The sequence below is a fragment of the Schistocerca americana genome, chromosome 7, assembly GCF_021461395.2.
Source record: "Schistocerca americana isolate TAMUIC-IGC-003095 chromosome 7, iqSchAmer2.1, whole genome shotgun sequence".
Lineage (NCBI taxonomy): Eukaryota > Metazoa > Arthropoda > Insecta > Orthoptera > Acrididae > Schistocerca > Schistocerca americana.
The window spans coordinates 3788630-3932808 of NC_060125.1; positions in this window are offsets into that span (position 1 = coordinate 3788630).

Here is a 144179-nt window from a genome sequence, read left to right on the forward strand (position 1 = left end):
ATGCTTCACTTCAGGTTTAATGTATCCCTCTGACCTTGAAATTGTCGATGAAACACAGATATTGCATCGGAATTAAATACAAAAGGCACAATGCCGACTCATGTACAAGAAGACTGGCTCTTCTTACTGTTTATGTTTTGAACCATTATTGTGATACTAGTTATAGATTCCGATGCTTCACTTCAGGTTTACTGTTTCCCTTGGACCTTCATATTGACGATGAAACACAGAAATTGCATCGGAATTAAATACAAAAGGCACAATGCCGACTTAAGTACAAGAAGACTGACTCTTCTTACTGACTGTGTTTTGAACCATTCCTGTGACACTAGTTATAGATTGCGATGCTTCACTTCATGTTTACTGTATCCCTTGACCCTTCTTATTGACGATGAAGCACAGAAATTGTATCGGAATTAAATACAAAAATCACAATGATGACTTAAGTACATGTAGATTGACTCTTCTTACTGACTATGTTTTGAACCATTCCTGTCACACTAGTTATAGATTCCGATGCTTCACCTCAGGTTTACTGTATCCCTTGGACCTTCTTATGACGATGAAACACAGAAATTGCTTCGGATTTAAATACAAAAAGGCACAATGGCGATTTAAATACTGTCTATGTTTTGAACCATTCCTGTGACACTAGTTATAGATGCCGATGCTTCACTCCAGGTTTACTGTATCCCTTGGTCCTTCTTATTGACGATGAAACACAGAAATTGCATCGGAATTGAATACAAAATGCACAATGCCGACTCAAGTACATGAAGACCGACTCTTCTTACTGACTATGTTTTGAACCATTCCTGTGACACTAGTTATAGATTCCGATGCTTCACTTCAGGTTTACTGTATCCCTCAGACCTTCTTATTGACGATGAAACACAGAAACTGCATCGGAATTAAACACAAAAGGCACAATGCCGACTCAAGTACAAGAAGACTGGCTCTTCTTCCTGTCTATGTTTTGAACCTTTGCTGTTACACCGGTTTTAGATTCCGATGCTTCACTTCAGGTTTACAGTATCCGGTGGACCTTCTTATTGACGACGAAACGCAGAAATTGCATCGGAATTAAATACAAAAGGCACAATGCCGACTTAAGTTCAAGAAAACGGACTCTTCTTACTGTCTATAATTTGAACCATTCGTGTGACACTAGTTATAGATTCCGATGCTTCACTTCACGTTTACTGTATCCCTCTGACACCCTTATTGACGATGAAACACAGAAATTGCATTGGAATTAAATACAAAAGGCACAATGCCGACTCAAGTACAAGAAGACTGGCTCTTATTACTGTCTATGTTTTGAACCTTTCCTGTGAGACAGGTCTTAGATTCCGTTGCCTCACTTCAGGTTTACTGTATCCCATGGACCTTATTATTCACGACGAAACACAGATATTGCATCGGAATTAAATACAAAAGGCACAATACCGACTTAGGTACAAGAAACCTGACACTTCTTACTGTCTATGTCGTGAACCATTATTGTGACACTAGTTATAGATTCCGATGCTTCACTTCAGGTTTACTGTATCCCTCTGACCTTCTTATTGACGATGAAACACAGAAATTGCATCGGAATTAAATACAAAAGGCACAATGCCAACTCAAGTACAAGAAGTCTGGCTCTTCTTACTGTCTATGTTTTGAACCATTCCTGTGACACTAGTTATAGATTCCGATGCTTCACTTCAGGTTTACTGTATCCCTCAGACTTTCTTATTGACGATGAGACACAGAAACTGCATCGGAATTAAACACAAAAGGCAGAATGCCGACTCAAGTACAAGAAGACTGGCTCTTCTTTTTGCCTATGTTTTGAACCTTTGCTGCTACACCGGTTTCAGATTCCGATGCTTCACTTCAGGTTTACTGTATCCGGTGGACCTTTCTATTGACGACGAGACGCAGAAATTGCATCGGAATTAAATGCAAAAGGCACAATGCCGAATTAAGTACAAGAAAAGTGACTCTTCTTACTGTCTATGTTTTGAACCATTCCTGTGACACTAGTTATAGATTCCGATGCTTCACTTCAGGTTTAATGTATCCCTCTGACCTTGAAATTGTCGATGAAACACAGATATTGCATCGGAATTAAATACAAAAGGCACAATGCCGTCTCAAGTACAAGAAGACTGGCTCTTCTTACTGTTTATGTTTTGAACCATTCCTGTGACACTAGTTATAGATTCCGATGCTTCACTTCAGGTTTACTGTATCCCTTGGACCATCGTATTGACGATGAAACACTGAAATTTCGTCGGAATTAAATAGATTATGCAAAATGCCGACTTAAGGACAAGAAGACTGACTCTTCTTACTGACTATGCTTTGAACCATTCCTGTGACACTATTTATAGATTGCGATGCTTCACTCCAGGTTTGCTGCATCCCTTGGACCTTCATATTGACGATGAAACACTGAAATTGCATCGGAATTAAATAGATTAGGCAAAATGCCGGCTTAAGTACAAGAAAACTGACTCTGCTTACTGTTTATGTTTTGAACCATTCCTGTGACACTAATTATAGATTCCGATGCTTCACTTCAGGTTTACTGTATCCCCTGGACCTTCTTATTGACGATGAAACACAGAAATTGCTTCGGAATGAAATACAAAAAGCCAAAAGGCCGACTTAAGGACAAGAAGACTGACTCTTCTTACTGACTTTGTTTTGAACCATTCCAGTGACGCAAGTTATAGATTCCGATGCTACACTCCAGGATTACTGTATCCGTTGGACCTTCTTATTGACGATGAAACACAGAAATTGCAACGGAATTAAATACAAATGGCACAATGACGACATAAGTACAAGAAAACTGACTCTTATAATTGTCTATGTTTTGAACCATTCCTGTGACGCTAGTTGTTGATTCCGATGCTTCACTCCAGGTTTACTGCATCCCTTGGACCATCTTATTGACGATGAAACACAGAAATTGCATCGGAATTAAATACAAAAGGCACAATGCCGACTTAGGTACACGAAGACTGACTCTTCTTACTGTCTATGATTTGAACCATTCCTGTGACACTAGTTATAGATTCCGATGCTGCACTCCAGGTCTACTGTATCCCTTGGACCTTCTTATTGACGATGAAACACAGAAATTGCATCGGAATTAAATACAAAAGGCACAATGCCGTTTTAAGTACAAGAAGACTGTATCTTCTTACTGTCTATGTTTTGAACCATTCCTGTGACACTAGTTATTGATTCCGATGCTTCACTTCAGGTTTACTGTATCCCTTGGACCTTCTTATAGACGATGAAACACGGAAATTGCACCGGAAATAAATAGAAAAGGCCAATGCCGACTTAAGTACATCAAGACCGACCCTTCTTACTGACTATGTTTTGAACCATTCCTGTGACACTAGTTATAGATTCCGATGCTTCACTTTAGGTTTACTGTATCCCTTGGATCTTCTTATTGACGATGAAACACAGAAATTGCATCAGAATTAAATACAAAAGGCACAATAAAGACTTAACGACAAGAAGACTGACTATTCTTTCTGACTATACTTTTAACCATTCCTGTGTCACTAGTTATAAATTCCCATGCTTCACTTCAGGTTTACTGTATCGCTCTGACATTCTTGTTGACGATGAATCACAGAAATTTCATCGGAATTAAATAGAAACGGCACAATGCCGGCTAAAGTACATGAAGACTGACTCTTCTTACTGTCTATGATTTGAACCATTCCTGTGACACAAGTTATAGATTCCGATGCTTCACTTCAGGGTTACTGTATCCCTCTGACCTTCTTATTCACGATGAAACACAGAAATTGCATCGGAAGTAAATACAAAAGGCACAATGCCGACTTAAGTACAAGAAGACTGACTCTTCTTACTGTCTATGTTTTGAACCATTCCTGTGATACTAGTTATAGATTAAGATGCTTCACCTCAGGTTTACTGTATCCCTTGGACCTTCTCATTGACGATGAAACACAGAAATTGCATCGGAATTAAATACAAAAGGCACAATGCTGACTTAAGTACAAGAAGACTGTATCTTCTTACTGTCTATGTTTTGAACCATTCCTGTGACACTAGTTTTAGATTCCGATGCTTCACTCCAGGTTTACTGCATCCCTTGGACCTTCTTATTGACAATGAAACACAGAAGTTAAACAGGAATTAAATACAAAAGGCACAATGCCGACTTAAGGACAGGAAGACTGACTCTTCTTACTGACTATGTTCTGAACCATTCCTGAGACACTAGTTACAGATTCCGATGCTTCACTTCAGGTTTACTGTATCCCTCTGTCCTTCTTATTGACGATGAAACACGGAAATTGCACCGGATTTAAATACAAATGCTAATGCCGACTTAAGTACATGAAGACTGACTCTTCTTACTTACTATGTTTTAAACCATTCCATTGACACTAGTTATAGATTCCGATGCTTCACTCCAGGTTTACTGCGTCCCTTTTACCACCTTATATACGATGAAACACTGAAATTGCATCGGAATTAAATAGATTAGGCAAAATGCCGACTTAAGTACAAGAAGACTGACTCCTCTTACAGTCTAGGTTTGAACCATTCATGTTACACCACTTATAGATTGCGATGCTTCACTTCAGGTTTACTGTATCCCTTGGACTCTCCTATTGACGATGAAACACAGAAATTGCATCGGAATTAAATACAAAAGGCACAATGCCGTCTCAAGTATATGAAGACTGACTCTTCTTACTGATTATGTTTTGAACAATTCCTGTGACACTAGTTATAGATTCCGATGCTTCACCTTAGGTTTACTGTATCCCTTGGATCTTCTTATTGACGATGAAACACAGAAATTGCTTCGGAATTAAATACAAAAGGCACAATGCCGATTTAAGTACTGTCTACGTTTTGAACCATTCCTGTGACACTAGTTATAGATGCCGATGCTTCACTCCAGGTTTACTGTATCCCTTGGACGCTCTTATTGACGATGAAACACAGAAATTGCATCGGAATTAAATACAAAAGGCACAAGGCCGACTTAAGGACAAGAAGACTGATTCTTCTTACTGACTATGTTTTGAACCATTCCTGTGACACTAGTTATAGATTCCGATGCTTCACTTCAGGTTTATTTTATCCCTCTGACCTTCTTATTGACGATGAAACACAGAAATTGCACCAGAATTAAATACAAAAGGCACAATGCCGACTTAAGTACATGTAGACTGACTCTTCTTACTGACTATGTTTTGAACCATTCCTGTGACCCTAGTTATAGATTCCGATGCTACACTGCAGGTTTACAGTATCCCTCTGACCTTCTTATTCACGATGAAACACAGACATTGCATCGGAAGTAAATACAAAAGGCACAATGCCGACTTAAGTACAAGAAGTCTGACTCTTTTCACTGTCTATGTTTTGAACCATTCCTGTGATACTAGTTATAGATTCCGATGCTTCACTTCAGGTTTACTGTATCCCTTGGACCTTCTTATTACCGATGAAACACAGAAATTGCATCGGAATTAAATACAAAACGCACAATGCTGACTTAAGTACAAGAAGACAATATCTTCTTACTGTCTATGTTTTGAACCATTCCTGTGACACTAGTTATAGATTCCGATGCTTCCCTCCAGGCTTACTGTATCCCTTGGACCTTCTTATTGACGATGAAAAACAGAAATTGAACCGAAATTAAACACAAAATGCACAATGCCGACGTAAGTACAAGAAGACTGACACTTCTTACTGACTGTTTTGAACCATTCCTGTGACACTAGTTATAGATTCCGATGCTTCACTTCAGGTTTACTGTATCCCTCTGACCTTCTTATTGACGATGAAACACAGAAATTGCATCGGAATTAAATACAAAAGGCGCAATGCCGACTTAAGTACAAGAAAACTGACTCTTCTAAATGTCTATGCTTTGAACCATTCCTGTGACACTAGTTATAGATTCCAATGCTTCACTTCAGGGTTACTGTATCCCTTGGACATTCTTATTGACGATGAAACACAGAAATTGCATCGGAATAAAATACAAAAGGCACAATGCCGACTCTAGTACATGAAGACCGACTCCTCTTACTGATGATGTTTTGAACCATTCCTGTGACACTAGTTGTAGATTCCGATGTTTCACTTCAGGTTTACTGTATCCCTTGGACCTTCTTATTGACGATGAAACACAGAAATTGCATCAGAATTAAATACAAAAGGCACAATGAAGACTTAACGACAAGAAGACTGACTCTTCTTTCTGACTATGTTTTTAACCATTCCTGTGTCACTAGTTATAGATTCCCATGCTTCACTTCAGGTTTACTGTATTCCTCTGACCTTCGTATTGACGATGAAACAAAGAAATTGCATCGGAAGTAAATACAAAAGGCACAATGAAGACTTAAGTACAAGAAGACTGACTCTTCTTACTGCCTATGTTTTGAACCATTTCTGTGACACTAGTTATAGATTCCGATGCTTCACTTCAGGGTTACTGTATCCCACTGACCTTCTTATTCACGATGAAACACAGAAATTGCATCGGAATTAAATACAAAAGGCACAATGCTGACTTAAGTACAAGAAGACTGTATCTTCTTACTGTCTATGTTTTGAACCATACCTGTGACACTAGTTATAGATTCCGATGGTCCACTCTAGGTTATAATGTATCCCTTGGACCTTCTTATTGATGATGAAACACAGAAATTGAACCGGAATAAAACACAAAAAGCACAATGCCGACTTAAGGACAAGAAGACTGACTCTTCTTACTGACAATGTTTTGAACCATTCCTGTGACACTAGTTATAGATTACGATGCTTCACTTCAGGTTTACTGTATCCCTCTGACCTTATTGACGATGAAACACGGAAATTGCACCGGAATTAAATAGAAAATGCCAATGCCGACTTAAGTACATGAAGACCGACTCTTCTTACTGACTATGTTTTGAACCATTCCTGTGACACTAGTTATAGATTCCGATGCTTCACTTTAGGTTTACTGTATCCCTTGGACCTTCTTGTTGACGATGAAACACAGAAATTGCATCGGAGTTAAATACAAAAGGCACAATGCCGACTTAAGTACAAGTAGACTGTATCTTCTTACTGTCTATATTTTCGAACCATTCCTGTGACACTAGTTATAGATTCCGATGCTTCACTCCAGGTTTACTGTATCCCTTGGACCTTCTTATTGACGATGAAACACAGAAATTGCATCGGAATTAAATACAAAAGGCACAATGCCGACCTAAGGACAAGAAGACCGACTCTTCTTACTGACTATGTTTCGAATTATTCCTGTGACAATAGTTATAGATTCCGATGCTTCACTTCAAGTTTATTGTATCCCTCTGACCGTCTTATTGACGATGAAACACAGAAATTGCACCGGAATTAAATACAAAAGGCACAATGCCGACTTAAGTACAAGAAGACTGACTCTTCTTACTGTCTATGTTTTGAACCATTCCATTGACACTAGTTATAGATTCCGATGCTTCACTCCAGGTTTACTGTATCCCTTGGACCTTCTAATGGACGATGAAACACATAAATTGCATCGGAATTAAATAGAAAAGGCACAATGCCGACTTAAGTACAAGAAGACTGACTCTTCTTACTGACTATGTTTTGAACCATTTCTGTGACACTAGTTATAGATTCCGATGCTCAACTTCAGGCTTACTGTATCCCTTGGACCTTCTTATTGACGATGAAACACAGAAATTGCATCGGAATTAAATACAAAAGGCACAATGCCGACATAAGTACATGAAGACTGACTCTTCTTACTGACTGTGCTTTGAACCATTCCTGTGACACGAGTTATAGATTCCGATGCTTCACTTCAGGTCTACTGTATCCCTTGGACCTTCTTATTGACGATGAAACACAGAAATTGCATCGGAATTAAATACAAATGGCACAATGCCGACTTAGGTACACGAAGACTGACTCTTCTTACCGTCTATGATTTGAACCATTCCTGTGACACTAGTTATAGATTCCGATGCTGCACTCCAGGTCTACTGTATCCCTTGGACCTTCTTATTGACGATGAAACACAGAAATTGCATCGGAATTAAATAAAAAAGGCACAATGCCGTTTTAAGTACAAGAAGACAGTATCTTCTTACTGTCTATGTTTGAACCATTCCTGTGACACTAGTTATAGATTCCGATGCTTCACTTCAGGTTTACTGTATCCCTCTGGCCTTCTTATTGACGATGAAACACAGAAATTGCATCGGAATTAAATACAAAATGCACAATGCCGACATAAGTACAAGAAGACTGACTCTTCTTACTGACTGCTTTGAACCATTAAAGTGACACTAGTTATAGATTCCGATGCTTCACTACAGGTTTACTGTATCCCTCTGACCTTCGTATTGACGATGAAACACAGAAATTGCATCGGAATTAAATACAAAATGCACAATGCCGACTTAAGTACAAGAAAACTGACTCATCTAAATGTCTATGATTTGAACCATTCCTGTGACACTAGTTATACATTCCGATGCTTCACTTCAGGTTTACTGTATCCCTTGGACCTTCTTATAGACGATGAAACACGGAAATTGCACCGGAAATAAATAGAAAAGGCCAATGCCGACTTAAGTACATCAAGACCGACCCTTCTTACTGACTATGTTTTGAACCATTCCTGTGACACTAGTTATAGATTCCGATGCTTCACTTTAGGTTTACTGTATCCCTTGGACCTTCTTGTTGACGATGAAACACAGAAATTGCATCGGATTTAAATACAAAAGGCACAATGCCGACTTAAGTACAAGTTGACTGTATCTCCTTACTGTCTATATTTTCGAACCATTCCTGTGACACTAGTTATAGATTCCGATGCCTCACTCCAGGTTTACTGTATCCCTTGGACCTTCTTATTGACGATGAAACACAGAAATTGCATCGGAATTAAATACAAAAGGCACAATGCCGACATAAGGACAAGAAGACCGACCCTTCTTACTGACTATGTTTTGAACCATTCCTGTGACACTAGTTATAGATTCCGATGCTTCACTTCAGGTTTACTGTATCCCTTGGACCTTCTTATTGACGATGAAACACAGAAATTGCATCGGAATTAAATACAAAATGCACAATGCCGACATAAGTACATGAAGACTGACTCTTCTTACTGACTATGCTTTGAACCATTCCTGTGACACTAGTTATAGATTCCGATGCTTTACTTCAGGTCAACTGTATCCCTTGGACCTTCTTATTGACGATGAAACACAGAAATTGCATCGGAATTAAATACAAAAGGCACAATGTCGACTTAGGTACACGAAGACTGACTCTTCTTACTGTCTATGATTTGAACCACTCCTGTGACACTAGTTATAGATTCCGATGCTTCACTCCAGGTTTACTGTATCCTTTGGATCTTCTTATTGACGATGAAACACAGAAATTGCATCGGGATTAAATACAAAAGGCACAATGCCGACTTAAGGAGAAGAAGACTGACTCTTCTCACTGACTATGTTTTAAACCATTCCTGTGACACTAGTTATAGATTCCGATGCTTCACTTCAAGTTTAAAGTATCCCTCTGACCGTCTTATTGACGATTAATCACAGAAATTGCACCGGAATGAAATACAAAAGGGACAATGCCGACTTAAGTACAAGAAGACTGACTCTTCTTACTGTCTATGTTTTGAACCATTCCATTGACACTAGTTATAGATTCCGATGCTTCACTCCAGGTTTACTGTATCCCTTGGACCTTCTAATGGACGATGAAACACATAAATTGCTTCGGAGTTAAATACAAAAGGCACAATGCCGACTTAAGGACAAGAAGACTGACTCTTCTTACTGACTATGTTTTGAACCATTCCTGTGACACTAGTTATAGATTCCGATGCTCAACTTCAGGCTTACTGTATCTTTTGGACCTTCTTATTGACGATGAAACACAGAAATTGCATCGGAATTAAAAACAAAAGGCACAATGCCGACATAAGTACATGAAGACTGACTCTTCTTACTGACTATGCTTTGAACCATTCCTGTGACACTAGTTATAGATTCTGATGCTTCACTTCAGGTCTACTGTATCCCTTGGACCTTCTTATTGACGATGAAACACAGAAATTGCATCGGAATTAAATACAAAAGGCACAATGCCGACTTAGGTACACGAAGACTGACTCTTCTTACTGTCTATGATTTGAACCATTCCTGTGACACTAGTTATAGATTCCGATGCTGCACTCCAGGTCTACTGTATCCCTTGGACCTTCTTATTGACGATGAAACACAGAAATTGCATCGGAATTAAATACAAAAGGCACAATGCCGTTTTAAGTACAAGAAGACTGTATCTTCTTACTGTCTATGTTTTGAACCATTCCTGTGACACTAGTTATTGATTCCGATGCTTCACTTCAGGTTTACTGTATCCCTTGGACCTTCTTATAGACGATGAAACACGGAAATTGCACCGGAAATAAATAGAAAAGGCCAATGCCGACTTAAGTACATCAAGACCGACCCTTCTTACTGACTATGTTTTGAACCATTCCTGTGACACTAGTTATAGATTCCGATGCTTCACTTTAGGTTTACTGTATCCCTTGGACCTTCTTGTTGACGATGAAACACAGAAATTGCATCGGAATTAAATACAAAAGGCACAATGCCGACTTAAGTACAAGTAGACTGTATCTCCTTACTGTCTATATTTTCGAACCATTCCTGTGACACTAGTTATAGATTCCGATGCTTCACTCCAGGTTTACTGTATCCCTTGGACCTTCTTATTGACGATGAAACACAGAAATTGCATCGGAATTAAATACAAAAGGCACAATGCCGACTTAAGGACAAGAAGACCGACCCTTCTTACTGACTATGTTTTGAACCATTCCTGTGACACTAGTTATAGATTCCGATGCTTCACTTCAGGTTTACTGTATCCCTTGGACCTTCTTATTGACGATGAAACACAGAAATTGCATCGGAATTAAATACAAAATGCACAATGCCGACATAAGTACATGAAGACTGACTCTTCTTACTGACTATGCTTTGAACCATTCCTGTGACACTAGTTATAGATTCCGATGCTTTACTTCAGGTCAACTGTATCCCTTGGACCTTCTTATTGACGATGAAACACAGAAATTGCATCGGAATTAAATACAAATGGCACAATGTCGACTTAGGTACACGATGACTGACTCTTCTTACTGTCTATGATTTGAACCATTCCTGTGACACTAGTTATAGATTCCGATGCTTCACTCCAGGTTTACTGTATCCTTTGGATCTTCTCATTGACGATGAAACACAGATATTGCATCGGGATTAAATACAAAAGGCACAATGCCGACTCAGGGAGAAGAAGACTGACTCTTCTCACTGACTATGTTTTAAACCATTCCTGTGACACTAGTTATAGATTCCGATGCTTCACTTCAGGTTTACTGTATCCCTTGGACCTTCTTATTGACGATGAAACACAGAAATTGCATCGGAATTAAATACAAAATGCACAATGCCGACATAAGTACATGAAGACTGACTCTTCTTACTGACTATGCTTTGAACCATTCCTGTGACACTAGTTATAGATTCCGATGCTTTACTTCAGGTCAGCTGTATCCCTTGGACCATCTTATTGACGATGAAACACAGAAATTGCATCGGAATTAAATACAAAAGGCACAATGTCGACTTAGGTACACGAAGACTGACTCTTCTTACTGTCTATGATTTGAACCATTCCTGTGACACTAGTTATAGATTCCGATGCTTCACTCCAGGTTTACTGTATCCTTTGGATCTTCTTATTGACGATGAAACACAGAAATTGCATCGGGATTAAATACAAAAGGCACAATGCCGACTTAAGGAGAAGAAGACTGACTCTTCTCACTGACTATGTTTTAAACCATTCCTGTGACACTAGTTATAGATTCCGATGCTTCACTTCAGGTTTACTGTATCCCTTGGACCTTCTTATTGACGATGAAACACAGAAATTGCATCGGAATTAAATACAAAATGCACAATGCCGACATAAGTACATGAAGACTGACTCTTCTTACTGACTATGCTTTGAACCATTCCTGTGACACTAGTTATAGATTCCGATGCTTTACTTCAGGTCAACTGTATCCCTTGGACCTTCTTATTGACGATGAAACACAGAAATTGCATCGGAATTAAATACAAATGGCACAATGTCGACTTAGGTACACGAAGACTGACTCTTCTTACTGTCTATGATTTGAACCATTCCTGTGACACTAGTTATAGATTCCGATGCTGCACTCCAGGACTACTGTATCCCTTGGACCTTCTTATTGACGATGAAACACAGAAATTGCATCGGAATTAAATACAAAAGGCACAATGCCGTTTTAAGTACAAGAAGACTGTATCTTCTTACTGTCTATGTTTTGAACCATTCCTGTGACACTAGTTATAGATTCCGATGCTTCACTTCAGGTTTACTGTATCCCTCTGGCCTTCTTATTGACGATGAAACACAGAAATTGCATCGGAATTAAATACAAAATGCACAATGCCGACATAAGTACAAGAAGACTGACTCTTCTTACTGACTGCTTTGAACCATTAAAGTGACACTAGTTATAGATTCCGATGCTTCACTACAGGTTTACTGTATCCCTCTGACCTTCTTATTGACGATGAAACACAGAAATTGCATCGGAATTAAATACAAAAGGCACAATGCCGACTTAAGTACAAGAAAACTGACTCTTCTAAATGTCTATGTTTTGAACCATTCCTGTGACACTAGTTATAGATTCCTATGCTTCACTTGAGGTTTACTGCATCCCTTGGACATTCTTATTGACGATGAAACACAGAAATTGCATCGGAATTAAATACAAAAGGCACAATGCCGACTCAAGTACATGAAGACCGACTCTTCTTACTGACTATGTTTTGAACCATTCCTGTGACACTAGTTATAGATTCCGATGCTTCACTTCAAGTTTACTGTATCCCTTGGCGCTTCTTATTGTCGGTGAAACACAGAAATTGCATCAGAATTAAATACAAAAGGCACAACGAAGTGTTAATGACAAGAAGACTGACTCTTCTTTCTGACTATGTTTTGAACCATTCCTGTGACACTAGTTATTGATTCCGATGCTTCACTTCAGGTTTACTGTATCCCTTGGACCTTCTTATAGACGATGAAACACGGAAATTGCACCGGAAATAAATAGAAAAGGCCAATGCCGACTTAAGTACATCAAGACCGACCCATCTTACTGACTATGTTTTGAACCATTCCTGTGACACTAGTTATAGATTCCGATGCTTCACTTTAGGTTTACTGTATCCCTTGGACCTTATTGTTGACGATGAAACACAGAAATTGCATCGGAATTAAATACAAAAGGCACAATGCCGACTTAAGTACAAGTAGACTGTATCTCCTTACTGTCTATATTTTCGAACCATTCCTGTGACACTAGTTATAGATTCCGATGCTTCACTCCAGGTTTACTGTATCCCTTGGACCTTCTTATTGACGATGAAACACAGAAATTGCATCGGAGTTAAATACAAAAGGCACAATGCCGACTTAAGTACAAGAAGACCGACCCTTCTTACTGACTATGTTTTGAACCATTCCTGTGACACTAGTTATAGATTCCGATGCTTCACTTCAGGTTTACTGTATCCCTTGGACCTTCTTATTGACGATGAAGCACAGAAATTGCATCGGAATTAAATACAAAATGCACAATGCCGACATAAGTACATGAAGACTGACTCTTCTTACTGACTATGCTTTGAACCATTCCTGTGACACTAGTTATAGATTCCGATGCTTTACTTCAGGTCAACTGTATCCCTTGGACCTTCTTATTGACGATGAAACACAGAAATTGCATCGGAATTAAATACAAATGGCACAATGTCGACTTAGGTACACGAAGACTGACTCTTCTTACTGTCTATGATTTGAACCATTCCTGTGACACTAGTTATCGATTCCGATGCTTCACTCCAGGTTTACTGTATCCTTTGGATCTTCTTATTGACGATGAAACACAGAAATTGCATCGGGATTAAATACAAAAGGCACAATGACGACTCAAGGAGAAGAAGACTGACTCTTCTCACTGACTATGTTTTAAACCATTCCTGTGACACTAGTCATAGATTCCGATGCTTCACTTCAGGTTTACTGTATCCCGCGGACCTTCTTATTGACGATTAATCACAGAAATTGCACCGGAATGAAATACAAAAGGGACAATGCCGACTTAAGTACAAGAAGACTGACTCTTCTTACTGTCTATGTTTTGAACCATTCCGTTGACACTAGTTATTGATTCCGATGCTTCACTCCAGGTTTACTGCATCCCTTGGACCTTCATATTGACGATGAAACACTGAAATTGCTTCGGAATTAAATAGATTAGGCAAAATGCCGACTTAAGTGCAAGAAGACTGACTCTTCTTACTGACTATGTTTTGAACCATTCCTGTGACACTAGTTATAGATTGCGATGCTTCACTTCATGTTTACTATATCCCTTGACGCTTCTTATTGACGATGAAACACAGAAATTGCATCGGAATTAAATATAAAAGGCACAATGATGACTTAAGTACATGAAGACTGACTCTTCTTACTGACTATGTTTTGAACCATTCCTGTGACACTAGTTATTGATTCCGATGCTTCACTTCAAGTTTACTGTATCCCTCTGACCGTCTTATTGACGATGAAACACAGAAATTGCACCGGAATTAAATACAAAAGGCACAATGCCGACTTAAGTACAAGAAGACTGACTCTTCTTACTGTCTATGTTTTGAACCATTCCATTGACACTAGTTATAGATTCCGATGCTTCACTCCAGGTTTACTGTATCCCTTGGACCTTCTAATGGACGATGAAACACATAAATTGCATCGGAATTAAATAGAAAAGGCACAATGCCGACTTAAGTACAAGAAGACTGACTCTTCTTACTGACTATGTTTTGAACCATTCCTGTGACACTAGTTATAGATTCCGATGCTCAACTTCAGGCTTACTGTATCTTTTGGACCGTCTTATTGACGATGAAACACAGAAATTGCATCGGAATTAAATACAAAAGGCACAATGCCGACATAGGTACATGAAGACTGACTCTTCTTACTGACTATGCTTTAAACCATTCCTGTGACACTAGTTATAGATTCTGATGCTTCACTTCAGGTCTACTGTATCCCTTGGACCTTCTTATTGACGATGAAACACAGAAATTGCATCGGAATTAAATACAAAAGGCACAATGCCGACTTAGGTACACGAAGACTGACTCTTCTTACTGTCTATGATTTGAACCGTTCCTGTGACACTAGTTATAGATTCCGATGCTGCACTCCAGGTCTACTGTATCCCTTGGACCTTCTTATTGACGATGAAACACAGAAATTGCATCGGAATTAAATACAAAAGGCACAATGCCGTTTTAAGTACAAGAAGACTGTATCTTCTTACTGTCTATGTTTTGAACCATTCCTGTGACACTAGTTATAGATTCCGATGCTTCACTTCAGGTTTATTGTATCCCTCTGGCCTTCTTATTGACGATGAAACACAGAAATTGCATCGGAATTAAATACAAAATGCACAATGCCGACATAAGTACAAGAAGACTGACTCTTCTTACTGACTGCTTTGAACCATTAAAGTGACACTAGTTATAGATTCCGATGCTTCACTACAGGTTTACTGTATCCCTCTGACCTTCTTATTGACGATGAAACACAGAAATTGCATCGGAATTAAATACAAAAGGCACAATGCCGACTTAAGTACAAGAAAACTGACTCTTCTAAATGTCTATGTTTTGAACCATTCCTGTGACACTAGTTATAGATTCCAATGCTTCACTTGAGGTTTACTGTATCCCTTGGACATTCTTATTGACGATGAAACACAGAAATTGCATCGGAATTAAATACAAAAGGCACAATGCCGACTCAAGTACATGAAGACCGACTCTTCTTACTGACTATGTTTTGAACCATTCCTGTGACACTAGTTATAGATTCCGATGCTTCACTTCAAGTTTACTGTATCCCTTGGCGCTTCTTATTGTCGGTGAAACACAGAAATTGCATCAGAATTAAATACAAAAGGCACAATGAAGTCTTAATGACAAGAAGACTGACTCTTCTTTCTGACTATGTTTTGAACCATTCCTGTGACACTAGTTATTGATTCCGATGCCTCACTTCAGGTTTACTGTATCCCTTGGACCTTCTTATAGACGATGAAACACGGAAATTGCACCGGAAATAAATAGAAAAGGCCAATGCCGACTTAAGTACATCAAGACCGACCCTTCTTACTGACTATGTTTTGAACCATTCCTGTGACACTAGTTATAGATTCCGATGCTTCACTTTAGGTTTACTGATTCCCTAGGACCTTCTTGCTGACGATGAAACACAGAAATTGCATCGGAATTAAATACAAAAGGCACAATGCCGACTTAAGTACAAGTAGACTGTATCTCCTTACTGTCTATATTTTCGAACCATTCCTGTGACACTAGTTATAGATTCCGATGCTTCACTCCAGGTTTACTGTATCCCTTGGACCTTCTTATTGACGATGAAACACAGAAATTGCATCGGAATTAAATACAAAAGGCACAATGCCGACTTAAGTACAAGAAGACCGACCCTTCTTACTGACTATGTTTTGAACCATTCCTGTGACACTAGTTATAGATTCCGATGCTTCACTTCAGGTTTACTGTATCCCTTGGACCTTCTTATTGACGATGAAACACAGAAATTGCATCGGAATTAAATACAAAATGCACAATGCCGACATAAGTACATGAAGACTGACTCTTCTTACTGACTATGCTTTGAACCATTCCTGTGACACTAGTTATAGATTCCGATGCTTTACTTCAGGTCAACTGTATCCCTTGGACCTTCTTATTGACGATGAAACACAGAAATTGCATCGGAATTAAATACAAATGGCACAATGTCGACTTAGGTACACGAAGACTGACTCTTCTTACTGTCTATGATTTGAACCATTCCTGTGACACTAGTTATCGATTCCGATGCTTCACTCCAGGTTTACTGTATCCTTTGGATCTTCTTATTGACGATGAAACACAGAAATTGCATCGGGATTAAATACAAAAGGCACAATGCCGACTCAAGGAGAAGAAGACTGACTCTTCTCACTGACTATGTTTTAAACCATTCCTGTGACACTAGTTATAGATTCCGATGCTTCACTTCAGGTTTACTGTATCCCGCGGACCTTCTTATTGACGATTAATCACAGAAATTGCACCGGAATGAAATACAAAAGGGACAATGCCGACTTAAGTACAAGAAGACTGACTCTTCTTACTGTCTATGTTTTGAACCATTCCGTTGACACTAGTTATTGATTCCGATGCTTCACTCCAGGTTTACTGCATCCCTTGGACCTTCATATTGACGATGAAACACTGAAATTGCTTCGGAATTAAATAGATTAGGCAAAATGCCGACTTAAGTGCAAGAAGACTGACTCTTCTTACTGACTATGTTTTGAACCATTCCTGTGACACTAGTTATAGATTGCGATGCTTCACTTCATGTTTACTATATCCCTTGACGCTTCTTATTGACGATGAAACACAGAAATTGCATCGGAATTAAATATAAAAGGCACAATGATGACTTAAGTACATGAAGACTGACTCTTCTTACTGACTATGTTTTGAACCATTCCTGTGACACTAGTTATAGATTCCGATGCTTCACTTCAAGTTTACTGTATCCCTCTGACCGTCTTATTGACGATGAAACACAGAAATTGCACCGGAATTAAATACAAAAGGCACAATGCCGACTTAAGTACAAGAAGACTGACTCTTCTTACTGTCTATGTTTTGAACCATTCCATTGACACTAGTTATAGATTCCGATGCTTCACTTCAGGTCTACTGTATCCCTTGGACCTTCTTATTGACGATGAAACACAGAAATTGCATCGGAATTAAATACAAATGGCACAATGTCGACTTAGGTACACGAAGACTGACTCTTCTTACTGTCTATGATTTGAACCATTCCTGTGACACTAGTTATCGATTCCGATGCTTCACTCCAGGTTTACTGTATCCTTTGGATCTTCTTATTGACGATGAAACACAGAAATTGCATCGGGATTAAATACAAAAGGCACAATGACGACTCAAGGAGAAGAAGACTGACTCTTCTCACTGACTATGTTTTAAACCATTCCTGTGACACTAGTTATAGATTCCGATGCTTCACTTCAGGTTTACTGTATCCCGCGGACCTTCTTATTGACGATTAATCACAGAAATTGCACCGGAATGAAATACAAAAGGGACAATGCCGACTTAAGTACAAGAAGACTGACTCTTCTTACTGTCTATGTTTTGAACCATTCCGTTGACACTAGTTATTGATTCCGATGCTTCACTCCAGGTTTACTGCATCCCTTGGACCTTCATATTGACGATGAAACACTGAAATTGCTTCGGAATTAAATAGATTAGGCAAAATGCCGACTTAAGTGCAAGAAGACTGACTCTTCTTACTGACTATGTTTTGAACCATTCCTGTGACACTAGTTATAGATTGCGATGCTTCACTTCATGTTTACTATATCCCTTGACGCTTCTTATTGACGATGAAACACAGAAATTGCATCGGAATTAAATATAAAAGGCACAATGATGACTTAAGTACATGAAGACTGACTCTTCTTACTGACTATGTTTTGAACCATTCCTGTGACACTAGTTATAGATTCCGATGCTTCACTTCAAGTTTACTGTATCCCTCTGACCGTCTTATTGACGATGAAACACAGAAATTGCACCGGAATTAAATACAAAAGGCACAATGCCGACTTAAGTACAAGAAGACTGACTCTTCTTACTGTCTATGTTTTGAACCATTCCATTGACACTAGTTATAGATTCCGATGCTTCACTCCAGGTTTACTGTATCCCTTGGACCTTCTAATGGACGATGAAACACATAAATTGCATCGGAATTAAATAGAAAAGGCACAATGCCGACTTAAGTACAAGAAGACTGACTCTTCTTACTGACTATGTTTTGAACCATTCCTGTGACACTAGTTATAGATTCCGATGCTCAACTTCAGGCTTACTGTATCTTTTGGACCTTCTTATTGACGATGAAACACAGAAATTGCATCGGAATTAAATACAAAAGGCACAATGCCGACATAAGTACATGAAGACTGACTCTTCTTACTGACTATGCTTTAAACCATTCCTGTGACACTAGTTATAGATTCTGATGCTTCACTTCAGGTCTACTGTATCCCTTGGACCTTCTTATTGACGATGAAACACAGAAATTGCATCGGAATTAAATACAAAAGGCACAATCCCGACTTAGGTACACGAAGACTGACTCTTCTTACTGTCTATGATTTGAACCATTCCTGTGACACTAGTTATAGATTCCGATGCTGCACTCCAGGTCTACTGTATCCCTTGGACCTTCTTATTGACGATGAAACACAGAAATTGCATCGGAATTAAATACAAAAGGCACAATGCCGTTTTAAGTACAAGAAGACTATATCTTCTTACTGTCTATGTTTTGAACCATTCCTGTGACACTAGTTATAGATTCCGATGCTTCACTTCAGGTTTACTGTATCCCTCTGGCCTTCTTATTGACGATGAAACACAGAAATTGCATCGGAATTAAATACAAAATGCACAATGCCGACATAAGTACAAGAAGACTGACTCTTCTTACTGACTGCTTTGAACCATTAAAGTGACACTAGTTATAGATTCCGATGCTTCACTACAGGTTTACTGTATCCCTCTGACCTTCTTATTGACGATGAAACACAGAAATTGCATCGGAATTAAATACAAAAGGCACAATGCCGACTTAAGTACAAGAAAACTGACTCTTCTAAATGTCTATGTTTTGAACCATTCCTGTGACACTAGTTATAGATTCCAATGCTTCACTTGAGGTTTACTGTATCCCTTGGACATTCTTATTGACGATGAAACGCAGAAATTGCATCGGAATTAAATACAAAAGGCACAATGCCGACTCAAGTACATGAAGACCGACTCTTCTTACTGACTATGTTTTGAACCATTCCTGTGACACTAGTTATAGATTCCGATGCTTCACTTCAAGTTTACTGTATCCCTTGGCGCTTCTTATTGTCGGTGAATCACAGAAATTGCATCAGAATTAAATACAAAAGGCACAATGAAGTCTTAATGACAAGAAGACTGACTCTTCTTTCTGACTATGTTTTGAACCATTCCTGTGACACTAGATATTGATTCCGATGCTTCACTTCAGGTTTACTGTATCCCTTGGACCTTCTTATAGACGATGAAACACGGAAATTGCACCGGAAATAAATAGAAAAGGCCAATGCCGACTTAAGTACATCAAGACCGACCCTTCTTACTGACTATGTTTTGAACCATTCCTGTGACACTAGTTATAGATTCCGATGCTTCACTTTAGGTTTACTGTATCCCTAGGACCTTCTTGTTGACGATGAAACACAGAAATTGCATCGGAATTTAATACAAAAGGCACAATGCCGACTTAAGTACAAGTAGACTGTATCTCCTTACTGTCTATATTTTCGAACCATTCCTGTGACACTAGTTATAGATTCCGATGCTTCACTCCAGGTTTACTGTATCCCTTGGACCTTCTTATTGACGATGAAACACAGAAATTGCATCGGAATTAAATACAAAAGGCACAATGCCGACTTAAGTACAAGAAGACCGACCCTTCTTACTGACTATGTTTTGAACCATTCCTGTGACACTAGTTATAGATTCCGATGCTTCACTTCAGGTTTACTGTATCCCTTGGACCTTCTTATTGACGATGAAACACAGAAATTGCATCGGAATTAAATACAAAATGCACAATGCCGACATAAGTACATGAAGACTGACTCTTCTTACTGACTATGCTTTGAACCATTCCTGTGACACTAGTTATAGATTCCGATGCTTTACTTCAGGTCAACTGTATCCCTTGGACCTTCTTATTGACGATGAAACACAGAAATTGCATCGGAATTAAATACAAATGGCACAATGTCGACTTAGGTACACGAAGACTGACTCTTCTTACTGTCTATGATTTGAACCATTCCTGTGACACTAGTTATCGATTCCGATGCTTCACTCCAGGTTTACTGTATCCTTTGGATCTTCTTATTGACGATGAAACACAGAAATTGCATCGGGATTAAATACAAAAGGCACAATGCCGACTCAAGGAGAAGAAGACTGACTCTTCTCACTGACTATGTTTTAAACCATTCCTGTGACACTAGTTATAGATTCCGATGCTTCACTTCAGGTTTACTGTATCCCGCGGACCTTCTTATTGACGATTAATCACAGAAATTGCACCGGAATGAAATACAAAAGGGACAATGCCGACTTAAGTACAAGAAGACTGACTCTTCTTACTGTCTATGTTTTGAACCATTCCGTTGACACTAGTTATTGATTCCGATGCTTCACTCCAAGTTTACTGCATCCCTTGGACCTTCATATTGACGATGAAACACTGAAATTGCTTCGGAATTAAATAGATTAGGCAAAATGCCGACTTAAGTGCAAGAAGACTGACTCTTCTTACTGACTATGTTTTGAACCATTCCTGTGACACTAGTTATAGATTGCGATGCTTCACTTCATGTTTACTATATCCCTTGACGCTTCTTATTGACGATGAAACACAGAAATTGCATCGGAATTAAATATAAAAGGCACAATGATGACTTAAGTACATGAAGACTGACTCTTCTTACTGACTATGTTTTGAACCATTCCTGTGACACTAGTTATAGATTCCGATGCTTCACTTCAAGTTTACTGTATCCCTCTGACCGTCTTATTGACGATGAAACACAGAAATTGCACCGGAATTAAATACAAAAGGCACAATGCCGACTTAAGTACAAGAAGACTGACTCTTCTTACTGTCTATGTTTTGAACCATTCCATTGACACTAGTTATAGATTCCGATGCTTCACTCCAGGTTTACTGTATCCCTTGGACCTTCTAATGGACGATGAAACACATAAATTGCATCGGAATTAAATAGAAAAGGCACAATGCCGACTTAAGTACAAGAAGACTGACTGTTCTTACTGACTATGTTTTGAACCATTCCTGTGACACTAGTTATAGATTCCGATGCTCAACTTCAGGCTTACTGTATCTTTTGGACCTTCTTATTGACGATGAAACACAGAAATTGCATCGGAATTAAATACAAAAGGCACAATGCCGACATAAGTACATGAAGACTGACTCTTCTTACTGACTATGCTTTGAACCATTCCTGTGACACTAGTTATAGATTCAGATGCTTCACTTCAGGTCTACTGTATCCCTTGGACCTTCTTATTGACGATGAAACACAGAAATTGCATCGGAATTAAATACAAAAGGCACAATGCCGACTTAGGTACACGAAGACTGACTCTTCTTACTGTCTATGATTTGAACCATTCCTGTGACACTAGTTATAGATTCCGATGCTGCACTCCAGGTCTACTGTATCCCTTGGACATTCTTATTGACGATGAAACACAGAAATTGCATCGGAATTAAATACAAAAGGCACAATGCCGTTTTAAGTACAAGAAGACTGTATCTTCTTACTGTCTATGTTTTGAACCATTCCTGTGACACTAGTTATAGATTCCGATGCTTCACTTCAGGTTTACTGTATCCCTCTGGCCTTCTTATTGACGATGAAACACAGAAATTGCATCGGAATTAAATACAAAATGCACAATGCCGACATAAGTACAAGAAGACTGACTCTTCTTACTGACTGATTTGAACCATTAAAGTGACACTAGTTATAGATTCCGATGCTTCACTACAGGTTTACTGTATCCCTCTGACCTTCTTATTGACGATGAAACACAGAAATTGCATCGGAATTAAATACAAAAGGCACAATGCCGACTTAAGTACAAGAAAACTGACTCTTCTAAATGTCTATGTTTTGAACCATTCCTGTGACACTAGTTATAGATTCCAATGCTTCACTTGAGGTTTACTGTATCCCTTGGACATTCTTATTGACGATGAAACACAGAAATTGCATCGGAATTAAATACAAAAGGCACAATGCCGACTCAAGTACATGAAGACCGACTCTTCTTACTGACTATGTTTTGAACCATTCCTGTGACACTAGTTATAGATTCTGATGCTTCACTTCAGGTTTACTGTATCCCTTGGCGCTTCTTATTGTCGGTGAAACACAGAAATTGCATCAGAATTAAATACAAAAGGCACAATGAAGTCTTAATGACAAGAAGACTGACTCTTCTTTCTGACTATGTTTTGAACCATTCCCGTGACACTAGTTATTGATTCCGATGCATCACTTCAGGTTTACTGTATCCCTTGGACCTTCTTATAGACGATGAAACACGGAAATTGCACCGGAAATAAATAGAAAAGGCCAATGCCGACTTAAGTACATCAAGACCGACCCTTCTTGCTGACTATGTTTTGAACCATTCCTGTGACACTAGTTATAGATTCCGATGCTTCACTTTAGGTTTACTGTATCCCTTGGACCTTCTTGTTGACGATGAAACACAGAAATTGCATCGGAATTAAATACAAAAGGCACAATGCCGACTTAAGTACAAGTAGACTGTATCTCCTTACTGTCTATATTTTCGAACCATTCCTGTGACACTAGTTATAGATTCCGATGCTTCACTCCAGGTTTACTGTATCCCTTGGACCTTCTTATTGACGATGAAACACAGAAATTGCATCGGAATTAAATACAAAAGGCACAATGCCGACTTAAGGACAAGAAGACCGACCCTTCTTACTGACTATGTTTTGAACCATTCCTGTGACACTAGTTATAGATTCCGATGCTTCACTTCAGGTTTACTGTATCCCTTGGACCTTCTTATTGACGATGAAACACAGAAATTGCATCGGAATTAAATACAAAATGCACAATGCCGACATAAGTACATGAAGACTGACTCTTCTTACTGACTATGCTTTGAACCATTCCTGTGACACTAGTTATAGATTCCGATGCTTTACTTCAGGTCAACTGTATCCCTTGGACCTTCTTATTGACGATGAAACACAGAAATTGCATCGGAATTAAATACAAAAGGCACAATGTCGACTTAGGTACACGAAGACTGACTCTTCTTACTGTCTATGATTTGAACCATTCCTGTGACACTAGTTATAGATTCCGATGCTTCACTCCAGGTTTACTGTATCCTTTGGATCTTCTTATTGACGATGAAACACAGAAATTGCATCGGGATTAAATACAAAAGGCACAATGCCGACTTAAGGAGAAGAAGACTGACTCTTCCCACTGACTATGTTTTAAACCATTCCTGTGACACTAGTTATAGATTCCGATGCTTCACTTCAGGTTTACTGTATCCCGCTGACCTACTTATTGACGATTAATCACAGAAATTGCACCGGAATGAAATACAAATGTGACAATGCCGACTTAAGTATAAGAAGACTGACTCTTCTTACTGTCTATGTTTTGAACCATTCCGTTGACACTAGTTATTGATTCCGATGCTTCACTCCAGGTTTACTGCATCCCTTGGACCTTCATATTGACGATGAAACACTGAAATTGCTTCGGAATTAAATAGATTAGGCAAAATGCCGACTTAAGTGCAAGAAGACTGACTCTTCTTACTGACTATGTTTTGAACCATTCCTGTGACACTAGTTATAGATTGCGATGCTTCACTTCATGTTCACTATATCCCTTGACGCTTCTTATTGACGATGAAACACAGAAATTGCATCGGAATTAAATATAAAAGGCACAATGATGACTTAAGTACATGAAGACTGACTCTTCTTACTGACTATGTTTTGAACCATTCCTGTGACACTAGTTATAGATTCCGATGCTTCACTTCAAGTTTACTGTATCCCTCTGACCGTCTTATTGACGATGAAAAACAGAAATTGCACCGGAATTAAATACAAAAGGCACAATGCCGACTATAGTACAAGAAGACTGACTCTTCTTACTGTCTATGTTTTGAACCATTCCATTGACACTAGTTATAGATTCCGATGCTTCACTCCAGATTTACTGTATCCCTTGGACTTTCTAATGGACGATGAAACACATAAATTGCATCGGAATTAAATAGAAAAGGCACAATGCCGACTTAAGTACAAGAAGACTGACTCTTCTTACTGACTATGATTTGAACCATTCCTGTGACACTAGTTATAGATTCCGATGCTCAACTTCAGGCTTACTGTATCTTTTGGACCTTCTTATTGACGATGAAACACAGAAATTGCATCGGAATTAAATACAAAAGGCACAATGCCGACATAAGTACATGAAGACTGACTCTTCTTACTGACTATGCTTTGAACCATTCCTGTGACACTAGTTATAGATTCTGATGCTTCACTTCAGGTCTACTGTATCCCTTGGACCTTCTTATTGACGATGAAACACAGAAATTGCATCGGAATTAAATACAAAAGGCACAATGCCGACTTAGGTACACGAAGACTGACTCTTCTTACTGTCTATGATTTGAACCATTCCTGTGACACTAGTTATAGATTCCGATGCTGCACTCCAGGTCTACTGTATCCCTTGGACCTTCTTATAGACGATGAAACACAGAAATTGCATCGGAATTAAATACAAAAGCACAATGCCGTTTTAAGTACAAGAAGACTGTATCTTCTTACTGTCTATGTTTTGAACCATTCCTGTGACACTAGTTATAGATTCCGATGCTTCACTTCAGGTTTACTGTATCCCTCTGGCCTTCTTATTGACGATGAAACACAGAAATTGCATCGGAATTAAATACAAAATGCACAATGCCGACATAAGTACAAGAAGACTGACTCTTCTTACTGACTGCTTTGAACCATTAAAGTGACACTAGTTATAGATTCCGATGCTTCACTACAGGTTTACTGTATCCCTCTGACCTTCTTATTGACGATGAAACACAGAAATTGCATCGGAATTAAATACAAAAGGCACAATGCCGACTTAAGTACAAGAAAACTGACTCTTCTAAATGTCTATGTTTTGAACCATTCCTGTGACACTAGTTATAGATTCCAATGCTTCACTTGAGGTTTACTGTATCCCTTGGACATTCTTATTGACGATGAAACACAGAAATTGCATCGGAATTAAATACAAAAGGCATAATGCCGACTCAAGTACATGAAGACCGACTCTTCTTACTGACTATGTTTTGAACCATTCCTGTGACACTAGTTATAGATTCCGATGCTTCACTTCAGGTTTACTGTATCCCTTGGCTCTTCTTATTGTCGGTGAAACACAGAAATTGCATCAGAATTAAATACAAAAGGCACAATGAAGTCTTAATGACAAGAAGACTGACTCTTCTTTCTGACTATGTGTTGAACCATATCTGTGACACTAGTTATTGATTCCGATGCTTCACTTCAGGTTTACTGTATCCCTTGGACCTTCTTATAGACGATGAAACACGGAAATTGCACCGGAAATAAATAGAAAATGCCAATGCCGACTTAAGTACATCAAGACCGACCCTTCTTACTGACTATGTTTTGAACCATTCCTGTGACACTAGTTATAGATTCCGATGCTTCACCTTAGGTTTACTGTATCCCTTGGACCTTCTTGTTGACGATGAAACACAGAAATTGCATCGGAATTAAATACAAAAGGCACAATGCCGACTTAAGTACAAGTAGACTGTATCTCCTTACTGTCTATATTTTCGAACCATTCCTGTGACACTAGTTATAGATTCCGATGCTTCACTCCAGGTTTACTGTATCCTTTGGACCTTCTTATTGACGATGAAACACAGAAATTGCATCGGAATTAAATACAAAAGGCACAATGCCGACTTAAGGACAAGAAGACCGACCCTTCTTACTAACTATGTTTTGAACCATTCCTGTGACACTAGTTATAGATTCCGATGCTTCACTTCAGGTTTACTGTATCCCTTGGACCTTCTTATTGACGATGAAATACAGAAATTGCATCGGAATTAAATACAAAAGGCACAATGCCGACATAAGTACATGAAGACTGACTCCTCTTACAGACTATGCTTTGAACCATTCCTGTAACACTAGTTATAGATTCCGATGCTTCACTTCAGGTCTACTGTATCCCTTGGACCTTCTTATTGACGATGAAACACAGAAATTGCATCTGAATTAAATACAAAAGGCACAATGTCATCTTAGGTACACGAAGACTGACTCTTCTTACTGTCTATGATTTGAACCATTCCTGTGACACTAGTTATAGATTCCGATGCTTCACTCCAGGTTTACTGTATCCTTTGGATCTTCTTATTGACGATGAAACACAGAAATTGCATGGGGTTTAAATACAAAAGGCACAATGCCGACTTAAGGAGAATTAGACTGACTCTTCTCATTGACTATGTTTTAAACCATTCCTGTGACACTAGTTATAGATTCCGATGCTTCACTTCAGGTTTACTGTATCCCTCTGACCGTCTTATTGACGATGAAACACAGAAATTGCACCGGAATTAAATACAAAAGGCACAATGCCGACTTAAGTACAAGAAGACTGACTCTTCTTACTGTCTATGTTTTGAACCATTCCATTGACACTAGTTATAGATTCCGATGCTTCACTCCAGGTTTACTGTATCCCTTGGACCTTCTAATGGACGATGAAACACATAAATTGCATCGGAATTAAATAGAAAAGGCACAATGCCGACTTAAGTACAAGAAGACTGACTCTTCTTACTGACTATGTTTTGAACCATTCCTGTGACACTAGTTATAGATTCCGATGCTCAACTTCAGGCTTACTGTATCTTTTGGACCTTCTTATTGACGATGAAACACAGAAATTGCATCGGAATTAAATACAAAAGGCACAATGCCGACATAAGTACATGAAGACTGACTCTTCTTACTGACTATGCTTTGAACCATTCCTGTGACACTAGTTATAGATTCTGATGCTTCACTTCAGGTCTACTGTATCCCTTGGACCTTCTTATTGACGATGAAACACAGAAATTGCATCGGAATTAAATACAAAAGGCACAATGCCGACTTAGGTACACGAAGACTGACTCTTCTTACTGTCTATGATTTGAACCATTCCTGTGACACTAGTTATAGATTCCGATGCTGCACTCCAGGTCTACTGTATCCCTTGGACCTTCTTATTGACGATGAAACACAGAAATTGCATCGGAATTAAATACAAAAGGCACAATGCCGTTTTAAGTACAAGAAGACTGTATCTTCTTACTGTCTATGTTTTGAACCATTCCTGCGACACTAGTTATAGATTCCGATGCTTCACTTCAGGTTTACTGTATCCCTCTGGCCTTCTTATTGACGATGAAACACAGAAATTGCATCGGAATTAAATACAAAATGCACAATGCCGTCATAAGTACAAGAAGACCTACTCTTCTTACTGACTGCTTTGACCCATTAAAGTGACACTAGTTATAGATTCCGATGCTTCACTACAGGTTTACTGTATCCCTCTGACCTTCTTATTGACGATGAAACACAGAAATTGTATCGGAATTAAATACAAAAGGCACAATGCCGACTTAAGTACAAGAAAACTGACTCTTCTAAATGTCTATGTTTTGAACCATTCCTGTGACACTAGTTATAGATTCCGATGCTTCACCCCAGGTTTACTGTATCCTTTGGACCTTCTTATTGACGATGAAACACAGAAATTGCATCGGAATTAAATACAAAAGGCACAATGCCGTTTTAAGTACAAGAAGACTGTATCTTCTTACTGTCTATGTTTTGAACCATTCCTGTGACACTAGTTATAGATTCCGATGCTTCACTTCAGGTTTACTGTATCCCATGGACCTTCTTATTGACGATGAAACACAGAAATTGCATCGGAATTAAATACAAAAGGCACAATGCCGACATAAGTACATGAAGACTGACTCTTCTTACAGACTATGCTTTGAACCATTCCTGTGACACTAGTTATAGATTCCGATGCTTCACTTCAGGTCTACTGTATCCCTTGGACCTTCTTATTGACTATGAAACACAGAAATTGCATCTGAATTAAATACAAAAGGCACAATGTCATCTTAGGTACACGAAGACTGACTCTTCTTACTGTCTATGATTTGAACCATTCCTGTGACACTAGTTATAGATTCCGATGCTTCACTCCAGGTTTACTGTATCCTCTGGATCTTCTTATTGACGATGAAACACAGAAATTGCATGGGGTTTAAATACAAAAGGCACAATGCCGACTTAAGGAGAAGAAGACTGACTCTTCTCACTGACTATGTTTTAAACCATTCCTGTGACACTAGTTATAGATTCCGATGCTTCACTTCAGGTTTACTGTATCCCTCTGACCGTCTTATTGACGATGAAACACAGAAATTGCACCGGAATTAAATACAAAAGGCACAATGCCGACTTAAGTACAAGAAGACTGACTCTTCTTACTGTCTATGTTTTGAACCATTCCATTGACACTAGTTATAGATTCCGACGCTTCACTCCAGGTTTACTGTATCCCTTGGACCTTCTAATGGACGATGAAACACATAAATTGCATCGTAATTAAATAGAAAAGGCACAATGCCGACTTAAGTACAAGAAGACTGACTCTTCTTACTGACTATGTTTTGAACCATTCCTGTGACACTAGTTATAGATTCCGATGCTCAACTTCAGGCTTACTGTATCTTTTGGACCTTCTTATTGACGATGAAACACAGAAATTGCATCGGAATTAAATACAAAAGGCACAATGCCGACATAAGTACATGAAGACTGACTCTTCTTACTGACTATGCTTTGAACCATTCCTGTGACACTAGTTATAGATTCTGATGCTTCACTTCAGGTCTACTGTATCCCTTGGACCTTCTTATTGACGATGAAACACAGAAATTGCATCGGAATTAAATACAAAAGGCACAATGCCGACTTAGGTACACGAAGACTGACTCTTCTTACTGTCTATGATTTGAACCATTCCTGTGACACTAGTTATAGATTCCGATGCTGCACTCCAGGTCTACTGTATCCCTTGGACCTTCTTATTGACGATGAAACACAGAAATTGCATCGGAATTAAATACAAAAGGCACAATGCCGTTTTAAGTACAAGAAGACTGTATCTTCTTACTGTCTATGTTTTGAACCATTCCTGTGACACTAGTTATAGATTCCGATGCTTCACTTCAGGTTTACTGTATCCCTCTGGCCTTCTTATTGACGATGAAACACAGAAATTGCATCGGAATTAAATACAAAATGCACAATGCCGACATAAGTACAAGAAGACTGACTCTTCTTACTGACTGCTTTGAACCATTAAAGTGACACTAGTTATAGATTCCGATGCTTCACTACAGGTTTACTGTATCCCTCTGACCTTCTTATTGACGATGAAACACAGAAATTGCATCGGAATTAAATACAAAAGGCACAATGCCGACTTAAGTACAAGAAAACTGACTCTTCTAAATGTCTATGTTTTGAACCATTCCTGTGACACTAGTTATAGATTCCAATGCTTCACTTGATGGTTTACTGTATCCCTTGGACATTCTTATTGACGATGAAACACAGAAATTGCATCGGAATTAAATACAAAAGGCACAATGCCGACTCAAGTACATGAAGACCGACTCTTCTTACTGACTATGTTTTGAACCATTCCTGTGACACTAGTTATAGATTCCGATGCTTCACTTCAGGTTTACTGTATCCCTTGGCGCTTCTTATTGTCGGTGAAACACAGAAATTGCATCAGAATTAAATACAAAAGGCACAATGAAGTCTTAATGACAAGAAGACTGACTCTTCTTTCTGACTATGTGTTGAACCATTCCTGTGACGCTAGTTATTGATTCCGATGCTTCACTTCAGGGTTACTGTATCCCTTGGACCTTCTTATAGACGATGAAACACGGAAATTGCACCGGAAATAAATAGAAAAGGCCAATGCCGACTTAAGTACATCAAGCCGACCCTTCTTACTGACTATGTTTTGAACCATTCCTGTGACACTAGTTATAGATTCCGATGCTTCACTTTAGGTATACTGTATCCCTTGGACCTTCTTGTTGACGATGAAACACAGAAATTGCATCGGAATTAAATACAAAAGGCACAATGCCGACTTAAGAACAAGTAGACTGTATCTAATTACTGTCTATATTTTCGAACCATTCCTGTGACACTAGTTATAGATTCCGATGCTTCACTCCAGGTTTACTGTATCCTTTGGACCTTCTTATTGACGATGAAACACAGAAATTGCATCGGAATTAAATACAAAAGGCACAATGCCGACTTAAGGACAAGAAGACCGACCCTTCTTACTAACTATGTTTTGAACCATTCCTGTGACACTAGTTATAGATTCCGATGCTTCACTTCAGGTTTACTGTATCCCTTGGACCTTCTTATTGATGATGAAACACAGAAATTGCATCGGAATTAAATACAAAAGGCACAATGCCGACATAAGTTCATGAAGACTGACTCTTCTTACAGACTATGCTTTGAACCATTCCTGTGACACTAGTTATAGATTGCGATGCTTCACTTCAGGTCAACTGTATCCCTTGGACCTTCTTATTGACGATGAAACACAGAAATTGCATCTGAATTAAATACAAAAGGCACAATGTCATCTTAGGTACACGAAGACTGACTCTTCTTACTGTCTATGATTTGAACCATTCCTGTGACACTAGTTATAGATTCCGATGCTTCACTCCAGGTTTACTGTATCCTTTGGATCTTCTTATTGACGATGAAACACAGAAATTGCATGGGGTTTAAATACAAAAGGTACAATGCCGACTTAAGGAGAAGAAGACTGACTCTTCTCACTGACTATGTTTTAAACCATTCCTGTGACACTAGTTATAGATTCCGATGCTTCACTTCAGGTTTACTGTATCCCGCTGACCTTCTTATTGACGATTAATCACAGAAATTGCACCGGAATGAAATACAAAAGGGACAATGCCGACTTAAGTACAAGAAGACTGACTCTTCTTACTGTCTATGTTTTGAACCATTCCGTTGACACTAGTTATAGATTCCTATGCTTCACTCCAGGTTTACTGCATCCCTTGGACCTTCATATTGACGATGAAACACTGAAATTGCTTCGGAATTAAATAGATTAGGCAAAATGCCGACTTATATGCAAGAAGACTGACTCTTCTTACTGACTATGTTTTGAACCATTCCTGTGACACTAGTTATAGATTGCGATGCTTCACTTCATGTTTACTATATCCCTTGACCCTTCTTATTGACGATGAAACACAGAAATTGCATCGGAATTAAATATAAAAGGCACAATGATGACTTAAGTACATGAAGACTGACATTTCTTACTGACTATGTTTTGAACCACTCCTGTGACACTAGTTATAGATTGCGATACTTCACTTCAGCTTTACTGTATCCCTTGGACCTTCTAATTGACGATGAAACACAGAAATTGCATCGGAATTAAATACAAAAGGCACAATGCCGATTTAAGTACTGTCTATGATTTGAAACATTCCTGTGACACTAGTTATAGATGCCGATGCTTCACTCCAGGTTTACTGTATCCCTTGGACCTTCTTATTGACGATGAAACACAGAAGTTGCATCGGAATTAAATACAAAAGGCACAAGGCCGACTTAGGGACAAGAAGACTGACTCTTCTTACTGACTATGTTTTGAACCATTCCTGTGACACTAGTTATAGTTTCCGATGCTACACTCCAGGTTTACTGTATCCCTTGGACTTTCTTATTGACGATGAAACTAAGAAATTGCATCGGAAGTAAATACAAAGGGCAAAATGAAGACTTAAGTACAAGAAGACTGACTCTTCTTACTCCCTATGTTTTGAACCATTTCTGTGACACTAGTTATAGATTCCGATGCTTCACTTCAGGGTTACTGTGTCCCTCTGAGTTTCTTATTCACGATGATACACAGAAATTGCATCGGAAGTAAATACAAAATGCACAATGCCGACTTAAGTACAAGAAGACTGACTCTCCTTACTGTCTATGTTTTGAACCATTCCTGTGATACTAGTTATAGATTCCGATGCTTCACTTCAGGTTTACTGTATCCCTTGGACCTTCTTATTGACGATGAAACACAGAAATTGCATCGGAATTAAATACAAAAGGCACAATGCCGATTAAAGTACAAGAAGACTATATCTTCTTACTGCCTATGTTATTGAACCATTCCCGTGACACTAGTTATAGATTCCGATGCTTCACTCCAGGTTTACTGTATCCCTTGGATCTTCTTATTGGCGATGAAACACAGAAATTGCATCGGAATTTAATACAAAATGCACAATGCCGACTTAAGGAAAAGAAGACTGACTCTTCTCACTGGCTATGTTTTGAACCATTCCTGTGACACTAGTTATAGATTCCGATGCTTCACTTCAGGTTTACTGTATCCCTCTGACTTACTTATTGACGATGAAACAGAGAAATTGCACCGGAATGAAATTTAAAAGGCACAATGCCGACTTAAGTACAAGAAGACTGACTCTTCTTACAGTCTATGTTTTGAACCATTCCATTGACACTAGTTATTGATTCCGATGCTTCACTCCAGGTTTACTGCATCCCTTGGACCTTCATATTGCCGATGAAACACTGAAATTGCTTCGGAATTAAATAGATTAGGCAAAATGCCGACTTAAGTACAAGAAGACTGACTCTTCTTACTGACTATGTTTTGAACCATTCCTGTGACACTAGTTATAGATTGTGATGCTTCCCTTCATGTTTACTATATCCCTTGACCCTTCTTATTGACGATGAAACACAGAAATTGCATCGCAATTATTTATGAAAGGCACAATGTTGACTTAAGTACATGAAGACTGACTCTCCTTACTGACTATGTTTTGAAACATTCCTGTGACACTAGTTATAGATTAAGTTGCTTCACTTCAGTTTTACTGTATCCCTTGGACCTTCTAATTGTCGATGAAACACAGAAATTGCATCGGAATTAAATACAAAAGGCACAATGCCGACATAAGTACATCTAGACCGACTCTTCTCTCTGACTATGTTTTGAACCATTCCTGTGACACTAGTTATAGATTCAGATGCTTCACTTCAGGTTTACTGTATCCCTTGGACCTTCTTATTGACGATGAAACACAGGAAATTGCTTCGGAATTAAATACAAAAGGCACAATGCCGACTTAAGTACTGTCTAAGTTTTGTACCATTCCTGTGACACTAGTTATAGATGCCGATGCTTCACTCCAGGTTTACTGTATCCCTCGGACCTTCTTATTGACGATGGAACACAGAAATTGCTCCCGAATGTAATACAAAAGGCACAAGGCCGACTTAAGGACAAGAAGACTGACTCTTCTCACTGACTATGTTGTGAACCATTCCTGTGACACTAGTTATAGATTCCGATGCTTCACATCAGGTTTACTGTATCCCTCTGACCTTCTTATTGACGATGAGACACAGAAATTGCACCGGAATGAAATTTAAAAGGCACAATGCCGACTTAAGTACAACAAGACGGACTCTTCTTACTGTCTATGTTTTGAACCATTCCATTGACACTAGTTATTGATTCCGATGCTTCACTGCAGGTTTACTGCATCCCTTGGACCTTCATATTGACGATGAAACACTGAAATTGCATCGGAATTAAACAGATTAGGCAAAATGCCGACTTAAGTACAAGAAGACTGACTCATCTTACTGACTATGTTTTGAACCATTCCTGTGACAATAGTTATAGATTGCGATGCTTCACTTCATGTTTACTATATCCCTTGACCCTTCTTATTGTCGATGAAACACAGAAATTGCACCAGAATGAAATACAAAAGGCACAATGATGACTTAAGTACATGAAGACTGACTCTTCTTACTGACTATGTTTTGAACCATTCCTGTGACACTAGTTATAGATTGCGATGCTTCACTTCAGGTTTACTGTATCTCTTGGACTTTCTAATTGACGATGAAAAACAGAAATTGCATCGGAATTAAATACAAAAGGCACAATGCCGACATAACTACATCAGGACCGACTCTTCTCACTGACTATGTTTTGAACCATTCCTGTGACACTAGTTATAGATTCCGATGCTTCACTTCAGGTTAACTGTATCCCTTGGACCTTCTTATTGACGATGAAACACAGAAATTGCATCAGAATTAAATACAAAAGGCACAATGAAGACTTAACGACAAGAAGATTCACTATTCTTTCTGACTATGTTTTTAACCATTCCTGTGACACTAGTTATAGATTCCGATGCTTCACTTCAGGTTCATTGTATCCCTCTGACCTTCTTATTGACGATGAAACACAGAAATTGCACCGGAATTAAATACAAAAGGCACAATGCCGACTTAAGTACAAGAAGACTGACTCTTGTTACTGTCTATGCTTTGCACCATTCCATTGACACTCGTTATAGATTCCGTGGCTTCACTCCAGGTATACTGTATCCCTTGGACCTTCTTATTGAGATGAAACACTGAAATTGCATCGGAATAAAATAGAAAGGCCCAATGCCGAATTAGGTACAAGAAGACTGACTCTTCTTACTGACTATGTTTTGAACCATTCCTGTGACACTAGTTATAGATTCCGATGCTACACTCCAGGTTTACTGTATCCCTTGGACCTTCTTATTGACGATGAAACACAGAAATTGCATCAGAATTAAATACAAAAGGCACAATGAAGACTTAACGACAAGAAGACTGACTATTCTTTCTGACTATGTTTTTAACCATTCCTGTGACACTAGTTATAGATTCCCATGCTTCACTTCAGGTTTACTGTATCGCTCTGACCTTCGTATTGACGATGAAACACAGAAATTGCATCGTAAGTAATTAGAAAAGGCACAATGCCGACTTAAGTACAAGAAGACTGACTCTTCTTACTGTCTATGTTTTGAACCATTCCTGTGACACTAGTTATAGATTTCGAAGCTTCACTTCAGGTTTACTGTATCCCTCTGACCTTCTTATTGACGATGAACCACAGAAATTGCACCGGAATTAAATACAAAAGGCCAATGCCGACTTAAGTACATGAAGACCGACTCATCTTACTGACTATGTTTTGAACCATTCCTGTGACAGTAGTTATAGATTCCGATGCTTCACTTCAGATTTCCTGTATCCCTTGGACCTTCTTGTTGACGATGAAACACAGAAATTGCATCGGAATTAAATACAAAAGGCGCAATGCCGACTTAAGTACAAGAAGACAGTATCTTCTTACTGTCTATATTTTCGAACCATTCCTGTGACACTAGTTATAGATTCCGATACTTCACTCCAGGTTTACTGTATCTTTTGGACCTTCTTATTGACGATGAAACACAGATATTGCATCGGAATTGAATACAATAGGCACAATGCCAACTTAAGTACAAGAAGACTTACACTTCTTACTGTCTTTGTTTTGAACCATTCCTGTGACACTAGTTATAGATTCCGATGCTTCACTTCAAGTTTACTGTATCCCTTGGACATTCTTATTGACGATGAAACACTGAAATTGCATCAGAATTAAATACAAATAGCACAATGAAGACTTAACGACAAGAAGACTGACTCATCTTTCTGACTATGCTTTTAACCATACCTGTGACACTAGTTATAGATTCCCATGCTTCACTTCAGGTTTACTGTATCGCTCTCACCTCCTTATTGACGATGAAACACAGAAATTGCATCGGAATTTAATCCAAAAGCACAATGCCGACTCAAGTACAAGAAGACTGACACTTCTTCCTGTCTATGTTTTGAACCATTCCTGTGACACCAGTTATAGATTCCGATGCTTCACTTCAGGTTTACTGTATTCCTCTGACCTTCTTATTAACGATTAAACACAGAAATTGCATCGGAATTAAATACAAAAGGCACAATGCCGACTTAAGTACAAGAAGATTGACTCTTCTTACTGACTATGTTTTGAACCATTTCTGTGACACTAGTTACAGATTCCGATGCTTCACTTCAGGGTTACTGTATCCCTCTGACCTTCTTATTTACGATGAATCACAGAAATTGCATCGGAAGTAAATACAAAAGGCACAATGCCGACTTAAGTACAAGAAGACTGACTCTTCTTACTGTCTATGCTTTGAACCATTCCTGTCATACTAGTTATGGATTCCGATGCTTCACTTCAGGTTTACTGTATCCTTTGGACCTTCTTATTGACGATGAAACACAGAAATTGCATCGGAAATAAATACAAAAGGCACAATGCTGACTTAAGTACAAGAAGACTGTATCTTCTTACTGTCTATGTTTTGCACCATTCCTGTGACACTAGTTATAGATTCCAATGCTTCACACCAGGTTTACCGTATCCCTTGGACCTTCTTATTGACGATGAAACACAGAAATTGAACCGGAATTAAATACAGAAGGCACAATGCCGACTAAAGGACAAGAAGACTGACCCTCCTTACTGACTATGATTTGAACCATTCCTGTGACACTAGTTACAGATTTCGATGCTTCACTTCAGGTTTAGTGTATCCCCCTGACCATCTTATTGACGATGAAACACAGAAATTGCACCGGAATTAAATACAAAAGGCCAATGCCGACTTAAGTACATGAAGATCGACTCTCCTTACTGTCTATGTTTTGAACCATTCCTGTGTCACTAGTTATAGATTCCGATGCTTCACTTCAGGTTTACTGTATCATTTGGACCTTCTTATTGACGATGATACACAGAAATTACATCTGAAATAAATACAAAAGGCACAATGCCGACTGAAGTACAAAAAGACTGACTCTTCTTACTGACTATGTTTTGAACCATTCCTGTGACACTAGTTATAGATTCCGATGCTTCACTTCAGGTTTACTGTATCCCTCTGACCGTCTTATTGACGATGAAACACAGAAATTGCTCCCTAATGTAATACAAAAGGCACAAGGCCGACTTAAGGACAAGAAGACTGACTCTTCTCACTGACTATGTTTTGAACCATTCCTGTGACACTAGTTATAGATTCCGATGCTTCACATCAGGTTTACTGTATCCCTCTGACCTTCTTATTGACGATGAGACACAGAAATTGCACCGGAATGAAATTTAAAAGGCACAATGCCGACTTAAGTACAACAAGACTGACTCTTCTTACTGTCTATGTTTTGAATCATTCCATTGACACTAGTTATTGATTCCGATGCTTCACTGCAGGTTTACTGCATCCCTTGGACCTTCATATTGACGATGAAACACTGAAATTGCATCGGAATTAAACAGATTAGGCAAAATGCCGACTTAAGTACAAGAAGACTGACTCATGTTACTGACTATGTTTTGAACCATTCCTGTGACAATACTTATAGATTGCGATGCTTCACTTCATGTTTACTATATCCCTTGACCCTTCTAATTGTCGATGAAACACAGAAATTGCACCAGAATGAAATACAAAAGGCACAATGATGACTTAAGTACATGAAGACTGACTCTTCTTACTGACTATGTTTTGAACCATTCCTGTGACACTAGTTATAGATTGCGATGCTTCACTTCAGGTTTACTGTATCTCTTGGACTTTCTAATTGACGATGAAAAACAGAAATTGCATCGGAATTAAATACAAAAGGCACAATGCCGACATAAGTACATCAGGACCGACTCTTCTCACTGACTATGTTTTGAACCATTCCTGTGACACTAGTTATAGATTCCGATGCTTCACTTCAGGTTAACTGTATCCCTTGGACCTTCTTATTGACGATGAAACACAGAAATTGCATCAGAATTAAATACAAAAGGCACAATGAAGACTTAACGACAAGAAGATTGACTATTCTTTCTGACTATGTTTTTAACCATTCCTGTGACACTAGTTATAGATTCCGATGCTTCACTTCAGGTTCATTGTATCCCTCTGACCTTCTTATTGACGATGAAACACAGAAATTGCACCGGAATTAAATACAAAAGGCACAATGCCGACTTAAGTACAAGAAGACTGACTGTTGTTACTGTCTATGCTTTGCACCATTCCATTGACACTAGTTATAGATTCCGTGGCTTCACTCCAGGTATACTGTACCCCTTGGACCTTCTTATTCAGATGAAACACTGAAATTGCATCGGAATAAAATAGAAAGGCCCAATGCCGAATTAGGTACAAGAAGACTGACTCTTCTTACTGACTATGTTTTGAACCATTCCTGTGACACTAGTTATAGATTCCGATGCTACACTCCAGGTTTACTGTATCCCTTGGACCTTCTTATTGACGATGAAACACAGAAATTGCATCAGAATTAAAAACAAAAGGCACAATGAAGACTTAACGACAAGAAGACTGACTATTCTTTCTGACTATGTTTTTAACCATTCCTGTGACACTAGTTATAGATTCCCATGCTTCACTTCAGGTTTACTGTATCGCTCTGACCTTCGTATTGACGATGAAACACAGAAATTGCATCGTAAGTAATTAGAAAAGGCACAATGCCGACTTAAGTACAAGAAGACTGACTCTTCTTCCTCTCTATGTTATGAACCATTTTTGTGACACCAGTTATAGATTCCGATGCTTCACTTCAGGTTTACTGTATTCCTCTGACCTTCTTATTGATGATGAAACACAGAAAATGCATCAGAATTAAATACAGAAGGCACAATGAAGACTTAACGACAAGAAGATTGACTATTCTTTCTGTCTATGTTTGAACCATTCCTGTGACACTAGTTATAGATTTCGATGCTTGCCTTCAGGTTTACTGTATCCCTAGGGCATCCTTATTGACGATGAAACACAGAAATTGCATCGGAATTTAATACAAAAGTCACAATGCCGACTCAAGTACAAGAACACTGACTCTTCTTCCTCTCTATGTTATGAACCATTTTTGTGACACCAGTTATAGATTCCGATGCTTCACTTCAGGTTTACTGTATTCCTCTGACCTTCTTATTGATGATGAAACACAGAAAATGCATCGGAATTAAATACAAAAGGCACAAATACGACTTAAGTACAAGAAGACTGACTCTTCTTACTGTCTATGTTTTGAACCATTTTTGTGATACTAGTTATAGATTCCAATGCTTCACTCCAGGTTTACTGTATCCCTTGGACCTTCTTATTGACGATGAAACACAGAAATTGAACCGGAATTAAATACAACAGGCACAATGCCGACTTAAGGACAAGAAGACTGACTCTTCTTAGTGACTATGTTTTGAACCATTCATGTGACACTAGTTATAGATTTCGAAGCTTCACTTCAGGTTTACTGTATCCCTCTGACCTTCTTATTGACGATGAACCACAGAAATTGCACCGGAATTAAATACAAAAGGCCAATGCCGACTTAAGTACATCAAGACCGACTCATCTTACTGACTATGTTTTGAACCATTCCTGTGACAGTAGTTATAGATTCCGATGCTTCACTTCAGATTTCCTGTATCCCTTGGACCTTCTTGTTGACGATGAAACACAGAAATTGCATCGGAATTAAATACAAAAGGCACAATGCCAACTTAAGTACAAGAAGACAGTATCTTCTTACTGTCTATATTTTCGAACCATTCCTGTGACACTAGTTATAGATTCCGATACTTCACTCCAGGTTTACTGTATCTTTTGGACCTTCTTATTGACGATGAAACACAGATATTGCATCGGAATTGAATACAAAAGGCACAATGCCATCTTAAGTACAAGAAGACTTACTCTTCTTACTGTCTTTGTTTTGAACCATTCCTGTGACACTAGTTATAGATTCCGATGCTTCACTTCAAGTTTACTGTATCCCTTGGACATTCTTATTGACGATGAAACACGGAAATTGCATCGGAATTTAATCCAAAAGCACAATGCCGACTCAAGTACAAGAAGACTGACACTTCTTCCTGTCTATGTTTTGAACCATTCCTGTGACACCAGTTATAGATTCCGATGCTTCACTTCAGGTTTACTGTATTCCTCTGACCTTCTTATTAACGATTAAACACAGAAATTGCATCGGAATTAAATAGAAAAGGCACAATGCCGACTTAAGTACAAGAAGATTGACTCTTCTTACTGACTATGATTTGAACCATTTCTGTGACACTAGTTACAGATTCCGATGCTTCACTTCAGGGTTACTGTATCCCTCTGACCTTCTTATTTACGATGAAACACAGAAATTGCATCGGAAATAAATACAAAAGGCACAATGCTGACTTAAGTACAAGAAGACTGTATCTTCTTACTGTCTATGTTTTGCACCATTCCTGTGACACTAGTTATAGATTCCAATGCTTCACTCCAGGTTTACCGTATCCCTTGGACCTTCTAATTGACGATGAAACACAGAAATTGAACCGGAATTAAATACAGAAGGCACAATGCCGACTTAAGGACAAGAAGATTGACTCTTCTTACTGACTATGATTTGAACCATTCCTGTGACACTAGTTATAGATTTCGATGCTTCACTTCAGGTTTAGTGTATCCCTCTGACCTTCTTATTGACGATGAAACACAGAAATTGCACCGGAATTAAATACAAAAGGCCATTGCCGACTTAGGTACATGAAGATCGACTCTTCTTACTGTCTATGTTTTGAACCATTCCTGTGACACTAGTTATAGATTCCGATGCTTCACTTCAGGTTTACTGTATCATTTGGACCTTCTTATTGACGATGATACACAGAAATTACATCTGAAATAAATACAAAAGGCACAATGCCGACTGAAGTACAAAAAGACTGACTCTTCTTACTGACTATGTTTTGAACCATTCCTGTGACACTAGTTATAGATTCCGATGCTTCACTTCAGGTTTACTGTATCCCTCTGACCGTCTTATTGACGATGAAACACAGAAATTGCATCGGAATTATACAGAAAAGGCACAATGCCGACTTAAGTACAAGAAGACTGACTCTTCTTACTGTCTATGTTTTGAACCATTCCTGTGACACTAGTTATAGATTCCGATGCTTCACTTCAGGTTTACTGTATCCCTCGGACCTCCTTATTGACGATGAAACACAGAAATTGCATCGGAATCAGATACAAAATGCACAATGCCGACTTATGTACAAGAAGGGTGACTCTTCTTACTGCCTATGTTTTGAATCATTTCTGTGACACTAGTTATAGATTCCGATGCTTCACTTCAGGCATACTGTATCCATCTGACCTGCTTATTGACGATGAAACACAGAAATTGCTACGGAATTAAATACAAAAAGCACAATGCCGACTTAAACTGTCTATGTACTGAACCAATTCTGTGACACTAGTTATAGATGCCGATGCTTCACTCCAGGTTTACTGTATCCCTTGGACCTTCTTATTGACGATGAAACACAGAGATTGCATCGGAATTAAATACAAAACGCACAAGGCCGACTTAAGGACAAGAAGACGGACTCTTCTTACTGACTATGTTTTGAACCATTCCTGTGACACTAGTTATAGATTCCAATGCTTCACTTCAGGTTTATTGTATCGCTCTGACCTTCTTATTGACGATGAAACACAGAAATTGCACCGCAATTAAATACAAAACGCACAATGCCGACTTAAGTACAAGAAGACTGAGTCTTCTTACTGACTATGTTTTGAACCATTCCCATGACACTAGTTATAGATTCCGATGCTACACTCCAGGTTTACTGTACCCCTTGGACATCTTAATGACGATGAAACACAGAAATTGCATCAGAATTAAATACAAAAAGCACAATGAAGACTTAACGACGAGAAGACTGACTCTTCTTTCTGACTATGTTTTTAACCATACCTGTGACACTAGTTATAGATTCCGATGCTTCACTTCAGGGTTACTGTATCTCTCTGACCTTCGTATTTACGATGAAACACAGAAATTGCATCGGAAGCAAATACAAAAGGCACAATGCCGATTTAAGTACAAGAAGACTGACTCTTCTTACTGTCTATGTTTTGAACCATTCCTGTGATAATAGTTATAGATTCCGATGCTTCACTTCAGGTTTACTGTATCCTTTGGACCTTCTTATTGACGATGAAACACAGAAATTGCACCGGAATTAAATACAAAAGGCACAATGCTGACTTAAGGACAAGAAGACTGACTCTTCTTACTGACTATGTTTTGAACCATTCCTGTGACACTAGTTATAGATTTCGATGCTTCACTTCAGGATTAGTGTATCCCTCTGACCTTCTTATTGACGATGAAACACAGAAATTGCACCAGTTTTAAATACAAAGGCCAATGCCGACTTCAGTACATGAAGACCGACTCTTCTTGCTGACTATGTTTTGAACCATTCCTGTGACACTAGTTATAGATTCCGATGCTTCACTGCAGATTTACTGCATCCCTTGGACCTTCGTATTGACGATGAAACACAGACATTGCATCGGCATTGAATACAAAAGGCACAATGCCGACTTAAGTACAAAAAGACTGTATCTTCTTACTGTCTACGTTTTGAACCATGCCTGTGACACTAGTTATAGATTCTGTTGTACACTCCAGGTTTACTGTATCCCTTGGACCTTCATAATGACGATGAAACACAAAAATTGCATCGGAATTAAATACAAAAGGCACAATGTCGACTTAAGGACAAGAAGACTGACTCTTCTTACTGACTATGTTTTGAACCATTCCTGTGACACTAGTTATAGATTCCGATGCTACACTCCAGGTTTACTGTATCCCTTGGACCTTCTTATTGACGATGAAACACAGAAATTGCATCAGAATTAAATACAAAAGGCACAATGAAGACTTAACGACAAGAAGACTGACTATTCTTTCTGACTATGTTTTTAACCATTCCTGTGACACTAGTTATAGATTCCCATGCTTCACTTCAGGTTTACTGTATCGCTCTGACCTTCGTATTGACGATGAAACACAGAAATTGCATCGTAAGTAATTAGAAAAGGCACAATGCCGACTTAAGTACAAGAAGACTGACTCTTCTTCCTCTCTATGTTATGAACCATTTTTGTGACACCAGTTATAGATTCCGATGCTTCACTTCAGGTTTACTGTATTCCTCTGACCTTCTTATTGATGATGAAACACAGAAAATGCATCAGAATTAAATACAGAAGGCACAATGAAGACTTAACGACAAGAAGATTAACTATTCTTTCTGTCTATGTTTGAACCATTCCTGTGACACTAGTTATAGATTTCGATGCTTGCCTTCAGGTTTACTGTATCCCTAGGGCATCCTTATTGACGATGAAACACAGAAATTGCATCGGAATTTAATACAAAAGTCACAATGCCGACTCAAGTACAAGAACACTGACTCTTCTTCCTCTCTATGTTATGAACCATTTTTGTGACACCAGTTATAGATTCCGATGCTTCACTTCAGGTTTACTGTATTCCTCTGACCTTCTTATTGATGATGAAACACAGAAAATGCATCGGAATTAAATACAAAAGGCACAATAACGACTTAAGTACAAGAAGACTGACTCTTCTTACTGTCTATGTTTTGAACCATTTTTGTGATACTAGTTATAGATTCCAATGCTTCACTCCAGGTTTACTGTATCCCTTGGACCTTCTTATTGACGATGAAACACAGAAATTGAACCGGAATTAAATACAAGAGGCACAATGCCGACTTAAGGACAAGAAGACTGACTCTTCTTAGTGACTATGTTTTGAACCATTCATGTGACACTAGTTATAGATTTCGAAGCTTCACTTCAGGTTTACTGTATCCCTCTGACCTTCTTATTGACGATGAACCACAGAAATTGCACCGGAATTAAATACAAAAGGCCAATGCCGACTTAAGTACATCAAGACCGACTCATCTTACTGACTATGTTTTGAACCATTCCTGTGACAGTAGTTATAGATTCCGATGCTTCACTTCAGATTTCCTGTATCCCTTGGACCTTCTTGTTGACGATGAAACACAGAAATTGCATCGGAATTAAATACAAAAGGCACAATGCCAACTTAAGTACAAGAAGACAGTATCTTCTTACTGTCTATATTTTCGAACCATTCCTGTGACACTAGTTATAGATTCCGATACTTCACTCCAGGTTTACTGTATCTTTTGGACCTTCTTATTGACGATGAAACACAGATATTGCATCGGAATTGAATACAAAAGGCACAATGCCATCTTAAGTACAAGAAGACTTACTCTTCTTACTGTCTTTGTTTTGAACCATTCCTGTGACACTAGTTATAGATTCCGATGCTTCACTTCAAGTTTACTGTATCCCTTGGACATTCTTATTGACGATGAAACACGGAAATTGCATCGGAATTTAATCCAAAAGCACAATGCCGACTCAAGTACAAGAAGACTGACACTTCTTCCTGTCTATGTTTTGAACCATTCCTGTGACACCAGTTATAGATTCCGATGCTTCACTTCAGGTTTACTGTATTCCTCTGACCTTCTTATTAACGATTAAACACAGAAATTGCATCGGAATTAAATAGAAAAGGCACAATGCCGACTTAAGTACAAGAAGATTGACTCTTCTTACTGACTATGATTTGAACCATTTCTGTGACACTAGTTACAGATTCCGATGCTTCACTTCAGGGTTACTGTATCCCTCTGACCTTCTTATTTACGATGAAACACAGAAATTGCATCGGAAATAAATACAAAAGGCACAATGCTGACTTAAGTACAAGAAGACTGTATCTTCTTACTGTCTATGTTTTGCACCATTCCTGTGACACTAGTTATAGATTCCAATGCTTCACTCCAGGTTTACCGTATCCCTTGGACCTTCTAATTGACGATGAAACACAGAAATTGAACCGGAATTAAATACAGAAGGCACAATGCCGACTTAAGGACAAGAAGACTGACTCTTCTTACTGACTATGATTTGAACCATTCCTGTGACACTAGTTATAGATTTCGATGCTTCACTTCAGGTTTAGTGTATCCCTCTGACCTTCTTATTGACGATGAAACACAGAAATTGCACCGGAATTAAATACAAAAGGCCATTGCCGACTTAGGTACATGAAGATCGACTCTTCTTACTGTCTATGTTTTGAACCATTCCTGTGACACTAGTTATAGATTCCGATGCTTCACTTCAGGTTTACTGTATCATTTGGACCTTCTTATTGACGATGATACACAGAAATTACATCTGAAATAAATACAAAAGGCACAATGCCGACTGAAGTACAAAAAGACTGACTCTTCTTACTGACTATGTTTTGAACCATTCCTGTGACACTAGTTATAGATTCCGATGCTTCACTTCAGGTTTACTGTATCCCTCTGACCGTCTTATTGACGATGAAACACAGAAATTGCATCGGAATTATACAGAAAAGGCACAATGCCGACTTAAGTACAAGAAGACTGACTCTTCTTACTGTCTATGTTTTGAACCATTCCTGTGACACTAGTTATAGATTCCGATGCTTCACTTCAGGTTTACTGTATCCCTCGGACCTCCTTATTGACGATGAAACACAGAAATTGCATCGGAATCAGATACAAAATGCACAATGCCGACTTATGTACAAGAAGGGTGACTCTTCTTACTGCCTATGTTTTGAATCATTTCTGTGACACTAGTTATAGATTCCGATGCTTCACTTCAGGCATACTGTATCCATCTGACCTGCTTATTGACGATGAAACACAGAAATTGCTACTGAATTAAATACAAAAAGCACAATGCCGACTTAAACTGTCTATGTACTGAACCAATTCTGTGACACTAGTTATAGATGCCGATGCTTCACTCCAGGTTTACTGTATCCCTTGGACCTTCTTATTGACGATGAAACACAGAGATTGCATCGGAATTAAATACAAAACGCACAAGGCCGACTTAAGGACAAGAAGACGGACTCTTCTTACTGACTATGTTTTGAACCATTCCTGTGACACTAGTTATAGATTCCAATGCTTCACTTCAGGTTTATTGTATCGCTCGGACCTTCTTATTGACGATGAAACACAGAAATTGCACCGCAATTAAATACAAAACGCACATTGCCGACTTAAGTACAAGAAGACTGAGTCTTCTTACTGACTATGTTTTGAACCATTCCCATGACACTAGTTATAGATTCCGATGCTACACTCCAGGTTTACTGTACCCCTTGGACATCTTAATGACGACGAAACACAGAAATTGCATCAGAATTAAATACAAAAAGCACAATGAAGACTTAACGACGAGAAGACTGACTCTTCTTTCTGACTATGTTTTTAACCATACCTGTGACACTAGTTATAGATTCCGATGCTTCACTTCAGGGTTACTGTATCTCTCTGACCTTCGTATTTACGATGAAACACAGAAATTGCATCGGAAGCAAATACAAAAGGCACAATGCCGATTTAAGTACAAGAAGACTGACTCTTCTTACTGTCTATGTTTTGAACCATTCCTGTGATAATAGTTATAGATTCCGATGCTTCACTTCAGGTTTACTGTATCCTTTGGACCTTCTTATTGACGATGAAACACAGAAATTGCATCGGAATTAAATACAAAAGGCACAATGCTGACTTAAGGACAAGAAGACTGACTCTTCTTACTGACTATGTTTTGAACCATTCCTGTGACACTAGTTATAGATTTCGATGCTTCACTTCAGGATTAGTGTATCCCTCTGACCTTCTTATTGACGATGAAACACAGAAATTGCACCAGTTTTAAATACAAAGGCCAATGCCGACTTCAGTACATGAAGACCGACTCTTCTTGCTGACTATGTTTTGAACCATTCCTGTGACACTAGTTATAGATTCCGATGCTTCACTGCAGATTTACTGCATCCCTTGGACCTTCGTATTGACGATGAAACACAGACATTGCATCGGCATTGAATACAAAAGGCACAATGCCGACTTAAGTACAAAAAGACTGTATCTTCTTACTGTCTACGTTTTGAACCATGCCTGTGACACTAGTTATAGATTCTGTTGTACACTCCAGGTTTACTGTATCCCTTGGACCTTCATATTGACGATGAAACACAAAAATTGCATCGGAATTAAATACAAAAGGCACAATGTCGACTTAAGGACAAGAAGACTGACTCTTCTTACTGACTATGTTTTGAAACATTCCTGTGACACTAGTTATAGATTCCGATGATTCACTTCAGGATTACTGTATCCCTCTGACATTCTTATTGACGATGAATCACAGAAATTGCACCGGAATTAAGTACAAAAGTCACAATGCCGACTTAAGTACAAAAAGACTGACTCTTCATACTGTCTATGTTATGAACCATTCCTGTGACACTAGTTATAGATTCCGATGCTTCACTTCAGGTTTACTGTATCATTTGGACCTTCTTACTGACGATGAAACACAGAAATTACGTCTGAAATAAATACAAAATACACAATGCCGACTTAAGTACAAAAAGACTGACTCTTCTTACTAACTATGCTTTGAACCATTCCTGTGTCACTACTTATAGATTCAGATGCTTCACTTCAGGTTTACTGTATCCCTCTGACCTTCCTATTGACGATGAAACACAGAAATTGCATCGGAATTAAATACAAAATGCACAATGCCGACTTAAGTACAAGAAGACTGACTCTTCTTACTGTCTATGTTTTGAACCATTCCTGTGACACTAGTTATAGATTCCGATGCTTCACTTCAGGTTTACTGAATCCCTCTTACCTTCTTATTGACGATGAAACACAGAAATTGCATCGGAATTAAATACAAGAGGCACAATGCCGACTTAAGTACAAGAAGACTGATTCTTCTTACTGTCCATGCCTTGTATCCATTCCTGTGACACTAGTTATCGATTCCGATGCTTCACTTCAGGTTTACTGTATCCCTCTGACCTTCTTATTGACGATGAAACACAAAAATTGCCTCGGAATTAAATACAAAAGGCACAATGCAGACTTACGTACAAGAAGACCGACTCTTACTACCGTCTATGTTTGAACCATTCCATTGTCTTTAGCTATAGATTCCGATTCCTTCACTTCAGGTCTACTGTATCCCATGGACCTTCTTATTGACGATGAAACATTGAAATTGCATCGGAATTAAATACAAAAGGCACAATGCCGACTTAAGTACATGAAGACTGACTCTTCTTACTGACTATGTATTGAACCATTCCTGTGTCACTAGTTATAGATTCCGTTGCTTCACTTCAGGTTTACTGTATACCTTGGGCATTCTTATTGACGATGAAACACAGAAATTGCATCGGAATTAAATACAAAAGGCACAATGTCGACTTAAGGACAAGAAGACTGACTTTTCTTACTGCCTATGTTTTGAGCAATTCCTTTGACAGTAGTTATAGATTCCGATGCTTGACTTCAGGTTTACTGTATCCCTTGGACCTTCTTATTGACGATGAAACACAGGAATTGCATCGGAATTAAATACAAAAGCCACAATGCCGTCTCAAGTACAAGAAGACTGACTCTTCTTACTGTCTATGCTTTGAACCATTCCTGTGACACTAGTTATAAATTCCGATGCTTCATTTCAAGTTTATTGTATCCCTTGGACCTTCTTATTGTCGATGAAACACAGAAATTGCATCGGAATTAAATACAAAATGCACAATGCCAACTTAAGTACAAGAAGACTGACTCTTCTTACTGTCTATGTTTTGAACCATTCCTGTGACACTAGTTATAGATTCCGATGCTTCACTTCAGGTTTACTGTATCATTTGGACCTTCTTACTGACGATGAAACTCAGAAATTACATCTGAAATAAATACAAAATACACAATGTCGACTTAAGTACAAAAAGACTGACTCTTCTTACTGACTATGTTTTGAACCATTCCTGTGACACTAGTTATAGATTCAGATGCTTCACTTCAGGTTTACTGTATCCCTGTGACCTTCTTATTGACGATGAAACACAGAAAATGCATCGGAATTAATTACAAAATGCACAATGCCGACTTAAGTACAAGAAGACTGACACTTCTTACTGTCTATGTTTTGAACCATTCCTGTGACACTAGTTATAGATTCCGATGCTTCACTTCAGGTTTACTGAATCCCTGTTACCTTCTTATTGACGATGAAACACAGAAATTGCATCGGAATTAAATACAAAAGGCACAATGCCGACTTAAGTACAAGAAGACTGATTCTTCTTACTGTCTATGCCTTGTATCCATTCCTGTGACACTAGTTCTCGATTCCGAAGCTTCACTTCAGGTCTACTGAATCCCTTGGACCTTCTTATTGACGATGAAACACAGAAATTGCCTCGGAATTAAATACAAAAGGCACAATGCAGACTTCAGTACAAGAAGACTGACTCTTACTACTGTCTATGTTTGAACCATTCCATTGTCTTTAGCTATAGATTCCGATGCTTCACTTCGGGTCTACTGTATCCCATGGACCTTCTTATTGACGATGAAACAATGAAATTGCATCGGAATTAAATACAAAAGGCACATTGCCGACTTAAGTACATGAAGACTGACTCTTCTTACTGACTATGTATTGAACCATTCCTGTGTCACTAGTTATAGATTCCGTTGCTTCACTTCAGGTTTACTGTATCCCTTGGGCATTCTTATTGACGATGAGACACAGAAATTGCATCGGAATTAAATACAAAAGGCACAATGTCGACTTAAGGTCAAGAAGACTGACTCTTCTTACTGCCTATGTTTTGAACCATTCCTTTGACAGTAGTTATAGATTCCGATGCTTGACTTCAGGTTTACTGTATCCCTTGGACCTTCTTGTTGACGATGAAACACAGATATTGCATCGGAATTAAATACAAAAGGCACAATGCCGACTTAAGTACAAGAAGACTGACTCTTCTTACTGACTATGTTTTGAACCATTCCTGTGACACTAGTTATAGATTCCGATGCTTCACTTCAAGTTTACTGTATCCCTTGGACCTTCTCATTGACGATGAAACACAAAAATTGCATCGGAATTAAATACAAAAGGCACAATGCCGACATAAGTACATGAAGACTGACTCTTCTTACTGACTATGGTTTGAACCATTCCTGTGACACTAGTTATAGATTCCGATGCTTCACGTCAGGTCTACAGTATCCCTTAGACCTTCTAATTGACGATGAAACACAGAAATTGCATCGGAATTAAATACAAAAGGTACAATGCCGACTTAGGTACACGAAGACTGACTCTTCTTACTGTGTATGATTTGGACCATTCCAGTGACACTAGTTATAGATTCCGATGCTACACTCCAGGTTTACTGCATCCCTTGGACCTTCGTATTGACGATGAAACACAGAAATTGCATCGGCATTGAATACAAAAGGCACAATGGCGACTTAAGTACAAGAAGACTGACTCTTCTTACTGTCTACGTTTTGAACCATGCCTGTGACACTAGTTATGGATTCCGTTGTACACTCCAGGTTTACTGTATCCCTTGGACCTTCATATTGACGATGAAACACAATAACTGCATCGGAATTAAATACAAAAGGCACATTGCCGACTTAAGGACAAGAAGACTGACTCTTCCTACTGTCTATGTTTGAACCATTCCATTGACTTTAGTTATAGATTCCGATGCTTCACTTCCGGTCTACTGTATCCCATGGACCTTCTTATTGACGATGAAACAATGAAATTGCATCGGAATTAAATACAAATGGCACAATGCCGACTTAAGCACATGAAGACTGACTCTTCTTATTGACTATGTATTGAACCATTCCTGTGTCACTAGTTATAGATTCCGATGCTTCACTTCAGGTTTACTGTATCCCTTGGGCAATGTTATTGACGATGAAACACAGAAATTGCATCGGAATTAAGTACAAAAGGCACAATGTCGACTTAAGGATAAGAAGACTGACTCTTCTTACTGTCTATGCTTTGAACCATTCCTGTGACACTAGTTATAGATACCGATGCTTCACTTCAGGTTTACTGTATCCCTTGCACCTTCTTATTGACGATGAAACACAGAAATTGCATCGGAATTACATACAAAATGCACAATGCCGACTTAAGTACAAGAAGACTGACTCTTCTTAATGTCTATGTTTTGGACCATTTCTGTGACACTAGTTACAGATTCCGATGCTTCACTTCAGGGTACTGTAATCCTCTGACCTTCTTATTGACGATGAAACACAGAAATTGCATCGGAATTGAATACAAAAGGCACAATGCCAACTTTAGTACAAGAAGACTGACTCTTCTTACTGTCTATGTTTTGAACCATTCCTGTGACACTAGTTATAGATTCCGATGCTTCACTTCAGGGTTACTGTATCCCTCTGACCTTCTTATTTACGATGAAACACAGAAATTGCATCGGAAGTCAATACAAAAGGCTCAATGCCGACTTAAGTACAAGTAGACTGACTCTTCATACTGTCTATGCTTTGAAACATTCCATTAAAAACTAGTTATAGATTCCGATGCTTCACTCCAGGTATACTGTATCCTTGGACCTTCTTATTGAAATGAAACATTGAAATTGCATCGGAATTAAATAGAAAACCACAATGCCGACTTAAGTACAAGAAGACTGACACTTCTTACTGACTATGTTTTGAACCATTCCTGTGACACTAGTTATAGATTCCGATGCTTCACTCCAGGTTTACCGTATCCCTTGGACCCTCTTATTGACGATGAAACACAGAAATTGCATCGGAATCAAATAGATAAAGCACAATGCCGACTTAAGTACAAGAAGACTGACTCTTCTTACTGACTATGTTTTGAACCATTCCTGTGACACTAGTTATAGATTCCGATGCTTCACTTCAAGTTTACTGTATCCCTTGGACCTTCTTATTGAAGATGAAAAACAGAAATTGAATCGGAATTAAATACAAAAGGCACAATGCCGACATAAGTACATGAAGACTGACTCTTCTTACTGACTATGTTTTGAACCATTCCTGTGACACTAGTCATAGATTCCGATGCTTCACTTCAGGTTTACTGAATCCCTCTTACCTTCTTATTGACGATGACACATAGAAATTGCATCGGAATGAAATACAAGACGCACAATGCCGACTTAAGTACAAGCAGACTGACTCTTCTTACTGTCTATGCCTTGATCCATTCCTGTGACACTAGTTATCGATTCCGATGCTTCACTTCAGGTTTACTGTATCCCTTGGACCTTCTTATTGACGATGAAACACAGAAATTGCCTCGGAATTAAATACAAAAGGCACAATGCAGACTTAAGTACAAGAAGACTGACTCTTCCTACTGTCTATTTTGAACCATTCCATTGACTTTAGTTATAGATTCCGATGCTTCACTTCAGGTTTATTGTATCCCATGGACCTTCTTATTGACGATGAAACAAAGAAATTGCATCGGAATTAAATACAAATGGCACAATGCCGACTTCAGTACATGAAGACTGACTCTTCTTACTGACTATGTATTGAACCATTCCTGTGACACTAGTTATAGATTCCGATGCTTCACTTCATGTTTACTGTATCCCTTGGGCATTCTTATTGACGATGAAACACAGAAATTGCATCGGAATTAAATACAAAAGGCACAATGTCGACTTAAGTACAAGAAGATTGACTCTTCTTGCTGACTATGTTTTGAACCATTCCTGTGACACTAGTTATAGATTCCGATGCTTCACTTCAGGTTTACTGTATCCCTCTGACCCTCTTATTGACGATGAAAGACAGAAATTGCATCGGAATTAAATACAAAATGCACAATGCCGACTTCAGTACAAGAAGACTGACTCTTCTTACTGTCTATGAATCGATCCATTCCTGTGACACTAGTTATCGATTCCGATGCTTCACTTCAGGTTTACTGTATCCCTTGGACCTTCTTATTGACGATGAAACACAGAAATTGCCTCGGAATTAAATACAAAAGGCACAATGCAGACTTAAGTACAAGAAGACTGACTCTTCCTACTGTCTATGTTTGAACCATTCCATTGACTTTAGTTATAGATTCAGATGCTTCATTTCAGGTTTACTGTATCCCATGGACCTTCTTATTGACGATGAAACAATGAAATTGCATCGGAATTAAATACAAAAGGCACAATGCCGACTTAAGTACATAAAGACTGACTCTTCTTACTGACTATGTATTCAACCATTCCTGTGGCACTAGTTATAGATTCCGATGCTTCACTTCAGGTTTACTGTATCCCTTGGGCATTCTTATTGACGATGAAACACAGAAATTGCATTGGAATTAAATACAAATGGCACAATGTCGACTTAAGGACAAGAAGACTGACTCTTCTTACTGCCTATGTATTGAACCATTCCTGTGACACTAGTTATAGATTCCGATGCTTGACTTCAGGTTTACTGTATCCCTTGGACCTTCTTATTGACGATGAAACACAGAAATTGCATCGGAATTAAATACAAAAGCCACAATGCCGACTCAAGTACAAGAAGACTGACTCTTCTTACTGTCTATGCTTTGAACCATTCCTGTGACACTAGTTATAGATTCCGATGCTTCACTTCAGGTTTACTGTATCCCTCTGACCCCCTTATTGACGATGAAACACAGAAATTGCATCGGAATTAAATACAAAATGCACAATGCCGACTTAAGTACAAGAAGACTGACTCTTCTTAATGTCTATGTTTTGAACCATTTCTGTGACACTAGTTACAGATTCCGATGCTTCACCTCTGGGTTACTGTAACCCTCTGACCTTCTTATTGACGATGAAACACAGAAATTGCATCGGAATTGAATACAAAAGGCACAATGCCAACTTAAGTACAAGAAGACTGACTCTTCTTACTGTCTATGTTTAGAACCATTCCTGTGACACTAGTAACAGATTCCGTTGCTTCACTTCAGGTTTACTGTATCCCTTGGACCTTCTTATTGACGATGAAACACAGAAATTGCATCAGAATTAAATACAAAAGGCACAATGCCGACTTAAGTACAAGAAGGCTGACTCTTCTTACTGTCTATGTTTAGAAACTTTCCTGTGACACTAGTTATAGATTATGCTGCTTCACTCCAGGTTTACTGTATCCCTTGGACCTTCTTATTGACGATGAAACACAGAAATTGCATCGGAATTAAATACAAAAGGCACAATGCCGACTTAAGGACAAGATGACTGACTCTTCTAACTGCCTATACTTAGAACCATTCCTGTGACACTAGTTATAGATTCCGATGCTTCGCTTCAGGTTTACTGTATCCCTTGGACCTTCTAATTGACGATGAAACACAGAAATTGCATCGGAATTAAATAAAAAAGGCACAATGCCGACTTAAGTACAAGAAGACTCAATCTCCTCACTGACTATGTATTGAACCATTCCTGTGACACTAGTTATAGATTCCGATGCTTCACTTCAGGTTTACTGTATCCCTTGGACCTTCCTATTGACGATGAAACACAGAAATTGCGTCGGAATTAAATACAAAAGTCACAATGCTGACTTAAGTACAAGAAAACTGACTCTTCTTACTGTCTATGTTTTGAACCATTCCTGTGACACTAGTTTTAGATTCCGATGTACACGCCAGGTTTACTGTATCCCTTGGACCTTCTTATTGACGATGAAACACAAAAATTGCATCGGAATTAAATACAAAAGGCACAATGCCGACTTAAGGACAAGAAGACTGACTCTTCTTACTGACTATGTTTTGAAACATTCCTGTGACACTAGTTATAGATTCCGATGATTCACTTCAGGTTTACTGTATCCCTCTGGCCTTCTTATTGACGATGAAACACAGAAATTGCACCAGAATTAAATACAAAAGGCACAATGCCGACTTAAGTACAAAAATCCTGACTCTTCTTACTCTCTATGTTATGAACTATTCCTGTCACACTAGTTATAGATTCCGATGCTTCACTTCAGGTTTACTGTATCATTTGGACCTTCTTATTGACGATGAAACACAGAAATTACATCTGAAATAAATACAAATGGCACAATGCCGACTTAAGTACAAAAAGACTGACTCTTCTTACTGACTATGTTTTGAACCATTCCTGTGACACTAATTACAGATTCCGATGCTTCACTTCAGGTTTGCTGTATCCCTCTGACCTTCTTATTAACGATGAAACACAGAATTTGCATCGGATTTATATAGAAAAGAACAATGCCGACTTAAGTAAAAGAAGACTGACTTTTCTTACTGTCTAGGTTTTGAACCATTCCTTTGACCCTAGTTATAAATTCCGATGCTTCACTACAGGTTTACTGTCTCCCTTGGACCGTCTTATTGACGATGAAACACAGAAATTGCATCGGAATTAAATACAAAAGGCACAATGCCGACTTTGGTACACGAAGACTGACTCTTCTTACTGTCTATGATTTGAACCATTCCTGTGACACTAGTTACAGATTCCGATGCTACACTCTAGGTTTACTGTATCCTTTGGACCTTCTTATTGACGATGGAACACAGAAATTGCATCGGCATTAAATACAAAAGGCATAATGCCGACCTAAGTACAAGAAGACAGTATCTTTTTACTGTCTATGATTGGAACCATTCCTGTGACACTAGTTATAGATTCCGTTGTACACTCCAAGTTTACAGTATCCCTTGGACCTTCTTATTGACGATGAAACACAAAAATTGCATCGGAATTAAATACAAAAGTCACAATGCCGACTTAAGGACAAGAAGACTGACTCTTCGTACTGACTATGTTTGAAACATTCCTGTGACACTAGTTGTAGATTCCGATGATTCACTTCAGGTTTACTGTATCCCTTTGACCTTCTTATTGACGATGAAACACAGATATTGCAACGGAATTAAATACAAAAGGCACAATGCTGACTTAAGTACAAAAAGACTGACTCTTCTTACTGTCTATGTTTTGAACCATTCCTGTGACACTAGTTATAGATTCCGATGCTTCACTTCAGGTTCACTGTATCCCTTGGACCTTCTTATTGACGATGAAACACAGAAATTGCATCGGAATTAAATACAAAATGCACAATGCCGATTTAGGTACACGAAGACTGACTCTTCTTACTGTCTATGATTTGAACCATTCCTGTGACACTAGTTACAGATTCCGATGCTACACTCCAGGTTTACTGTATCCCTTGGACCTTCTTATTGACGATGACACACAGAAATTGCATCGTCATTAAATACAAAAGGCATAATGCCGACATAAGTACAAGACGACTGTATGTTCTTACTGTCTATGATTTGAACCATTCCTGTGACACTAGTTACAGATTCCGATGCTACACTCCAGGTTTACTGTATCCCTTGGACCTTCTTATTGACGATGACACACAGAAATTGCATCGTCATTAAATACAAAAGGCATAATGCCGACATAAGTACAAGACGACTGTATGTTCTTACTGTCTATGATTTGAACCATTCCTGTGACACTAGTTATAGATTCCGATGCTTCACTTCAGATTTACGGTATCATTTGGACCTTCTTATTGACGATGAAACACAGAAAGTACATCAGAAATAAATACAAAAGGCACAATGCCGACTTAAGTACAAAAAGACTGACTCTTCTTACTGACTATGTTTTGAACCATTCCTGTGGCACTAGTTATAGATTCCGATGCTTCACTTCAGGTTTACTGTATCCCTCTGACCTTCTTATTGACGATGAAGCACAGAAATTGTGTCGGAATTATATAGAAAAGGCGCAATGCCGACTTAAGTACAAGAAGACTGACTCTTCTTACTGTCTATGTTTAAAACCATCCCTGTGACACTAGTTAAATATTCCGATGCTTCACTTCAGGTTTACTGTATCCCTCTGACCTCCTTGTTCACGATGAAACACAGAAATTGCATCGGAATTAAATACAATAGTCACAATGCCGACTTTAGTACAAAATGCCTGACTCTTCCTTCAGTCTATGTTTTGAACCATTCCTGTGACACTAGTTATAGATTCCGATGCTTCACTTCAGATTTACTGTATCATTTGGACCTTCTTATTGACGAAGAAACACAGAAATTACATCTGAAATAAATACAAAAGGCACAATGCCGACTTACGTACAAAAAGACTGACTCTTCTTACTGACTATGTTTTGAACCATTCCTGTGACACTAGTTATGGATTTCGATGCTTCACTTCAGGTTTACTGTGTCCCTCTGACCTTCCTATTGACGATGAAACACAGAAATTGCATCGGAATTATATAGAAAAGGCACAATGCCGACTTAAGTACAAGAAGACTGACTCTGCTTACTGTCTATGTTTGAACCATTCCTGTGACACTAGTTATAGATTCCGATGCTTCACTTCAGCTTTACAGTATCCCTCTGACCTCCTTATTGACGGAGAAACACAGAAATTGCATCGGAATTAATTACAAAATGCACATGCCGACTTAAGTACAAGAAGACTGACTCTTCTTACTGACTATGATTTGAACCATTCCTGTGACACTAGTTATAGATTCCGATGCTTCACTTCAGATTTACGGTATCATTTGGACCTTCTTATTGACGATGAAACACAGAAAGTACATCAGAAATAAATACAAAAGGCACAATGCCGACTTAAGTACAAAAAGACTGACTCTTCTTACTGACTATGTTTTGAACCATTCCTGTGGCACTAGTTATAGATTCCGATGCTTCACTTCAGGTTTACTGTATCCCTCTGACCTTCTTATTTACGATGAAGCACAGAAATTGTGTCGGAATTATATAGAAAAGGCGCAATGCCGACTTAAGTACAAGAAGACTGACTCTTCTTACTGTCTATGTTTAAAACCATCCCTGTGACACTAGTTAAAGATTCCGATGCTTCACTTCAGGTTTACTGTATCCCTCTGACCTCCTTGTTCACGATGAAACACAGAAATTGCATCGGAATTAAATACAAAATGCACAATGCCGACTTAAGTACAAGAAGACTGACTCTTCTTACTGCCTATGTTTTGAACCATTTCTGTGACACTAGTTATAGATTCCGATGCTTCACTTCAGGGTTACTGTATCCATCTGACCTGCTTATTGACGATGAAACACAGAAATTGCATCGGAATTAAATACAAAAGGCACAATGCCGACTTAAGTACAAAAAGACTGACTCTTCTTACTGCCTATGTTTTGAACCATTCCTGTGACACTAGTTATAGATTCCGATGCTTCACTTCAGGTTTACTGTATCATTTGGACCTTCTTATTGACGATGAAACACAGAAAGTACATCTGAAATAAATACAAAAGGCACAATGCCGACTTAAGTACAAAAAGACTGACTCTTCTTACTGACTATGTTCTGAACCATTCCTGTGACACTAGTTATAGATTCCGATGCTTCACTTCAGGTTTACTGTATCCCTCTGACCTTCTTATTGACGATGAAATACAGAAATTGCATCGGAATTATATAGAAAAGGCACAATGCCGACTTAAGTACAAGAAGACTGACTCTTCTTACTGCCTATGTATTGAACCATTTCTGTGACGCTAGTTACAGATTCCGATGCTTCACTTCAGGGTTACTGTATCCATCTGTCCTGCTTATTGACGATGAAACACAGAAATTGCATCGGAATTATATAGAAAAGGCACAATGCCGACTTAAGTACAAGAAGACTGACGCTACTTATTGTCTATGTTTTGAACCATTCCTGTGACACTAGTTATAGATTCCGATGCATCACTTCAGGTTTACTGTATCATTTGGACCTACATATGACGATGAAACACAGATATTACATCGGAAATAAATACAAAAGGCACAATGCCGACTTAAGTACAAAAAGACTGACTCTTCTTACTGACTACGTTTTGAACCATTCCTGTGACACTAGTTATAGATTCCGATGCTTCACTTCACGTTTACTGTATCCCTCTGACCTTCTTTTTGACGATGAAACACAGAAATTGCATCGGAATTGAATAGAAAAGGCACAATGCCGACTTAAGTACAAGAAGATTGACTCTTCTAACTGTCTATGTTATGAACCATTCCTGTGACACTAGTTATAGATTCCGATTCTTCACTTCAGGTTTACTGTATCCCTCTGACCTTCTTATTGACAATGAAACACAGAAATTACATCGGAATTAAATAGAAAAGGCATAATGCCGACTTAATTGCAAGAAGACTGACTCTTCTTACTGTCTATGTTTTGTACCATTCCTGTGACACTAGTATTAGATTGCTTTGCTTCACTTCAGGTTTACTGTATCCCTCTGACCTTCTTATTGACGATGAAAAAGCGAAAATGCATCGGAATGAAATAAAAATGGCAAAATGCCGACTTAGGTACAAGATGACTGACTCTTGTTACTGACTATGCTTTGAACCATTTGTGTGACGCTAGTTATAGATTCCGATGCTTCACATCAGGGTTACTGTATCCATCTGACCTTCTTATTGACGATGAAACACAGAAATTGCATCGGAATTTTATACAAAAGGCACAATGCCGACTTAAGTACAAGAAGTCTGACGCTTCTTATTCTCTATGTTTTGAACCATTCCTGTGACACTAGTTATAGATTCCGATGCATCACTTCAGGTTTACTGTATCATTTGGACCTTCATATTGACGATGAAACACAGATATTACATCGGAAATAAATACAAAAGGCACAATGCCGACTTAAGTACAAAAAGACTGACTCTTCTTACTGACTACGTTTTGAACCATTCCTGTGACACTAGTTATAGATTCCGATGCTTCACTTCACGTTTACTGTATCCCTCTGACCTTCTTTTTGACGATGAAACACAGATATTGCATCGGAATTGAATAGAAAAGGCACAATGCCGACTTAAGTACAAAAAGATTGACTCTTCTAACTGTCTATGTTATGAACCATTTCTGTGACACTAGTTATAGATTCCGATGCTTCACTTCAGGTTTACTGAATGCCTTGGACCTTCTTATTGACGATGAAACACATAAATTGAATCGGAATTAAATACAAAATACACAATGCCGACTTAAGTACAAGAAGACTAACTCATCTTACTCTCTATGTTTTGAACCATTCCTTTGAAGCTAGTTATAGATTACGATGCTTCACTTCAGGTTTACTGTATAACTTCGACCTTTTTACTGACGACGAAACACAGAAATAGCGTCGGAATTAAATAGAAAAGGCATAATGCCGACTTAAGTACAAGGAGACTGACTCTTCTCACTGACTATGTTTTGAACCATTCCTGTGACACTAGTTGTAGATTCCGATGCTTCACTTCAGGTTTACTGTATCCCTTGGACCTTTTTATTGACGATGAAACACTGAAATTGCATCGGAATTAAATACAAAAGGCACAATGCCGACTTAAGTACAAGAAGACTGACTCTTCTTACTGACTATGCTTTGAACCGTTCCTGTGACACTAATTATAGATTCCGATGCTTCACTTTAGGTTTACTGTATCCCTTGGACCTTCTTATTGACGATGAAACACAGAAATTGCATCGGAATTAAATACAAAATTCACAATGCCGACTTAAGTACAAGAAGACTGACTCTTCTTACTGTCTATGTTTCGAACCATTTCCGTGACACTAGATACAGATTCCGATGCTTTACTTCTGGGTTACTGTAACCCTCTGACCTTCTTATTGACGATGACACACAAATATTGCATCGGAATTGAATACAAAAGGCACAATGCCAACTTAAGTACAAGCAGACTGCCGCTTCTTACTGTCTATGTTTTGAACCATTCCTGTGAAACTAGTTATAGATTCCGATGCTTCACTTCAGGTTTACTGTATCCCTTGGACCTTCTTAATGACGATGAAAGACAGGAACTGCCCCGGAATTAAATACAAAAGGCACAATGCCGACTTAAGTACAAGAAGACTGACTCTTCCTACTGTCTATGTTTGAACCATTCCATTGACACTAGTTATAGATTCCGATGCTTCACTTCAGATTTACTGTTTCCCTTGGAACTTCTTATTGACGATGAAACAATGAAATTGCATCGGACTTAAATACAAAAGGCACAATGATGACATAAGTATATGAAGACTGACTCTTCTTACTGACTATGCTTTGAACCATTCCTGTGACACTAGTTATAGATTCCGATGCTTCACTTCAGGTTTACTGTATCCCTTGGACGGTCTTATTGACGATGAAACACAGAAATTGCATCGGAATTAAATACAAAAGGCACAATGCCGACTTAAGTACAAGAAGACTGACTCTTCCTACTGTCTACGTTTGAACCATTCCATTGACACTAGTTATAGATTCCGATGCTTCACTTCAGGTTTACTGTTTCCCTTGGAACTTCTTATTGACGATGAAACACAGAAATTGCATCGGAATTTAATACAAAAGGCACAATGCCGACTCAAGTACAGGAAGACTGACTCTTCTTACTGTCTATGATTTGATCGATTCCTGTGACACTAGTTATAGATTCCGATGCTTCACTTCAGTTTTACTGTATCCCTTGGACCTTCTTATTGACGTTGAAACACAGAAATTGCATCGGAATTAAATACAAAAGGCACAATGCAGACTTAAGTACAAGAAGGCTGACTCTTCTTACTGCCTATGCTTTGAACCATTCCTGTGACATTAGTTATAGATTACGATGCTTCACTTCAGGTTTACTGTATCCCTCTGACCTTCTTATTGACGATGAAACACAGAAATTGCATCGGAATTAAATAGAAAAGGCATAATGCCGACTTAATTGCAAGAAGACTGACTCTTCTTACTGTCTATGCTTTGTACCATTCCTGTGACACTAGTATTAGATTGCTTTGCTTCACTTCAGGTTTACTGTATCCCTCTGACCTTCTTATTGACGATGAAAAAACGAAAATGCATCGGAATGAAATAAAAATGGCACAATGCCGACTTAGGTACAAGATGACTGACTCTTGTTACTGACTATGCTTTGAACCATTTGTGTGACGCTAGTTATAGTTTCCGATGCTTCACATCAGGGTTACTGTATCCATCTGACCTTCTTATTGACGATGAAACACAGAAATTGCATCGGAATTTTATACAAAAGGCACAATGCCGACTTAAGTACAAGAAGTCTGACGCTTCTTATTCTCTATGTTTTGAACCATTCCTGTGACACTAGTTATAGATTCCGATGCTTCACTTCACGTTTACTGTATCCCTCTGACCTTCTTTTTGACGATGAAACACAGATATTGCATCGGAATTGAATAGAAAAGGCACAATGCCGACTTAAGTACAAAAAGATTGACTCTTCTAACTGTCTATGTTATGAACCATTTCTGTGACACTAGTTATAGATTCCGATGCTTCACTTCAGGTTTACTGAATGCCTTGGACCTTCTTATTGACGATGAAACACATAAATTGCATCGGAATTAAATACAAAATACACAATGCCGACTTAAGTACAAGAAGACTGACTCATCTTACTCTCTATGTTTTGAACCATTCCTTTGAAGCTAGTTATAGATTACGATGCTTCACTTCAGGTTTACTGTATAACTTGGACCTTCTTATTGACGACGAAACACAGAAATAGCGTCGGAATTAAATAGAAAAGGCATAATGCCGACTTAAGTACAAGGAGACTGACTCTTCTTACTGACTATGTTTTGAACCATTCCTGTGACACTAGTTGTAGATTCCGATGCTTCACTTCAGGTTTACTGTATCCCTTGGACCTTTTTATTGACGATGAAACACTGAAATTGCATCGGAATTAAATACAAAAGGCACAATGCCGACTTAAGTACAAGAAGACTGACTCTTCTTACTGACTATGCTTTGAACCGTTCCTGTGACACTAATTATAGATTCTGATGCTTCACTTCAGGTTTACTGTATCCCTTGGACCTTCTTATTGACGATGAAACACAGAAATTGCATCGGAATTAAATACAAAATTCACAATGCCGACTTAAGTACAAGAAGACTGACTCTTCTTACTGTCTATGTTTCGAACCATTTCCGTGACACTAGATACAGATTCCGATGCTTTACTTCTGGGTTACTGTAACCCTCTGACCTTCTTATTGACGATGACACACAAATATTGCATCGGAATTGAATACAAAAGGCACAATGCCGACTTAAGTACAAGCAGACTGCCGCTTCTTAGTGTCTATGTCTTGAACCATTCCTCTGACACTAGTTATAGATTCCGATGCTTCACTTCAGGTTTACTGTATCCCTTGGACCTTCTTAATGACGATGAAACACAGGAACTGCCTCGGAATTAAATACAAAAGGCACTTTGCCGATTTAAGTACAAGAAGACTGACTCTTCCTACTGTCTATGTTTGAACCATTCCATTGACACTAGTTATAGATTCCGATGCTTCACTTCAGGTTTACTGTTTCCCTTGGAACTTCTTATTGACGATGAAACAATGAAATTGCATCGGACTTAAATACAAAAGGCACAATGATGACATAAGTATATGAAGACTGACTCTTCTTACTGACTATGCTTTGAACCATTCCTGTGACACTAGTTATAGATTCCGATGCTTCACTTCAGGTTTACTGTATCCCTTGGACCTTCTTAATGACGATGAAACACAGGAACTGCCCCGGAATTAAATACAAAAGGCACAATGCCGACTTAAGTACAAGAAGACTGACTCTTCCTACTGTCTATGTTTGAACCATTCCATTGACACTAGTTATAGATTCCGATGCTTCACTTCAGGTTTACTGTTTCCCTTGGAACTTCTTATTGACGATGAAACAATGAAATTGCATCGGAATTTAATACAAAAGGCACAATGCCGACTCAAGTACAGGAAGACTGACTCTTCTTACTGTCTATGATTTGATCGATTCCTGTGACACTAGTTATAGATTCCGATGCTTCACTTCAGTTTTACTGTATCCCTTGGACCTTCTTATTGACGTTGAAACACAGAAATTGCATCGGAATTAAATACAAAAGGCACAATGCAGACTTAAGTACAAGAAGGCTGACTCTTCTTACTGCCTATTCTTTGAACCATTCCTGTGACATTAGTTATAGATTACGATGCTTCACTTCAGGTTTACTGTATCCCTCTGACCTTCTTATTGACGATGAAACACAGAAATTGCATCGGAATTAAATAGAAAAGGCATAATGCCGACTTAATTGCAAGAAGACTGACTCTTCTTACTGTCTATGCTTTGTACCATTCCTGTGACACTAGTATTAGATTGCTTTGCTTCACTTCAGGTTTACTGTATCCCTCTGACCTTCTTATTGACGATGAAAAAACGAAAATGCATCGGAATGAAATAAAAATGGCACAATGCCGACTTAGGTACAAGATGACTGACTCTTGTTACTGACTATGCTTTGAACCATTTGTGTGACGCTAGTTATAGATTCCGATGCTTCACATCAGGGTTACTGTATCCATCTGACCTTCTTATTGACGATGAAACACAGAAATTGCATCGGAATTTTATACAAAAGGCACAATGCCGACTTAAGTACAAGAAGTCTGACGCTTCTTATTCTCTATGTTTTGAACCATTCCTGTGACACTAGTTATAGATTCCGATGCATCACTTCAGGTTTACTGTATCATTTGGACCTTCATATTGACGATGAAACACAGATATTACATCGGAAATAAATACAAAAGGCACAATGCCGACTTAAGTACAAAAAGACTGACTCTTCTTACCGACTACGTTTTGAACCATTCCTGTGACACTAGTTATAGATTCCGATGCTTCACTTCACGTTTACTGTATCCCTCTGACCTTCTTTTTGACGATGAAACACAGATATTGCATCGGAATTGAATAGAAAAGGCACAATGCCGACTTAAGTACAAAAAGATTGACTCTTCTAACTGTCTATGTTATGAACCATTTCTGTGACACTAGTTATAGATTCCGATGCTTCACTTCAGGTTTACTGAATGCCTTGGACCTTCTTATTGACGATGAAACACATAAATTGCATCGGAATTAAATACAAAATACACAATGCCGACTTAAGTACAAGAAGACTGACTCATCTTACTCTCTATGTTTTGAACCATTCCTTTGAAGCCAGTTATAGATTACGATGCTTCACTTCAGGTTTACTGTATAACTTGGACCTTCTTATTGACGACGAAACACAGAAATAGCGTCGGAATTAAATAGAAAAGGCATAATGCCGACTTAAGTACAAGGAGACTGACTCTTCTTACTGACTATGTTTTGAACCATTCCTGTGACACTAGTTGTAGATTCCGATGCTTCACTTCAGGTTTACTGTATCCCTAGGACCTTTTTATTGACGATGAAACACTGAAATTGCATCGGAATTAAATACAAAAGGCACAATGCCGACTTAAGTACAAGAAGACTGACTCTTCTTACTGACTATGCTTTGAACCGTTCCTGTGACACTAATTATAGATTCTGATGCTTCACTTCAGTTTTACTGTATCCCTTGGACCTTCTTATTGACGATGAAACACAGAAATTGCATCGGAATTAAATACAAAATTCACAATGCCGACTTAAGTACAAGAAGACTGACTCTTCTTACTGTCTATGTTTCGAACCATTTCCGTGACACTAGATACAGATTCCGATGCTTTACTTCTGGGTTACTGTAACCCTCTGACCTTCTTATTGACGATGACACACAAATATTGCATCGGAATTGAATACAAAAGGCACAATGCCGACTTAAGTACAAGCAGACTGCCGCTTCTTACTGTCTATGTCTTGAACCATTCCTCTGACACTAGTTATAGATTCCGATGCTTCACTTCAGGTTTACTGTATCCCTTGGACCTTCTTAATGACGATGAAACACAGGAACTGCCTCGGAATTAAATACAAAAGGCACTTTGCCGATTTAAGTACAAGAAGACTGACTCTTCCTACTGTCTATGTTTGAACCATTCCATTGACACTAGTTATAGATTCCGATGCTTCACTTCAGGTTTACTGTTTCCCTTGGAACTTCTTATTGACGATGAAACAATGAAATTGCATCGGACTTAAATACAAAAGGCACAATGATGACATAAGTATATGAAGACTGACTCTTCTTACTGACTATGCTTTGAACCATTCCTGTGACACTAGTTATAGATTCCGATGCTTCACTTCAGGTTTACTGTATCCCTTGGACCGTCTTATTGACGATGAAACACAGAAATTGCATCGGAAGTAAATAGAAAATGCACAATGCCGACTTAAGTGCAAGAAGACGGACTCTTCTTACTGTCTATGTTTTGAACCATTCCTGTGACACTAGTTTTAGATTCCGATGCTTCACTTCAGGTTTACTGTATCCCTCTGACCTGCTTATTGACGATGAAACACCGAAATTGCATCGGAATTAAATAGATAAGGCACAATGCCGAAGTAGGTACAAGAAGACTGACTCTTGTTACTGACTATGCTTTGAACCATTCCTGTGACACTAGTTATAGATTCCGTTGCTTCACTTCAGGTTTACTGTATCCCTTGGACCTCCTTATTGACGATGAAACACAGAAATTGCATCGGAAGTAAATACAAAAGGCACAAAGCCGACTTAAGTACAAGAAGACTGACTCTTCTTACTGTCTATGCTTTGAACCTTTCGTGTGACACTAGTTATAGATTCCGATGCTTCACTCCAGGTTTACTGTATCCCTTGGACCTTCGTATTGACGATGAAACACAGAGATTGCATCGGAATTAAATAGAAAATGCACAATGCCGACTTAAATGCAAGAAGACTGACTCTTCTTACTGTCTATGTTTTGAACCGTTCCTGTGACACTAGTTTTAGATTCCGATTCTTCACTTCAGGTTTACTGTATCCCTCTGACCTTCTTATTGACGATGAAACACAGAATTTGCATCCGAATTGTATAGAAAAGGCAGAATGCAGACTTAAGTACAAGAAGACTGACTCCTGTTACTGAATATGTTTTGAACCATTCCTGTGACACTAGTTATAGATTCCGATGCTACACATCAGGTTTACTGTATCATTTGGTCCTTCTGATTGACGATGAAACACAGAAATTACATCTGAAATAAATACAAAAGGCACAATGCCGACTTAAGTACAACAAGACTGACTCTTCTTATGACTATGTTTTGAACCATTCCTGTGACACTAGTTATATATTCCGATGCTTCAATTCAGGTTTACTGTATCCCTCTGACCTTCTTATTGACGATGAAACACAGAATTTGCATCCGAATTATATAGAAAAGGCAGAATGCAGACTTAAGTACAAGAAGACTGACTCCTGTTACTGAATATGTTTTGAACCATTCCTGTGACACTAGTTATAGATTCCGATGCTACACATCAGGTTTACTGTATCCCTCTGACATTCTTATTGACGATGAAACACAGAAATTGCATTGGAATTAAATACAAAATGCACAATGCCGACTTAAGTACAAGAAGACTGACTCTTCTTACTGCCTATGTTTTGAACCATTTCTGTGACACTAGTTATAGATTCCGATGCTTCACTTCAGGGTTACTGTATCCATCTGACCTTCTTATTGACGATGAAACACAGAAATTGCATCGGAATTAAATACAAAAGACACAATGCCAACTTAAGTACAAGAAGTCAGATTCTTCATACTGTCTATGATTTGAACCATACCTGTGACACTAGTTATAGATTCTGAAGCTTCCTCCAGGTTTTCTGTATCCCTTGGACCTTCTTATTGACGATGAAACACTGAAACTGCATCGGAATTAAATAGAAAAGGCACAATGCCGACTTAAATACAAGAAGACTGACTCTTCTTACTGACTATGTATTGAACCATTCCTGTGACACTAGTTATAGATTCCGATGCTTCACTTCTGGTTTACTGTATCCCTCTGACCTTATTGACGATAAAACACAGAGATTGCATCGGAATTAAATACAAAAGGCACAATACCGACTTAAGTACAAGAAGACGGACTCTTCTTACTGTCTATGTTTTGAACCATTCCTGTGACACTAGTTATAGATTCCGATGCTTCACTTCAGGTTTACTGTATCATTTGGACCTTCTTATTGACGATGAAACACAGAAATTACATCGGAAATAAATACAAAAGGCACAATGCCGACTTAAGTACAAGAAGACTGACTCTTCTTACTGCCTATGTTTTGAACTATTTCTGTGACACTAGTTATAGATTCCGATGCTTCACTTCAGGGTTACTGTATCCATCTGACCTTCTTATTGACGATGAAACACAGATATTGCATCGGAATTAAATACAAAAGACACAATGCCGACTTAAGTACAAGAAGTCAGATTCTTCATACTGTCTATGATTTGAACCATACCTGTGACACTAGTTATAGGTTCTGAAGCTTCCTCCAGGTTTTCTGTATCCCTTGGACCTTCTTATTGACGATGAAACACAGAAATTGCATCGGAGTTTAATACAAAAGGCACAATGCCGACTTAAGTGCAAGAAGACGGACTCTTCTTACTGTCTATGATTTGAACCATTCCTGTGACACTAGTTTTAGATTCCGATGCTTCACTTCAGGTTTACTGCATCCCTCTGACATTCTTATTGACGATGAAACACCGAAATTGCATCGGAATTAAATAGATAAGGCACAATGCCGAAGTAGGTACAAGAATACTGACTCTTGTTACTGACTATGTTTTGAACCATTTCTGTGACACTAGTTATAGATTCCGATGCTTCACTTCAGGTTTACTGAATGCCTTGGACCTTCTTATTGACGATGAAACACATAAATTGCATCGGAATTAAATACAAAATACACAATGCCGACTTAAGTACAAGAAGACTGACTCATCTTACTCTCTATGTTTTGAACCATTCCTTTGAAGCTAGTAATAGATTACGATGCTTCACTTCAGGTTTACTGTATAACTTGGACCTTCTTATTGACGACGAAACACAGAAATAGCGTCGGAATTAAATAGAAAAGGCATAATGCCGACTTAAGTACAAGGAGACTGACTCTTCTTACTGACTATGTTTTGAACCATTCCTGTGACACTAGTTGTAGATTCCGATGCTTCACTTCAGGTTTACTGTATCCCTTGGACCTTTTTATTGATGATGAAACACTGAAATTGCATCGGAATTAAATACAAAAGGCACAATGCCGACTTAAGTACAAGAAGACTGACTCTTCTTACTGACTATGCTTTGAACCGTTCCTGTGACACTAATTATAGATTCTGATGCTTCACTTCAGGTTTACTGTATCCCTTGGACCTTCTTATTGACGATGAAACACAGAAATTGCATCGGAATTAAATACAAAATTCACAATGCCGACTTAAGTACAAGAAGACTGACTCTTCTTACTGTCTATGTTTCGAACCATTTCCGTGACACTAGATACAGATTCCGATGCTTTACTTCTGGGTTACTGTAACCCTCTGACCTTCTTATTGACGATGACACACAAATATTGCATCGGAATTGAATACAAAAGGCACAATGCCGACTTAAGTACAAGCAGACTGCCGCTTCTTACTGTCTATGTCTTGAACCATTCCTCTGACACTAGTTATAGATTCCGATGCTTCACTTCAGGTTTACTGTATCCCTTGGACCTTCTTAATGACGATGAAACACAGGAACTGCCTCGGAATTAAATACAAAAGGCACTTTGCCGATTTAAGTACAAGAAGACTGACTCTTCCTACTGTCTATGTTTGAACCATTCCATTGACACTAGTTATAGATTCCGATGCTTCACTTCAGGTTTACTGTTTCCCTTGGAACTTCTTATTGACGATGAAACAATGAAATTGCATCGGACTTAAATACAAAAGGCACAATGATGACATAAGTATATGAAGACTGACTCTTCTTACTGACTATGCTTTGAACCATTCCTGTGACACTAGTTATAGATTCCGATGCTTCACTTCAGGTTTACTGTATCCCTTGGACCGTCTTATTGACGATGAAACACAGAAATTGCATCGGAATTAAATACAAAAGGCACAATGCCGACTTAAGTATAAGAAGGCTGACCCTTATTATTGTCTATGTTTAGAACCTTTCCTGTGACACTAGTTATAGATTATGATGCTTCACTCCAGGTGTACTGTATCCCTTGGACCTTCTTATTGACGATGAAACACAGAAATTGCATCGGAGTTAAATACAAAAGGCACAATGCCGACTTAAGGGCAAGAAGACTTACTCTTCTTAGTGCCTATGCTTCGAACCATTCCTGTGACACTAGTTATATATTCCGATGCTTCACTTCAGGTTCACTGTATCCCTCTGACCTTCTTATTGACGATGAAACACAGAAATTGCATCGGAAGTAAATAGAAAATGCACAATGCCGACTTAAGTGCAAGAAGACGGACTCTTCTTACTGTCTATGTTTTGAACCATTCCTGTGACACTAGTTTTAGATTCCGATGCTTCACTTCAGGTTTACTGTATCCCTCTGACCTGCTTATTGACGATGAAACACCGAAATTGCATCGGAATTAAATAGATAAGGCACAATGCCGAAGTAGGTACAAGAAGACTGACTCTTGTTACTGACTATGCTTTGAACCATTCCTGTGACACTAGTTATAGATTCCGTTGCTTCACTTCAGGTTTACTGTATCCCTTGGACCTTCTTATTGACGATGAAACACAGAAATTGCATCGGAAGTAAATACAAAAGGCACAAAGCCGACTTAAGTACAAGAAGACTGACTCTTCTTACTGTCTATGTTTTGAACCATTCGTGTGACACTAGTTATAGATTCCGATGCTTCACTCCAGGTTTACTGTATCCCTTGGACCTTCGTATTGACGATGAAACACAGAGATTGCATCGGAATTAAATAGAAAATGCACAATGCCGACTTAAATGCAAGAAGACTGACTCTTCTTACTGTCTATGTTTTGAACCGTTCCTGTGACACTAGTTTTAGATTCCGATTCTTCACTTCAGGTTTACTGTATCCCACTGACCTCCTTATTGACGATGAAACACCGAAATTGCATCGGAATTAAATAGATAAGGCACAATGCCGAAGTAGGTACAAGAAGACTGACGCTTGTTACTGACTATGTTTTGAACCATTCCTGTGACACTAGTTATAGATTCCGATGCTTCACTTCATGTTTACTGTATCCCTCTGACCTTCTCATTGACGATGAAACAAACAAATTTCATCGGAATTAAATAGAAAAGGCACAAAGCCGAAGTAGGTACAAGAAGACTGACTCTTGTTACTGACTATGTTTTGAACCATTCCTGTGACACTAGTTATAGATTCCGTTGCTTCACTTCAGGTTTACTGTATCCCTTGGACCTTCTTATTGACGATGGAACACAGAAATTGCATCGGAAATAAATACTAAAGGCACAATGCCGACTTAAGTACAAGAAGACTGACTCTTCTTACTATATATGTTTAGAACCATTCCTGTGACACCAGTTATAGATTCCGATGCATCACCTCCGGATTACTGTATCATTTGGTCCTTCTGATTGACGATGAAACACAGAAATTACATCTGAAATAAATACAAAAGGCACAATGCCGACTTAAGTACAACAAGACTGACTCTTCTTACTGACTATGTTTTGAACCATTCCTGTGACACTAGTTATAGATTCCGATGCTTCAATTCAGGTTTACTGTATCCCTCTGACCTTCTTATTGACGATGAAACACAGAATTTGCATCCGAATTATATAGAAAAGGCAGAATGCAGACTTAAGTACAAGAGGACTGACTCCTGTTACTGAATATGTTTTGAACCATTCCTGTGACACTAGTTATAGATTCCGATGCTACACATCAGGTTTACTGTATCCCTCTGACCTTCTTATTGACGATGAAACACAGAAATTGCATTGGAATTAAATACAAAATGCACAATGCCGACTTAAGTACAAGAACACTGACTCTTCTTACTGCCTATGTTTTGAACCATTTCTGTGACACTAGTTATAGATTCCGATGCTTCACTTCAGGGTTACTGTATCCATCTGACCTTCTTATTGACGATGAAACACAGAAATTGCATCGGAATTAAATACAAAAGACACAATGCCAACTTAAGTACAAGAAGTCAGATTCTTCATACTGTCTATGATTTGAACCATACCTGTGACACTAGTTATAGATTCTGAAGCTTCCTCCAGGTTTTCTGTATCCCTTGGACCTTCTTATTGACGATGAAACACTGAAACTGCATCGGAATTAAATAGAAAAGGCACAATGCCGACTTAAATACAAGAAGACTGACTCTTCTTACTGACTATGTATTGAACCATTCCTGTGACACTAGTTATAGATTCCGATGCTTCACTTCTGGTTTACTGTATCCCTCTGACCTTATTGACGATGAAACACAGAGATTGCATCGGAATTAAATACAAAAGGCACAATACCGACTTAAGTACAAGAAGACGGACTCTTCTTACTGTCTATGTTTTGAACCATTCCTGTGACACTAGTTATAGATTCCGATGCTTCACTTCAGGTTTACTGTATCATTTGGACCTTCTTATTGACGATGAAACACAGAAATTACATCGGAAATAAATACAAAAGGCACAATGCCGACTTAAGTACAAGAAGACTGACTCTTCTTACTGCCTATGTTTTGAACCATTTCTGTGACACTAGTTATAGATTCCGATGCTTCACTTCAGGGTTACTGTATCCATCTGACCTTCTTATTGACGATGAAACACAGATATTGCATCGGAATTAAATACAAAAGACACAATGCGACTTAAGTACAAGAAGTCAGATTCTTCATACTGTCTATGATTTGAACCATACCTGTGACACTAGTTATAGGTTCTGAAGCTTCCTCCAGGTTTTCTGTATCCCTTGGACCTTCTTATTGACGATGAAACACAGAAATTGCATCGGAGTTTAATACAAAAGGCACAATGCCGACTTAAGTGCAAGAAGACGGACTCTACTTACTGTCTATGATTTGAACCATTCCTGTGACACTAGTTTTAGATTCCGATGCTTCACTTCAGGTTTACTGCATCCCTCTGACATTCTTATTGACGATGAAACACCGAAATTGCATCGGAATTAAATAGATAAGGCACAATGCCGAAGTAGGTACAAGAATACTGACTCTTGTTACTGACTATGTTTTGAACCATTCCTGTGACACTAGTTATAGATTCTGTTGCTTCACTTCAGGTTTACTGTATCCCTTGGACCTTCTTATTGACGATGAAACACAGAAATTTCATCGGAATTAAATACAAAAGGCACAATGCCGACATAAGTACATGAAGACAGACTCTTCTTACTGTCTATGTTTTGAACCATTCCTGTGACACTAGTTATAGACTCCGATGCTTCACTTCAGGTTTACTGTATCCCTTGGATCTTCTTATTGACGATGATACACAGAAATTGCATCGGAATTAAATACAAAACGCACAATGCGCACTTAAGAACAAGAAGACTGACTCTTCTTACTGACTATGTTTTGAACCATTCCTGTGACACTAGATAAAGATTCCGATGCTTCACTTCATGTTTACTGTATCCCTCTGACCTTCATGCTGGCGACGAAACAAACAAATTTCATCGCAATTAAATAGAAAAGGCACAATGCCGAATTAAGTACAAGAAGACTGACTCTTCTTACTGTCTATGTTTTGAACCATTCCTGTGACACTAGTTATAGATTCCGATGCTTCACTCCAGGTTTACTGTATCCCTTGGACCTTCCTATTGACGATGAACACAGAAATTGCATCGGAATTAAATAGAAAAGGCACAAAGCCGACTTAAGTACAAGAAGCCACACTCTTCTCACTGACTATGTATTGAACCATTCCTGTGACACTAGTTATAGATTCCGATGCTTCACTTCAGGTTTACTGTATCCCTCTCACCTTCTTATTGACGGTGAAACACCGAAATTGCATCGGATTTAAATAGATAAGGCACAATGCCGAAGTAGGTACAAGAAGACTGACTCTTGTTACTGACTATGTTTTGAACCATTCCTGTGACACTAGTTATAGATTCCGTTGCTTCACTACAGGTTTACTGTATCCCTTGGACCTTCTTATTGACGATGAAACACAGAAATTGCATCGGAATTAAATACAAAAGGCACAATGCCGACATAAGTACATGAAGACAGACTCTTCTTACTGTCTATGTTTTGAACCATTCCTGTCACACTAGTTATAGATTCCGATGCTTCACTCCAGATTTACTGTATCCCTCTGACCTTCTTATTGACGATGAAACACCGAAATTGCATCGGATTTAAATAGATAAGGCACTATGCCGAAGTAGGTACAAGAATACTGACTCTTGTTACTGACTATGTTTTGAACCATTCCTGTGACACTAGTTATAGATTCTGTTGCTTCACTTCAGGTTTACTGTATACCTTGGACCTTCTTATTGACGATGAAACACAGAAATTACATCGGAATTAAATACAAAAGGCACAATGCCGACATAAGTACATGAAGACAGACTCTTCTTACTGTCTATGTTTTGAACCATTCCTGTGACACTAGTTATAGACTCCGATGCTTCACTTCAGGTTTACTGTATCCCTTGGAAATTCTTATTGACGATGATACACAGAAATTGCATCGGAATTAAATACAAAACGCACAATGCGCACTTAAGAACAAAAAAACTGACTCTTCTTACTGACTATGTTTTGAACCATTCCTGTGACACTAGATAAAGATTCCGATGCTTCACTTCATGTTTACTGTATCCCTCTGACCTTCATGTTGACGATGAAACAAACAAATTTCATCGCAATTAAATAGAAAAGGCACAATGCCGAATTAAGTACAAGAAGACTGACTCTTGTTACTGTCTATGTTTTGAACCATTCCTGTGACACTAGTTATAGATTCCGATGCTTCACTCCAGGTTTATTGTATCCCTTGGACCTTCTTATTGACGATGAACACAGAAATTGCATCGGAATTAAATAGAAAAGGCACAATGCCGACTTAAGTACAAGAAGCCTCACTCTTCTCACTGACTATGTATTGAACCATTCCTGTGACATTAGTTATAGATTCCGATGCTTCACTTCAGGTCTACTGTATCCCTCTGACCTTCTTATTGACGATGAAACACCGAAATTGCATCGGATTTAAATAGATAAGGCACAATGCCGAAGTAGGTACAAGAAGACTGACTCTTGTTACTGACTATGTTTTGAACCATTCCTGTGACACTAGTTATAGATTCCGTTGCTTCACTACAGGTTTACTGTACCCCTTGAACCTTCTTATTGACGATGAAACACAGAAATTGCATCGGAATTAAATACAAAAGGCACAATGCCGACATAAGTACATGAAGACAGACTCTTCTTACTGTATATGTTTTGAACCATTCCTGTGACACTAGTTATAGATTCCGATGCTTCACTCCAGGTTTACTGTATCCCTTGGACCTTCTTATTGACGATGAATCACAGAAATTGGATCGGAATTAAATAGAAAATGCACAATGCCGACGTAAGTGCAAGAGGACTGACTCTTCTTACTGTCTATGTTTTGAACCGTTCCTGTGACACTAGTTTTAGATTCCGATGCTTCACTTCAAGTTTACTGTATCCCTCTCACCTTCTTATCGACGATGAAACACCGAAATTGCATCGGAATTAAATAGATAAGGCACAATGCCGAAGTAGGTACAAGAAGACTGACTCTTGTTACTGACTATGTTTTGAACCACTCCTGTGACACTAGTTATAGATTCCGATGCTTCACTTCATGTTTACTGTATCCCTCTGACCTTCTCATTGACGATGAAACAAACAAATTTTATCGGAATTAAATAGAAAAGGCAAATGCCGTATTAAGTACAAGAAGACTGACTCTTCTTACTGTCTATGTTTTGAACCATTCCTGTGTCACTAGTTATAGATTCCGATGCTTCACTTCAGGTTTACTGTATCCCTTGGACCTTCTTATTGACGATGAAACACAGATATTGCATCGGAATTAAATACAAAAGGCACAAAGCCGACTTAAGTTCAAGAAGCCTGTCTCTTCTTACTGGCTATGTTTTGAACCATTCATGTGACACCAGTTATAGATTCCGATGCTTCACCTCCGGTTTACTGTATCATTTGGTCCTTCTTATTGACGATGAAACACAGAAATTACATCTGAAATAAATACAAAAGGCACAATGCCGACCTAAGTACAAAAAGACTGACTCTTCTTACTGACTATGTTTCGAACCATTCCTGTGACACTAGTTATAGATTCCGATGCTTCACTTCATGTTTACTGTATCCCTCTGACCTTCTTATTGACGATGAAACACAGAAATTGCATCTGAATTATATAGAAAAGGAACAATGCAGGCTTAAGTACAAGAAGACTGACTCTTCTTACTGCCTATGTTTTGAAACATTCCTGTGACACTAGTTATGGATTCCGATGCTTCACATCAGGTTTACTGTACCCCTCTGACCTTCTTATTGACGATGAAACACAGAAATTGCATCGGAATTAAGTACAAAATGCACAATGCCGACATAAGTACAAGAAGACTGACTCTTCTTACTGCCTATGTTTTGAACCATTTCTGTGACACTAGTTATAGATTCCGATGCTTCACTTCAGGGTTACTGTATCCATCTGACCTTCTTATTGACGATGAAACACAGAAATTGCATCGGAATTAAATACAAAATACACAATGCCGACTTAAGTACAAGAAGTCTGACTCTTCATACTGTCTATGATTTGAACCATACCTGTGACACTAGTTATAGATTCTGATGCTTCCTCCAGGTTTACTGTATCCCTTGGACCTTCTTATTGACGATGAAACACTGAAACTGCATCGGAATTAAATAGAAAAGGCACATTGCCGACTTAAATACAAGAAGACTGACTCTCCTTACTGACTATGTATTGAACCATTCCTGTGACACTAGTTTTGGATTCCGATGCTTCACTTCAGGTTTACTGTATCCCATGGACCTTCTTATTGACGATGAAACACAGAAATTGCATCGGAGTTTAATACAAAAGGTACAAAGCCGACTTAAGTGCAAGAAAACGGACTCTTCTTACTGTCTATGTCTTGAACCATTCCTGTGACACTAGTTATAGATTCCGATGCTTCACATCAGGTTTACTGTGTCCCTTGGACATTCTTATTGACGATGAGACACAGAAATTGCATCGGAGTTTAATACAAAAGGCACAATGCCGACTTAAGTGCAAGAAGACGGACTCTTCTTACTGTCTATGTTTTGAACCATTCCTGTGACACTAGTTTCAGATTCCGATGCTTCACTTCCGGTTTAACGTATCCCTCTGACCTTCTTATTGACGATGAAACACCGAAATGGCATCGGAATTAAATAGATAAGACACAATGCCGAAGTAGGTACAAGAAGACTGACTCTTGTTACTGACTATGTTTTGAACCATTCCTGTGACACTAGTTATAGATTCCGTTGCTTCACTTCAGGTTTACTGTATCCCTTGGACCTTCTTACTGACGATGAAACAGAAATTGCATCGCAATTAAATACAAAAGGCACAATGCCGACATAAGTACATGAAGACAGACTCTTCATACTGTCTATGTTTTGAACCATCCTGTGACACTAGTTATAGATTCCGATTCTTCACTTCAGGTTTACTGTATCCCTTGGATCTTCTTATTGACGATGATACACAGAAATTGCATCGGAATTAAATACAAAAGGGACAATGCGCACTAAAGAACAAGAAGACTGACTCTTCTTACTGACTATGTTTTGAACCATTCCTGTGACACTAGATATAGATTCCGATGCTTCACTTCATGTTTACTGCATCCCTCTGACCTTCATATTGACGATAAAACAAACAAATTTCATCGCAATTAAATAGAAAAGGCACAATGCCGACTTAAGCACAAGAAGACTGACTCTTCTTACTGTCTATGTTTTGAACCATTCCTGTGACACTAGTTATAGATTCCGATGCTTCACTCCAGGTTTACTGTATCCCTTGGACCGTCTTATTGACGATGAAACACAGAAATTGCATCGGAATTAAATACAAAAGGCACAAAGCCGACTTAAGTACAAGAAGACTGACTTTTCTTACTGGCTATGTTTTGAACCATTCCTGTGTCACTAGTTATAGATTCCGATGCTTCACTTCAGGTTTGCTCAATCCCTTGGACCTTCTTATTGACGATGGAACACAGAAATTGCATCGGAAATAAATACTAAAGGCACAATGCCGACTTAAGTACAAGAAGACTGACTCTTCTTACTATATATGTTTGGAACCAATCGTGTGACACCAGTTATAGATTCCGATGCTTCACCTCCGGTTTACTGTATCATTTGGTCCTTCTTATTGACGATGAAACACAGAAATTGCATCGGATTTAAATAGAAAATGCACAATGCCGACTTAAGTGCAAGATGACTGACTCTTCTTACTGTCTATGTTTTGAACCGTTCCTGTGACACTTGTTTTAGATTCCGATGCTTCACTTCAGGTTTACTGTATCCCTCTGACCTTCTTATCGACGATGAAACACCGAAATTGCATCGGAATTAAATAGATAAGGCACAATGCAGAAGTAGGTACAAGAAGACTGACTCTTGTTACTGACTATGTTTTGAACCATTCCTGTGACACTAGTTAATGATTCCGATGCTTCACTTCATGTTTACTGTATCCCTCTGACCTTCTCATTGACGATGAAACAAACAAAATTTATCGGAATTAAATAGAAAAGGCAAATGCGGTATTAAGTACAAGAAGACTGACTCTTCTTACTGTCTATGTTTTGAACCATTCCTGTGACACTAGTTATAGATACCGATGCCTCACTCCAGGTTTACTGTATCCCCTGGACCTTCTTATTGACGATGAAACACAGAAATTGCATCGGAATTGAATAGAAAAGGGACAATGCCGACTCAAGTTCAAGAAGACTCACTCTTCTAACTAACTATGTATTGAACCATTCCTGTGTCACTAGCTATAGATTCCGATGCTTCACTTCAGGTTTACTGTATCCCTTGGACCTTCTTATTGACGATGAAACACAGATATTGCATCGGAATTAAATACAAAAGGCACAAAGGCGACTTAAGTACAAGAAGACTGACTCTTATTACTGGCTATGTTTTGAACCATTCCTGTGACACTAGTTATAGATTCCGATGCTTCACTTCAGGTTTGCTCAATCCCTTGCACCTTCTTATTGACGATTGAACACAGAAATTGCATCGGAAATAAATACTAAAGGCACAATGCCGACTTAAGTACAAGAAGACTGACTCTTCTTACTATATATGTTTAGAACCATTCCTGTGACACCAGTTATAGATTCCGATGCTTCACCTCCGGTTTACTGTATCATTTGGTCCTTCTTATTGACGATGAAACACAGAAATTACATCTGAAATAAATACAAAAGGCACAATGCCGACTTAAGTACAAAAAGACTGACTCTTCTTACTGACTATGTTTTGAACCATTCCTGTGACACTAGTTATAGATTCCGATGCTTCACTTCATGTTTACTATATCCCTCTGACCTTCTTATTGACGATGAGACACAGAAATTGCATCTGAATTATATAGAAAATTCACAATGCAGACTTAAGTACAAGAAGACTGACTCTTCTTACAGCCTATGTTTTGAAACATTCCTGTGACACTAGTTATAGATTCCGATGCTTCACATCAGGTTTACTGTACCCCTCTGACCTTCTTATTGACGATGAAACACAGAAATTGCATCGGAATTAAATACAAAATGCACAATGCCGACATAAGTAGAAGAAGACTGACTCTTCTTACTGCCTATGTTTTGAACCATTTCTGTGACACTAGTTATAGATTCCGATGCTTCACTTCAGGGTTACTGTATCCATCTGACCTTCTTATTGACGATGAAACACAGAAATTACATCGGAATTAAATACAAAATACACAATGCCGACTTAAATCCCTTGGACCTTCTTATTGACGATGAAACACTGAAACTGCATCGGAATTAAATAGAAAAGGCACAATGCCGACTTAAATATAAGAAGACTGACTCTTCTTACTGACTATGTATTGAACCATTCCTGTGACACTAGTTATGGATTCCGATGCTTCACTTCAGGTTTACTGTATCCCATGGACCTTCTTATTGACGATGAAACACAGAAATTACATCGGAGTTTAATACAAAAGGCACAATGCCGACTTAAGTGCAAGAAGACGGACTCTTCTTACTGTCTATGTTTTGAACCATTCCTGTGACACTAGTTTTAGATTCCGATGCTTCACTTCCGGTTTAATGTATCCCTCTGACCTTCGTATTGACGATGAAACACCGAAATGGCATCGGAATTTAATAGATAAGGCACAATGCCGAAGTAGGTACAAGAAGGCTGACTCTTGTTACTGATTATGTTTTGAACCATTCCTGTGACACTAGTTATAGATTCCGTTGCTTCACTTCAGGTTTACTGTATCCCTTGGACCTTCTTATTGACGATGAAACAGAAATTGCATCGGAGTTAAATACAAAAGGCACAATGCCGACATAAGTACACGAAGACAGACTCTTCTTACTGTCTATGTTTTAACCATTCCTGTGACACTAGTTATAGATTCCGATTCTTCACTTCAGGTTTACTGTATCCCTTGGATCTTCTTATTAACGATGATACACAGAAATTGCATCGGAATTAAATACAAAACGCACAATGCGCACTTAAGAACAAGAAGACTGACTCTTCTTACTGACTATGTTTTGAACCATTCCTGTGACACTAGATATAGATTCCGATGCTTCACTTCATGTTTACTGCATCCCTCTGACCTTCATATTGACGCTAAAACAAACAAATTTCATCGCAATTAAATAGAAAAGGCACAATGCCGACTTAAGCGCAAGAAGACTGACTCTTCTTACTGTCTATGTTTTGAACCATTCCTGTGACACTAGTTATAGATTCCGATTCTTCACTTCAGATTTACTGTATCCCTTGGATCTTCTTATTAACGATGATGCACAGAAATTGCATCGGAATTAAATACAAAAGGGTCAATGCGCACTAAAGGACAAGAAGACTGACTTTTCTTACTGGCTATGTTTTGAACCAATCCTGTGTCACTAGTTATAGATTCCGATGCTTCACTTCAGGTTTGCTCAATCCCTTGGACCTTCTTATTGACGATGGAACACAGAAATTGCATCGGAAATAAATACTAAAGGCACAATGCCGACTTAAGTACAAGAAGACTGACTCTTCTTACTATATATGTTTGGAACCAATCGTGTGACACCAGTTATAGATTCCGATGCTTCACCTCCGGTTTACTGTATCATTTGGTCCTTCTTATTGACGATGAAACACAGAAATTACATCTGAAATAAATACAAAAGGCACAATGCCGACTTAAGTACAAAAAGGCTGACTCTTCTTACTGACTATCTTTTGAACCATTCCTGTGACACTAGTTATAGATTCCGATGCTTCACATCAGGTTTACTGTATCCCTCTGACCTTCTTATTGACGATGAAACACAGAAATTACATCGGAATTAAATACAAAATACACAATGCCGACTTAAATCCCTTGGACCTTCTTATTGACGATGAAACACTGAAACTGCATCGGAATTAAATACAAAATGCACAATGCCGACATAAGTAGAAGAAGACTGACTCTTCTTACTGCCTATGTTTTGAACCATTTCTGTGACACTAGTTATAGATTCCGATGCTTCACTTCAGGGTTACTGTATCCATCTGACCTTCTTATTGACGATGAAACACAGAAATTACATCGGAATTAAATACAAAATACACAATGCCGACTTAAATCCCTTGGGCCTTCTTATTGACGATGAAACACTGGAACTGCATCGGAATTAAATAGAAAAGGCACAATGCCGACTTAAATATAAGAAGACTGACTCTTCTTACTGACTATGTATTGAACCATTCCTGTGACACTAGTTATGGATTCCGATGCTTCACTTCAGGTTTACTGTATCCCATGGACCTTCTTATTGACGATGAAACACAGAAATTACATCGGAGTTTAATACAAAAGGTACAAAGCCGACTTAAGTGCAAGAAGACGGACTCTTCTTACTGTCTATGTTTTGAACCATTCCTGTGACACTAGTTATAGATTCCGATGCTTCACATCAGGTTTACTGTGTCTCTTGGACCTTCTTATTGACGATGAAACACAGAAATTGCATCGGAGTTTAATACAAAAGGCACAATGCCGACTTAAGTGCAAGAAGACGGACTCTTCTTACTGTCTATGTTTTGAACCATTCCTGTGACACTAGTTTTAGATTCCGATGCTTCACTTCCGGTTTAATGTATCCCTCTGACCTTCGTATTGACGATGAAACACCGAAACGGCATCGGAATTTAATAGATAAGGCACAATGCCGAAGTAGGTACAAGAAGACTGACTCTTGTTACTGATTATGTTTTGAACCATTCCTGTGACACTAGTTATAGATTCCGTTGCTTCACTTCAGGTTTACTGTATCCCTTGGACCTTCTTATTGACGATGAAACAGAAATTGCATCGGACTTAAATACAAAAGGCACAATGCCGACATACGTACACGAAGACAGACTCTTCTTACTGTCTATGTTTTAACCATTCCTGTGACACTAGTTATAGATTCCGATTCTTCACTTCAGGTTTACTGTATCCCTTGGATCTTCTTATTAACGATGATACACAGAAATTGCATCGGAATTAAATACAAAAGGGTCAATGCGCACTAAAGGACAAGAAGACTGACTCTTCTTACTGACTATGTTTTGAACCATTCCTGTGACACTAGATATAGATTCCGATGCTTCACTTCATGTTTACTGCATCCCTCTGACCTTCATATTGACGATAAAACAAACAAATTTCATCGCAATTAAATAGAAAAAGCACAATGCCGACTTAAGCGCAAGAAGACTGACTCTTCTTACTGTCTATGTTTTGAACCATTCCTGTGGCACTAGTTATAGATTCCGATTCTTCACTTCAGGTTTACTGTATCCCTTGGATCTTCTTATTAACGATGATACACAGAAATTGCATCGGAATTAAATACAAAAGGGTCAATGCGCACTAAAGGACAAGAAGACTGACTTTACTTACTGGCTATGTTTTGAACCATTCCTGTGTCACTAGTTATAGATTCCGATGCTTCACTTCAGGTTTGCTCAATCCCTTGGACCTTCTTATTGACGATGGAACACAGAAATTGCATCGGAAATAAATACTAAAGGCACAATGCCGACTTAAGTACAAGAAGACTGACTCTTCTTACTATATATGTTTGGAACCAATCGTGTGACACCAGTTATAGATTCCGATGCTTCACATCAGGTTTACTGTATCCCTCTGACCTTCTTATTGTCGATGAAACACAGAAATTGCATCGGAAATAAATACAAAATGCACAATGACGACTTAAGTACAAGAAGACTGACTCTTCTTACTGCCTATGTTTTGAACCATTTCTGTGACACTAGTTATAGATTCAGATGCATCACTTCAGGGTTACTGTATCCATCTGACCTTCTTATTGACGATGAAACACAGAAATTGCATCGGAATTAAATACAAAAGACACAATGCCGACTTAAGTACAAGAAGACTGACTCTTCATACTGTCTATGATTTGAACCATACCTGTGACACTAGTTATAGATTCTGATGCTTCCTCCACTTTTACTGTATCCCTTGGACCTCCTTATTGACGATGAAACACTGAAACTGCATCGGAATTAAAAAGAAATGGCACAATGCCTACTTAAATACAAGAAGATTGACTCTTCTTACTGACTATGTATTGAACCATTCCTGTGACATTAGTTATAGATTCCGATGCTTCACTTCAGGTTTACTGTATCCCTTGGACTTACTTATTGACGATGAATTACAGAAATTGCATCGGAATTAAATACAAAAGGCACAATGCCGACTTAAGTACAAGAATACTGACTTTTCCTACTGTCTACGTTTTGAACCATTCCTGTGACACTAGTTATAGATTCCGATGTTTCACTTCAGGTTTACTGTATCCCTCTGACCTTATTGACGATGAAACACAGAAATTGCATCGGAATTAAATACAAAAGGCACAATGTCGACTTATGTACAAGAATACTGACTCTTCCTACTGTCTACGTTTTGAACCATTCCTGTGACACTAGTTATAGATTCCGATGTTTCACTTCAGGTTTACTGTATCCCTCTGACCTTATTGACGATGAAACACTGAAATTGCATCGGAATTAAATACAAAAGGCACAATGCCGACTTAAGTACAAGAAGACTGACTCTTCTTACTGTCTATGTTTTGAACCATTCCATTGACACTAGTTATAGATTCCGATGCTTCACTGCAGGTTTACTGTTTCCCTTGGAACTTCTTATTGACGATGAAACAATGAAATTGCATCGGAATTAAACACAAAAGGCACAATGCCGACTTACGTACATGAAGACTGACTCTTCTTACTGACTATGTTTTCAACCATTCCTGTGACACTAGTTATAGATTCCGATGCTTCACTTCAGGTTTACTGTATCCCTCTGACCTTCTTATTGACGATGAAACACAGAAATTGCATCGGAATTAAATACAAAATGCACAATGCCGACTTAAGTACAAGAAGACTGACTCTTCTTACTGTCTATGATTTGAAATAATTCTGTGACACTTTTTAAAGATTCCAATGCTTCACGTCAGGTTTACTGTATCCCTCTGACCTTGTTATTGACGATGAAACACAATAATTGCCTCGGAATTAAATACAAAAGGCACAAAGCCGTTTTAAGTACAAGAAGACTGACTCTTCCTAGTGTCTATGTTTGAACCATTCCATTGACACTAGTTATAGATTCCGATGCTTCACTTCAGGGTAATTGTATCCATCTGACCTTCTTATTGACGATGAAATACAGAAATTGCATCGAAATTAAATACGAGACACAATGCCGACTTAACTACAAGAAGTCTGACTCTTCATACTGTCTATGATTTGAACCATACCTGTGACACTAGTTATAGATTCTGATGCTTCCTCCAGGTTTACTGTATCCCTTGGACCTTCTTATGGACTATGAAACACTGAAACTGAATCGGAATTAAATAGAAAAGGCACAATGCCGACTTAAATACAAGAAGACTGACTCTTCTTACTGTCTATGTTTTCAACCATTCCTGTGACACTAGTTATAAATTCCGATGCTTCACTTCAGTTTTACTGTATCCCTCTGACCTTCTTATTGACGATGAAACACAGAGATTGCATCTCAATTAAATAGAAAAGGCACAATGCCGACTTATGTACAAGAAGACTCACTCTTCTCACTGACTATGAATTGAAAAATTCCTGTGACACTAGTTATAGGTTCCGATTCTTCACGTCAGGTTTACTGTATCCCTTGGACCTTCTTATTGACGATGAGACACAGAAATTGCATCGGAAATAAATACAAAAGGCACAATGCTGACTTAAGTACAAGAAGACTGACTCTTCCTACAGTCTATGTTTTGACCCATTCCTGTGACACTAGTTATAGATTCCGATGCTTCACTTCAGGTTTACTGTATCCCTCTGACCTTCTTATTGACGATGAAACACAGAAATTGCTTCGGAATTATGTAGAAAAGGCACAATGCAGACTTAAGTACAAGAGGACAGACTCTTCTTACTGCCTATGTTTTGAACCATTCCTGTGACAGTAGTTATAGATTCCGATGCTTCACATCAGGTTTACTGTATCCCTATGACCTTCTTATTGACGATGAAACACAGAAATTGCATCGGAATTAAATACAAAATGCACAATGCCGACTTAAGTACAAGAAGACTGACTCTTCCTACTGTCTATGTTTTGAAACATTTCTGTGACACTAGTTATAGATTCCGATGCTTCACTTAAGGGTTACTGTATCCATCTGACCTTCTTATTGACGATGAAATACAGAAATTGCTTCGAAATTAAATACAAAAAACACAATGCCGACTTAAGTACAAGAAGTCTGACTCTTCATACTGTCTATGATTTGAACCATACCTGTGACACTAGTTGTAGATTCCGATGCTTCTCTTCAGGTTCACTGTATCTCTTGGACCCTCTTATTGTCGATGAAACACAGAAATTGCATCGGAATTAAATACAAAAGGCACAATGCCGATTTATGTGCAAGAAGACTGACTCTTCCTACTGTCTACGTTTTGAACCATTCCTGTGACACTAGTTATAGATTCCGATGCTTCACTTCAGGTTTACTGTATCCCTCTGACCTTATTGACGATGAAACACAGAAATTGCGTCGGAAATAAATACAAAAGGCACAATGCCGACTTATGTACAAAAAGACTGACCCTTCTTACTGACTACGTTTTGAACCATTCCTGTGACACTAGTTATAGATTCCGATGCTTCACTTCAGGTTTAGTGTATCCCTCTGACCTTCTTATTGACGATGAAACACAGAAATTGAATCGGAATTGAATAGAAAAGGCACAATGCCGACTTAAGAACAAGAAGACTGACTCTTCTTACTGTCTATGTTTTGAACCATTCCTGTGACACTAGTTATAGATTCCGATGCTTAACTTCAGGTTTACTGTGTCCCTTGGACCTACTTATTGACGATGAAACACAGAAATTGCATCGGAGTTTAATACAAAAATCACAATGCCGACTCAAGTACAAAAAGACTGACTCTTCTTACTGTCTATGTTTTGAACCATTCATGTGACACTAGTTATAGATTCCGATGCTTCACTTCAGGTTTACTGCATCCCTCTGACCTTCTTATTGACGATATAACACAGAAATTGCTTCGGAATTAAATACATAATGCACAATGCCGACCTAAGTACAAGAAGACTGACTCTTCTTACTGTCTATGTTTTGAACCATTTCTGTGACACTAGTTACAGATTCCGATGCTTCACTTCAGGGTTACTGTATCCCTATGACCTTCTTATTGACGATGAAACACAGAAGTTGTATCGGAATTAAATACAAAAGGCAGAATGCCGACTTCAGTGCAAGAAGACTGACTCTTCCTACTGTCTATGCTTTGATCCATTCCTGTGACACTAGTTATAGGCTCCGATGCTTCACTTCAGGTTTACTGTATCCCTTGGACCTTCTTATTGACGATGAAACCCAGAAATTGCCTCGGAATTAAATACAAAAGGCACAATGCCGACTTAAGTACAAGAAGACTGACTCTACCTACTGTCTATGTTTGAACCATTCCATTGACACTAGTTATTGATTCCATGCTGCACTTCAGGTTTACTGTTTCCCTTGGAACTTCTTATTGCGATGAAACAATGAAATTGCATCGGAATTAAATACAAAAGGCACAATGCCACCTTAAGTACATGAAGACTGACTCTTCTTACTGACTATGTTTTGAACCATTCCTGTGACACTAGTTATAGATTCCGATGCTTCACTTCTGGTTTACTGTATCCCTTACACCTTCTTATTGACGATGAAACACAGAAATTGCATCGGAATTTGATACAAATCGCACAATGCCGACTCAAGTACAAGTAGACTGACTCTTCTTACTGTCTATGTTTTCAACCATTCCTGTGACACTAGTTATAGATTCCGATGCTTCACTTCAGGTTTACTGTATCCCTCTGACCTTCTTATTGACGATGAAACACAGAAATTGCATCGGAATTAAATACAAAATGCACAATGCCGACTTAAGTACAAGAAGACTTTCTCTTCTTACTGTCTATGTTTTGAACCATTTCTGTGACACTAGTTACAGATTCCGATGCTTCACTTCAGGTTTACTGTATCCCTTGGACCTTCTTATTGACGATGAAACAGACGAATTGCCTCGGAATTAAATACAAAAGGCACAATGCCGACTTAAGTACAAGAAGACTGACTCTTCCTACTGTCTATGTTTGAACCACTCCATTGACACTAGTTGTAGATTCCGATGCTTCACTTCAGGTTTACTGTTTCCCTTGGAACTTCTTATTGACGATGAAACAATGAAATTGCATCGGAATTAAATACAAAAAGCACAATGCCGACTTAAGTACAAGAAGACTGACTCTTGTTACTGACTATGTTTTGAACCATTCCGGTCACACTAGTTATAGATTCCGTTGCTTCACCTCAGGTTACTCTATCCCTTGGACCTTCTTATTGACGATGAAACACAGAAATTGCATCGGAATTAAATACAAAAGGCACAATGCCGACTTAAGTACATGAAGACTGACTCTTCTTCCTGACTATGTTTTGAACCATTCCTTTGACACTAGTTATAGATTCCGATGCTTCACTTCAGGTTTTCTGTATCCCATGGATCTTCGTATTGACGATGATACACAGATATTGCATCGGAATTAAATACAAAAGGCACAATGCGCACTTATGGACAAGGAGACTGACTCTTCTTACTGACTATGTTTTGAACCATTCCTGGGACACTAGTTATAGACTCCGATGCTTCACTTCATGTTTATTGCATCCCTCTGACCTTCTTATTGACGATGAAACACACAAATTGCATCGGAATTAAATAGAAAAGGCACAATGCCGACTTAAGTACAAGAAGACTGACTGTTCTTACTGTCAATGTTTTGAACCATTCCTGTGACACTAGTTATAGATTCCGATGCTTCACTCCAGGTTTACTGTATCCCTTGGACATTCTTATTGACGATGAAACACAGAGATTGCAACTGAATTAAACAGAAAAGGCACAATGCCGACTTAAGTACAAGAAGACTCACTCTTCTCACTGACTATGTATTGAAAAATTCCTGTGACACTAGTTATAGGTTCCGATGCTTCACTTCAGGTTTACTGTATAACTTGGACCTTCTTATTGACGATGAAACACAGAAATTGCATCGGAATTAAATACAAAAGGCACAATGCCGACTTAAGTACAAGACGACTGACTCTTCTTACTGACTATGTTTTGAACCGTACCTGTGACACTAATTATAGATTCCGATGCTTCACTTCAGGTTTACTGTATCCCTTCGACCTTCTTATTGACGATGAAACACAGTAATTGCATCGGAATTAAATACAAAAGGCACAATGCCGACTTAAGTAAAAGAGACTGACTCTTCCTACTGTCTATGCTTTGAACCATTCCTGTGACACCAGTTATAGATTCCGATGCTTCACCTCCGGTTTACTGTATCCCTCTCACCTTCTTATTAGCGACGAAACACAGAAATTGCATCGGAATTAAATAGGAAACTCACAATGCCCACTTAAGTACAAGAAGACTGACTCTTCTTACTGTCTATGCTTTGAACCATTCCTGTGACGCTACTTACAGCTTCCGATGCTTCACTTCAGGTTTACAGTAACCCTTGGACCTTCTTAGTGACGATGAAACACAGAAATTGCATCGGAATCAAATAGAAAAGGCACAATGCCGACTTAAGTACAAGAAGACTGACACTCCTTAATGACTATGTTTTGAACCATTCCTATGACACTAGTTATAGATTCCGATGCTTCTCCTCAGGTTCACTGTATCTCTTGGACCTTCTTATTGACGGTGAAACACAGAAATTGCATCGGAATTAAATACAAAAGGCACAATGCCGACTTAAGGACGAGAAGACTGACTCTTATTACTGACTATGTTTGAACCATTCCTGTGACACTAGTTATAGATTCCGATGCTTCACTCCAGGTTTACTGTATCCCTTGGCCTTCTTATTGACGATGAAACACAGAGATTGCATCTGAATTAAATAGAAAACGCAGAATGCCGACTTAAGTACAAGAAGACTCACTCTTCTCACTAACTATGTATTGAAAAATTCCGGTGACACTAGTTATAGATTCCGATGCTTCACTTCCGGTTTACTATATCCCTTGGACCTTTTTATTGACGATGAAACACAGAAATTGCGTCGGAATTAAATACTAAAGGCACAATGCTGACTTAAGTGCAAGAAGACTGACTCGTCCTACTGTCTATGTTTTGAACCATTCCTGTGACACTAGTTTTGGATTCCGATGCATCACTTCAGGTTTACCGTATCCCTCTGACCTTCTTATTGACGATGAAATACAGAAATTGCATCGAAATTAAATACAAAAGACACAATGCCGACTTAAGTAGAAGAAGTCTGACTCTTCATACTGTCTATGATTTGAACCGTTCCTGTGACACTAATTACAGATTCCGATGCTTCACTTCAGGTTTACTGTATCCCTTGGACCTTCTTATTGACGATGAAACACAGAAATTGCATCGGAATTAAATACAAAAGGCACAATGCCGACTTAAGTACAAGAACACTGACTCTTCCTACTGTCTATGCTTTGAACCATTCCTGTGACATTAGTTATAGATTCTGATGCTTCACTTCAGGTTTACTGTATCCTTTTCACCTTCTTATTGGCGACGAAACACAGCAATTGCATCGGATTTAAATAGAAAAGGCACAATGCCGACTTAAGTACAAGAAGACTGACTATTCCTACTGTCTATGCTTTGAACCATTCCTGTGACACCAGTTATAGATTCCGATGCTTCACCTCCGGTTTACTGTATCCCTCTCACCTTCTTAGTAGCGACGAAACACAGAAATTGCTTTGGAATTAAATAGGTAAGGCACAATGCTCACTTAAGTACAAGAAGACTGACTCTTCTTACTGTCTATGATTTGAATTCATTCCTGTGACGATAGTTACAGGTTCCGATGCTACACTTCAGGTTTACAGTATCCCTTAAACCTTCGTATTGACGATGGAACATAGAAATTGCATCACAATCAAATAGAAAAGGCACAATGCCGAGTTAAGTACAAGAAGACTGACACTCCTTAATGACTATGTTTTGAAACATTCCTGTGACACTAGTTATAGATTCCGATGCTTCACTTGAGGTTTACTGTATCCCTTGGACCTTCTTATTGACAGTGAAACACCGGAATTGCCTCGGAATTAAATACAAAGGGCACAATGCCGACTTCAGTACAAGAAGACTGACTCTTCCTACTGTCTATGTTTGAACCATTCCATTGACACTAGTTCTGGATTCCGATGTTTCACTTCAGGTTTACTGTTTCCCTTGAAACTTCTTATTGACGATGAAACAATGAAATTGCATCGGAATTAAATACGAAAGGCACAATGCCAACTTAAGTACAAGAAGTCTGACTCTTCCTACTGTCTATGTTTGAACCATTCCTGTGACACTAGTTATGGATTCCGATGCTTCACTTCAGGTTTACCGTATCCCTCTGACCTTCTTATTGACGATGAAACACAGAAATTGCATCGGAAATAATACAAAATGCACAATGCCGACTTAAGTACAAGAAGACTGACTCTTCCTACTGTCTACGTTTTGAACCATTTCTGTGACACTAGTTACAGATTCCTATGCTTCACTTCAGGTTTACTGTATCCCTTGGACCTTCTTATTGACGATGAAACACAGAAATTGCATCGGAATTAAATACAAAAGGCACAATGCCGACTTAAGGACAAGAAGACTGACTCTTCTTACTGCCTATGTTTTGAACCATTCCTGTGACACTAGTTATAGATTCCGATGCATGACTTCAGGTTTACTGTATCCCTTGGACATTCTTATTGACGATGAAACACTGAAATTGCATCGGAATATAATACAAAAGGCACATTGCCGACTCAAGTACAAGAAGACTGACTCTTCTTACTGTCTATGTTTTGAACCATTCCTGTGACACTAGTTATAGATTCCGATGCTTCACTTCAGGTTTACTATATCCCTTGGACCTTCTTATTGACGATGGAACACAGGAATTGCCTCGGAATTAAATACAAAAGGCACAATGCCGACTTAAGTACAAGAAGACTGACTCTTCTTACTGTCTATGTTTTGAACCATTTCTGTGACGCTAGTTACAGATTCCGATGCTTCACTTCAGGGTTACTGTAACCCTCTGACCTTCTTATTGACGACGAAACACTGAAATTGCATCGGAATATAATACAAAAGGCACAAATCCGACTCAAGTACAAGAAGACTGACTCTTCTTACTGTCTATGTTTTGAACCATTGCTGTGACACTAGTTATAGATTCCGATGCTTCACTTCAGGTTTACTATATCCCTTGGACCTTCTTATTGACGATGGAACACAGGAATTGCCTCGGAATTAAATACAAAAGGCACAATGCCGACTTAAGTACAAGAAGACTGACTCTTCCTACTGTCTATGTTTGAACCATTCCATTGACACTAGTTGTAGATTCCGATGCTTCACTTCAGGTTTACTGTTTCCCTTGGAACTTCTTATTGACGATGAAACAATGAAATTGCATCGGAATTAAATAGAAAAGGCACAATGCCGACTTAAGTACATGAAGACTGACTCTTCTTACTGACTATGTTTTGAACCATACCTGTGACACTAGTTATAGATTCCGATGCATCACTTCAGGTTTACTGTAACCCTCTGACCTTCTTACTGACGATGAAACACAGAAATTGCATCCAAATTGAATACAAAAGGCACAATGCCGTCTTAAGTACAAGAAGACTGACTCTTCCTACTGTCTATGTTTGAACCATTCCATTGACACTAGTTGTAGATTCCGATGCTTCCCTTCAGGTTTACTGTTTCCCTTGAAACTTCTTATTGACGATGAAACAACGAAATTGCATCGGAATAAAATACAATAGGCACAATGCCGACTTAAGTACATGAAGACAGGGTCTTCTTACTGACTATGTTCTGAACCATCCCTGTGACACTAGTTGTAGATTCCGATGCTTCACTTCAGGTTTACTGTATCCCTTGGACCTTCTTATTGGCGATGAAACACAGAAATTGCATCGGAATTAGATACAAAAGACACAATGCCGACTTAAGTACAAGAAGAGTGACTCTTCTTACTGTCTATGTTGTGAACCATTTCTGTGAGACTAGTTACAGATTCCGATGCTTCACTTCAGGGTTACTGTAACCCTCTGACCTTCTTATGGACGGTGAAACACAGAAATTGCATCGGAATTAAATAGAAAAGGCACAATGTCGACTTAGGTACATTAAGACTGACTCTTCTTACCGTCTATGTTTTGAACCATTCCTGTGACACTAGTTTTAGATTCCTATGCTTCCCTTGTGGTTTACTGTATCCCTCAGACCTTCTTATTGACGGTGAAACACCGAAATTGCATCGGAATTAAATAGAAAAGGCAGAATGCCGACTTAAGTGCAAGAAGACTGACTCTTCTTACCGTCTATGTTTTGAACCATTCCTGTGACACTAGTTTTAGATTCCTATGCTTCCCTTGTGGTTTACTGTATCCCTCAGACCTTCTTATTGACGGTGAAACACCGAAATTGCATCGGAATTAAATAGAAAAGGCACAATGTCGACTTAAGTACAAGAAGACTGACTCTTTTTACTGACTATGTTTTGAACCATTCCTGTCAGACTAGTTATAGATTCCGTTGCTTCACTTCAGGTTTACTGTATCCCTTGGACCTTCTTATTGACGATGAAACACCGAAATTGCATCGGGTTTAAATACAAATGGCACGTTGCCGACATAAGTACATGAAGACTGACTCTTCTTACTGACTATGTTTTGAATCATTCCTGTGACACTAGTTATAGATTCCGATGCTTCACTTCAGGTTTACTGTTTCCCTTGGAACTTCTTATTGACGATGAAACAATGAAATTGCATCGGAACAAAATACAAAACCACAATGCCGACGTAAGTACATGAAGACTGACTCTTCTTACTGACTATGTTTTGAACCATTCCTGTGACACTAGTTATGGATTCCGATGCTTCACTTCAGGTTTACTGTATCCCTTGGACCTTCTTATTGACGATGAAACACAGAAATTGCATCGGAATTAAATACAAAAGGCACAATGCCGACTTAAGGACAAGAAGACTGACTCTTCTTACTGCCTATGTTTTGAACCATTCCTGTGACACTAGTTATAGATTCCGATGCATGACTTCAGGTTTACTGTATCCCTTGGACATTCTTATTGACGATGAAACACAGAAATTGCATCGGAATATAATACAAAAGGCACATTGCCGACTCAAGTACAAGAAGACTGACTCTTCTTACTGTCTATGTTCTGAACCATTCCTGTGACACTAGTTATAGATTCCGATGCTTCACTTCAGGTTTACCGTATCCCTCTGACCTTCTTATTGACGATGAAACACAGAAATTGCATCGGAATTAAATACAAAATGCACAATGCTGACTTAAGTACAAGAAGACTGACTCTTCTTACAGTCTATGTTGAGAAACCATTTCTGTGACGCTAGTTACAGATTCCGATGCTTCACTTCAGGGTTACTGTAACCCTCTGACCTTCTTATTGACGACGAAACACTGAAATTGCTTCGGAATTGAATACAAAAGGCACAATGCCGACTTAAGTACAAGAAGACTGACTCTTCTTATTGACTATGTATTGGACCATACCTGTGACACTAGTTAAAGATTCCGATGCATCACTTCAGGTTTACTGTAACACTCTGACCTTCTTACTGACGATGAAACACAGAAATTGCATCGGAACTGAATTCAAAAGGCACAATGCCGATTTAAGTACAAGAAGACTGACTCTTCCTACTGTCTATGTTTGAACCATTCCATTGACACTAGTTGTAGATTCCGATGCTTCCCTTCAGGTTTACTGTTTCCCTTGGAACTTCTTATTGACGATGAAACAACGAAATTGCATCGGAATAAAATACAATAGGCACAATGATGACTTAAGTACATGAAGACAGAGTCTTCTTACTGACTATGTTTTGAACCATTCCTGTGACACTAGTTATAGATTCCGATGCTTCACATCAGGTTTACTGCATCCCTTGGACCTTCTTATTGGCGATGAAACACAGAAATTGCATCGGAATTAGATACAAAAGGCACAATGCCGACTTAAGTACAAGAAGAGTGACTCTTCTTACTGTCTATGCTTTGAACCATTTCTGTGACACTAGTTACAGATTCCGATGCTTCACTTCAAGGTTACTGTAACCCTCTGACCTTCTTATGGACGGTGAAACACCGAAATTGCTTTGGAATTAAATAGAAAAGGCACAATGTCGACTTAGGTACAAGAAGACTGACTCTTTTTACTGACTATGCTTTGAACCATTCCTGTCACACTAGTTATAGATTCCGTTGCTTCACTTCAGGTTTACTGTATCCCTTGGACCTTCTTATTGACGATGAAACACTGCAATTGCATCGGGTTTAAATACAAAAGGCACATTGCCGACATAAGTACATGAACACTGACTCTTCTTACTGACTATGTTTTGAACCATTCCTGTGACACTAGTTATAGATTCCGATGCCTCACTTCAGGTTTACTGTTTCCCTTGGAACTTGTTATTGATGATGAAACAATGAAATTGCATCGGAACAAAATACAAAACCACAATGCCGACATAAGAACATGAAGACTGACTCTTCTTACTGACTATGTTTTGAACCATTCCTGTGACACTAGTTATAGATTCCGATGCTTCACTTCAGGTATACTGTATCCCTTGGACCTTCTTATTGGCGATGAAACACAGAAATTGCATCGGAATTAAATACAAAAGGCACAATGCCGACTTAAGTGCAAGAAGGCTGACTCTTCTTACTGTCTATGTTTAGAACCATTCCTGTGACACTAGTTGAAGATTATGATGCTTCACTCCAGGTATACTGTATCCCTTGGACCTTCTTAATGACGATGAAACACAGAAATTGTATTGGAATTAAATACAAAAGGCACAATGCCGACTTAAGGACAAGAAGACTGACTCTTGTTACTGCCAATGCTTTGAACCATTCCTGTGACACTAGTTATAGATTCCGATGCTTCACTTCAGGTTTACTGTATCCCTCTGACACTCTTATTGACGATGAAACACAGAAATTGCATCGGAATTAAATAGAAAAGGCAGAATGCCGACTTAAGTGCAAGAAGACTGACTCTTCTTACCGTCTATGATTTGAACCATTCCTGTGACACTAGTTTTAGATTCCGATGCTTCACTTATGGTTTACTGTATCCCTCAGACCTTCTTATTGACGGTGAAACACCGAAATTGCATCGGAATTAAATAGAAAAGGCACAATGTCGACTTACGTACAAGAAGACTGACTCTTTTTACTGACTATGTTTTGAACCATTCCTGTCACACTAGTTATAGATTCCGTTGCTTCACTTCAGGTTTACTGTATCCCTAGGACCTTCTTATTGACGATGAAACACTGAAATTGCATCGGGTTTAAATACAAATGGCACGTTGCCGACATAAGTACATGAAGACTGACTCTTCTTACTGACTATGTTTTGAACCATTCCTGTGACACTAGTTATAGATTCCGATGCTTCACTTCAGGTTTACTGTTTCCCTTGGAACTTCTTATTGACGATGAAACAATGAAATTGCATCGGAACAAAATACAAAACCACAATGCCGACGTAAGTACATGAAGACTGACTCTTCTTACTGACTATGTTTTGAACCATTCCTGTGACACTAGTTATAGATTCCGATGCTTCACTTCAGGTTTATTGTATCCCTTGGACCTTCTTATTGGCGATGAAACACAGAAATTGCATCGGAATTAAATACAAAAGGCACAATGCCGACTTAAGTACAAGAAGGCTGACTCTTCTTACTGTCTATGTTTAGAACCATTCCTGTGACACTAGTTGAAGATTATGATGCTTCACTCCAGGTTTACTGTATCCCTTGGACCTTCTTATTGACGATGAAACACAGAAATTGCATCGGAATTAAATACAAAAACCACAATGCCGACATAAGGACAAGAAGACTGACTCTTCTTACTGCCAATGCTTTGAACCATTCCTGTGACACTAGTTATATATTCCGATGCTTCACTTCAGGTTTACTGTATCCCTCTGACATTCTTATTGACGATGAAACACAGAAATTGCATCGGAATTAAATAGAAAAGGCAGAATGCCGACTTAAGTGCAAGAAGACTGACTCTTCTTACCGTCTATGTTTTGAACCATTCCTGTGACACTAGTTTTAGATTCCGATGCTTCACTTATGGATTACTGTATCCCTCTGACCTTCTTATTGACGGTGAAACACCGAAATTGCATCGGAATTCAATAGAAAAGGCACAATGTCGACTTAGGTACAAGAAGACTGACTATATTTACTGACTATGTCTTGAACCATTCCTGTCACACTAGTTATAGATTCCGTTGCTTCACTTCAGGATTACTGTATCCCTTGGACCTTCGTATTGACGACGAAACACTGAAATTGCATCGGGTTTAAATACAAAAGGCACATTGCCGACATAAGTACATGAAGACTGACTCTTCTTACTGACTATGTTTTGAACCATTCCTGTGACACTAGTTATAGATTCCGATGCTTCACTTCAGGTTTACTGTATCCCTTGGATCTTCTTATTGACGATAATACACAGAAATTGCATCGGAAATAAATACAAAAGGCACAATGCGCACTTAAGGACAAGAAGACTGACTCTTCTTACTGACTATGTTTTGAACCATTCCTTTGACACTAGTTATAGATTCCGATGCTTCACTTCATGTTTACTGTATCCCTCTGACCTTCTTATTGACGATGAAACACACAAATTGCATCGGAATTAAATAGAAAAGGCATAATGCCGACTTAAGTACAAGAAGACTGACTCTTCTTACTGTCTATATTTTGAACCATTCCTGTGACACTAGTTATAGATTCCGATGCTTCACTTCAGGTTTTCTCTATCCCTTGGACCTTCTTATTGACGATGAAACACAGAAATTGCCTCGTAATTAAATACAAAGGGCACAATGCCGACTTAAGTACAAGAAGACTGACTCTTCCTACTGTCTATGTTTTGAACCATTCCTGTGACACTAGTTAGAGATTCCGATGCTTCACTTCAGGTTTACTGTATCCCTCTGACCTTCTTATTGACGATGAAACACAGTAATTGTATCGGAATTAAATTGAAAAGGGCACAATGCGGACTTAAGTACAAGAAGACTGACTCTTCTTACTGTCTATGCTTTGAACCATTCCTGTGACACTAGTTATAGATTACGATGCTCCACTTCAGGTTTACTGTATCCCTTGGACCTTCTTATTGACGATGAAACACAGAAATTGCATCGGAATTAAATAGAAAAGGCACAATGTCGACTTAGGTACAAGGAGACTGACTCTTTTTACTGACTATGCTTTGAACCATTCCTGTCACACTAGTTATAGATTCCGTTGCTTCACTTCAGGTTTACTGTATCCCTTGGACCTTCTTATTGACGATGAAACACTGCAATTGCATCGGGTTTAAATACAAAAGGCACATTGCCGACATAAGTACATGAACACTGACTCTTCTTACTGACTATGTTTTGAACCATTCCTGTGACACTAGTTATAGATTCCGATGCCTCACTTCAGGTTTACTGTTTCCCTTGGAACTTGTTATTGATGATGAAACAATGAAATTGCATCGGAACAAAATACAAAACCACAATGCCGACATAAGAACATGAAGACTGACTCTTCTTACTGACTATGTTTTGAACCATTCCTGTGACACTAGTTATAGATTCCGATGCTTCACTTCAGGTATACTGTATCCCTTGGACCTTCTTATTGGCGATGAAACACAGAAATTGCATCGGAATTAAATACAAAAGGCACAATGCCGACTTAAGTGCAAGAAGGCTGACTCTTCTTACTGTCTATGTTTAGAACCATTCCTGTGACACTAGTTGAAGATTATGATGCTTCACTCCAGGTATACTGTATCCCTTGGACCTTCTTAATGACGATGAAACACAGAAATTGTATTGGAATTAAATACAAAAGGCACAATGCCGACTTAAGGACAAGAAGACTGACTCTTGTTACTGCCAATGCTTTGAACCATTCCTGTGACACTAGTTATAGATTCCGATGCTTCACTTCAGGTTTACTGTATCCCTCTGACACTCTTATTGACGATGAAACACAGAAATTGCATCGGAATTAAATAGAAAAGGCAGAATGCCGACTTAAGTGCAAGAAGACTGACTCTTCTTACCGTCTATGATTTGAACCATTCCTGTGACACTAGTTTTAGATTCCGATGCTTCACTTATGGTTTACTGTATCCCTCAGACCTTCTTATTGACGGTGAAACACCGAAATTGCATCGGAATTAAGTAGAAAAGGCACAATGTCGACTTACGTACAAGAAGACTGACTCTTTTTACTGACTATGTTTTGAACCATTCCTGTCACACTAGTTATAGATTCCGTTGCTTCACTTCAGGTTTACTGTATCCCTTGGACCTTCTTATTGACGATGAAACACTGAAATTGCATCGGGTTTAAATACAAATGGCACGTTGCCGACATAAGTACATGAAGACTGACTCTTCTTACTGACTATGTTTTGAACCATTCCTGTGACACTAGTTATAGATTCCGATGCTTCACTTCAGGTTTACTGTTTCCCTTGGAACTTCTTATTGACGATGAAACAATGAAATTGCATCGGAACAAAATACAAAACCACAATGCCGACGTAAGTACATGAAGACTGACTCTTCTTACTGACTATGTTTTGAACCATTCCTGTGACACTAGTTATAGATTCCGATGCTTCACTTCAGGTTTATTGTATCCCTTGGACCTTCTTATTGGCGATGAAACACAGAAATTGCATCGGAATTAAATACAAAAGGCACAATGCCGACTTAAGTACAAGAAGGCTGACTCTTCTTACTGTCTATGTTTAGAACCATTCCTGTGACACTAGTTGAAGATTATGATGCTTCACTCCAGGTTTACTGTATCCCTTGGACCTTCTTATTGACGATGAAACACAGAAATTGCATCGGAATTAAATACAAAAGGCACAATGCCGACATAAGGACAAGAAGACTGACTCTTCTTACTGCCAATGCTTTGAACCATTCCTGTGACACTAGTTATAGATTCCGATGCTTCACTTCAGGTTTACTGTATCCCTCTGACATTCTTATTGACGATGAAACACAGAAATTGCATCGGAATTAAATAGAAAAGGCAGAATGCCGACTTAAGTGCAAGAAGACTGACTCTTCTTACCGTCTATGTTTTGAACCATTCCTGTGACACTAGTTTTAGATTCCGATGCTTCACTTATGGATTACTGTATCCCTCTGACCTTCTTATTGACGGTGAAACACCGAAATTGCATCGGAATTCAATAGAAAAGGCACAATGTCGACTTAGGTACAAGAAGACTGACTATTTTTACTGACTATGTCTTGAACCATTCCTGTCACACTAGTTATAGATTCCGTTATTCACTTCAGGATTACTGTATCCCTTGGACCTTCTTATTGACGACGAAACACTGAAATTGCATCGGGTTTAAATACAAAAGGCACATTGCCGACATAAGTACATGAAGACTGACTCTTCTTACTGACTATGTTTTGAACCATTCCTGTGACACTAGTTATAGATTCCGATGCTTCACTTCAGGTTTACTGTATCCCTTGGATCTTCTTATTGACGATAATACACAGAAATTGCATCGGAAATAAATACAAAAGGCACAATGCGCACTTAAGGACAAGAAGACTGACTCTTCTTACTGACTATGTTTTGAACCATTCCTTTGACACTAGTTATAGATTCCGATGCTTCACTTCATGTTTACTGTATCCCTCTGACCTTCTTATTGACGATGAAACACACAAATTGCATCGGAATTAAATAGAAAAGGCATAATGCCGACTTAAGTACAAGAAGACTGACTCTTCTTACTGTCTATATTTTGAACCATTCCTGTGACACTAGTTATAGATTCCGATGCTTCACTTCAGGTTTTCTCTATCCCTTGGACCTTCTTATTGACGATGAAACACAGAAATTGCCTCGTAATTAAATACAAAGGGCACAATGCCGACTTAAGTACAAGAAGACTGACTCTTCCTACTGTCTATGTTTTGAACCATTCCTGTGACACTAGTTAGAGATTCCGATGCTTCACTTCAGGTTTACTGTATCCCTCTGACCTTCTTATTGACGATGAAACACAGTAATTGTATCGGAATTAAATTGAAAAGGGCACAATGCGGACTTAAGTACAAGAAGACTGACTCTTCTTACTGTCTATGCTTTGAACCATTCCTGTGACACTAGTTATAGATTACGATGCTCCACTTCAGGTTTACTGTATCCCTTGGACCTTCTTATTGACGATGAAACACAGAAATTGCATCGGAATTAAATACAAAAGGCACAATGCCGACTTAAGTACAAGAAGACTGACTCTTCTTACTGCTTATGTTTTGAACCATTCCTGTGACACTAGTTATAGATTCCGATGCTTCATTTCAGGTTTACTGTATCCCTCGGACATCCGTTTTGACGATGAAACACAGAAATTGCATCAGAAATAAATACATAAGGCACAATGCCGACTTAAGTACATGTAGACTGTATCTTCCTACTGTCTATGTTTTGAACCATTAGTGTGACACTAGTTATAGATTCCGATGCTTCATTTCAGGTTTACTGTATCCCTTGGACCTTCTCATTGACGATGAAACACATATAGTGCATCGAAATTAAATAAAAAAGGCACAATGCCAACGTAAGTACTAGAAGACTGACTCTTCCTACTGTCTATGCTTTGAACCATTCCTGTGACACTAGTTTTAGATTCCGATCCTTCACTTCATGTTTACTGTACCCTCTGACCTTGTTTTTGACGATGAAACACAGAAATTGCATCAGAATTGAATAGAAATGGCACAATGCCGACTTAAGTACAAGAAGACTGACTCTTCTTACTGACTATAACTTGATCCATTCCTGTGACAGTAGTTATAGATTCCGATGCTTCACTTCAGGTTTACTGTATCCGTTGGACCATCTTATTGACGATGAAACACAGAAATTGCATCGGATTAAATACAAAAGGCACAATGCCGACTTCAGTACAAGACGACTGACTCTTCTTACTGACTATGTTTTGAACCATTCCTGTGACACTAGTTATAAATTCCGATGCTTCATTTCAGGTTTACTGTATCCCTCGGACCTCCGTTTTGACGATGAAACACAGAAATTGCATCGGAAATAAATACAAAAGGCACAATGCCGAATTAAGTACATGTAGACTGTATCTTCCTACTGTCTATGTTTTGAACCATTAGTGTTACACTAGTTATAGATTCCGATGCTTCATTTTAGGTTTACTGTTTACCTTGGACCTTCTCATTGACGATGAAACACAGTAATTGCATCGGAATTATATACAAAAGGCACAATGACAACGTAAGTACAAGAAGACTGACTCTCCCTACTGCCTATGTTTTGAACCATTCCTGTGACACTAGTTTTAGATTCCGATGCTTCACTTCAGTTTTACTGTACCCTCAGACCTTGTTTTTGACGATGAAACACAGAAATTGCGTCAGAATTAAATAGAAATGGCACAATGCCGACTTAAGTACAAGAAGACTGACTATTCTTACTGACTATATCTTGATCCATTCCTGTGACAGTAGTTATAGATTCTGATGCTTCACTTCAGGTTTACTGTATTCCTTTGACCTTCTTATTGACGATGAAAGACAGAAATTGCATCGGAATTAAATAGAAAAAGCAGAATGCCGACTTAAGTACAAGAAGACTGACTCTTCTTACTGACTATACCTTGATCCATTCCTGTGACACAAGTTATAGATTCCGATGCTTCACTTCAGGTTTACTGTATCCGTTGGACCTTCTTATTGACGATGAAACACAGAAATTGCATCGGAATTAAATACAAAAATCACAATGCCGACTTAAGTACAAGAAGACTGACTCTTCTTACTGACTATATTTTGATCCATTCCTGTGACACTAGTAATAGATTCCGATGCTTCACTTCAGGTTTACTGTATCCCTTGGACCTTCTTATTGACGATGAAACACAGAGATTGCATCGGAATTAAATAGAAAACGCACAATGCCGGCTTAAGTACAAGAAGACTGACTCTTCTTACTGACTATGATTTGAACCATTCCTGTGTGACTAGTTGTAGATTCCGCTGCTTCACTTCAGGTTTACTGTATCCCTCTGACCTTCTTATTAACGATGAAACACAGATATTGCATCTGAATTAAATACAAAAATCACAATGCCGGCTTAAGTACAACTAGACTGACTCTTCTTACTGACTATGTTTTTGTACCATTCCTGTGACGCTAGTTATAGATTCCGATGCCTCACTTCTGATTTACTGTCTCCCTCGGACCTTCGTATTGACGATGAAACACAGAAATTGCATCGGAATTAAATACAAAAGGCACAATGCCGACTTAAGTACAAGAAGACTGACTCTTCTTACTGACTATGTTTTGAACCATTCCTGCGACACTAGCTACAGATTCCGATGCTTCACTTCAGGTTTACTGTATCCCTAGGACCTTCTTATTGACGATGAAACACAGAAATTGCATCGGAACTAAATACAAAAGGCACAATGCCGACTTGAGTACCACAAGACTGACTCTTTCAACTGTCTATGTTTTGAACGAATCCTGTGACAATAGTTATAGTTTCCGATGCTATACTTCAGGTTTACAGTATTCTTTGGAACTTCTTATTGGCGACGAAACGCAGAAATTGCATCGGAATTAAATAGAAAAGGCACAATGCCCACTTAAGTACAAGAAGACTGACTCTTCCTACTGTCTATGCTTTCAACCATTCCTGAGACACTAGTTATAGATTCCGATGCTTCACCGCAGGTTCACTGTATCCCTCTGACCTTCTTTTTGACGATGAAACACAGAAATTGCATCGGAATTAAATAGAAAAGGCACAATGCCGTCTTAAGTACATGCAGACTGACGCTTCTTAGTGTCTATGTTTTGAACCATTCCTGTGACGCTAGTTACAGATTCCGATGCTTCACTTCAGGTTTACTGTACCCCTTGGACATTCTTATTGACGATGAAGCACAGAAATTGCGTCGGAATTAAATAGAAAAGGCACAATGCCGACTTAAGTACATGTAGACTGTATCTTCCTACTGTCTATGTTTTGAACCATTAGTGTGACACTAGTTATAGATTCCGATGCTTCATTTGAGGTTTACTGTATCCCTTGGACCTTCTCATTGACGATGAAACACAGATAGTGCATCGAAATTAAATAAAAAAGGCACAATGCCAACGTAAGTACTAGAAGACTGACTCCTCCTACTGTCTATGCTTTGAACCATTCCTGTGACACTAGTTTTAGATTCCGATCCTTCACTTCAGGTTTACTGTACCCTCTGACCTAGTTTTTGACGATGAAACACAGAAATTGCATCAGATTTAAATAGAAATGGCACAATGCCGACTTAAGTACAAGAAGACTGACTCTTCTTACTGACTATAACTTGATCCATTCCTGCGACAGTAGTTATAGATTCCGATGCTTCACTTCAGGTTTACTGTATCCGTTGGACCTTCTAATTGACGATGAAACACAGAAATTGCATCGGAATTGAATAGAAAAGGCACAATGCCGGCTTAAGTACAAGAAGACTAACTCTTCTTACTGACTATGATTTGAACCATTCCTGTGTGACTAGTTGTAGATTCCGATGCCTCACTTCAGGTTTACTGTATACCTCTGACATTCTTATTAACGAAGAAACACAGATATTGCATCGGAATTAAATACAAAAGGCACAATGCCGACTTAAGTACAAGAAGGATGACTCTTCTTACTGACTATGTTTTGAACCATTCCTGTGACACTAGTTATAGATTCCGATGCTTCACTTCTGATTTACTGCATCCCTCGGAACTTCGTATTGACGATGAAACACAGAAATTGCATCGGAATTAAATACAAAAGGCACAGTGCCGACTTAAGTACATGAAGACTGACGCGTCTTACTGACTATGATTTGAACCATTCCTGTGACACTAGTTATAGATTCCGATGCTTCACTTCAGGTTTACTGTATCCCTAGGACCTTCATATTGACGATGAAACACAGAAATTGCATCGGAACTTTATACAAAAATCACAATGATGACTTAAGTACCACAAGAGTGACTCTTCCTACTGTCTATGTTTTGAACGAATCCTGTGACATTAGTTATAGATTCCGATGCTTCACTTCAGGTTTACTGTATCCTTTCGAACTTCTTATTGGCGACGAAATACAGAAATTGCATCGGAATTAAATAGAAATGGCACAATGCCGACTTAAGTACAAGAAGACTGACTCTTCCTACTGCCTATGTTTTGAACCATTCCTGTGACACTAGTTTTAGATTCCGATGCTTCACTTCAGGTTTACTGTACCCTCAGACCTTGTTTGTGACGATGCAACACAGAAATTGCGTCAGAATTAAATAGAAATGGCACAATGCCGACTTAAGTACAAGAAGACTGACTATTCTTACTGACTATATCTTGATCCATTCCTGTGACAGTAGTTATAGATTCCGATGCTTCACTTCAGGTTTACTGTATTCCTTGGACCTTCTTATTGACGATGAAACACAGAAATTGCGTCGGAATTAGATAGAAAAGGCAGAATGCCGACTTAAGTACAAGAAGGTTGACTCTTCTTACTGACTATGTTTTGAACCATTCCTGTGACACTAGTTATAGATTCCGATGCTTCACTTCAGGTTTACTGTATCCCTTGGACCTTCTTATTGACGATGAAACACAGAAATTGCATCGGAATTAAATACAAAAATCACAATGCCGACTTAAGTACAAGAAGACTGACTCTTCTTACTGACTATATTTTGATCCATTCCTGTGACACTAGTAATAGATTCCGATGCTTCACTTCAGGTTTACTGTATCCCTTGGACCTTCTTATTGACGATGAAACACAGAGATTGCATCGGAATTAAATAGAAAAGGCACAATGCCGGCTTAAGTACAAGAAGACTGACTCTTCTTTCTGACTATGATTTGAACCATTCCTGTGTGACTAGTTGTAGATTCCGCTGCTTCACTTCAGGTTTACTGTATCCCTCTGACCTTCTTATTAACGATGAAACACAGATATTGCATCTGAATTAAATACAAAAATCACAATGCCGGCTTAAGTACAACTAGACCGACTCTTCTTACTGACTATGTTTTTGTACCATTCCTGTGACGCTAGTTATAGATTCCGATGCCTCACTTCTGATTTACTGTATCCCTCGGACCTTCGTATTGACGATGAAACACAGAAATTGCATCGGAATTAAATACAAAAGGCACAATGCCGACTTAAGTACAAGAAGACTGACTCTTCTTACTGACTATGTTTTGAACCATTCCTGCGACACTAGCTACAGATTCCGATGCTTCACTTCAGGTTTACTGTATCCCTAGGACCTTCTTATTGACAATGAAACACAGAAATTGCATCGGAACTAAATACAAAAGGCACAATGCCGACTTAAGTACCACAAGACTGACTCTTTCAACTGTCTATGTTTTGAACGAATCCTGTGACATTAGTTATAGTTTCCGATGCTATACTTCAGGTTTACAGTATCCTTTGGAACTTCTTATTGGCGACGAAACGCAGAAATTGCATCGGAATTAAATAGAAAAGGCACAATGCCCACTTAAGTACAAGAAGACTGACTCTTCCTACTGTCTATGCTTTCAACCATTCCTGAGACACTAGTTATAGATTCCGATGCTTCACCGCAGGTTCACTGTCTCCCTCTGACCTTCTTTTTGACGATGAAACACAGAAATTGCATCGGAATTGAATAGAAAAGGCACAATGCCGTCTTAAGTACATGCAGACTGACTCTTCTTAGTGTCTATGTTTTGAACCATTCCTGTGACGCTAGTTACAGATTCCGATGCTTCACTTCAGGTTTACTGTACCCCTTGGACATTCTTATTGACGATGAAGCACAGAAATTGCGTCGGAATTAAATAGAAAAGGCACAATGCCGACTTAAGTACATGTAGACTGTATCTTCCTACTGTCTATGTTTTGAACCATTAGTGTGACACTAGTTATAGATTCCGATGCTTCATTTGAGGTTTACTGTATCCCTTGGACCTTCTCATTGACGATGAAACACAGATAGTGCATCGAAATTAAATAAAAAAGGCACAATGCCAACGTAAGTACTAGAAGACTGACTCCTCCTACTGTCTATGCTTTGAACCATTCCTGTGACACTAGTTTTAGATTCCGATCCTTCACTTCAGGTTTACTGTACCCTCTGACCTAGTTTTTGACGATGAAACACAGAAATTGCATCAGAATTAAATAGAAATGGCACAATGCCGACTTAAGTACAAGAAGACTGACTCTTCTTACTGACTATAACTTGATCCATTCCTGCGACAGTAGTTATAGATTCCGATGCTTCACTTCAGGTTTACTGTATCCGTTGGACCTTCTAATTGACGATGAAACACAGAAATTGCATCGGAATTGAATAGAAAAGGCACAATGCCGGCTTAAGTACAAGAAGACTAACTCTTCTTACTGACTATGATTTGAACCATTCCTGTGTGACTAGTTGTAGATTCCGATGCCTCACTTCAGGTTTACTGTATACCTCTGACATTCTTATTAACGAAGAAACACAGATATTGCATCGGAATTAAATACAAAAGGCACAATGCCGACTTAAGTACAAGAAGGATGACTCTTCTTACTGACTATGTTTTGAACCATTCCTGTGACACTAGTTATAGATTCCGATGCTTCACTTCTGATTTACTGCATCCCTCGGAACTTCGTATTGACGATGAAACACAGAAATTGCATCGGAATTGAATACAAAAGGCACAGTGCCGACTTAAGTACATGAAGACTGACGCGTCTTACTGACTATGATTTGAACCATTCCTGTGACACTAGTTATAGATTCCGATGCTTCACTTCAGGTTTACTGTATCCCTAGGACCTTCATATTGACGATGAAACACAGAAATTGCATCGGAACTTTATACAAAAATCACAATGATGACTTAAGTACCACAAGATTGACTCTTCCTACTGTCTATGTTTTGAACGAATCCTGTGACATTAGTTATAGATTCCGATGCTTCACTTCAGGTTTACTGTATCCTTTCTAACTTCTTATTGGCGACGAAATACAGAAATTGCATCGGAATTAAATAGAAATGGCACAATGCCGACTTAAGTACAAGAAGACTGACTCTTCCTACTGCCTATGTTTTGAACCATTCCTGTGACACTAGTTTTAGATTCCGATGCTTCACTTCAGGTTTACTGTACCCTCAGACCTTGTTTGTGACGATGAAACACAGAAATTGCGTCAGAATTAAATAGAAATGGCACAATGCCGACTTAAGTACAAGAAGACTGACTATTCTTACTGACTATATCTTGATCCATTCCTGTGACAGTAGTTATAGATTCCGATGCTTCACTTCAGGTTTACTGTATTCCTTGGACCTTCTTATTGACGATGAAACACAGAAATTGCGTCGGAATTAGATAGAAAAGGCAGAATGCCGACTTAAGTACAAGAAGGTTGACTCTTCTTACTGACTATATCTTGATCCATTCCTGTGACACAAGTTATAGATTCCGATGCTTCACTTCAGGTTTACTGTATCCCTTGGACCTTCTTATTGACGATGAAACACAGAAATTGCATCGGAATTAAATACAAAAATCACAATGCCGGCTTAAGTACAACTAGACTGACTCTTCTTACTGACTATGTTTTTGTACCATTCCTGTGACGCTAGTTATAGATTCCGATGCCTCACTTCTGATTTACTGTATCCCTCGGACCTTCGTATTGACGATGAAACACAGAAATTGCATCGGAATTAAATACAAAAGGCACAATGCCGACTTAGGTACAAGAAGACTGACCCTTCTTACTGACTATGTTTTGAACCACTCCTGCGACACTAGCTACAGATTCCGATGCTTCACTTCAGGTTTACTGTATCCCTAGGACCTTCTTATTGACGATGAAACACAGAAATTGCATCGGAACTAAATACAAAAGGCACAATGCCGACTTAAGTACCACAAGACTGACTCTTTCAACTGTCTATGTTTTGAACGAATCCTGTGACATTAGTTATAGTTTCCGATGCTATACTTCAGGTTTACAGTATCCTTTGGAACTTCTTATTGGCGACGAAACGCAGAAATTGCATCGGAATTAAATAGAAAAGGCACAATGCCCACTTAAGTACAAGAAGACTGACTCTTCCTACTGTCTATGCTTTCAACCATTCCTGAGACACTAGTTATAGTTTCCGATGCTTCACCGCAGGTTCACTGTATCCCTCTGACCTTCTTTTTGACGATGAAACACAGAAATTGCATCGGAATTAAATAGAAAAGGCACAATGCCGTCTTAAGTACATGCAGACTGACTCTTCTTAGTGTCTATGCTTTGAACCATTCCTGTGACGCTAGTTACAGATTCCGATGCTTCACTTCAGGTTTACTGTACCCCTTGGACATTCTTATTGACGATGAAGCACAGAAATTGCGTCGGAATTAAATAGAAAAGGCACAATGCCGACTTAAGTACATGTAGACTGTATCTTCCTACTGTCTATGTTTTGAACCATTAGTGTGACACTAGTTATAGATTCCGATGCTTCATTTGAGGTTTACTGTATCCCTTGGACCTTCTCATTGACGATGAAACACAGATAGTGCATCGAAATTAAATAAAAAAGGCACAATGCCAACGTAAGTACTAGAAGACTGACTCCTCCTACTGTCTATGCTTTGAACCATTCCTGTGACACTAGTTTTAGATTCCGATCCTTCACTTCAGGTTTACTGTACCCTCTGACCTTGTTTTTGACGATGAAACACAGAAATTGCATCAGAATTAAATAGAAATGGCACAATGCCGACTTAAGTACAAGAAGACTGACTCTTCTTACTGACTATAACTTGATCCATTCCTGCGACAGTAGTTATAGATTCCGATGCTTCACTTCAGGTTTATTGTATCCGTTGGACCTTCTAATTGACGATGAAACACAGAAATTGCATCGGAATTGAATAGAAAAGGCACAATGCCGGCTTAAGTACAAGAAGACTAACTCTTCTTACTGACTATGATTTGAACCATTCCTGTGTGACTAGTTGTAGATTCCGATGCCTCACTTCAGGTTTACTGTATACCTCTGACATTCTTATTAACGAAGAAACACAGATATTGCATCGGAATTAAATACAAAAGGCACAATGCCGACTTAAGTACAAGAAGGATGACTCTTCTTACTGACTATGTTTTGAACCATTCCTGTGACACTAGTTATAGATTCCGATGCTTCACTTCTGATTTACTGCATCCCTCGGAACTTCGTATTGACGAAGAAACACAGAAATTGCATCGGAATTAAATACAAAAGGCACAGTGCCGACTTAAGTACATGAAGACTGACGCGTCTTACTGACTATGATTTGAACCATTCCTGTGACACTAGTTATAGATTCCGATGCTTCACTTCAGGTTTACTGTATCCCTAGGACCTTCATATTGACGACGAAACACAGAAATTGCATCGGAACTTTATACAAAAATCACAATGATGACTTAAGTACCACAAGATTGACTCTTCCTACTGTCTATGTTTTGAACGAATCCTGTGACATTAGTTATAGATTCCGATGCTTCACTTCAGGTTTACTGTATCCTTTCTAACTTCTTATTGGCGACGAAATACAGAAATTGCATCGGAATTAAATAGAAATGGCACAATGCCGACTTAAGTACAAGAAGACTGACTCTTCCTACTGCCTATGTTTTGAACCATTCCTGTGACACTAGTTTTAGATTCCGATGCTTCACTTCAGGTTTACTGTACCCTCAGACCTTGTTTGTGACGATGAAACACAGAAATTGCGTCAGAATTAAATAGAAATGGCACAATGCCGACTTAAGTACAAGAAGACTGACTATTCTTACTGACTATATCTTGATCCATTCCTGTGACAGTAGTTATAGATTCCGATGCTTCACTTCAGGTTTACTGTATTCCTTGGACCTTCTTATTGACGATGAAACACAGAAATTGCTTCGGAATTAGATAGAAAAGGCAGAATGCCGACTTAAGTACAAGAAGGTTGACTCTTCTTACTGACTATATCTTGATCCATTCCTGTGACACAAGTTATAGATTCCGATGCTTCACTTCAGGTTTACTGTATCCCTTGGACCTTCTTATTGACGATGAAACACAGAAATTGCATCGGAATTAAATACAAAAATCACAATGCCGACTTAAGTACAAGAAGACTGACTCTTCTTACTGACTATATTTTGATCCATTCCTGTGACACTAGTAATAGATTCCGATGCTTCACTTCAGGTTTACTGTATCCCTTGGACCTTCTTATTGACGATGAAACACAGAGATTGCATCGGAATTAAATAGAAAAGGCACAATGCCGGCTTAAGTACAAGAAGACTGACTCTTCTTACTGACTATGATTTGAACCATTCCTGTGTGACTAGTTGTAGATTCCGCTGCTTCACTTCAGGTTTACTGTATCCCTCTGACCTTCTTATTAACGATGAAACACAGATATTGCATCTGAATTAAATACAAAAATCACAATGCCGGCTTAAGTACAACTAGACTGACTCTTCTTACTGACTATGTTTTTGTACCATTCCTGTGACGCTAGATATAGATTCCGATGCCTCACTTCTGATTTACTGTATCCCTCGGACCTTCGTATTGACGATGAAACACAGAAATTGCATCGGAATTAAATACAAAAGGCACAATGCCGACTTAAGTACAAGAAGACTGACTCTTCTTACTGACTATGTTTTGAACCATTCCTGCGACACTAGCTACAGATTCCGATGCTTCACTTCAGGTTTACTGTATCCCTAGGACCTTCTTATTGACGATGAAACACAGAAATTGCATCGGAACTAAATACAAAAGGCACAATGCCGACTTAAGTACCACATGACTGACTCTTTCAACTGTCTATGTTTTGAACGAATCCTGTGACATTAGTTATAGTTTCCGATGCTATACTTCAGGTTTACAGTATCCTTTGGAACTTCTTATTGGCGACGAAACGCAGAAATTGCATCGGAATTAAATAGAAAAGGCACAATGCCCACTTAAGTACAAGAAGACTGACTCTTCCTACTGTCTATGCTTTCAACCATTCCTGAGACACTAGTTGAAGTTTCCGATGCTTCACCGCAGGTTCACTGTATCCCTCTGACCTTATTTTTGACGATGAAACACAGAAATTGCATCGGAATTAAATAGAAAAGGCACAATGCCGTCTTAAGTACATGCAGACTGACTCTTCTTAGTGTCTATGCTTTGAACCATTCCTGTGACGCTAGTTACAGATTCCGATGCTTCACTTCAGGTTTACTGTACCCCTTGGACATTCTTATTGACGATGAAGCACAGAAATTGCGTCGGAATTAAATAGAAAAGGCACAATGCGGACTTAAGTACATGTAGACTGTTTCTTCCTACTGTCTATGTTTTGAACCATTAGTGTGACACTAGTTATAGATTCCGATGCTTCATTTGAGGTTTACTGTATCCCTTGGACCTTCTCATTGACGATGAAACACAGATAGTGCATCGAAATTAAATAAAAAAGGCACAATGCCAACGTAAGTACTAGAAGACTGACTCCTCCTACTGTCTATGCTTTGAACCATTCCTGTGACACTAGTTTTAGATTCCGATCCTTCACTTCAGGTTTACTGTACCCTCTGACCTTGTTGTTGACGATGAAATACAGAAATTGCATCAGAATTTAATAGAAATGGCACAATGCCGACTTAAGTACAAGAAGACTGACTCTTCTTACTGACTATAACTTGATCCATTCCTGCGACAGTAGTTATAGATTCCGATGCTTCACTTCAGGTTTACTGTATCCGTTGGACCTTCTTATTGACGATGAAACACAGAAATTGCATCGGAATTGAATAGAAAAGGCACAATGCCGGCTTAAGTACAAGAAGACTAACTCTTCTTACTGACTATGATTTGAACCATTCCTGTGACACTAGTTATAGATTCCGATGCTTCACTTCTGATTTACTGCATCCCTCGGAACTTCGTATTGACGATGAAACACAGAAATTGCATCGGAATTAAATACAAAAGGCACAGTGCCGACTTAAGTACATGAAGACTGACGCGTCTTACTGACTATGATTTGAACCATTCCTGTGACACTAGTTATAGATTCCGATGCTTCACTTCAGGTTTACTGTATCCCTAGGACCTTCATATTGACGATGAAACACAGAAATTGCATCGGAACTTTATACAAAAATCACAATGATGACTTAAGTACCACAAGAGTGACTCTTCCTACTGTCTATGTTTTGAACGAATCCTGTGACATTAGTTATAGATTCCGATGCTTCACTTCAGGTTTACTGTATCCTTTCGAACTTCTTATTGGCGACGAAATACAGAAATTGCATCGGAATTAAATAGAAATGGCACAATGCCGACTTAAGTACAAGAAGACTGACTCTTCCTACTGCCTATGTTTTGAACCATTCCTGTGACACTAGTTTTAGATTCCGATGCTTCACTTCAGGTTTACTGTACCCTCAGACCTTGTTTGTGACGATGAAACACAGAAATTGCGACAGAATTAAATAGAAATGGCACAATGCCGACTTAAGTACAAGAAGACTGACTATTCTTACTGACTATATCTTGATCCATTCCTGTGACAGTAGTTATAGATTCCGATGCTTCACTTCAGGTTTACTGTATTCCTTGGACCTTCTTATTGACGATGAAACACAGAAATTGCGTCGGAATTAGATAGAAAAGGCAGAATGCCGACTTAAGTACAAGAAGGTTGACTCTTCTTACTGACTATATCTTGATCCATTCCTGTGACACAAGTTATAGATTCCGATGCTTCACTTCAGGTTTACTGTATCCCTTGGACCTTCTTATTGACGATGAAACACAGAAATTGCATCGGAATTAAATACAAAAATCACAATGCCGACTTAAGTACAAGAAGACTGACTCTTCTTACTGACTATGATTTGAACCATTCCTGTGTGACTAGTTGTAGATTCCGATGCCTCACTTCAGGTTTACTGTATACCTCTGACATTCTTATTAACGAAGAAACACAGATATTGCATCGGAATTACATACAAAAGGCACAATGCCGACTTAAGTACAAGAAGGATGACTCTTCTTACTGACTATGTTTTGAACCATTCCTGTGACACTAGTTATAGATTCCGATGCTTTACTTCTGATTTACTGCATCCCTCGGAACTTCGTATTGACGATGAAACACAGAAATTGCATCGGAATTAAATACAAAAGGCACAGTGCCGACTTAAGTACATGAAGACTGACGCGTCTTACTTTCTATGATTTGAACCATTCCTGTGACACTAGTTATAGATTCCGATGCTTCACTTCAGGTTTACTGTATCCCTAGGACCTTCATATTGACGATGAAACACAGAAATTGCATCGGAACTTTATACAAAAATCACAATGATGACTTAAGTACCACAAGAGTGACTCTTCCTACTGTCTATGTTTTGAACGAATCCTGTGACATTAGTTATAGATTCCGATGCTTCACTTCAGGTTTACTGTATCCTTTGGAACTTCTTATTGGCGACGAAATACAGAAATTGCATCGGAATTAAATAGAAATGGCACAATGCCGACTTAAGTACAAGAAGACTGACTCTTCCTACTGTCTATGATTTGAACCATTCCTGTGACACTAGTTATTGATTCCGATGCTTCACCTCAGGTACACTGTATCCCTCTGACCTTCTTATTGACGATGAAACGCAGAAATTGCATCGGAATTAAATAGAAAAGGCACAATGCCGTCTTAAGTACAAGCAGACTGACTCTTCTTAGTGTCTATGTTTTGAACCATTCCTGTGACGCTAGTTACAGATTCCGATGCTTCACTTCAGGTTTACTGCATCCCTTGGACCTTCTTATTGACGATGAAACATAGTAATTCCATCGGAATTAAATAGAAAAGGCAGAATGCCGACTTAAGTGCAAGACGACTGACCCTTCTCACTGTCTATGTTTTGAACCATTCCTGTGACACTAGGTTTAGATACCGATGCTTCACTTCAGGCTTACTGTATCCCTCTGACCTTCTTATTGACGGTGAAACACCGAAATTGCATCGGAATTAAGTAGAAAACGCACAATGCCGACTTAGGTACAAGAAGACTGACTCATGTTACTGACTGTGTTTTGAACCATTCCTGTGACACTAGTTATAGATTCCGATGCTTCACTTCAGGTTTACTGTACCCCTCGGACCTTCTTTATGACGATGAAACACAGAGATTGCATCGGAATTAAATAGAAAAGGCACAATGCCAGCTTAAGTGCAAGAAGACTGACTCTTCTTACTGACTATGATTTGAACCATTCCTGTGTGACTAGTTGTAGATTCCGATGCTTCATTTCAGTTTTACTGTATCCCTCTGACCTTCTTATTAACGATGAAACACAGATATTGCATCGGAATTAAATACAAAAATCACAATGCCAGCTTAAGTACAATTAGACTGACTCTTCTTACTGACTATGTTTGAACCATTCCTCTGACACTAGTTATAGATTCCGATGCCTCACTTCTGATTTACTGTATCCCTCGGACCTTCATATTGACGATGAAACACAGAAATTGCATCTTAATGAAATACAAAAGGCACAATGCCGATTTAAGTACAAGAAGACTGACTCTTCTTACTGACTATGTTTTGAACCATTCCTGCGACACTAGTTACAGATTCCGACGCTTCACTTCAGGTTTACTGTAGCCCTAGGACCTTCTTATTGACGATGAAACACAGAGATTGCATCGGAATTAAATACAAAAGGCACAATACCGACTTATGTACAAGAAGACTGACTCCTCTTACTGACTATGTATTGAACCATTCCTGTGACACTAGTTATAGATTCCGATGCTTCACTTCAGGTTTACTGTATCCCACGGACCTCCGTTTTGACGATGAAACACAGAAATTGCATCGGAAATAAATACAAAATGCACAATGCCAACAAAAGTACAAGAAGACTGACTCTTCCTACTGTCTATGTTTTGAACCATTCCTGTGACACTAGTTATAGATTCCGATGCTTCACTTCAGGTTTACTGTATTCCTTGGACCTTCTTATTGACGACGAAACACAGAAATTGCATCGGAATTAAATAGAAAAGACTCAATGCCGACTTAAGTACAAGAAGACTGACTCTTCTTACTGACTATACCTTGATCCATTCCTGTGACACTAGTTATAGATTCCGATGTTTCACTTCAGGTTTACTGTATCCCTTGGACCTTCTTATTGACGATGAAACACAGAAATTACATCGGAACTAAATAATAAAGGCACAATGCCGACTTAAGTACCACAAAACTGACTCTTCCTACTGTCTATGGTTTGAACGAATCCTGTGACATTAGTTATAGTTTCCGATGCTAAACTTCAGGTTTACTGTATCGCTTGGACCTTCTTATTGACGATGAAACACAGAAATTGCGTCGGAATTAAATAGAAAAGGCAGAATGCCGACTTAAGTACAAGAAGACTGACTATTCTTACTGACTATATCTTGATCCATTCCTGTGACAGTAGTTATAGATTCCGATGCTTCACTTCAGGTTTACTGTATTCCTTGGACCTTCTTATTGACGATGAAACACAGAAATTGCGTCGGAATTAAATAGAAAAGGCAGAATGCCGACTTAAGTACAAGAAGACTGACTATTCTTACTGACTATATCTTGATCCATTCCTGTGACAGTAGTTATAGTTTCCGATGCTTCACTTCAGGTTTACTGTATTCCTTTGACCTTCTTATTGACGATGAAAAACAGAAATTGCATCGGAATTAAATAGAAAAGGCAGAATGCCGACTTAAGTACAAGAAGACTGACTCTTCTTACTGACTATATCTTGATCCATTCCTGTGACACAAGTTATAGATTCCGATGCTTCACTTCAGGTTTACTGTATCCCTTGGACCTTCTTATTGACGATGAAACACAGAAATTGCATCGGAATTAAATACAAAAATCACAATGCCGACTTAAGTACAAGAAGACTGACTCTTCTTACTGACTATATTTTGATCCATTCCTGTGACACTAGTAATAGATTCCGATGCTTCACTTCAGGTTTACTGTATCCCTTGGACCTTCTTATTGACGATGAAACACAGAGATTGCATCGGAATTAAATAGAAAAGGCACAATGCCGGCTTAAGTACAAGAAGACTGACTCTTCTTACTGACTATGATTTGAACCATTCCTGTGTGACTAGTTGTAGATTCCGATGCTTCACTTCAGGTTTACTGTATCCCACTGACCTTCTTATTAACGATGAAACACAGATATTGCATCTGAATTAAATACAAAAATCACAATGCCGGCTTAAGTACAACTAGACTGACTCTTCTTACTGACTATGTTTTTGTACCATTCCTGTGACTCTAGTTATAGATTCCGATGCCTCACTTCTGATTTACTGTATCCCTCGGACCTTCGTATTGACGATGAAACACAGAAATTGCATCGGAATTAAATACAAAAGGCACAATGCCGACTTAAGTACAAGAAGACTGACTCTTCTTACTGACTATGTTTTGAACCATTCCTGCGACACTAGCTACAGATTCCGATGCTTCACTTCAGGTATACTGTATCCCTAGGACCTTCTTATTGACGATGAAACACAGAAATTGCATCGGAACTAAATACAAAAGGCACAATGATGACTTAAGTACCACAAGACTGACTCTTTCAACTGTCTATGTTTTGAACGAATCCTGTGACATTAGTTATAGTTTCCGATGCTATACTTCAGGTTTACAGTATCCTTTGGAACTTCTTATTGGCGACGAAACGCAGAAATTGCATCGGAATTAAATAGAAAAGGCAGAATGCCCACTTAAGTACAAGAAGACTGACTCTTCCTAATGTCTATGCTGTCAACCAGTCCTGAGACACTAGTTATAGATTCCGATGCTTCACCGCAGGTTCACTGTATCCCTCTGACCTTCTTTTTGACGATGAAACACAGATATTGCATCGGAATTAAATGGAAAAGGCACAATGCCGTCTTAAGTACAAGAAGAATGACTCTTCTTACTGACTATGTTTTGAACCATTCCTGTGACACTAGTTATAGATTCCGATGCTTCAGTTCTGATTTACTGCATCCCTCGGAACTTCGTATTGACGATGAAACACAGAAATTGCATCGGAATTAAATACAAAAGGCACAGTGCCGACTTAAGTACATGAAGACTGACGCGTCTTACTGACTATGATTTGAACCATTCCTGTGACACTAGCTATAGATTCCGATGCTTCACTTCAGGTTTACTGTATCCCTAGGACCTTCATATTGACGATGAAACACAGAAATTGCATCGGAACTTTATACAAAAATCACAATGATGACTTAAGTACCACAAGACTGACTCTTCCTACTGTCTATGTTTTGAACGAATCCTGTGACATTAGTTATAGATTCCGATGCTTCACTTCAGGTTTACTGTATCCTTTGGAACTTCTTATTGGCGACGAAACACAGAAATTGCATCGGAATTAAGTAGAAATGGCACAATGCCGACTTAAGAACAAGAAGACTGACTCTTCCTACTGTCTATGATTTGAACCATTCCTGTGACACTAGTTATTGATTCCGATGCTTCAGCTCAGGTACACTGTTTCCCTCTGACCTTCTTATTGACGATGAAACACAGAAATTGCATCGGAATTAAATAGAAAAGGCACAATGCCGTCTTAAGTACAAGCAGACTGACTCTTCTTAGTGTCTATGTTTTGAACCATTCCTGTGACGCTAGTTACAGATTCCGATGCTTCACTTCAGGTTTACTGCATCCCTTGGACCTTCTTATTGACGATGAAACATAGTAATTGCATCGGAATTAAATAGAAAAGGCAGAATGCCGACTTAAGTGCAAGACGACTGACCCTTCTTACTGTCTATGTTTTGAACCATTCCTGTGACACTAGTTTTAGATACCGATGCTTCACTTCAGGCTTTCTGTATCCCTCTGACCTTCTTATTGACGGTGAAACACCGAAATTGCATCGGAATTAAGTAGAAAACGCACAATGCCGACTTAGGTACAAGAAGACTGACTCTTGTTACTGACTATGTTTTGAACCGTTCCTGTGACACTAGTTATAGATTCCGATGCTTCACTTCAGGTTTACTGTATCCCTTGGACACTTCTTATTGACGATGAAACACAGAAATTGCATCGGAATGAAATACAAAAGGCACAATGCAGACATAAGTACATGAAGACTGACTCTTCTTACTGACTATGTATTGAACCATTCCTGTGACACTAGTTATAGATCCCGATGCTTCACTTCAGGTTTAGTGTATCCCTTGGATCTTCTTATTGACGACGATACACAGAAATTGCATCGGAATTAAATACAAAAGGCACCACGCGCACTTAAGGACAAGAAGACTGACTCTTCTTACTGACTATGTTTTGAACCATTCCTGTGACACTAGTTATTGATACCGATGCTTCACTTCATGTTCACTGTATCCCTCTGACCTTCTTATTGACGATGAAACACACAAATTGCATCGGAATTAAATAGAAAAGGCACAATGCTGACTTAAGTACAACAAGACTGACTCTTCTTACAGACTATGTTTTGAACCATTCCTGTGACACTAGTTATAGATTCCGATGCTTCACTTCAGGTTACTGTATTCCTTGGGCCTTCTTATTGACGACGAAACACAGAAATTGCATCGGAATTAAATACAAAATGCACAATGCCGACTTAAGTACAAGAAGAGTGTCTCTTCCTACTGTCTATGTTTTGAAAAGTTCCTGTGATACTAGTTATGGATTCCGATGTTTCACTTCTGGTTTATTGTATCCCTTGGACCTTCTTATTGACGATGAAACACAGAAATTGCATCGGAATGAAATACAAAATGCACAATGCCGACTTAAGTACAAGAAGACTGACCCTTCTTACTGACTATACCTTGATCCATTTCTGTGACACTAGTTATAGATTCCGATGCTTCACTTCAGGTTTACTGTATCCCTTGGACCTTCGTATTGACGAAGAAACACAGAAATTGCGTCGGAATTGAATACAAAAATCACAATGCCGACTTAAGTACAAGAAGACTGACGCTTCATACTGACTATATATTGATCCACTCCTGTGACACTAGTAATAGATTCCGATGCTTCACTTCAGGTTTACTGTACCCCTTGGACCTTCTTATTGACGATGAAACACAGAGATTGCATCGGAATTAAATAGAAAAGGCACAATGCCAGCTTAAGTGCAAGAAGACTGACTCTTCTTACTGACTATGATTTGAACCATTCCTGTGTGACTAGTTGTAGATTCCAATGCTTCACTTCAGGTTTACTGTATCCCTCTGACATTCTTATTAACGATGAAACACAGATATTGCATCGGAATTAAATACAAAAGGCACAATGCCGACTTAAGTACAAGAAGGATGACCCTTCTTACTGACTATGTTTTGAACCATTCCTGTGACACTAGTTATAGATTCCGATGCTTCACTTCTGATTTACTGCATCCCTCGGAACTTCGTATTGACGATGAAACACAGAAATTGCATCGGAATTAAATACAAAAGGCACACTGCCGACTTAAGTACATGAAGACTGACGCGTCTTACTGACTATGATTTGAACCATTCCTGTCACACTAGTTATAGATTCCGATGCTTCACTTCAGGTTTACTGTATCCCTAGGACCTTCATATTGACGATGAAACACAGAAATTGCATCGGAACTTTATACAAAAATCACAATGATGACTTAAGTACCACAAGACTGACTCTTCCTACTGTCTATGTTTTGAACGAATCCTGTGACATTAGTTATAGATTCCGATGCTTCACTTCAGGTTTACTGTATCTTTGGAACTTCTTATTGGCGACGAAACACAGAAATTGCATCGGAATTAAATAGAAATGGCACAATGCCGACTTAAGTACAAGAAGACTGACTCTTCCTACTGTCTATGATTTAAACCATTCCTGTGACACTAGTTATTGATTCCGATGCTTCACCTCAGGTACACTGTATCCCTCTGACCTTCTTATTGACGATGAAACACAGAAATTGCATCGGAATTAAATAGAAAAGGCACAATGCCGTCTTAAGTACAAGAAGACTGACTCTTCTTAGTGTCTATGTTTTGAACCATTCCTGTGACGCTAGTTACAGATTCCGATGCTTCACTTCAGGTTTACTGCATCCCTTGGACCTTCTTATTGACGATGAAACATAGTAATTGCATCGGAATTAAATAGAAAAGGCAGAATGCCGACTTAAGTGCAAGACGACTGACCCTTCTTACTGTCTATGTTTTGAACCATTCCTGTGACACTAGTTTTAGATACCGATGCTTCACTTCAGGCTTACTGTATCCCTCTGACCTTCTTATTGACGGTGAAACACCGAAATTGCTTCGGAATTAAGTAGAAAACGCACAATTCCGACTTAGGTACAAGAAGATTGACTCTTGTTACTGACTATGCTTTGAACCATTCCTGTGACACTAGTTATAGATTCCGATGCTTCACTTCAGGTTTACAGTACCCCTTGGACCTTCTTATTGACGATGAAACACAGAGATTGCATCGGAATTAAATAGAAAAGGCACAATGCCAGCTTAAGTGCAAGAAGACTGACTCTTCTTACTGACTATGATTTGAACCATTCCTGTGTGACTAGTTGTATATTTCGATGCTTCATTTCAGGTTTACTGTATCCCTCTGACCTTCGTATTAACGATGAAACACAGATATTGCATCGGAATTAAATACAAAAATCACAATGCCAGCTTAAGTACAATTAGACTGACTCTTCTTACTGACTATGTTTTGAACCATTCCTGTGACACTAGTTATAGATTCCGATGCCTCACTTCTGATTTACTGTATCCCTCGGACCTTCATATTGACGATGAAACACAGAAATTGCATCGGAATTAAATACAAAAGGCACAATGCCGACTTAAGTACAAGAAGACTGACTCTTCTTACTGACTATGTTTTGAACCATTCTTGCGACACTAGTTACAGATTCCGACGCTTCACTTCAGGTTTACTGTATCCCTAGGACCTTCTTATTGACGATGAAACACAGAAATTGAATCGGAATTAAATACAAAAGGCACAATGCCGACTTATGTACAAGAAGACTGACTCCTCTTACTGACTATGTATTGAACCTTTCCTGTGACACTAGTTACAGATTCCGATGCTTCACTTCAGGTTTACTGTATCCCTCGGACCTCCGTTTTGACGATGAAACACAGAAATTGCATCGGAAATAAATACTAAAGGCACAATGCCGACTTAAGTACATGTAGACTGTATCTTCCTACTGTCTATGTTTTGAACCATTAGTGTGACACTAGTTATAGATACCGATGCTTCATTTCAGGTTTACTGTATCCCTTGGACCTTCTCATTGACGATGAAACACATTAATGGCATCGAAATTAAATACAAAATGAACAATGCCAACAAAAGTACAAGAAGACTGACTCTTCCTACTGTCTATGTTTTGAACCATTCCTGTGACACTAGTTATAGATTCCGATGCTTCACTACAGGTTTACTGTATTCCTTGGACCTTCTTATTGACGACGAAACACAGAAATTGCATCGGAATTAAATAGAAAAGACTCAATGCCGACTTATGTACAAGAAGACTGTCTCTTCCTACTGTTTATGTTTTGAAAAATTCCTGTGATACTAGTTATGGATTCCGATTCTTCACTTCTGGTTTATTGTATCCCTTGGACCTTCTTATTGACGATGAAACACAGAAATTGCATCGGAATTAAATAGAAAAGGCACAATGCCGACTTAAGTACAAGAAGACTGACTCTTCTTACTGACTATACCTTGATCCATTCCTGTGACACTAGTTATAGATTCCGATGTTTCACTTCAGGTTTACTGTATCCCTTGGACCTTCTTATTGACGATGAAACACAGAAATTGCATCGGAACTAAATAATAAAGGCACAATGCCGACTTAAGTACCACAGGACTGACTCTTCCTACTGTCTATGCTTTGAACGAATCCTGTGACATTAGTTATAGTTTCCGATGCTAAACTTCAGGTTTACTGTATCCCTTGGACCTTCCTAATGACGATGAAACACAGAAATTGCATCGGAATTAAATACAAAAGGCACAATGCCGACTTACGTACAAGAAGACTGACTCTTCTTACTGACTATACCTTGATCCATTCCTTTGACACTAGTTAAAGATTCCGATGTTTCAATTCAGGTTTACTGTATCCCTTGGACCTTCTTATTGACGATGAAACACAGAAATTGCATCGGAACTAAATAATAAAGGCACAATGCCGACTTAAGTAATACAAGACTGACTCTTCCTACTGTCTATGTTTTGAACGAATCCTGTCACATTAGTTATAGTTTCCGATGCTAAACTTCAGGTTTACTGTATCCCTTGGACCTTCTTAATGACGATGAAACACAGAAATTGCATCGGAATTAAATACAAAAGGCACAATGCCGACTTATGTACAAGAAGACTGACTCTTCTTACTGACTATGTTTTGAACCATTCCTCTGACACTAGTTATAGATTCCGATGCTTCACTTCAGGTTTACTGTATTCCTTGGACCTTCTTTTTGACGACGAAACACAGAAATTATATCGGAATTAAATAGAAAAGGCTCAATGCCGACTTATGTACAAGAAGACTGTCTCTTCCTACTGTCTATGTTTTGAAAAATTCCTGTGATACTAGTTATAGATTCCGATGCTTCACTTCTGGTTTATTGTATCCCATGGACCTTCTTATTGACGATGAAACACAGAAATTGCATCGGAATTAAATACAAAATGCACAATGCCGACTTAAGTACCAGAAGACTGACTCTTCTTACTGACTATATAATGAACCATTCCTGTGACACTAGTTAGAGATTCCGATGCTTCACTTCAGGTTTACTGTATCCCTCTGACCTTCTTATTGACGATGAAACACAGAAATTGCATCGGAATTAAATAGAAGAGGCACAATGCCGACTTAAGTACAAGAAGACTGACTCTTCCTACTGTCTATGTTTTGAACCATTCCTGTGACACTAGTTATAGATTCCGATGCTTCGCTTCAGGTTTACTGTATCCCTTGGACCTTCTTATTGACGATGAAACACAGAAATTTCATCAGAATTAAATAGAAAAGGCACAATGCCGACTTAAGTACAAGAAGACTGGCTGTTCCCACAGTCTAAGTTTTTAACCATTCCCGTGACACTAGTTATAGATTCCGATGCATCACGTCAGGTTTACTGTATCCCTCTGAGCATCTTTTTGACGATGAAACACAGAAATTGCATCGGAATTAAATTGAAAAGGGCACAATGCCGACTTAAGTACAAGAAGACTGACTCTTCCTACTGTCTATGTTTTGAACCATTCCTGTGACACTAGTTTTAGAATCCGATGCTTCACTTCAGGTTTACTGTACCCTCTGACCTTGTTTTTGACGATGAAACACAGAAATTGCATCAGAATTAAATAGCAATGGCACAATGCCGACTTAAGTACAAGAAGACTGACTCTTCTTACTGACTATATGTTGATCCATTCCTGTGACACTAGTTATAGATTCCGATGCTTCACTTCAGGTTTACTCTATCCCTTGGACCTTCTTATTGACGATGAAACACAGAAATTGCATCGGAATTAAATACAAAAGGCACAATGCCGACTTAAGTACAAGAAGACAGATTCTTATTACTGACTATGTTTTGAACTATTCCTGTGACACTAGTTGTAGATGCCGATGCTTCACTTCAGCTTTACTGTAACCCTAGGACTTTCTTATTGACGATGAAACACAGAAATTGCATCTGAACTAAATACAAAAGGCACAATGCCAAATAAGTACAAGAAGACTGACTCTTCCTATTGTCTATGATTTGAACGATTCCTGTGACATTAGTTATGGGTTCCGATGCTTCACTTCTGCTTTGCTGTATCTTTTGGACATTCTTATTGGCAACGAAACACAGAAATTGCATCGGAATTAAATAGAAAAGGCACAATGCCGACTTAAGTTCAAGAAGACTGCCTCTTCCTACTGTCTATTCTTTGAACCATTCCTGTGACACTAGTTATAGATTCCGATGCTTCACTTCAGGTTTACTGTATCCCTTGGACCTTCTTATTGACGATGAAACACAGAAATTGCATCGGAATTAAATAGAAAAGGCACAATGCAGGCTTAAGTACAAGACAACTAACTCTTCTTACTGATTATGATTTGAACCATTCCTGTGTGAATAGTTGTAGATTCCGATGCTTCACTTCCGGTTTACTGTATCCCTCTGACCTTCTTATTAACGATGAAACACAGATATTGCATCGGAATTAAATACAAAAAACACAATGCCGACTTAAGTACAAGAAGGATGACTCTTCTTACTGACTATGTTTTGAACCATTCCTGTGACACTAGTTATAGATTCCGATGCTTCACTTCTGATTTACTGTATCCCTCGGAACTTCGTATTGGCGATGAAACACTGAAATTGCACCATAACTAAATACAAAAGGCAGAATGCCGACTTAAGTACTACAAGACTGACTCTTCCTACTGTCTATGTTTTGAACGAATCCTGTTACATTAGTTATAGATTCCGATGCTTCACTTCAGGTTTACTGTATCCTTTAGAACTTCTTATTGGCGACGAAACACAGAAATTGCATCGGAATTAAATAGAAAAGGCACAATGCCGACTTAAGTACAAGAAGATTGACTCTTCCTACTGTCTATGATTTGAACCATTCCTGTGACACTGGTTATTGATTCCGATGCTTCACCTCAGGTTCACTGTATCCCTCTGACCTTCTTATTCACGATAAAACACAGAAATTACATCGGAATTGAATAGAAAAGGCACAATGCCGTCTTAAGTACAAGCAGACTGACTCTTCTTAGTGTCTATGTTTTAAACCATTCCTGTGACGCTAGTTACAGATTCCGATGCTTCACTTAAGGTTTACTGTATCCCTTGGACCTTCTTATTGACGATGAAACACAGTAATTGCATCGGAATTAAATAGAAAAGGCAGAATGCCGACTTATGTGCAAAATGACTGACCCTTCTTACTGTCTATGTTTTGAACCATTCCTGTGACACTAGTTTTAGATACCGATGATTCACTTCAGGTATACTGTATACCTCTGACCTTCTTATTGACGATGAAACACAGATATTGCATCGGAATTAAATACAAAAGGCACAATGCCGACTTATGTACAAGAAGATTGACTCTTCTTACTGACTAAATTTTGATCCATTCCTGTGACACTAGTTATAGATTCCGATGCTTCACTTCAGTTTTACTGTATCCCTCGGACCTTCTTATTGACGATGAAATACAGAGATAGCATCGGAATTAACTAGAAAAGGCACAATGCCGGCTTAAGTACAAGAAGACTGACTTTTCTTACTGACTATGATTTGAAACATTCCTGTGGGACTAGTTGTAGATTCCGATGCTTCACTTCAGATTTACTGTATCCCTCTGACCTTCTTATCAACGATGAAACACAGATATTGCATCGGAATTAAATACAAAAGGCACAATGCCGATTTAAGTACAAGAAGACTGATTCTTCTTACTGTCTATGTTTGAACCATTCCTGTGACACTAGTTATAGATTCCGATGCTTCAATTCTGATTTACTGTATCCCTCGTACCTTCGTATTGACGATGAAACACAGAAATTGCATCGGAATTAAATACAAAAGGCACAATGCCGACTTAAGTACAAGAAGACTGACTCTGCTTACTGACTATGATTTGAACTATTCCTGTGACACTTGTTACAGATTCCGATACTTCACTTCAGGTTTACTGTACCCCTAGGACCTTCTTATTAACGATGAAACACAGAAATTTCATCGGAACTAAATACAAAAGGCACAATGCCAACTTAAGTACCACAAGACTAACTCTTCCTACTGTCTATGTTTTGAACGAATCCTGTGACATTAGTTATAGATTCCGATGCTTCACTTCAGGTTTACTGTATCCTTTGGAACTTATTATTGGCGACGAGACACAGAAATTGCATCGGAATTAAATAGACAAGGCACAATGCCGACTTAAGTACAAGAAGACTGACTCTTCCTACAGTCTATGTTTTGAACCATTCCTGTGACACTAGTTATAGATTCCGATGCTTCACTTCAGGTTCACTGTATCGCTCTGACCTTCTTATTGACGATGAAACACAGAAATCGCATCGAAATTAAATAGAAAAGGCGCAATGCCGTGTTAAGTACAAGCAGACTGACTCTGCTTAGTGTCTATGGTTTGAACCATTCCTGTGACACTAGTTACAGATTCCGATGCTTCACTTCAGGTTTACTGTATCCCTTGGACCTTCTTATTGACGATGAAACACAGTAATTGCATCGGAATTAAATACAAAAGGCACAATGCCGACTTAAGTACCAGAAGACTGACTCTTCTTACTGACTATGTGTTGAACCATTCCTTTGACACTAGTTAGAGATTCCGATGCATCACTTCAGGTTTACTGTATCCCTCTGACCTTATTGACGATGTAACACAGTAATTGCATCGGAATTAAATTGAAAAGGGCACAATGCCGACTTAAGTACAATATGACTGACTCTTCTTACTGTCTATGCTTTGAACCATTCCTGTGACACTAGTTATAGATTCCGATGCTTCACTTTAGGTTTACTGCATCCCTAGGACCTTCATATTGACGATGAAACATATAAATTGCATCGGAATTAAATACAAAAGGCATAATGCCGACTTAAGTACAAGAAGACTGACTCTTCTTACTGGCTATGTAATGATCCATTCCTATGACACTAGTTGTAGATCCCGATGCTTCACGTCAGGGTTACTGTATCCTTTGCACCTTCTTATTGGCGACGAAACACAGAAATTGCGTCGGAATTAAACAGAAAAGGCACAATCCCGACTTAAGTACAAGAAGACTGACTCTTCCTACTGTCAATGATTTGAACCATTCCTGTGACACCAGTTATAGATTCCGATGCTTCACCTCCGGTTTACTGTATCCCTCTCAGCTTCTTATTAACGATGAAACACAGAAATTGCATCGGAATTAAATAGAAAAGGCACAATGCCCACTTAAGTACAAGAAGACTGACTCTTCTTACTGTCTATGTTTTGAACCATTCCTGTGACGCTAGTTACAGATACCGATGCTTCACCTCAGGTTTACTGTATCCCTCTGACCTTCTTATTGACGATGAATTACAGAAATTGCATCGGAATTAAATAGAAAAGACACAATGCCGGCTTAAGTACAAGAAGACTGACACTTTTTACTGACTATGATTTGAACCATTCCTGTGTGACTAGTTGTAGATTCCGATGCTTCACTTCAGATTTACTGTATCCCTCTGACCTTTTTATTAACGATGAAACACAGATATTGCATCGGAATTAAATACAAAAGGCGCATTGCCGACTTAAGTACACGAATACTGACTCTTCTTACTGACTATGTTTGAACCATTCCTGTGACACTAGTTACAGATTCCGATGCTTCACTTCAGGTTTACTGTACCCCTAGGACCTTCGTATTGACGATGAAACACAGAAATTTCATCGGAACTAAATACAAAAGGCACAATGCCAACTTAAATACCACAAGACTGACTCTTCCTACTGTCTATGCTTTGAACGAATCCTGTGACACTAGTTATAGATTCCGATGCTTCACTTCAGGTTTACTGTATCCCTCTGACCATCTTATTGACGATGAAACACAGAAATTGATTCGGAATTAAATACAAAAGGCATAATGCCGACTTAAATACAAGAAGACTGACTGTTCTTACTGACTATGTTTGGAACCATTCCTGTGACACTAGTTTTAGATTCCAATGCTTCACTTCATGTTTACTGTATCCCTCTGACCTTCGTATTGACGATGAAACACAGATATTGCATCGGAACTAAATACAAAAGGCACAATGCCGACTTAATTACAAGAAGACTGACTCTTCCTACTGTCTGTGATTTGAACCACTCCTGTGACACTAGTTATAGATTCCGATGCTTCACTTCAGGTTTACTGCATCCCTTGGACCTTCATATTGACGACGAAACACATAAATTGCATCGGAATTAAATACAAAAGGCACAATGCCGACCTAAGGACAAGAAGACTGACTGTTCTTACTGACTAGGCTTTGTACCATTCCTGTGACACTAGTTATAGATTCCTATGCTTCATTTCTGATTTACTGTATCCCTCGTACCTTCGTATTGACGATGAAACACAGAAATTGCATCGGAATTAAATACAAAAGGCACAATGCCGACTTAAGTACAAGAAGACTGACTCTGCTTACTGACTATGTTTAGAACCACTCCTGTGACACTAGTTACGGATTCCGATGCTTCACTTCAGGTTTACTGAACCCCTAGGACCTTCGTATTGACGATGAAACACAGAAATTTCATCGGAACTAAATACAAAAGGCACAATGCCAACATAAGTACCACAAGACTGACTCTTCCTACTGTCTATGTTTTAAACGAATCCTGTGACATTAGTTATAGTTTCCGATGCTTCACTTCAGGTTTACTGTATACTTTGGAACTTCTTATTGGCGACGAAACACAGAAATTGCATCGGAATTAAATAGACAAGGCACAATGCCGACTTAAGTACAAGAAGACTGACTCTTCCTACTGTCTATGTTTTGAACCATTCCTGTGACACTAGTTATAGATTCCGATGCTTCACCTCAGGTTCACTGTACCGCTCTGACCTCCTCATTGACGATGAAACACAGAAATCGCATCGGAATTAAATAGAAAAGGCGCAATGCCGTCTTAAGTACAAGCAGACTGACTCTTCTTAGTGTCTATGGTTTGAACCATTCCTGTGTCGCTAGTTACAGATTCCGATGCTTCACTTCAGGTTTACTGTATCCCTTGGACCTTCTTATTGACGATGAAACACAGAAACTGCATCGGAATTAAATACAAAAGGCACAATGCCGACTTCTGTACAAGAAGACTGACTCTTCTTACTGACTATGTTTGAACCATTCCTGTGACACTAGTTATAGATTCCTATGCTTCATTTCTGATTTACTGTATCCCTCGTACCTTCGTATTGACGATGAAACACAGAAATTGCATCGGAATTAAATACAAAAGGCACAATGCCGACTTAAGTACAAGAAGACTGACTCTGCTTACTGACTATGTTTTGAACCACTCCTGTGACACTAGTTATAGATTCCTATGCTTCATTTCTGATTTACTGTATCCCTCGTACCTTCGTATTGACGATGAAACACAGAAATTGCATCGGAATTAAATACAAAAGGCACAATGCCGACTTAAGTACAAGAAGACTGACTCTGCTTACTGACTATGTTTTGAACCACTCCTGTGACACTAGTTACGGATTCCGATGCTTCACTTCAGGTTTACTGAACCCCTAGGACCTTCGTATTGACGATGAAACACAGAAATTTCATCGGAACTAAATACAAAAGGCACAATGCCAACATAAGTACCACAAGACTGACTCTTCCTACTGTGTATGTTTTAAACGAATCCTGTGACATTAGTTATAGTTTCCGATGCTTCACTTCAGGTTTACTGTATACTTTGGAACTTCTTATTGGCGACGAAACACAGAAATTGCATCGGAATTAAATAGACAAGGCACAATGCCGACTTAAGTACAAGAAGACTGACTCTTCCTACTGTCTATGTTTTGAACCATTCCTGTGACACTAGTTATAGATTCCGATGCTTCACCTCAGGTTCACTGTATCGCTCTGACCTTCTCATTGACGATGAAACACAGAAATTGCATCGGAATTAAATAGAAAAGGCGCAATGCCGTCTTAAGTACAAGCAGACTGACTCTTCTTTGTGTCTATGGTTTGAACCATTCCTGTGACACTAGTTATAGATTCCGATGCTTCACTTTATGTTTACTGTATCCCTCTAACCTTCTTATTGACGTTGAAACACAGATATTGCATCGGAAGTAAATACAAAAGGCACAATGCCGACTTATGTACAAGATGACTGACTCTTCTTACTGACTCTGTTTGAACCATTCCTGTGACACTAGTTATAGATTCCGATGCTTTACTTCAGGTTTACTGTATCCCTCGGACCTTCGTATTGACGATGAAACACAGAAATTGCAACGGACATAAATACAAAAGGCACATGGCCGACTTAAGTACATGTAGACTGTATCTTCCTACTGTCTATGTTTTGAACCATTAGTGTGACACTAGTTATAGATTCCGATGCTTCACTTCAGGTTCACTGTATCCCTTGGACCATCTCATTGACGATGAAACACAGATAGTGCATCGAAATTAAATACAAAAGGCACAATGCCAACTTAAGTACAAGAAGACTGACTCTTCATACTGTCTATGTTTTGAACCATTCCTGTGACACTAGTTTTAGATTCCGATGCTTCACTTCAGGTTTACTGTACCATCTGACCTTGATTTTGACGATGAAACACAGAAATTGCATCAGAATAAAATAGAAAAGGCACAATGCCCACTTAAGTACAAGAAGACTGACTCTTCTTACTGACTATGATTTGAACTATCCCTGTGTGACTAGTCGTAGATTCCGATGCTTCACTTCAGGTTTACTGTATCCCTCTGACTTTCTTATTAACGATGAAACACAGATATTGCATCGGAATTAAATACAAAAGGCACAATGCCGACTTAAGTACAACAAGACTGACTCTTCTTACTGACTATGTTTTGAACCATTCCTGTGACACTAGTTATAGATTCCGATGCTTCACTTCAGGATTACTGTATCCCTAGGACCTTCTTATTGACGATGAAACACAGAAATTGCATCGGAACTAAATACAAAAGAACACAATGACGACTTAAGTACCACAAGACTGACTCTTCCTACTGTCTATGCTTTGAACGAATCCTGTGACATTAGTTATAGATTCCGATGCTTCACTTCAGGATTACTGTATCCTTTGGAACTTCTTATTGGCGACGAAACACAGAAATTGCATCGGAATTAAATAGAAAATGCACAATGCCGACTTAAGTACAAGAAGACTGACTCTTCCTACTGTCTATGATTTGAACCATTCCTGTGACACTAGTTATTGATTCCGTGTCTTCACCTCAGGTTCACTGTATCCTTCTGACCTTCTTATTGACGATGAAGCACAGTAATTGCATCGGAATTAAATAGAAAAGGCACAATGCCGACTTAAGTACAAGAAGACTGACTCTTCATACTGTCTATGATTTGAACCATTCCTGTGACACTAGTTAAAGATCCCGATCCTTCACTTCAGGCTTTCTGTATCCTTTGCACCATCTTATTGGCGACGAAACACAGAAATTGCATCTGAATTAAATAGAAAAGGCACAATGCCGACTTAAGCACAAGAAGGCTGACTTTTCCTACTGTCTATGTTTTGAACCATTCCTGTGACACCAGTTATAGATTCCGATGCTTCACCTCTGGTTTACTGTATCCCTCTGACCTTCTTATTGACGATGAAACACAGAAATTGCATCAGAATTAAAAAGAAAAGGCACAATGCCGACTTAAGTACAAGAAGACTAACTCTTCTTACTGACTATATCTTGATCCATTCCTGTGACACTAGTTATAGATTCCGATGCTTCACTTCAGGTTAACTGTACCCTCTGACCTTGTTTTTGACGATGAAACACAGAGATTGCATCAGAATTAAATAGAAAAGGCACAATGCCGATTTAAGTACAAGAAGACTGACTCTTCTTACTGACTATACCTTGAACCATTCCTGTGACATTAGTTATGGATTCCGATGCTTCACTTCTGGTTTGCTGTATCCTTTGGACCTTCGTATTGGCGACGAAACACAGAAATTGCATCGGAATTAAATAGAAAAGGCACAATGCCGACTTCTGTACAAGAAGACTGACTCTTCCTACTGTCTACGTTTTGAACGACTCCTGTGACACTAGCTATGGATTCCGATGCTTCACTTCAGGTTTACTGTATCCCTAGAACCTTCTTATTGACGATGAAACACAGAAATTGCAACGGAACTAAATACAAAAGGCACAATGCCGACTTAAGTACCACAAGACTGACTCTTCCTACGGTCTATGTTTTGAGTGAATCCTGTGACAAGAGTTATAGTTTCCGATGCTACACTTCAGGTTTACTGTATCCTTTGGAACTTCTTATTGGCGACGAAACACAGAAATTGCATCGGAATTATATAGAAAAGGCACAATGCCCTCTTAGGTACAAGACGACTGACTCTTCCTACTGTCTATGCTTTCAACCATTCCTGTGACACTAGTTATAGATTCCCATGCTGCACCTCAGGTTCACTGTATCCCTCTGACCTTCTTATTGACGATCAAACACAGAAGTTGCATCGGAGTTAAATAGAAAAGGCACAATGCCGTCTTAAGTACATACAGACTGACTCTTCTTAGTGTCTTTGTTTTGAACCATTCCTGTGGCGCTAGTTACGGATTCCGATGCTTCACTTCAGGTTCACTGTATCCCTTGGACCTTCTTATTGACGATGAGACACAGTAATTGCATCGGAATTAAATACAAAAGGCACAATGCCGACTTAAGTACCGGAAGACTGACTCTTCTTACTGACTATGTAATGAACCATTCCTGTGACACTAGTTAGAGATTCCGATGCTTCACTTCAGGTTTACTGTATCCCTCTGACCTTCTTATTGACGATGAATCACAGTACTTGCATCGGAATTAAATTAAAAAGGGCACAATGCCGACTTAAGTACAAGAAGACTGACTCTTCTTACTGTCTATGCTTTGAACCATTCCTGTGACACTAGTTATAGATTCCGATGCTCCACTTCAGGTTTACTGTATCCCTTGGACCTTCTTATTGACGATGAAACACAGAAATTGCATCGGAATTAAATACAAAAGGCACAATGCCGACTTAAGTACAAGAAGACTGACTCTTCTTACTGACTATAATTTGAACCATTCCTGTGACACTAGTTATAGATTCCGATGCTTCACTTCAGGTTTACCGTATCCCTTGGACCTTCGTATTGACGATGAAACACAGAAATTGCAACGGACATAAATACGAAAGGCACAATGCCGACTTAAGTACATGTAGACTGTATCTTCCTACTGTCTATGTTTTGAACCATTAGTGTGACACTAGTTATAGATTCCGATGCTTCACTTCAGGTTCACTGTATCCCTTGGACCATCTCATTGACGATGAAACACAGATAGTGCATCGAAATTAAATACAAAAGGCACAATGCCAACTTAAGTACAAGAAGACTGACTCTTCATACTGTCTATGTTTTGAACCATTCCTGTGACACTAGTTTTAGATTCCGATGCTTCACTTCAGGTTTACTGTACCATCTGACCTTGATTTTGACGATGAAACACAGAAATTGCATCAGAATAAATAGAAAAGGCACAATGCCGACTTAAGTACAAGAAGACTGACTCTTCTTACTGACTATGATTTGAACCATCCCTGTGTGACTAGTCGTAGATTCCGATGCTTCACTTCAGGTTTACTGTATCCCTCTGACCTTCTTATTAACGATGAAACACAGATATTGCATCGGAACTTAATACAAAAGGCACAATGCCGACTTAAGTACAACAAGACTGACTCTTCTTACTGACTATGTTTTGAACCATTCCTGTGACACTAGTTATAGATTCCGATGCTTCACTTCAGGTTTACTGTATACCTAGGACCTTCTTATTGACGATGAAACACAGAAATTGCATCGGAACTAAATACAAAAGGACACAATGACGACTTAAGTACCACAAGACTGACTCTTCCTACTGTCTATGCTTTGAGTGAATCCTGTGACATTAGTTATAGATTCCGATGCCTCACTTCAGGTTTACTGTATCCTTTGGAACTTCTTATTGGCGACGAAACACAGAAATTGCATCGGAATTAAATAAAAAATGCACAATGCCGACTTAAGTACAAGAAGACTGACTCTTCCTACTGTCTATGATTTGAACCATTCCTGTGACACTAGTTATTGATTCCGTGGCTTCACCTCAGGTTCACTGTATCCCTCTGACCTTCTTATTGACGATGAAGCACAGTAATTGCATCGGAATTAAATAGAAAAGGCACAATGCCGACTTAAGTACAAGAAGACTGACTCTTCATACTGTCTATGATTTGAACCATTCCTGTGACACTAGTTAAAGATCCCGATGCTTCACTTCAGGTTAACTGTATCCTTTGCACCATCTTATTGGCGACGAAACACAGAAATTGCATCGGAATTAAATAGAAAAGGCACAATGCCGACTTAAGTACAAGAAGGCTGACTTTTCCTACTGTCTATGTTTTGAACCATTCCTGTGACACCAGTTATAGATTCCGATGCTTCACCTCTGGTTTACTGTATCCCTCTGACCTTCTTATTGACGATGAAACACAGAAATTGCATCAGAATTAAATAGAAAAGGCACAATGCCGACTTAAGTACAAGAAGACTAACTCTTCTTACTGACTATATCTTGATCCATTCCTGTGACACTAGTTATAGATTCCGATGCTTAACTTCAGGTTTACTGTACCCTCTGACCTTGTTTTTGACGATGAAACACAGAGATTGCATCAGAATTAAATAGAAAAGGCACAATGCCGATTTAAGTACAAGAAGACTGACTCTTCTTACTGACTATATCTTGAACCATTCCTGTGACATTAGTTATGGATTCCCATGCTTCACTTCTGCTTTGCTGTATCCTTTGGACCTTCGTATTGGCGACGAAACACAGAAATTGCATCGGAATTAAATAGAAAAGGCACAATGCCGACTTAAGTACAAGTAGACTGACTCTTAATACTGTCTATGTTTTGAACCATTCCTGTGACACTAGTTATAGATTCCGATTCTTCACCTCAGGTTCACTGTATCCCTCTGACCTTTTTATTGACGATGGAACACAGAAATTGCATCGGAATTAAATAGAAAATGCACAATGCCGTCTTAAGTACAAGCAGTCTGACTCTTCTTAGTGTCTATGTTTTGAACCATTCCTCTGACGCTAGTTACACATTCCGATGCTTCCATTCAGGTTTACTGTATCCCTCTGACCATCTTATTGACGATGAAACACAGAAATTGCATCAGAATTAAATAGAAAAGGCACAATGCCGACTTAAGTACAAGAAGACTAACTCTTCTTACTGACTATATCTTGATCCATTCCTGTGACACTAGTTATAGACTCCAATGCTTCACTTCAGGTTTACTGTATCCCTTGGACCTTCGTATTGACGATGAAACACTAAAATTGCATCGGAATTAAGTACAAAAGGCACAATGCCGACCTAAGTACAAGAAGACTGACTCTTCTTACTGACTATGTTTTGAACCATTCCTGTGACACTAGTTGTAGATTCCGATGCTTCACTTCAGCTTTACTGTAACCCTGGGACCTTCTTACTGACGATGAAACACAGAAATTGCATCTGAACTAAATACAGAAGGCACAATGCCGAATAAGTACAAGAAGATTGACTCTTCCTATTGCCTATGTTTTGAACCATTCCTCTGACGCTAGTTACACTTTTCGATGCTTCACTTCAGATTTACTGTATCCCTCTGACCTCCTTATTGACGATGAAACACAGAAATTGCATCGGAATTAAATACAAAAGGCACAATGCCGACTTAAGAACAAGAAGACTGACTCGTCTTACTGACTATGTTTTGAACCATTCCTGTGACACTAGTAATAGATTACGATGCTTCACTTCAGGTTTACTGTATCCCTAGGACCTTCTTATTGACGATGAAACACTGAAATTGCATCGGAACTAAATACAAAAGGCACAATGCCGACTTAGGTACCACAAGACTGACTCATCCTACTGTCTATGTTTTGAACGAATCCTGTGACGTTAGTTATAGATTACGATGCTTCACTTCAGGTTTACTGTATCCTTTGGAACGTCTTATTGGCGACGAAACACAGAAATTGCATCGGAATTAAGTAGAAAAGGCACAATGCCGACTTAAGTACAAGAAGAATGACTCTTCCTACTGTCTATGTTTTGAACCATTCCTGTGACACTAGTTATAGATTCCGATGCTTCACCTCAGGTTCAGTTTTATCCCTCTGACCTTCTTATTGACTATGAAACACAGAAATTGCATCGGAATTAAATAGAAAAGGCACAATGCCGTCTTAAGTACAAGCAGACTGACTCTTCTTAGTGTCTATGTTTTGAACCATTCCTTTGACGCTAGTTACAGATTCCCATGCTTCACTTCAGGTTTACTGTATCCCTTGGACGTTCTTATTGACAATGAAACACAGTAATTGCATCGGAATTAAGTAGAAAAGGCAGAATGCCGACTTAAGTGCAAGAAGACTGACTCTTCTTACTGTCTATGTTTTGAACCATTCCTGTGACACTAGTTACAGATTCCGATGCTTCACCTCAGGTTCACTTTTATCCCTCTGACCTTCTTATTGACAATGAAACACAGAAATTGCATCGGAATTAAATAGAAAAGGCACAATGCCGTCTTAAGTACAAGCAGACTGACTCTTCTTAGTGTCTATGTTTTGATCCATTCCTTTGACGCTAGTTACAGATTCCCATGCTTCACTTCAGATTTACTGTATCCCTCTGACCTCCTTATTGACGATGAAACACAGAAATTGCATCGGAATTAAATACAAAAGGCACAATGCCGACTTAAGAACAAGAAGACTGACTCTTCTTACTGACTATGTTTTGAACCATTCCTGTGACACTAGTTATAGATTCCGATTCTTCACCTCAGGTTCACTGTATCCTCTGACCTTTTTATTGACGATGAAACACAGAAATTGCATCGGATTTAAATAGAAAATGCACAATGCCGTCTTAAGTACAAGCAGTCTGATTCTTCTTAGTGTCTATGTTTTGAACCATTCCTCTGACGCTAGTTAAACATTCCGATGCTTCCATTCAGGTTTACTGTATCCCTCTGACCATCTTATTGACGATGAAACACAGATATTGCGTCTTAATTAAATAGAAAAGGCACAATGCCGACTTATGTACAAGAAGACTGACTCTTCTTACTGACTATGTTTTGAACCATTCCTGTGACACTAGTTCTAGTTTCCGATGCTTCACTTCAGGTTTACTGTATCCCTAGGACCTTCTTATTGACGATGAAACACAGAAATTGCATCGGAACTAAATACAAAAGGACACAATGCCGACTTAAGTACCACAAGACTGACTCTTCCTACTGTCTATGTTTTGAACGAATCCTGTGACATTAGTTATAGATTTCGATGCTTCACTTCAGGTTTACTGTATCCTTCGGAACTTCTTATTGGCGACGAAACACAGCAATTGCACCGGAATTGAATAGAAAAGGCACAATGCCGACTTAAGTACAAGAAGACTGACTCTTCCTACTGTCTATGATTTGAACCATTCCTGTGACACTAGTTATTGATTCCGATGCTTCACCTCCGGTTTACTGTATCCCTCTGACCTTCTTATTGACGATGAAACACAGAAATTGCATCGGAATTAAATAGAAAGGGCACAATGCCGGGTTAAGTATAAGAAGACTGACTCTTCTTGCTGACTATGATTTGAACCAATCCTGTGTGACTAGTTGTAGATTCCGATGCTTCAGTTCAGATTTACTGTATCCCTCTGACCCTCTTAATAACGATGAAACACAGATACTGCATCGGAATTAAATACAAAAGGCACAATGCCGACTTAAGTACAAGAAGACTGACTCTTCTTACTGACTATGATTTGAACCACTCCTGTGACGAATGTTCTAGATTCCGATGCTTCACTTCAGGTTTACTGTATCACTCTGACCATCTTATTGACGATGAAACACAGAAATTGAAACGGAATTAAATACAAAAGGCACAATGCCGACTTAAATACAAGAAGACTGACTCTTCCTACTGACTATGTTTTGAACCATTCCTGTGACATCTGTTACAGATTCAGATGATTCACTTCAGCTTTACTATATCCCTTGGACCTTCCTATTGACGACGAAACACTGAATTTGCAACGGAATTAAATAGAAAAGGCACAATGCCGACTTAAGTACAAGGAGATTGACTGTTCTTACTGACTATGTTTGGAACCATTCCTGTGACACTAGTTATAGATTCCGATGCTTCACCTCAGGTTCACTGTATCGCTCTGACCGTCTTATTGACGATGAAACACAGTAATTGCATCGGAATTAAATTGAAAAGGGCACAATGCCGACTTCAGTACAAGAGGACTGACTCTTCTTACTGTCTATGCTTAGAACCATTTCTGTGACACTAGTTATAGATTCCGACGCTCCACTTCAGGTTTACTGTATCCCTTGGGCCTTCCTATTGACGATGAAACACAGAAATTGCATCGGAATTATATACAAAAGGCACAATGCCGACTTAAGTACAAGAAGACTGACTCTTCTTACTGACTATGTTTTGAACCATTCCTGTGACACTACTTTTAGATTCCGATGCTTCAGTGCAGTTTTACTGTACCCTCTGACCTTGTTTTTGACGATGAAACACAGAAATTGCATCAGAATTAAATAGAAAAGGCACAATGCCGACGTAAGTACAAGAAGCCTGACTCTTCTTAATGACTATATTTTGATCCATTCCTGTGACACTAGTTATAGACTCCAATGCTTCACTTCAGGTTTACTGTATACCTTGGACCTTCGTATTGACGATGAAACACTAAAATTGCATCGGGATTAAATACAAAAGGCACAATGCCGACCTAAGTACAAGAAGACTGACACTTCTTACTGACTATGTTTTGAACCATTCCTGTGACACTAGTTGTAGATTCCGATGCTTCACTTCAGCTTTACTGTAACCCTGGGACCTTCTTACTGACGATGAAACACAGAAATTGCATCTGAACTAAATACAAAAGGCACAATGCCGAATAAGTACAAGAAGAATGACTCTTCCTATTGTCTATGTTTTGAACCATTCCTCTGACGCTAGTTACACTTTTCGATGCTTCACTTCAGATTTACTGTATCCCTCTGACCTCCTTATTGACGATGAAACACAGAAATTGCATCGGAATTAAATACAAAAGGCACAATGCCGACTTAAGAACAAGAAGACTGACTCTTCTTACTGACTATATTTTGAACCATTCCTGTGACACTAGTAATAGATTACGATGCTTCACTTCAGGTTTACTGTATTACTAGGACCTTCTTATTGACGATGAAACACAGATATTGCGTCTTAATTAAATAGAAAAGGCACAATGCCGACTTAAGTACAAGAAGACTGACTCTTCATACTGACTATAACTTGATCCATACCTGTGATACTAGTTATAGATTCCGATGCTTCACTTCAGGTTTACTGTATCCCTCTGACCTTCTTATTGACGATAAAACGCAGGAATTGCATCGGAATTAAATACAAAATGCACAATGCCGACTTAAGTAAAAGAAGACTGACTCTTCTTACTGGCTATATCTTGATCCATTCCTGAGACACTAGTTACAGATTCCGATGCTTCACTTCAGGTTAACTGTATCCCTTGGACCTTCTTATTGACGATGATACACAGAAATTGCATCGGAATTAAATACAAAAAGCGCAATGCCGACTTAAGTACAAGTGGACCGACTCTTCTTACTGACTATATTTTGATCCATTCCTGTGACACTAGTTATAGATTCCGATGCTTTACTTCAGGTTTACTGTATCCCTTTGACCTTCTTATTGACGATGAAACACAGAGATTGCATCGGAATTAAATAGAAAAGGCACCATGCCGGCTTAAGTACAAGAAGACTGACTCTTCTTACTGACTATAATTTGAACCATTCCTGGGTGACTATTTGTAGATTCCAATGCTCACTTCAGATTTACTGTATCCCCCTGACCTTCTAATTAACGATGAAACACAGATATTGCATCGGAATTAAATACAAAAGGCACAATGCCGACTTAAGTACAAGAAGACTGACTCTTCTTACTGACTATGTTTTGAACCATTCCTGTGACACTAGTTATAGATTCCGATGCTTCACTTCTGATTTACTGTAACCCTCGGACCTTCGTATTGACGATGAAACACAGAAATTGCATCGGAATTAAATACAAAAGGCACAAAGCCGACTTAAGTACAAGAAGACTGTCTCTGCTTACTGACAATGTTTGAACCATTCCTGTGACCCTAGTTATAGATTCCGATGCTTCACTTTAGATTTACTGTATCTTTGGAACTTCTTATTGGCGACGAAACACAGAAATTACATCGGAATTAAATAGACAAGGCACAATGCCGACTTAAGTGCAAGAAGACTGACACTTCCTACTGTCTATGTTTTGAACCATTCCTGTGACACTAGTTGTAGACTCCAATGCTTCACTTCAGGTTTACTGTATACCTTGGACCTTCGTATTGACGATGAAACACTAAAATTGCATCGGGATAAAATACAAAAGGCACAATGCCGACCTAAGTACAAGAAGACTGACTCTTCTTACTGACTATGTTTTGAACCATTCCTGTGACACTAGTTGTAGATTCCGATGCTTCACTTCAGCTTTACTGTAACCCTGGGACCTTCTTACTGACGATGAAACACAGAAATTGCATCTGAACGAAATACAAAAGGCACAATGCCGAATAAGTACAAGAAGAATGACTCTTCCTATTGTCTATGTTTTGAACCATTCCTCTGACGCTAGTTTCACTTTTCGATGCTTCACTTCAGATTTACTGTATCCCTCTGACCTCCTTATTGACGATGAAACACAGAAATTGCATCGGAATTAAATACAAAAGGCACAATGCCGACTTAAGAACAAGAAGACTGACTCTTCTTACTGACTATATTTTGAACCATTCTGTGACACTAGTAATAGATTACGATGCTTCACTTCAGGTTTACTGTATCCCTAGGACCTTCTTATTGACGATGAAACACTGAAATTGCATCGGAACTAAATACAAAAGGCACAATGCCGACTTCGGTACCACAAGACTGACTCATCCTACTGTCTATGTTTTGAACGAATCCTGTGACATTAGTTATGGATTCCGATGCTTCACTTCTGCTTTGCTGTATCCTTTGGACCTTCGTATTGGCGACGAAACACAGAAAATGCATCGGAATTAAATAGAAAAGGCACAATGCCGACTTAAGTACAAGAAGACTGACTCTTAATACTGTCTATGTTTTGAACCATTCCTGTGACACTAGTTATAGATTCCGATTCTTCACCTCAGGTTCACTGTCTCCCTCTGGCCTTTTTATTGACAATGAAACACAGAAATTGCATCGGAATTAAATAGAAAATGCACAATGCCGTCTTAAGTACAAGCAGTCTGACTCTTGTTAGTGTCTATGTTTTGAACCATTCCTCTGACGCTAGTTACACATTCCGATGCTTCCATTCAGGTTTACTGTATCCCTCTGACCTTCTTATTGACGATGAAACACAGATATTGCGTCTTAATTAAATAGAAAAGGCACAATGCCGACTTAAGTACAAGAAGACTGACTCTTCTTTCTGACTATAACTTGATCCATACCTGTGATACTAGTTATAGATTCCGATGCTTCACTTCAGGTTTACTGTATCCCTTGGACCTTCTTATTGACGATGAAACACAGAAATTGCATCGGAATTAAATAGAAAAGGCACAATGCCGACTTAAGTACAACAAGACTGACTCTTCTTACTGACTATGTTGTGAACCATTCCTGTGACACTAGTTATAGTTTCCGATGCTTCACTTTAGGTTTACTGTATCCCTAGGACCTTCTTATTGACGATGAAACACAGAAATTGCATCGGAACTAAA